General features: G+C 31.2%; 3 protein-coding genes and 2 non-coding genes across 5 annotated transcripts; 3 read left to right on the forward strand and 2 right to left on the reverse strand.

The window, feature by feature from the left end:
* Nucleotides 1–8,424: 8,424 nt before the first annotated feature.
* On the reverse strand, nucleotides 8,425–21,847 carry LOC129971090 (pancreatic triacylglycerol lipase-like). The gene is made up of 7 exons (XM_056084567.1): nucleotides 21,692–21,847; nucleotides 20,038–20,327; nucleotides 17,238–17,384; nucleotides 15,938–16,046; nucleotides 14,586–14,702; nucleotides 13,781–13,900; nucleotides 8,425–8,890 (listed from the first exon to the last, which is right to left on the reverse strand). Exons 1-7 carry the CDS (start codon nucleotides 21,777–21,779, stop codon nucleotides 8,616–8,618), a joined length of 1,146 nt encoding a protein of 381 aa, XP_055940542.1. The 5' UTR covers nucleotides 21,780–21,847; the 3' UTR covers nucleotides 8,425–8,615.
* An 18,777-nt stretch (nucleotides 21,848–40,624) lies between these two features.
* On the forward strand, nucleotides 40,625–54,754 carry LOC129971646 (60S ribosomal protein L13a-like). The gene is made up of 6 exons (XM_056085597.1): nucleotides 40,625–40,757; nucleotides 41,402–41,474; nucleotides 44,781–44,846; nucleotides 50,196–50,443; nucleotides 52,650–52,772; nucleotides 54,637–54,754. The coding sequence occupies exons 1-6, from the start codon at nucleotides 40,737–40,739 to the stop codon at nucleotides 54,721–54,723; spliced, it is 618 nt and encodes a 205-aa protein (XP_055941572.1). The 5' UTR covers nucleotides 40,625–40,736; the 3' UTR covers nucleotides 54,724–54,754.
* LOC129973126 (small nucleolar RNA Z195/SNORD33/SNORD32 family) lies at nucleotides 53,337–53,410 on the forward strand. The gene has a single exon (XR_008784957.1). It is a non-coding gene; the product is annotated as a small nucleolar RNA Z195/SNORD33/SNORD32 family (small nucleolar RNA).
* LOC129973127 (small nucleolar RNA Z195/SNORD33/SNORD32 family) lies at nucleotides 53,769–53,840 on the forward strand. The gene has a single exon (XR_008784958.1). It is a non-coding gene; the product is annotated as a small nucleolar RNA Z195/SNORD33/SNORD32 family (small nucleolar RNA).
* Nucleotides 54,755–58,204: 3,450 nt separating the features above from the next.
* On the reverse strand, nucleotides 58,205–98,488 carry LOC129971076 (uncharacterized). Its single transcript, XM_056084547.1, has 10 exons — nucleotides 98,352–98,488; nucleotides 92,575–92,595; nucleotides 91,513–91,551; nucleotides 89,265–89,357; nucleotides 80,482–80,520; nucleotides 72,577–72,615; nucleotides 65,315–65,410; nucleotides 63,341–63,382; nucleotides 62,114–62,168; nucleotides 58,205–58,351 (listed from the first exon to the last, which is right to left on the reverse strand). Exons 1-9 carry the CDS (start codon nucleotides 98,407–98,409, stop codon nucleotides 62,128–62,130), a joined length of 468 nt encoding a protein of 155 aa, XP_055940522.1. The 5' UTR covers nucleotides 98,410–98,488; the 3' UTR covers nucleotides 58,205–58,351; nucleotides 62,114–62,127.
* Between the last annotated feature and the right edge of the window lie 32,231 nt (nucleotides 98,489–130,719).

Below are 130,719 nucleotides of genomic sequence, written 5' to 3' on the forward strand. Positions count from 1 at the left end.
TGTCTATTGGATAATTTCATTTCCAAATACGATAATTCTTTAATTTTCATCAATTTCAAAAAGGATTTTAAATATTTGCTTCATTCTAATACATATATACATGTTCACAACATGATAATTGCATAAATCTGAACAGACAAGTAATTTATCAAATTAATAATTCAAAGGATTATCTAAAATTAAATATTCCATTTCAAAAATTCTTTTTTTTTTATCAGATAATCTTAATTTGTTTTTAAAGTGAAAAAACTATGGTTTTTAATATGAAATATAATCTTTGAAATACGAAAAAAAAAAAAATGTTTTATCAATGGAATTTTAAATATATAAAATGAATATTTGAAAATGTGAACTGTCAGCTCTTGAGAACATTGAAAAGCTAAAAACATCTATTTGATCACTAGCAATCATTCACAAGCAGTTTCAAGAAATTTAGTTATAATACTGATTTTTGAAAGTTATTTAACACTAATGAAACTGATTTCTTCTAGAAAGGAGATATTTAACAACCTAAAAAATAATAATTTTTGGCATTTTTATTGGGGATGGATAGGGTGGAAGATATATATTAGCTAAAATAAGTAATTTTTAAAGGTTCAGAATTTTTTAAAAACTATAACTTACTAATATACGATTAAGTTCTGCTTTGCCAGGGTTAATAGTATGAATGAAATTGCATCTATTTTACTTTAGCTATTTATTACTTAAAAATAAATAGCTAAAGTAAAATAAATAATTAAGTTAATAAAGTAAAATAAATAATTGTTATAAATAATTATGAGTAATATTTGTTTACACTCATTTGTATGTTTTATTACAGAAATTATTTTAAGATTGATTTCTTTGAATGATTGTGGATCTGCATAACATCATGGGCATAATAATGGTTCAAATAACAATTTAAATTGTTCAGAAAGCTGATTTATATCTAAAAATTTTTTCTCAGCAATTGCCTTGTTTAGAAAACTATTAACTACAAGTTAATGGTGAAATTTGAACAAATTCAACAGATAAATTTTTAAATATTTGGCGAAACATTCAAAAATTTACAAATTTATAAAAATAAATTCTATAATTAAATTCTGAAACAAACACATGAAAATATAGTTCATTAATTTCAAAAATGCAAATTTTCACTTAGTTTATTGGAAGCTGTGCTGAAATAATATTTGATTTTAAAAAATTGGAAATTACATGAGAAAAATCTTAATTAAGTTCAATCTGTATTGAATAGTATGATAATTGGGCATTTGCTTCCAGAAATAATCTTAAATATAGAGAATGAAAAATAATGAATTTAAACAATATACTTATCATAATTTTATTAAAATTTTCAATGGAAAAAAAAACCCTTCTGTATTAAAATTTTGAACTATATAGATTGATACAATACAGCTTTAATTCTCCAATAAACAGCATCAATCTGCTCTTTTCACTTCTAAGTATAATTGAGCCGCTCAGAAGCCAATGCGGTTAAGTCCAAAACACAGAAATTGAGAAAATTAATGTTTTTTGATACATTAGATTTTAAAATTCTTGGTTTATTAATTTAATTAGAAAAGTGTATAAAGTCTTTTTTTCGAGGTGTAAACTCTGCAAAAAAACAAGATATGTACAGGATGTGTAAATAAAAACGTAAGTATTTATTGAAATAATGACAGCATCTTAAAAATTTTAGGACTTATACCTTTTGGCAGCTGAAAAAGATAAGAAATTTATGTAAAAATAATAAAATAACATTTATTGTCATAAGTTTTATATTTATTCATCATCATCTTCCGAGTTATTTAAATGTAAATCTTGATCTCCACGTGTTGTCCTTAATGTCCTGTAAAAGTCGTGTTTAATTGGAGGTATATACTTTAATAAACACGTGTCTTTTTTTGCTTCTCTTGAAATTGTTCTGCCATGATATAGGTTGAGTTATATTTTTTTAAATTTACTGTCCTACCTATTTTTGTTTTTTTTATATCAATTACATGAAAGGTATCATCCTCGTCAAAATTATATTTGAACTTAATGCTGTTTGGGTTTGACCTTTCCAATTTTATCCATCTCATATTAAGCCAATTGACTGTTAGTTCACTTGTTGATTTTTTTCTGTTGGTAACAGCTTCTTCCAATGGTTTTGTGGAAAGAAATTCTTGTGGATTCATTTCGACAACTCTGAAAGGGTTCTTTCTTTTACTATTTTGTATTGTATGATACCAGTCACTAGGGTTATAAATATACGGAATTTTTTTTGCATAAGCTTCTATAACTGCAAAATCAGCATCATTGGGCAAATAACTGTGCCCACTTAATAAAAATTTAAGCTCAATTGATTCAGCTTTTATATCTTCACTCTGAACCAATTTCAGTAAACTTAACACAGTTTTTATATTTTGATTCTGTCAATCGAATTCTGAATCGATCTGTCCTGAATCGATTCTGTCCTTTTTATATTCGAATCTGTCCTTTGCATACAATTTAATCTGTTTAGTTAAACACGATGACGCTTCTTGTGAACCCCACGATGCTTGGGTTATAGGCCAAACATACATGTAGCCATCGTTAGTCTTTAAATCATGGCAACCAAGATTGTATACATATAAGTTTCTCTTGTAATAAGCCACTGATGTGGATAGTTTCGGAAATGATAATGCTTTTTCTAAATCAAAACTAAACATGTATATTTTGTCTGAAGCTCTTAATCGGTCATTAGCCATACTATTACAGGCAACTTCTGCATTTAGCAAGTGTTCGCCATGTTCAACTTCAGCTGCATTTTTTTTCTTTATCTATTGTAGATTGTTTTTTTATTACCAAATAATCACATTTTGCACAAGTATCTTTTGAAGGTTGCTTATAATATAAGTTAAATTTTGTTGAAAATATATGGTAATAAAACTTTTCCTTTACTGGTACAATTTGCTCTTCATTACATTGTTCGACATACAGGTTATACATTTTTGCAATAGAAAGGTCTGAATTTAAGTATCTGCATCTGGGATTATGACCTCTTGTATAATGGCTTGAAATAGCAGGAAAGGAACTTATATGTTTTCTTACATAAGAATCATCTATTTTGTTACTTGGAATATGTTGCCCCCGTTGGTCCTTCAGATCTTCCTTTGAACAGCAATTATATAGTCGCCTGTTACTTATTTGATATGTTTCTATAAAATATTTTTTGCAAACATCAACATCTTGGCCGTTAAGTCTAATAAAATATTCAAAAGACTGAGATCTTGGTCCTTTGGTGTTATTCCTGGGTCGTTGTCTTTTGATAGCATGAACTCAAATTAACCCACTTAAAAAAATATTTTGCTTATGATGATCATTAAGCTTGTAAAAATTTCTCATTGCCTGTTTTCTTTCATAAAAGGTTATCTTGCGATTACAAAGTCATAAACAGTTACAAGGTTTATTATCAAATTTCTTTGCAGGAATTATTCTTTTATTTCTATTTTGATATTGTTTACCTTGTATCCTTTTTTGTTTCTCAACATTTCTAGACCATTTCCCAGGATTCCTGCTGCGTTTTCTATCAACTTTTCCGTTATTTTGTTTATTTTCTATATCTTCGTTATCTGACGATGTATCAGAATCAATACGGTTAACTCTCCTTGAATTAGGATGAAATATATCACTTTCACTGTGTTCTATTTCTATTGACATTTTTAGTTTTTATACCTTTACAATAAATCTTTTTTATTATTTTAGAAAGTCAGAGTTTTTAGTTATTAAAGAAAATTTATTTAATGTTTTTGATAACACAATAATTTTTGCAAACACTTCAACGTAATATTTTTGTGTTTTGACGCACGTGCATAAAACTCAAACAATTCTAATTAGAAGTAATGGTTACAGTTACTATGAATTTCTTGTTTTTCAGTGTTACCAACAAATATCGAAAGAAGAATAATTTAATTTTTATTTCAAAGTTTATGTAAAAATATATTGATAAAAGGTGGACTTATTCACAATGGCTTTTGAAATTATTATACAATATATTCAGAAGCTATTAAAAAAAGGGCTGTCTAACCTAGAAAAAAGTAACCAACGAGTAAATCCTTTAATAACTAAGATTATTTTATTTCATCAAAATTTCCCAAAATCAGAAAATATCAAAAAATGGACTTAACCGCATTGGCTTCTGACGGCTTAATTATGCTCAAGATAAGCAATTTAATCAGAAAAGTTCAAGAGAGCAATATTTCAGCAGATCAATTAAGAAATGAGCAAGATCAAACTATAGTCAATATTGAGAAAGAAAAAAAAAAAAAATGTAACTTAAACTTACCAATACCCAGAGCAAAAATTCTCTAAACTAATGTCTAAAATGAATAAGCTTCAATGGAATGCTTAAATATAACCTCCTTCACAACCTGGAATACTTAAATACAAATGTCCTTCAGGGTTCACAAAATTAATTCATTCAAAGAAAATTCTCATCATGTCCCTAAATAAAATAAAGTAGTTGAATTCCATTTAATTTAAGCATCAAATGATTAGGTCTAAAAAAATATTTAATAAATACAAAGTTTCTCCCAATCAGATCTTATCAGCAAAATAATCATTCTTGCTCAACCATACATGCAGGGAACAAATACATGAAAAGCTCAACCTGACATTTAGGGAACAAGTCTAAGAAACATTTTCATCACTTTGGAAGAAAAAAGACAAATATATTTTTTTCTATTTTTAAAAAATTAATCATTATTAAACATTTGATTAAATTAAAAAGCCTCAAATCAACAAGGCCAATTTATAAAGTAAATAGTAAAATAGTCTCAATAATATACCATTTTTTTTTTTTTTTTTTTAAATAATGGTTAACCTACCTAACAGCCATCTCCAAATAACATTTTTAACTTCTGAAATTGCATGTCAATTTTCACTCTCATTAATTCATCAAGGATGTATGACATAGATGATTAGCTATAATCAGTATACTTGATTTGTCTTTCTAATAACTTAAATTACTTTTAGGAAGAAATTTAGAAAATAATAAGGTATTTATGTATTAATGCATGTCAGAAAATCCATTACCAAAAAAGAAATGCCAAATAATAGACAGTTTATGACAAACAACTGCCTGTCAGCAATAAATCAACAAACTTAAAAAAGATTGATTGCTAATAAATTCTTTCCAAATTACTTTTATTTTATATTTGCAAATGATATATAGTTAATATGCAAGCACTACCTACAATGCTGAATTTGAAAAGGCATGACACATCTCCCAATCTCCAACACACATTAAATAACTTGTTTCCTGGCACTGTATTTACAATAGGGAAATTTGCCATACCCTGTAAAGTGGATTCTATATTTCAAATTCTCCAGAGCAAGTCTTGTTATAAATGATTATTATGGGGAAATTATGTTGTTGTAAAAACCCTATAACAGAAATATTTAGCATTGAATAATGAAATATTCTGAGTTATATGATTTGATAGAGTTAGAAGAGGTGATTATATTCCAAAACCCTTACAATTTATAGAATTAAAAAAAAAAGAATTTAAAAGCAAAGCTTCACACAAACAAACACTAAAAAATAATCAATAATATATCAGATTCTAATTTGTATTTCAATGAAACTTTTTTCAACTGATACACAAAGTAATCTGTTTTTTAAATAAAACGAAAGAAAAATTCGCGTGGCTAATTTGTTTACTAATAAATCATTAGTTACATAATCTTTGATATTTTTAAAAGAAGCAGCACTATAAATAATTTTTATAAATTTAAACTGTGAATATTAATTTATTTCCCCATGATCAATTTCATGTAGAAATAAAAATATATTACTCGGTACAAATATAATAAACACAGTAATTTTCAAACAAGAAAACAAAAATATAACAAATTATAGTTTTACGCAATATCCATATTGGCCTAAAATATCACTGTATGATTCATATCAACTGAGAAAAATAATAGTTGGAAACTCTATGAATTGGAAATGCATCAAATAAATAAATAAAATCCATAAAATCTTTCAAATAGAAATTTTGAAAAATTTCAACTCGAAGATTTTTATTTCTATTTAAAAATCTTTAATCATATTAACTCAATATGTATTGTATTCTAGTTAGGCAAGAATAACAATTCAAATAAATTTTTTAAATAAGATTATACGGACCACATGCACACGCAGGCGACAGTCATGATTCTTTGCTTTATTTCTGATTTTTCCCACCAGTTTTGTATACTGTCGCCATATTCGCATAGTAGTTGAAGAATATGAATAGATCTTGCACAGAAACTTGAGAACTAAATTGAAAATTTATTGTTTTCCCCCAATCAGTCAGGAATAAAAAATTGAGTATAGGAATTTTTCAATATTTTTTGCTTATCTCTGCAAGTTCTTTTAATATAATTGGAAATGTACGATTCTAAGAACCCTCATAAAAATGTTTTCAGATCCAAAACTACAAAATCTGTACCAAATTTAAATAAAAATACAAGACATAAATTTGTACTATTTATTATTTGCATTAGGCATATTGAAATATCCAACTAGCTAAGTAGCTTTTCTGCAGCCAAAAACAATAGATGAGTCGTGACTCAGTCTACCATGCGAATTCAAAATAATAAAAATTTGCTCATTAATTAAGTTACTTTAATTACAAAATCCAGTTGATTTGTCATGAAAATTATCAAAATATAGAAAAAATATGGGGTAGCAATTTATTTTTCTGAATTTTTTGGGATGTCAAAAGCACCTTAACCAATAAAATTACTATTACGTATTTTTACTTTCTCGTTTGAGTAGTATAGAGAAATTATTGAAACCGCCACAAATTTAGACTCGAGATTTTGACATATGTATCTCCACATCTTAGACTTCTTTGAATTCGAAAAACATATTTTTGGCATCTGTGAACACGATAAGTCAAAAACGCCTTGAGCTAGACGGATGAAAATTGATATATGGACTTAAAAACCAAATTTGTAGATTTCAATCAAATTTTGACAGAAAGCCTGTATATATGACTTTCAAATGCAAGTAAATTTGATAACTTCAAAACGTAAAGAGATAGATAAAAAAAATTGTACATATGTTTAGCTCTGAAATATAATTTCTTATGAAGTTTTGAACTAATTTGTCAAAGGGTTGAGCGTCAGTCGGTACTTTCGCACACATAGAAAAGCAATAACTTTACTGCATATGTGATCTTGAAACTGCAATTATAGTTCCAGGTCAAATTTTGATCGCAATCGGTGTGAAAAAAGGCGTCCAAAATGTTTATTCATGCGATAGATTCAGCAAAATATTAGAATTACGTCAACGAGCTATATTTCAAAACTATCAATACCATCCAAGGTATTCGCACTTTTACCCCAATTATATGGAGGAGAGGGATAAGACCTTTATGGAAAGTTTGCCAGAAAGCTCTTGGAAACCACTGTCGCTGATTTCTATATCAAAGTACAATTCACCTGGATTAAAGGAGCAAAGTAGCCAGGGTTTTGAAGTAATATAAGGGCTATTTTAGAACTTATCTCATTATTTTCGCCCATGAATGAATATCTTTAACAGACATCTTTTACTAAACTTCTACCCCTCCTTGAGGCATAAATTCGTTTATGTTAAATTAGTGTGTGATTCTTATAATATGAGCCATCTCTAAGCATTAATCTGCAACCAGGCTTTCCCCTAGGGCCCGTGAGAGATATTTGATTTGATATATAATCCCATTAGTAGAAGCCTGTTTTTCGAACCAGAGTTAATATTTCTCTACACACACACATATATATTTAATACAGTGAAAGATGTCCCATTAAATTTTCTTCTTATCACTATTATTAAAGGAAATGCTATGTTTATATATATTTCTTAAGCAGGATATATTTTATAGACAGGATACTATTTGTAAATTATTTGATGTGGAAATTGCTCTAAACAACCTACAGGGCTAGGCATATACATACATACATATTATGTAATTAATCTTGGTGTGTTCACAGCCTTTAAAAAAGTTTTTTTTCAAAATTTTAATTTAAAACTTGTTGATGTGTTAACACTTTTCCTCAATGGCTTTGAAACATCTTATAGCACAAAGCAATTCTCAGATGATTTAATAATCTTTTAATGATATCAATTTCATTACATAATATGTTTCTCATTAATTTTAATAATTTTTCATAAATATTTTTATAAACCTCTCATAACAATACCACCCACTGTTATAATACTTGCGTTTATACATTGATACGTTATTTGATATAGTTTTGTGTAAACAGTATCGTTGCTATGAGTACGAATATGTTTCTAAAAATAAAACCCTGGTAGAGAAATCATGCCTAAAATATTATAATGGTACGATTTTTTGGACAAAAGGTTCGAAACTTCTGTGAATTTTTTATCCTGTTTTTTAGAGGTCTGCCATTATATGGAAAGAAACTAAACAAAACAGAAGACACTTCTACAAAGTAAAATAAAAAAAATCTTTATTACTCAAATATATATGAGGTTAATTACGCAGCAAAATTATGTTTTTATCATGAATTTTTAAATTTGATCTTTTATACATCATCCTTGATTATTTTCATGCGTTTAAAACAATAAATATATCTCCAGTTAACATCCAAATAAAATATCTTCTCCTATAGATCAATTTTCGTTACTTACAATAAGGTTCTCTGTCAGTTGTATTGAGATAAAAGTTGAGTGAACTATCAAAATGAATGTGTTCAGCATATTGGATGGAATGAATTCCCAGAGGAACACAAAGTTTCCCAGTATTAGAGCCACAATCTCCACATTTACCTTCCATGTATTTTTCCCAATTATCGCACTGGGTAGCATTAAGTACACAGTGATGATTCATAATGCTTGATATAAAAAGGTCAATTGCACGGCCGTGATTACACATCAAATCGTGCAAACCATCCGCATCTGGAAAAAAAATCATTACCTAGTAAGGATAAAACACATGAAATATATCCAACATCAAAAAAAGTTAAAACATGGTATGCAATAGATATAATTCGGTATATTAATAAAATAATACTTTCACGTTGTTGTTTTTTTTCATATATCCATTGCATGCAACAGTTTAAAAAAACAAATCACTCTACGCGAGTATATCAATAAGTAAGGCGCACAAAGTTGACAGCAATAATAAATGATGCAATGATTGACAATATGAAACGGAAATTTTTCGACATTCAAGTCATTCACGTTAAGGCATTTTCCCCAGTATTGGATCCATTTGAAAATCCAGGTATCATAGCACGTTGTCGAATGCGATTGGGCTGCTATCTTATGGCCTGTTTGAGATCGTCATCAGAGTCACGTGTCTAACCGCCGAAGAACCGCTTCATAGGCCCAAACAGATGAATATCTGAGGGTTCCATCCCTGGAATGCTTTTCTACAATTCATGGAGTAAACCATTTTTGAAAATTCAATGAAAATTAATAATTACATGATTATGCAACTGCATCATGATTCTGTCCTTTTAATGACTTTTTGTGATATGTATATTATCCCCAATAAAAGACTAAGAAAGTCTCTCTTAAACACTGGTCTTAGGTATGCAAAAACGGCGTATGTCAATAAAATTTCCTTTTAATATCTCAGCAAATTTTAGAGATAAAAAATGAAAATTTATGACATTATAGATAGATGAATATAGGAAAAATATCTTACTCATTCCCTTTTTTTCTTTAGAAGACCTTATAAAAATTTGATTTTTATAACTTTTTTTCGACAGAAGCGGAAATATTTTCACACATTCGGATACTTTACTTAATAAAACTTTGGAACTGACAGTACACGCCTAGATGTAATAATTGTTGTTGTTATTTATAATGGCACTTGTCATGCAAGCTCGTTGACGAAGTCAGCGATTTTTAGCCAAGGGAGCGTCTCTTGTTTTAGTAGCGCCAGCTAGGGCCAAGAGTACGTCTTAGCTACTCCCGCATCACATTCGCTTGCACAACCCCTTTTTACAGAGGGGCACATTCACACGTCTCACAGATAGAACAGATGAAGAACAACCATGCCCGAACCGGGACTCGAACCCAGGACGCCCAAATCACGGGGAAGACGCACTACCCCTATGCCAGGACGCCGGCAGATGTAATAATGAAGGGAATAAGCACTTGTTCTAAATTTTCTTGGGACATTTAGAATAATACTCATGAATCGACAGAAAAAGTGTGCTCAATGAAATCATAAAGCACTTGCAAATAAACAGGTTTGTGAAAATATGTTTTGTTTGGTTCATATTTTATGATATAACGTTACCTCCATGCTACTTTAAGTAGCTTATTTATTCAGTATTATTGTTTTAGGATTTAATAAAACTGTTGAAGTTCAGTATTTGAATTTAAATCTTCGATCATAGCATTCGTTAACAGAGAGAAAAAGGCATGTACCTTAAATATTACGAATATAAAAAGAGACCGAAAGTCTGTAGTTAGAAAACGCAAAAAATGCTTGTTGTTGCACTCTAAAAAGTATCATTTTGAAGTCGATAGATAAAGTATGTAATAATTCAATAGAAATAAACCTAGTTATAAAAGGAAATAAAATTTTATTTAATGAACACGAACTACAAAAAAATCAGTAAAAAAAGCGCACATAATATGGTAACTGATAGAGATGCATAATCCACGATTTTTTGAATAACAAATAATATTGCTATTGTTATTTTTAAATATGCGTTCCAAATATCTGTTATTTCAGTCATATTATTAATTAAAAATTATTACTTAATATTAAATATAAAATTTATTAATTGCAATTAATATTTAATTTACTAATTTAAGTAACGTGTGATTGAATTAATTAATCTGTTTCAGCTTACTTCTTAAATTTTATTTTTTTTCTCAAAACGATTTATTTAATTTATTTATTAGAGTGAACCATTTTCTGGAAAAGATGAGTTAAAAATATATGTCATTTCTTTAAAATGTTTACTTTAGTCCTATATTCTACCAATAGATGGCACCAGCAGTAAACAGAGTACATGTAATCAAAGTCAATCATGTCGCGAGCAATTAAAAATGATCTGCATGGAATAGTGCATCATCAAATACGAATATCGGTCACTCCTGTAAAGTGGAGCGGTGACTTTGCACTTTCCGGTGAAATCATCGCTCCAATAAATTTCAGTGATATGCAATTCAATGATACGATACGATAATTCCAATAACCGGTCCGTTCACTTTTCAAGCCAATCACAGATTTCTTTCGCGAGCTTCCATTGGACAGATCATATCGATTATTACTTTGCAGTGAAGTCACCGCTCCGGCAAATTTCAGTGATATTGTATCGATTGTTACTTTCTATCGTGATCCAAAACCTGTAATCGAAATTTCATCAGTAAGATCGTATCAAGGATTTGAATCACACCCCTCTTTGAAAAGTTTGTTTGTTTGTTTGTTTCTTATGGCACTTGCCACTGACAAGCCCGCTGTTACGAAGACAGCGATTTAAGCCTGAGGGGGACGTCTCTTATTTTTTATAGCAGCGCCAACTAGGGCCAAGAGTACGACTTTGCCACTCACGCATCATTCATTCGCTTGCACAACCCCTTTTTACAGGAGGGCACATTCACACATCTCACAGATAGAACAACAGAAGAACAACCATCCCATACCGGGACTCGAACCCGGGACGCCCAGATCACGGGGAAGACGCGCTACCCCTATGCCAGGACGCCGGCTCTTTGAAAAGTATTGATCACTTGTATTTGTGACTTTTTGATATTGGTTACGTAATAACCGCTCTGAAAATATTCGTCATTCCTAGTAACTGATTCCGTTCAAGTTTTAGAAGTGTTAAAATATGACACAAAGATATTTCATTTATAGATGTGCAACAATTTTAAAAGATTGTGTTTAAAGGTGAATCATTGTTTACCCATTAAAAAAAATTTTTTTTTCTGTGAAATAAAAGCAAAAATGAAAATTTGTAAAAGATGTAACTTAATTTTGATATTAATATTAGCCAAATCGCGCAAATGATATTGAGATTAAACATTGAAACAGGATTAACATCTTCACACACACACACACACACACACACAAAGGATTCAAATTTTGTTTAACTTACCTGCGAGAAATGGATGATGAATGAATGAAAAATTATATAGTAATGGAGTGATGTCAGCTGAAAAGTTTAATTTTTGAATTTTAAGATGGCGTGAAAATAATTTTTGTGTTGAAATTTCTCATACTTATGGCAAAAAAAAAAAAAAAAAAAAAAAAAATCATATTTTCCTCCCTTTTGAAAGAACACAGAACTCCTCTTTTAATGGTACAGTAACTTTTTTGAAATAATAAGGAAAATGTTCGCTAAATTTCAACCGTATTCATCGTTGGGTATAAAATTAGTGAATTTCAAACAAACAATTGTGCATACAATTTTATATACAGACATAATTTAGGTTCATTCTTCGTTAAATTTGCTATGTGCTTGCAGACTTTCTCTGTATTATCTAAATGTTATTAATGATAAATCTAAATTTTACTGGGCAACAAAATAATTCAATTTTGATAGAATATGTATAGAAAAAACAATTTTTGTAGAAAATAATGTTTTGTGTTATTTTTAAAGTGTAATTGCACTTATTTATTTTGCAATCATCTATTTATACGGCATGAAAACGTAACAACTGGCATCCGAGATAGGATTAGTTATTGCAAGCTTTAAGAAAAGAAGAAAAGAAAAAAAGAAAAAAAAGGCTGAATAAATACTGTCATCAGTAGTATAGTTTAAAAATCGTGTAAATACCCCTAGGTTTATTAGCAGCTGATAGACAAGATGAAAATGAGATGAAAGTTCAATTTTTATAACTGAAAATAAAATTCAAATTTTCAAGCACTGGTTGACAACATTTTTAATTTACTTTTGGATACGACTGTTGGAACTGATTTAGAAACGGAACTTTTTGTTCAAAATGAATATTAGGAGAGGTTTTTGAAGCCATAATGCTTAATATAATAATTCTCAGATCATTAATACTATATCTGCATGGTATAAATGGCAGAAAACTGAACTGAAAAATTTAATATTGATTAACGTAATGGCTTGGTGGTTTTTTTTTTTTTTTTGACTCAGTTTTTAAGAGAACATAATGAACCAAGTCTGTCTCTTGATGACAAATTAAACACTTAATTCAATTTACTCAAGAAAGTTCTAAATATAGAGAATTAATAATGACTTTTCCACTGAAATTAAATGCTGATCAAGAAGATATGTTAAATGAAAAGTTTTGAGAGGCTGCGTAAGGCTGAGATTCTTGTAATAAAAGTAAATGAAAAATGTGCATTAACGTGGGACTTCTGGCAGTTCCTGTAATATTATTCAAATTGTTTGAAAATACATGTTTTTAACAATTACAACAAGCAGAAAGTCTAAACAGTTTTCAAACTAGCCAATTGATTGATTAAATATAATGTAAATGCTTTATTTTTTTAGCTGCAGAGAATATTGAGGAACATGGTGTTAATATTAAGTTATCATACAAAAATATTTTGTCTTTGCTTCTTTCCGAAAGCTTGAAAATTTTTCCATGTAAATTAGGCTTTCATATATTTCTGTATAACTGAAAATCAAACCTCATCGTACCTCTGTCAAAAGTCCTTTGACAATCAAGAAGCTTATTTTTAATCAGAAACGAAATTTATTAAATATTATTCATTCAACGTTGAAAAATTGTTTTGCAAAATTAAATTTAGGCATGTTGTCGATAATGTGCTAAAACGCATAATAAATTTCAGACAGATACGCACATTTTTTTATATAAAAAAATTGCTTTAAAGATCATAGTTACCAAGTGTCGGATGTGAGAGGAAAGATAAGACTGCCGAACCCATGTCTGGACAGCCCGGCTGAAGGTGGCCTCCATTGGGGAAGAAATCATAATGGGCTATGCTGTTGACCAAACCAAAACCTGAGCATAAAGAAAATGGACAAGAGATTCAAAAACATCCAATCCATGGCCTATCTAAGCAGTTACATTTTTCTTAACCTTATATTTTTCGAAAGTGGTTTCCCTTAATTATGCTAATTTTTGTATTCTGAGGCGTTACGCCAGTCGACTCGACATTAACAGTTTTTACATTTAAAAGTTCAATATTAATTCTGTGATTTTAACCCTTGTGATTATATTATCCTATTAATAAAATAAAGTAATTAAAAATCGATAGCATCATATTGTTTCACCTCATTTTTATTGACCTTATAATGTCATGTTATTGAATTCCGCAAAGGAAATGCTGCGATTTTTGAACTATTGAGTTATACCGATATTTAAAACGCTTGTAGCGTTTACATTCATTCATATCCAAGAATAAGAAATATTTATTTTGAAGTGTCTGTGTGATTATTAGTTAAAATTCAACTAAACCACTTCTTGTTGAAAGTTTTATAAATTCTAATCAGTTCACTCCAAATATTTTTATATTTGCACTGGTGAATGAGTTTAAATCTGAATTCTTTAAAAATTTGCGTCTATTAATGTAGCAATGAACTGTAGAAATACTATTGATTATTTCAGAATAGAAGAAAAGAAAAGAATTTGTCAAAGGGGAAAAAAAAAAAAAAAAATGTGAAGAGATTGGAGTCATTTCTTATACCTTGGAATCGAGTCGGCGCTGCATTTGTGTGAATGGCATCGACGAAAAGAGCGTCGCCCCTGTCCAGACGTACGATAGGTTCCACATTGGAGAAGTACGGACCGGCGGGGTCCATTGCTGGAATAACAATAAAATCATTTTCCTTAGATTTGGAAAATATTTTTTGGTCACAATCAAATGAAATGGCATGCAGTTGGGTTTCAAATTATAAATATGTCTCAATATTTTAATACCTTTCCTCTCTCATTCAGTTCCAATTTAAAACAAGCACAGAATCAAATTCATTTGTAATTTTTTAGATTAATAAAGAAAAATGATTGATGTTTCTTGAAATAGGGTAATGCTTTGAAACATAAAGACAAAGAATTATAATGAATAAATGAAAATAAAATGTTTCATTTTCACATTATTTAAAAAGGCAGATGTAAAGTAGCAAGTTCATCGACTGGCAATACTGCAAGCGACAAGTACGATGCTGAATTTTAACTAGAGGAAGAAGGTTGTTTGAGCCATATGCCTAGATGCTATAAAACATTGCGCATTTCTTTATGCATTTTTTCTTGTTTTCTGATTAAATATATCATAGTATAAGGAATTTTTCATAAAACTAAAACAGAAATGAAAAGCTTTTTTTTCGTACAAAAAATATAAGCGCAGGTAAAAGTAAAGGAGATATATCTGTGCGTAATGGTTTAACTTTGTTGGCTGTTACAAAAGCAAAATCTTTTTGTTTTCATTAAACTTTCGTGGACTACAATCTATTACTGAATATAATACTGTTAAAAAATAATAGAATACTTTTTAATTTTTAGTCTTTGTCCGTACCTAATATTCTGGCGTGGAGTGGAAATTTAAAGAGCGAAGTGTTATTTCAAGTATCGCCATCATCACTGTTCAAAATGATGAAAGTCATGCCCAACGTCCTTATGTAAATTCAAAATGAGATTTGACTCTCTAATGAAAGCATCTTTTTCAATACCAATTCAATTATACTTTAGCGATCGTAATGACTCATATTTAGTTCAGAAAATGAATGTAATAAAATTACCTCATTGCACATAAATGCTTTGTGTGAAAAAAATAGGAGAATATTATTACAACAATGCAAATGATTTTGTATTAACTTCAGAACCAATATGCTACCGAATACGCGAAATATGATGAAAATTGGTGAAATGTGTGAGTTTATTCCAACTAAACAGGTAACTTTCAAATAGAAAAAAAAAAGTATTACTGGCCTAATTAGAAAAAAAATATATATGATAAAAATCAAGAATGAAAAGAACATAATATTATATCCTGCGGTTTTTACTTCCATGTGTGTGTGTGTTTAATTAAGTGATATGGAGTACCTGTTATGCGTCCTAAGGATCTGAGTCGCTTCCCGGCATATCCTGCAATATGAGAGCCCAAGCTGTGACCAATGATGTGAACAGATTCTGGCGTAATTCCTGTTCTCTTCTGGAAAAGTTATGAAACACTAAATATCTAAACAACAGCATCTTTAGGAGAGATGATTTTTGGTGTTTCCCAGATTAATTTAGCCGAACCTGCTTTTATGTCGTAAAGTGCCATATTCCAATTCCAGTTAGATTAATTTTGTAGTAATTTTCCAAACAATAATAATGAGTAGTATTTTTTTCCCGCTTGAGAATTGTATATAGAAAAAAAGTATTGTAATCCTCAATAAATTCGACTTCGAGATTTTAATGAATCTCTATGTTTCACCCTCTTCTGGGTGCGAAAACCACATTTTAAAACCATATCTGTATGTCGATCTTTAAATCTGATAAATCGAGAATGCGATGAACTAGATAAATATAATTATTATGTAGTATTTTCATCAAATAGGCATATTTTTATCAAATTTTGGGCGAAATGTTTAAAGAAATTCAAGTGTTCGATCGTATGTCTACACAAACTTGATTATTCAAAAATACAAATAGCAAAATGGATAAAATGGAGCCCCAGATATTTCATTAAGATCGCAGACCAGCATCCAATTTTGGACCCTCGAGAGTCTGCCAATCCATGTACTTGAGAATACAGGAAACAACACCTCGAAAATACGGTTTAAACAAAAGAAATTTGGCGTGTCATCCTATCGTCGATGTCATATGTCTGCCTCAAGTGCCGGACCAGATAGGTTAAAAGAAAGAAATTCAAATTCCGTAACTGTTTATATTGTGTTATGAAGCTCAAAATGTCCCCTGTCCTATACGAGAAAGTGAAGAGGAAAACATTATCAGTGGTTCTCAGTAAAATTAACAGAATTATTTTATAAAGGGAGTAAAAATATCAATTACAATAATAAAATACACATTCTAAAGCATCTGTGACAATGGCAATTAGATTTTTTATCTAAATTCAAGCCATAACACGGCACAAAATTTTTTCAGTACGCCCATTTATGCAAGTTAGAGTGCATTTTCAAAAAACTTGAAAAATCAACATAGGAAAAATTTAGTTAAAAAAAACTCTTCAGATGCATCTAGATTCAGTAATTTTTTCATTTAATCTACATTTAGGTTTATAAGAAACCCGAGAATGAACGCGCTCTCCATCACACAAATATGCTTAACCAAAGTAATTAAATAAATTAATTAAAATTAAAAAAACATAGAACAATCTGAGAGAATGGGTACTTTTTACCTGTAGTTCCTGAACGAAAACCGCGATTTCTGCTCCCACGACCCTCGTATTGGCAACGGCTTGTTCGTACAATGATCCATCTCCACTCGACCAGTCTACGTAGAACACGTTGCAGGGTTCATAGAACAGCAATGCATCTTTCAAGGGCTGCAAAAGTTTTTTCAACGGAAAAAGGTTTACAAATTAGCAGACTATCTGTAAATTGCAACTTGTAGGATTCAAAATCGTGTGAAGCGGATCGATTTGTTTAGAGCTATTAAATCTGGCAGGTAATTACTTCTTAAAGCTTTGTGTTTGCTAGGAAAGGAATTTTCAAACTTTTGATTAAGTACTAATCAAAATTTTAAGGTTCTTCCGTAATAATTTCGCAGCATCTAATTCCAGAGTAGTCACTATTAGACAAATTCAAAATAAATAAATAAATAACTTTTCGGTGATAATATTAATATTACCATATAACTTCCATATAATAAAATTTTCAAAATATTTCTAAACGTATATGAATGCAGAGTGATAGTGGTATTTATATTCAAAACGGAGTTTTATATAGCCAGGGAAGTAACGTGTACTTATAGTAAAGTGACAAATTTATTGAGGTAGGTTAATAAAATAAAGAAGTTTAAAAAAAAATCACGAAAAAAATAAAGCAGATCAGTCAAAGAGTCCACTTAGAAAAATCTACCCTATGTCGTAATAAAAACATAGGAAAACGCTTCATGGCGTAATCTTTAAAATGGGTGCAAATATTTGCAATTAAAATTATGATCATTTCGTGACATGAGGAAAGGCTTTCTCTAAAATTGAAAAATGCATTATCCGGTATATCCCCCCTCCTCTCCTCCAAGGATGTTTTCCAAATTCTTTTTCATCGTCTTTGTTTACATTTTTCGTTGCTTCAATTTCATTTCGCCGTTGCTTAGTTCGGAAAAAAATGCTGTAATCTGTCTCAATAAATTCAGCATAGTCATTTTATTACAGGTGGATATTACTTCATTGGCTATACGAGACATAGTTTTGAATTTAAAGAGCTTAAACGGATTTTACCGCCCTCTTTCTCTCTCTCTTTCTGTATATATTATTAAAGTGCATCTACAGCATTTGATAGGACTTGTAGGATCCCATATTGAACAAATATTGAAATGCATTACGCATTTGAAGGATTGTAAAAGAAAAACTACTTGGAGTATGTTGAAAAAATTTGGTATATGTTGCATTTACAACATGGGTAAATGAATTACACACAAAAAGAAATTAGTTCAACTTTTTGTCATAGGTAGTGTTTTTTAATGACAATATTTTATACATTGTAATTATAACATTTTCCTTTGTTAAAATATGAAATGCGTAATGCATTTCAATATTTGTTCAATATGGGATCCTACAAGTCCTATCAAATGCTGTAGACGCAAGACAGCGCGATCCACAGTAGCACCTAATATTTCCTGCTGAATTTCAAGGACATGTCTTGTAATGCTGTTTTTTAAAGCAACAACAGAGTTAGGTTTGCCCTTGTAGACGCGATCTTTTAAATAACCCCACATACAGAAATCGCAAGGATTCAAATCGGATGAACGAAGTGTCCACACATTTTGGAAACATGCTCTAACTATACGATCCTCACTAAAAGTCCGGTGAAACAACGTGTAACACAATGAGCAATGTGAGGTGATGCTCCATTTGCATGAATATTGCTGAATCGAGGCAGTTTCTGTCTTGCAAAGCAGGGATCACATTACTTTCTAAAATTTGAATGTAACTAATGCCTGTTACGGTGCAGCGAATTAGCCCTGTTTATGTAAGATTTTGAAAAAAAATATACCAATAATAAAGTCAGCTATCATATCACACCAAACTGTAACAAACGTTGAATGCAAGGGTTTCCCAAAAACAGTATGCGAGTTAGATGAGCCCCATATCCTACAGTTATGGATGTTGACTTGTCCGTATAAAGTAAAATGCGCTTCATCACTCCACAAAACCTTTCGAATCCCTGATTCGTCTTCATCCATTTTGACAAGAATGAAGTTGGCAAAATCAATTCTTTGTTGTGGATCGCCTGGTTGCAAGTGCTGCAAAATTTTAATTTTATACAGATAGCGTCTTAAATTGTAGCGCAAGGTTTCGCCATACGGTCGCCCATGGTTTTGATAAAGTCCTTGCTACACTACTAGCGCTTACAGGTCACTGATCCACTAACCCTAAATCAATTGTTTCCCTAATGTCTTCCACAATTTTCTGATTCACAGATCTTCTTCCTCTAGTTCCAGGGAGAACTCCGAGTTCTCCTAGTGGTTCTTTAAAGTTGTTAATCATTTTCTTTAAGCCATTCACAGACATCGGTCCTTTTCTCAAATATTTAAGACGGCGATATTCTTTCAAAGCATCTCTATAATTGCCATTCTTTTGGTAATAACATTTTACTAACAGAGCACATTCTACCTTTGACAAAGGCATGGCTATAGTTGAAATATACATGACTTTTATCATCATAATGATTTTAAAATTGAAGTGGTATTCATTTTGGCAAAGTACAGAGCAGAAACAATGTTTTAATAGTCTACAACGCCATCTATTGCAAAAAAATGAACTAAAATTTTTTATTGTGTAATTTATTTCCACATGTTGTAAATATATTTTATTTAAATGACGGTGTTTAAGACTGTCTCATGGGATTTTATATATCTCCCCTCCCTCCATATTCTGTCCCTAGGCCAATGGCACTATGCAGTTTTTCCCCTTACTATCAATATGAGTTTCACTACCAGTAATATGTCTACGAGGGTCCTTATTCTTGGCTTACCATTTTCCAGTGAGGGGCCACTTTACTCATGTAACCTGGCACTATAAATTTGGTGCTGATATGAGGATTGAAGCCACTGCGATCCAAGTAGTCCAGACTGTTGTCGAGATTACTGAAGTTCATGGGAACCCTGGAGAAATCACGGGTGTAGAGAGCAAATCTAGTGTTGATGCTCTCTCTGTCATCTGGCAGCAGGCTGATAGGTCTTTCCAAAAAGTTGAAGAACGGTGCAGCGGCACTGAAACATCCCAGGCCGTCAATGCACTTTTCTCTGGTGAAAAAACTCTCAACTAGAAAAAAAAATCACATTTTATAAGAAATTCTATTACTACTTTATTTAAATTTTCGAACATGTATACTTATTTGATTGTTATATTATTCTGCATTTAGAATGAGTGTTAGGCATTTTTAATCCTGTAGTTTGTTTTCGTTAAAGCAGTTGATTTGTAAGTCAATCAAAAAATCTTCTTGCCTTCTAATTTTTAACATCAATTTTTAATTTTAATTTTGTCTACACCAACACTAACAGCAATGACTTGAAGGAATAAGTTAACAGATAGCACTTTAATTTAAACAATAATTTTTTTTTACTCATTTAAGAATCTGTCTAAACATCAATCATGTATCAACTTTATCGGATATTTATTCCACTATTTTAAGAATAATTGTTTACATAGAAAAAAACGTTAGAACGTTTATGCAAGCTTTTGAAATCAAATACTAAGAGAGGGTACAAATATAGCCCTTGGCTTTTTATCTTTGCTGAAGTAATAATGACATTGGGGAATATCACTTGCCTTCATTATGACACTGGATATTTTTTTTTACATGACAGAAATTGATACACATAAAATAATACATTTTGCTGGCATGTGAAAAAATAAAAGCTCCATAATATCCTAAGCATTAAGTAGAATTGACTTCCAAGGCAGAGTTTTGAATTGGAAATATGCATGCTAGGAAAGTTGAATAAAAGAAACGCTGAAATGAGTTTGGATTAAATTATGAATTAAGAAATTGGAAAACATGCTTGAGAAATAATTCTTGCTACAGTAAGGCATATGCCGATAGGAAATGAATTATATAAATAATGTGGGAGGCAAGCAATGAATTGAAAAATAATAACTGATTGCAAAAATAAATTATTCCGACTTTGGAGGAAGCATTTAAATATATATTTGTTGTTATGAGGAGCATTCTATTCAAAGATTGTCAAATATTTATTATTTTTTGGTAAATAATTTTCAAATATGCAATCATAATAATTATTTTTCTGAGAAATAATTTAATTAAAAATTGTTTTTCAAAACACACTTGTATTAAAGTACTTAAATCAAAAAATATTTGTTTTAAATATTTTCATTTTAATCATTCATTTATAATTATAAGTGTTGTTAAAACTTGAAATAAATTTTTGTCACACATTCACTATCAGTTAGTACCACTTATATGGAATCAAAATTAAATGGAATAAATGGATTAATTAATAATTAAGATTTAAAAAAGGAAATGAGTGTAATAACATCAAGAATTTGAAAACTTTAGTATACCAGATGAGTGTGGAATGGATTACAAAATTGCCTTTTAATAATCATGAAATAAATAAAGAAATAAAAGCATTTAAAAAGCCAGGAATTCGATACAAGTAAGTTACCATCTCTCTTTGCGATTTCTGACTTCACCGCCCCGAGCAGAGCCGAGACGGCGAAGAGACACAAGAATCCCGGAACGATCCGCTCCATACTTCTGAATATAATCCTTTTTCCGAGGTAAGAGATTCGCTTCTACGGATCAGAAGTTTTTATAACATCAGTTTTAACCTTATCAATTAAAATGATAATTCTGTTTCAAGATATCTTGAAGGAGAGTTATCGTGGATTCATGGATGATGCCTTGAAAATAAACATGCAGGTGGGTCAGCGGTGCCTATTATCTTTTCAAAATCGTTTTGGCAGAGGCTTTCTTCCTTCCCTTTTCTTGTTTTTGTAAACACTCAGCAGACAGGTCGTATCAGTGGATGTGAGAAGAGTTAATGCGGTGGAATGAGTACCAATCAGATCGATTGCAATTTCTAACAGCGATTTTTAATCACGTGTGGAGTAGTGTGAAGATGTCAATCTTGCTATCTTGCTATTGTCTCATAACTATCTAGCCTATTGGTGCAAAACGTAAAACTGACTTTTTATTATAGATGTTGCAACAGAACCACATATAGAATTATTGTTATACCATTAAAGATTAGCACCCTGTCGCACATATTAACCCTGTCCGATATCGCCCCGTTCGTCTGGGTCCTGACTCAGACGCTTTTGGGCGGTTAAATGAGTTTAAATGAATGCTCGTCGAGAAATACCTTTCACCCCTTAAACTCATTGAACCGTCCCAAAGCATCTGAGTCCGGCCGCAAACGCAGTCGAACGGGGCAATATCGGGCGGTCAGAGCTGACAGGGTTAAATACTCCAAATAAGGATAGTTTCAGTTCGAAGTCTATTTATTCAATGCATGCGCAATGAGTACATATATTATTAACATTTGTTATTAATGAGGACAGATAAATGAGGATAGTAATAAATGAATTCCACGGTGATAATGAATCTCTCCTTAGATCCATAAATGAAGGGGAAAAATCCTGCTTTCCTGTGACTCGAAAATATTTAAATTTTTCTATTACAGTTCCCGTTTTAAAAGGGCATATATTATATTTTGTGTAGTCTGTAATCGAACGACAGGAGGATTTTTTTGAAATTGGAAATAATTTGAAATCGCAGAAGAGGAAGATACACAACTACAATATCCGCCCTTGCAAGACATTCCAGAAGTGCTAATAGTAAATCTTATTATGTTTGAGAAATATTCTTTGCAACTTGAAACCATTAAAATTGCATGCAAAGCAGTGACGGGGAAGAAGACAGGCACATGTTAGGAAACATGTGATAAACCGTAGTCTCACGGCAAAAGAAAAAGTGGTGAGCGGTGGAAAATATTTTTAAAGAATAAACCCATGCAATCAATTTTTGAACTCACTTTTGATTACCCAATTGATTCAATATTTAATTGTAATTTAAAATTCGGAGTGAAAATAATATTTCCCCTTTTATCTACACTTAAGCTTTATTTTCAAAAAATATTCGATTCCTTGATTTTCTTATATTATGACTTTAAATATAATAAATTAAAATTGCGTATATTCATCTGCCCATTTAGCGTGATTAAAACGTTATCAAATATTTTCTTCAGAATATAATAAAAAAATAGGTGATTTAGTAAATGCAATTATTAAAAAAAAAATCCTTTCCAGAAGTAAAATCCTTTTATCGCCATTTATTTTTTTTTCTATTTTATTTACCGAGCATGCTTGACACTTAATAATCTCTCACGCTTTGTATTTTATCGGACAGATGGTTATTTTCTTAAAACTTTGCTTTCTGCTAACCTTGAACAAAAGTGCTTAGCATATGCATATTGACCTACATAAAATTTTTGATTCCTACTGATCATATGCGTACGTGGTAGTTCGAATGGATACCGGAATGGGCCTTAATATTTCAAAAATAACTTTGTGTGAATTGCGACTAACTTTATTGCTGTGAATTATCACTGAAAAAGCCTTTCTTAAAAACAAAAAGGGGATTTTTTAATAACCATGTAGAAATCATGTTTATTTCATTTATATACATATGTGTGCATGTGTACTGGCATCCATTGAACGATCTATATCTTAAATGTCCAAAGCAAACAGCAGCAAATGTTATATAGTTATTATTACAATATTTTTGCGATATTGTACAATTTAATGCAGTATATTTTCACTATCGTCATCGGGGTATATTTATTTTTGGCCTCGTTTCATTCCAAGACTTCTGGGTTTAAACATGCAATAAATCTTTAAAAATTGTCTTTGAAATGTCCTTCAAGACTGGGTTCTGAGCACCTGAACTTCTCTTGCTCATTCTTCACTTCGCCGCTTTACACTACACAATACAATAAATATTATTCTATTCGTATTATTTTGTAGTCATTCAGAGAGCAATAAATATCTGTTTTAGCTGTCATATTTCCGAAATCAAATTGCGATGCAAGTTATTTTGAATGGTAAATGAAAGGAAGGAAAGGTTTCATCTTTTTTTTTAAAGGTTGTATCTAAATTTTTCTATTTTTATTTCCAGCAGTTGCAATACGTTTTAGGAAATTTATAGATAAGCAGCTAGAAATATCTTCATTTAATTTATTGAAGAATAAAATGTTAAATCGACATGGAAAATTCATTTAATAGCAAACACAAACGTTGATTTTAAACTTACGAATTAATGTTAGAGGAAGAACTGATTTTCAATTTTCTATTTCAGTAAAGTTGGCAGTTTAATATGTAGTTATATATAGTTCAACTATATATAGATAAAAAAAACCACATACTAGCGCGAAAGGTGGAATTATAGTCTAAGGTAAGTTAACATGGCAATACCGAAAAGGAAATGCGTAGTATAAAGTAACATGTCTACGGAAAAAGTTACTTTATACTACACAATACAATTTTTTATTATCCTATTCGCTTCAACGCTCATCAAAGAATAACATAATTCCTGTTTACACACGCCTTCGAATTATTCTCTGTCAGCTTTCGTCCACAATCAGCGGCATATTCTCGTTTTCGTATTTTGACGAATCTCAGCGTTTCAGGTTTCTCTGCGTCAGAAAAACATATTTTTAGAATTTCGACTGTCTGTCTGTTGGCGGTTCTGCTTGTCTATGAATACAATAACTCAAAAATATTTGCGATAGTCGGATGAAATTTGGCGCGTGCAACATTCGTCGAGTTTGTGCATTTCTGTCAAATTTTCATATCCAGCTTTTGAGAATCTGTTCAGCAGAAGTCTCTCCGTCATAGTACAGGTAAACATAATAATTACAAAATGTAAAAAACTGCATACATCGAATTCAGTTATACAACTTTAACATCCAGATCCGCGTAGTGACATAATATTGGTTCTGACGCAATTCCTCCCAAATAATACCAAAGAGTTTTAAAAAAAAGAGGTTTAAAAATGACAAAATTTTGAAATATATGTCTTTCAATTAAAAAAAAGGAGTAAAAAAATATTAAAATTTTAAAATAGAAGTTTTTTGATTTAAAAATATAAGATCAAATAATAATAAAAGAAATAAGTGAAAAATAAAGAAAATTGTGTTTAATTACTATCTTTAATCATTTCTTTATCTATCTTCTTTCACAATTTTATTTATATTGTAAACATTCTTTGACTTTGTGTCACTATTTCAAATGTCTAAACAATTTATTAAATTCCTCATCAGAGAGTTTCAAACTCATCAAGATTTTTTCAAACAGTTATTTTTTTCAATTTAATTATTATTTTGAACCAATTTACAATCAAGACTTGTATCATATGCTTTTCTTTTAAAACTAAATGTATGCTTGCCTTCCTTAAGGCCTTTAATAGCTTTTTTTGAAGGTTTTGATTTATTATGTGGTAGATAAATTTTTTCTTCGTCATGCATTTATAATTTAGTAATAATATTACCTACAAATTTAGATTTGATTTTTTTCCTCCAATATTAGTTTTTATTTTTCTAATTTTAAATCATTTTAATTTAATAGTTTCAAGATGACGTCTAAGTTTGTTGACTTCTTCCATCACTTTATTCATAAGCAAATATATCTTAAAGGTTTTCCATTTTTATAAAAACATTTTCAGTGCATTTTATAGCATTTCTTATAATGCTATACCGTACAATAATATAGCTTTATATCATAATGTATTTTAAAAAATGTTTCAATATTATTTTCCTCATCATTCATTTCCTTGGAAAAATTCATTGTTTGAAAAAGTTTTTATAAAATATGCATTTATACACCGAACAGTCGTATCCTAAAATTTTTGAACATTTTGCAGTTTGTAGTTCAATAGAAGAAATATTTAATTCTTCAAATACATTCATGTCCATGAATTAAGGACAATTCAGAGTCACGCGGAAATCGAACTCTAAAATACATATACCACCCGTAAAATGACTACACACATCTTCAAAAATCATATGCAAATTGCAGAAAGCCACCGGATGACACCGGTAGTACGTCACAATGACGAGAGTGCAAGAGAGTGATGTACAAGGAATACAGGCAAAGAAGTAAAACTGTTCGCAAGCGCTTTATAAGTTTTTCAGTGCAATAACCGCATCGTTATGACACAAAGGACGCATTTGGATGGTTTTTTACGTGGTAGAATTATCGGCCGTCTGGAATGTGGGTATACCAAACTGAAAGTATCCGAGGAACTTGGAATCGCCCAGAGTGTCAGAGTGTTATTTATTTATTTATTATTATTATTATTGTAATTTGCTCCAAGGAGCAAAAAATCGCAATTTTTATTAATGATATCAAACATATAGCATCTTTTTTGCTATTTACCTTTTGTTTAATAAATAGGCTTTACAAATAAGTCGCATTTGTTTTGCTTCTGAATGTTTCTTTTCTTGAACTTGAATTATCCTTAATTTATGGACATGAGTGTATTTCTTTTCCCGTTTTCCCTGATTTATAAGTAACATAAATTTCTATTGAAATCTTAAAAATATAATGCATTATTAATCCTTTATCATTTAGAATTTTTTTTTAAATATCAAGCCTTTAATTGTTTTAATATATTTATACACAAATTTTCGTTTTTTTTTTCTCTCTAATTCGTAATAAAGTGAATAAAAACTTACACAATTCCTCTTATTCGAGTTTTCAAATAAATCCAGCTGATTCTTCTGGCAATGGATCTGTTCGGAAAAACCAAACCTTGAATATTAATTATGAGTAGGTATTGCAATATCAGATCAAAAGTTCAATACCGGTATTCGGTATTTTTTAGATCTTATACCGGGATACCGGGATTTAATACCGGTAGTAGAAATTTTAGAAAAGGAAAGAAAACACAGGTGGTTTTTTTTTGTTTTATTTGCCAGCTTTATTAGAGAGTGTAAATATCACAAAAAATAATTTGTAACTTATAAATTATAACAGTATATAAAGAATCACAAAACAGTAAAGGTACACCTTATTTATTTAAATCACAAAAAAGTATAAATATCTCTATTCGGTACTATTACAAATTTTCGAAATTTGTTCTTAAAAAAGAAATTTGATCTTAAAAAACATAATGCATCAGTTGTACTGTCATTAAGCCTGGAACGCAATTTCGTGCAAAAATTACCAGCTATCGAAAACACTCTTTCGGCATTTACGCTAGTTAGTGGTACTGTTAGCAATGTGTGATATGTTTTTCGAAGTATTTACTTCTAAATCCCTCATCTTCAAATAAATCGATTTCTCGTCGGAGGGTTTTGGATATAGCTGATTTCTGTATTGTATTTTGGTTTGTTGAATTTTTTTTATTTATCGCTAATTCTAATTTTTGTTCAAGAGACAATTCCTTTTCACTATCGACATTAGTGTCATCATAATCTTCGATAATTGAACCGAATTCTTTTGAATGTAGATAGGTTTGTGGGTAAAAAATTTTAAGAAAATTTACTATTAACTTGATCACATTTGAATTGGCTAGTCTCTTTTCTTTTCCATTTTCATTTTTAAAATCATTATAATTATGTAAACATTTCTATTTCGGTATGCCTTTCTTCTGTGCGACTTTTCAATGTAATACATAATTCTTCAGATAGTGATGTGTGCTGTTCTTTCAGTGACTGCAACATGAAATTTATTGTTACATTAGCTGTAAATAAATTAGAATTTCTCCGGTTTTATTGGAAGTAGTTTTACCTCTAAACTAGCCAGTTTTATTGGAAGTAGAGCTGACACAGTTCTATTAAGTCGAATTCACTATCTGAAAAATTAATTTGCAGGTTTAAGTCGATTATTGCTTTTTGGATTGGATTTCTCAGTTTCAAAAATCATTCCGTCATTAGGAGTAAAACATTCCAACGTGTTTTAGAATCTAATATTAACATATATTCTGTTTTATTTTCTGTTAGTATATATTTTTGTAAAATGGCATTTTTTGTAGGGGAACATTTAAATATCTTAACAATTTTTCGAACTTTATAAATTATAGGAAGCAATTCTTGATGGGTTCATATTTCATTCTCATTAACAATATCTTCTTCAACAATTACATTGTCATTATCTTCATTGTCAATATCACTCTCACTCTCTTCAAAGTCGGAATCCGAAGTTTCTATATCTGCAGTATTTTGATTCTTCTGTTATTTATTTTTTTGGTATAATACGTCTATTACTCCTGATTGAAATCCATGAGCATAGCATAATTGCCGATTTGCACCAACAACTTTCCAACTTTGTTCATAACTGTTGCGCCATCAGTCGTTACGGATACAATATCTTCTTTCAGGGATAATACATGCTTTGGTAATTTAGATTTAGGCACTTCCACACATTTTTCGGCTGGCATACTTCCCGAGACATGTGTAAGTCCTATATTCCATTTTTTTTGAATGAATATTTATATTTAAATAGTGTCTATTTCTTACACTTGTCCATTCATCAAATGTAAGACTAAATTTTTCACCATTTACTTTTATTTTTATTAGCTTGTGTTTTAAAGAATTGAGAACACCGTTACTGTAGTTTATACTAGTTCTTCTTATAGTGTTAATCGATGTTGGTAGATTTTTAAAACCTCTGGCGAATCGTGATTTTCTTAATTCAGTAGAAGTGAAAAACACTCGAAATGGCAAACCATCTAATGCTGTCATTTTTACTTATAATTTCATCCAAATTATCTTTTTTTTTTCCAAATAATTTAATTCCCTGATGGCTTTGCTGAGAAACTGTGCCCAAGCCATCAGGGAATTTATATCTCCATCGCAATTAGATTCTTTCCTCTTTAGCAAATTTGTATCATGTTTCGTTTTTAAATGCGTATGGAGTCCGCTTGTACTTCCTTCATTCACTTTAATAACTCTTGAACATTTTTTACATTGTGCCACCATATTTTCTTCCTCACATAAATAATGAAACCAAACCGAAGTATTATCAACTGATTTTTTTACGTTCTTTTAAGTTATTCTTATTCATTATTATTATTTATAAGAATATATATATATAATAAATCTGAAAAATAATTTGAACCCTAAAGTATGATATGCAAATAAAATGTGAATAACAAACTCACCAGTTTAAAAAATGTCGAAATATTACACACTTTCTTCACAACTACAAATACTACAAATACAACTATAACAGATGCGAATCCTGCGCGTGTGCAGTATCGTTCGGAGCTGTGATAGTTTTGACCCGCCTCCTTGGATGATTTATCACTTCCCTTGATTGTACAATTCAACTTTGTATTCACAGTCTAATTCATTTCGCCCGTTAGGGAGACATAAAAACAAAAACGCATACTATTTTGCTATGTTGGCGATCCATGAACATATAGTGGGGACAATTAAAAAAATTTATAATAAATACCGAATAAACGGTATTTAAACTTGTGAATACCGGTATTACAAAATTGTACAAATGGCTTAAAATACCGGTATTGCACTCCCAAATTATGATTATTATAGAGGAGTCGATCATCTTTCATTTGCTATTGATACATTTTTAAAGGCGAAAGTCCTTAGTCTTAAATAAGAAACCTTAAGCATTTTGAAATTGACCTAAAGCTCGTATACGAACGACATCATCTAAAATATACCATTTATCATCTGGAAATGATAATCGTTTTTAATTGACTTGAATAGAATATATTTCATGTATTTTATGAGCATATTTCATGCACTTTTTGTGCTTTGTTTTGGTTATTTTCTGTCTAATCTGAAGTATTAAAATAAACAGTCATTCGCTTTATATTACCATAAAAATCATCAGTTTTTGTACAGAAAATATAGCTATCTGCATCCATACATATTAATATAGATTTATCTTCATATTTTTGATTTTATAACATTATTTTTTTGTCTTTATCACATGTTTAAATAAATAAGTAAATAATAATCATGAATTAAATATTTTGATAGATTCACTATTGTCATTCCAACATAAATAAATTTATTAATTTTTTAATTTATTTTTGGTCATAATTAGCTACTAAATTTTCATTAAAAATGGTTTTTCTTTTAAACTTCAATTCAGCGACCATTTTTTAAAAATTTTACCATAATTACAACGTAATCTTATATCAGTTTTTTTTTCTTATATTTTCTTTAGTTTCCTAAAAAGTAGAATTATTTATGAATTTACAAAAGTCTTCATCGAAATCATTAGTTGTTTTAGTTTTCTTTCCAGCCAATTTCATATTTGAATTTTAGTATTCTAAGAACTTTTGTTATTTTTAAGGCCATGTCTAAATACTGTTTCAACTTTTATAATGAACAACATGATTCCATTTATCGTATAAAGTTGTTAATATTTTCTATTGCTTTGATCCGTTAGATATTTGATTTCTGGTGCTATGGATAAATCAGAATAACAAAGCCGTGGTGAGCAGATAATGAAATAATTGTAATAAAGTTCATAAGTTCATAAGTATAACGTTCAAGGAAAGGCGAGACTATTACCTATCCAATTACGAGGAATCCATAACAAAAGTAAAAATCAGGTTTGAAAACCTTCAAGTTAAAAAGTAAAAAATATAAAATAAAATGTACAGTAAAAAGCCCATAATTTAAAATTTTAGCAAAAATTTAATAAAAGCTCCGATACAATGTAATAATATTTTTTTTTAATTAACAGTTCTAGTTTTAAAATTTTAAAAAATAGTGCTGAGCGTTTGACCTGAATGTGATCCCAGATAAACTAATTATAATAGAATGGACGCGTTTTAAGTTAAAATAGTATATTGATCTGTGGGTAATTTAATTAGGTGATCCGCAAGAACCTGGTCTCTTGGCCAGCTTCGCCTCCCTCCCCTCTCATCAACCCCACAGCTTGCAATCCAGGACGAGATGTCTCCAGGGAGTCAAACGATCTGAGTGATAGATTAACATTCATGACGTTGATATTATGAAGTTTTTAGTTTAAACTAGTCGATGTAAATTATTGAAAGATTAAAGTATATAAAATAATAAAGTTAATGGTAAAAATTAAATTAAGGAAGTTAGAAAAAAATGAGGCCCAAAATGCTTACTTAATGCTTAACGCTTATTTTCAAACGCTTGCCTAAGATTTGCGACAGTCGGTCTGTAATTAATGAGATTTTTAAACCAGGCTCACCTGCGGTCAGATGCGGGCATGATGGCCTTGTTTGGTGCGAGTATAGTGACAGGTGTAATGGTCTGCACCCTCCACTTGTTTACAGTTGTATAAGGAAGAGTTCAACTTTTTTACAACAGAGAAAATGAATTGGAAAGGACCATGCCCCTTTAGATAATATTAAAAATGTATCATTTGTAATCCACCATACCCAAGTGTTCTCTCTCCTTGAGGCAGAGTAAAAGTTAGACCAATAAAGACCCCAGTTCCCCCATGTACAAGGATTTTAATTCTCGTTTTAAAAGCGAATAAAGGGTCATTATAATATAACATAATAATAGCAAATATTATAAGGTGAAAACATCTATATTATTTGTTAGTCTATATGTATTGTTACGAAATTTCAGTGGGTCGTTTGGATAGTGGGGGTTATATGGTGTGGAGAACACTCAATCAACAGGCGGCAGTAGAAAATGAAACAACGACGTTTATTTACACGAAGACACACAGGACAGCACAAAGACGACAACTATATACAGCACAGAAGACGATTATCTTCAGCCGAGACGTGCAGCATACAACAGTATACACAGCAGCTCTACTCCGTCGCTGCTCCGCTATTCCCTGGAAGACGAGTTCTTCGCCGTCGCTTCCGACTATTCTTCGACTCCACTGGTCCACGACTCAATTCACCGTCGGTTCACTCTACTCTGCTCTGCTTTGCCGCTTCCGACTTTTTCTCAATTCACCGCTACTCGGCAGCTGCGGGTGCTTCCTTTTATAGGTCTCAGGAGGAGGGGCTAGAAGCCACTCAACCAATCAGGAACGTTCGAGGCGTAATTCGGTTCCTACTGGACGGATCGGGAAAATTCTCGATGTTTCGGGTATAATCTATTTTGGCGCCAAAGTCGCCAAATTCGTCGCCAAGTCGCCAAGCTCCGGGACCCTCCGACGCGACACCGGACTCCGTCCAATACCGATTACTGTAAAACATTCTTTCCGATTTTTGGAACCAACTATGCTGGGAAGCAGCATTACAGATTCGTAACAATATATCAGAATGAGGTACAAGCCTGTTAGCATTTTGTGTGTTGCTTCAGGGAAAATTAGTGAAATATTACAATAGGTGTAATTTTAGAATTGCAATTAATGCTTTATTTTATATTTTGATAAATATTGTGTGTGTGTGTGTGTGTGTGTGTGTGTGTGTGTGTGTGTGTGTGTGTGTGTGTGTGTGTGTGTGTGTGTGTGTGTGTGTGTGTGTGTGTGTGTGTGTGTGTGTGTGTGTGTGTGTGTGTGTTAATTATTTGACTTCACGGGGTCATGAGCAGCACTCAAATTGTTATCTTAGTAAAACGTGAAGAAAAAAAAATTCATTTGCTGTCTTGTTGTTAAATATAAAATAAATTTCAGAAAACAATTAAGAATATAAGAAATGAATGCCATTTTGGTGCAGATATTGTTTAAGCATTGTTTACTCTTTATCATAACAAAATAGGATAATGCGAATTTATATCTATGCAAAACTTATTTCAGATATTTATTTAAGGTAATCGAAGCCATTATAAGTGAAACTTTTGCTATATAAAAATTTACAGTGTTGCAAATGTAGCAATAAATTGCCCTTTGTTAAAACAAGAAAAAAAGAGATTATCAAATCCTTACATTATATTTAACAAAATTTTGTATGCATCATTATATAGTTTATTTATTTATAATGCAAACTACTGCTTTTTCTCTTAAGCAAAAAGCCTTATTAAATTAAGCTCCTTGACTCAAAAATAAATAAATAAATAACAACAACAGGACTTCTACACATTTTAAAATTAATAAATATATTTAATTTGAATAATTTTTTCAGATTTTAACTGAAATTTATCTGGAATAAAATATTCCTACATAAAATGTCTATGTAAGTCATTTCTTATGAGAGTTACTGATTTTTTTTAGACGCTATTGAATAATTTCGATAATAATTTCATTGCATGTCCCAATTCGCCTTTTTAAATGAGGTTTCGAAATTGTCAAAACAAACGAGAAGAAATAACTCATGCAAATTTAAAGAAAAGGCATCATAAATTAATAAAAGAGTCTATAAATAAGAAGTTAATTGTAGAATGAAGATATTTCTATCAGTATTTAATCTGATAAATTTGTGAAATTAAATCAGTAACTGTAAATCTGTCGTTTAAACGCGACTAATATTTTTCTATAAAAGACATCGATAAAAATTGCAGTGAAAAACTAAAGACATTTTTAACAAAACCACAGTGAGATATTCTAGGGCTTGGATGTAATTGACAAATGGCATGTAATTGACAAATTTTGGGAATTATCCTTTCCACTAATGAAACTCCCACACACGCGAAAAAAATAATTGTTTCATTATATTAAAAGATAATTTCGAGTTTTATGAACCGGGATATATGAATAAGCTAATTACTTCTAATACTGAGTGCATTTGTTGCATTTGTTTGCTAAATGTGAGCTTTCAATTGATTTTGAATTGAATGTGTGTTCTAATCAATTATATGAAGCAAATTCCTGTACAAAAAGCTTATAATGTTGGGTTATTTAAAAGAAGTATCTAGAGATCTAAAAATTATTTCTAATTTTTTATGTATGTTAATTGTATGCTGTTTTATAGTGCGGCTTATTATGATTCAAATATTATAATAAATATTTATATCCGACAAGAGGCATGAACAAACAGTGATTTTTATAAATTTCAAAAAAAGAAAAAAAAAACTTTATTTTTGATTATTTCAAACCCTGCTTCAAGGTGAATGTCACTAATTTTGGGTTTGGCAAGGAACTTATTTATCTAATAAGTGAAATGAGTTCCATTCATCTATAATTACTTCGAATCAGAAATATTCTCTTCCACGAATTTTCGCAAATCTGTTTTTCCTTCTAATGCTAAATACATTTTCCTTTACTGAATCCATCATCATAAACTATTATAGGAAAGATTTTAGTTCATTGCTAATTTCATTCTAAGCGGTCACTAGTAAAAAAAAGAAAATGGAATGATTACAACACGTGCCTTACATATTTAATTTTATGCATTTAATTCATCCGTTTGTTTTGCCTATTTAATTTTAAAAAAATAGACATAACTGAAACCTTTGTCAATGACAATGTTTGATAAGACCGACAGATATGGCAATAAATAAATAATGTTTTTTTCAGAATGGAAGAAAATTGGAAAATGTATTTATTTTGAATTTTAAATAACGATGCTAAACTAATTGAAATTTGTGAGGAATAAAATATTTCTATTTAATTTCTTTAAAAAAAGTCGTTCTGGCTGCCTTTGAGTGTCTTTGATGATAAAATTGCATTGAACGCGATTGCAGAATGGCGGAAGCAGATGGAAAAATATTGTTAAATTTCCCAAATTTAAATTTCAGATATAAATTTTTAGTTAAGACATGTAATCGGTGCTTATTTCGTTTTAATTCATTAGATTTTTAGGTAGGAATTTCGCTATTTTCAAGCATTTAAGAAAGAAAATATCATTATTTTTCGATAAAAAATAGTATTGAATTTTAAAAAAAGCTGCGAAGAAATCTTTTAGGGCCCGGATAACTAATGTAGTAATGTAATAAATTATGTGGCCCTGGAATAATTTTTTGTTAAAAAAATTCTGTTTGATTATAATAGATGATACTATTGCTTCTAAAATTTAGTACAGTTTAAGTTTATTAGTTTTAATTTAAATATTAGTTATGTGCAATTATTTGTACATATCAGATTAACATAACTGTTTTTAATCAATTAATGCTCCGGACAAATAGTAATATATTGCAATTGCGTATTTCTGAGTACGAAAATATTACAACGATCTATTTAATCGAATAATAAGCGAGTGCAAGGCAATGTTAATGCTACATATATTGATTAATCTGAAATTTATATTTTTTTGCGTAACCATTAAATTCTTAACAAAAATTAAGAGGAAACCTCGTTGTTTATATTTATTCTGTACAATACTCATATATTGATATTCTCACTTAGCAATTGAGGCTTAAATCGGCGGAACAATCTTTCCATATAGTATTCCTAGGCTGAAATATTCCTTTTTATAAGCGAAAGCAATAAAATCTGACTTGAATAAGAGGTCATTTGTACTTACCCCAGGGATTGCTGACCACCCATGACGTACAGGAGGAGTAGAAAATTCTGGTTTTCTTCTTTAGTGCATCTCTCTTGGAAAACCCATGAGATTTTACAGCAGCTTACTGGTATCACTACACTCGTTTTCCAGGACGTTTTGCAAGTACTAGAATGAGAGTTAACTCAGGGAGTTAAGTAAATTTATTTAATTTGCTTATAATTGGTCATTATTTAAGTTAATTTTAAATAATTTTCAATTTTTTTTACTCGAAAGTTTAGTAAATTTTAAGGATTTGGTTTTGGAACAGTACTGGAAAAAGTAAGAATTCATCTATACATCCGTATTTTAGAAAAACTATTATATATATACTGACACATATTGTCTATTTTATTTAGGTTCCGAAAATGATACAGGATTTCTACATCGATTGTAACGATTCATTTCTTTAACTGATGGATAAATTGACGGAATGAAATTTTTATTTAATGATACAGCTTCTTATTATTTGTCAGTTATTCTATGCTCTGAATTGAATAATAGTGATAAATTAGATTGAATCCTGTAAAATGTCTCAGAAATTAGAAAATGAACTTCCATTTAAATAATTGTTGAATTTAATTATTATTTTCTACTCTTATGAATAGTTGAAAGCTACATTGGACAATTTTCTATTTTTTTTTTTTGGAACTTTATTAATGGTAAATATAATCTCAATTACCGAAAAATATGGAATCTTCCTTACACGTGTTCTGAATTATTTTCTCTAGGTATGTATTATTTTAGTGAAATTATTTATTTCTATTACGCATTTTTTCTCTAAGTTTCTATGCCTTATTTCATTTAGTGAAACTAGTTGAATAATGGAAATTAAGTAAATATTTTATAGATAATAAAGTTAGATAATAAAAAAAATATTTATTAATAGATATATAGATAGTAAAGTTAATATTTTTTTAAATTAAAAATCGAATTTTTAAGAGAATTTGTGATTTTAATGTTTGAGTTATTGAAAATCAAATAGTATATTATTCGCTCTGGTTTTATAAATTGAGATTTTGGTTTAAGTTACACTGAATGACCTGCTCATCGGGGCCAGGATATTGTAAATTACAGTGTTAAAGGAGTTCGCAGCCCTATATTTATTCTCTTTCATTTGTACATATCTCATACTTCCATAAGCATTTCGACAAATTAACATGAGTGTGCAAACTCTTATAGATCCATTTTTAACTAAAAGTAACTTGAAATGCAAGTCGCCTACAGAATTCCACTACATATGATTTTACTATTATAACATCAAGTTTCAAATATTATCAAAGAGATGGATTCATAGATTTCTATAGGGTTGAAAATTTTGAAACTCGTTTTATAAAATCGGTCGATGTAGATCCCCATCTAATGATGCAGGTTTTGGAAAGAACACCTCTGGATTTAGGATCTAGAGGATCTATAGTTTTTCTCAGCTGTCGTAAACATTTATTAAGAGCATTTTTTTAATGATTTAAAGAGAATTCATTCTATAATTTTCTATATGTGTTAATTTTAAAAAAATGAACGTATTTGGTAACAAAAAATAATTTAAAAAATGAAATGATAATTTCATTTTATGGCTTTCCATTTTCATATAAATTTAATACTTTTAAATAAAAGAAAATATTTATGAATTTTTATTTAAAAAAATTTCTAGTAAATAATGAATATATAACTTTTTAAACTCTCCCAGTTGAAATTTTCTGAAAAAAAAAAATTGTGACATTATTTTAAGTATTTATTTCCAACATAGAAAAAAAGCAATTAAAAATACTCTTTTTCATCAAAATGTATATTACAAAGTAGAGGTTGCAAAAATTTTGTTATTTTGGAATCTTTTTACAGAATAACTCTTAACTAGATGGTGGAATTTTTATTAAAGTGAACTCAGTTATGCGAATGCTAACATTTATTAAAACCAGAATTGACATTAAAGTCTCTCATTTAACCTTTCCTCTGCTGTGCTTTTTTTTAAAAAGTTCGTTCGTTAGTTTTTTTTTTTTCCTTTTTTTTTCTCATACTAGATTATAATTTTTTTTACTTCCTCTTTTTTTCCCGCAAATACTACTTAGATTCGGGGGAGGGGGGCTTGACATGTATTTAAATCTGGTAAATTACATGTGCATTCTGGAAATTTTGAAATATAATTCTCTTTAGAACTCTTTAAATTCGTTATAATTAAATGCATGTTGTGCATAACAAGTTTGTGTTATGTATGACGCATTAATATTCACAGTATTCAAATCAAAGATTGTTTTAGGAAATTTAAGAATTGTCAGTGTTTTAATTTAAAGCGAACAATTTCTTCCGCAGAAAAACAAAATTTTGGGATTTTTTAAATCTTTTTTATGTCGTTAAAATTGCCTTATTTTAATTTTTTTATTTTAATTGAATGCTATATAACGCTAGAAAAATATATAGTTCTGACTCTCTTGTATGTTCGTCCTCCTAAGTAAAATATGCGCGCTCGGCGAATAAAATTTTTTTTAAAATGTTCAGAAGCATTGACAGTAAACGAAGCTGAGGCAACGTGAGCATTTCTTCTTTTTACACAGGGACACATTTAAGGGGAAAAAAATCGAAGAAGAAAAAATGGAATGACAGAAAAAAAAATTAAGCGTATAGAGAAAAAATCTAGGTATACGAAATAGCGGGAAAAAAAAAAAACTGTTTGGAGCCCGGATATTTTTTCATTTCTATCATGCCAAATCTATTTTCATTCCAACAAATTTCAATTTTACACCAATTTCTACAAAAGCATGCACAGACAAAGAAAATTATGGAAAATGGCAAATCCCATCGGGAGAACCATTTCCATTGAGGACAATTCAAGGGTAACAGCAGGGAAACAACAACTGCTCGTAGAGATGCATAATTCACGATTTTTTGAATAACAAATAATTTTGCTACTGTTATTTTTAAATATTTGTTCCAAATATCTGTTATTTAAATCTTATTATTAATTAAAAATTATTACTTAATATTAAATACAAAATTTATTAATTGTAATTAATACTTAATATGCTAATTTAAGTAACGTGTGATTGAATTAATTTATCTATTTCAGCTTATTTCTTAAATTTAATTTTTTTTTCAAAACTATTTATTTAATTTCTTTATTGGAGTAAACCATTTTCTGAAAAATTTGAATTAAATATATATTTCATTTCTTTAAAGTGTTTACTTTAGTTCTTTATTCTACCAATAGATGGCGCCAGCAGTAAACGGAATATATACAAAGTCAAGTCACAAGCAATTAAAAAGGATTTGTATGGAATAGTGCATCATCAAATGCGAATACCGGAAAGTCAAGGTTACTCTCACGAAGTGAAGCAGACACTTCACTCTTTTTAGTGAAGTCACCGTTCAGATAAAGTTCAGTGATATGGAATTCAATGATACGATAATTCCAATAACCGGTCCGTTCACTTCTCAATCCATTCACAGATTCCATTGGACAGATCGTATCGATTGTTACTTTCCAGTGAAGTCACCGCTCCGGCAAATTTCAGTGATATTGTATCGATTGTTACTGTCTATCGTGATCCAAAACCTGTAATCGAAATTTCATCAGTAAGATCGTATCAAGGATTTGAATCACACCCCTCTTTGAAAAGTATTGATCACTGGTATTTGTGACTTTATGATATTGGTTACATAATAACCGCTCGTAAAATATTCGTTATCGTATCGTATCATTGAATTGCATATCACTGAAATTTATCGGAGCGGTGATTTCACTGGAAAGTGCGAGGCTTCACTGGAAAGTGCGAAGTCACCGCTCCACTTTACGGGATATTCGTATTTGATGATGCACTATTCCATACAGATCATTTTTAATTGCTCGTGACATGATTGACTTTGATTACATGTACTCTGTTTACTGCTGGCGCCATGTATTTGTAGAATATAGGACTAAAGTAAACATTTTAAAGAAATGACATATATTTTAACTCATCTTTTCCAGAAAATGGTTCACTCTAATAAATAAATTAAATAAATAGTTTTGAGAAAAAAATAAAATTTAAGAAATAAGCTGAAACAGATAAATTAATTCAATCACGCTTTAATTAAATTAGTAAATTAAGTATTAATTACAATTAATAAATTTTATATTTAATATTAAGTAATAATTTTTAATTAATAATATGATTGAAATAACAGATATTTGGAACGCATATTTAAAAATAACAATAGCAATATTATTTGTTATTCAAAAAATCGTGGATTATGCATCTCTATTCTTGAGAACTTTGCTTTAGACTCTGCTCGTAAAACGCATAGTCCCAGATTCAAGTCTGGAAGTAATTAATAAACAAGAATATAATAGATTTAAGTTTTAAAAAATGATATAGAGATGCGCAAAAAACTAATATTTTATTTATATTTTCGAATAGATAATTCAAATTAATTTTAAGAATATTCATAGAAGTTGGAATTAATTTGGTGAATACCAAAAAAATTTTTTTATACTATCGGAATCTGACAAAAATAATAATATATAATTGTTATAATAATAATTATAACAATATAACAAAAATCTAACTTTATACTGTTTCAGTATTGTAAACATTTATACTGTTTCATTATTTTTTCCAAATTTTACAATGTTATACAATATTCTGTGTTATTTAAGTAGAAATCGAATCGCGAGATTGTTTAAGAAAGAATAAATGGAATGACTGACATATTTATCCACTGGGATATAGAAAAGCATTTTCATGTCACTGTAAGAAGTTCACAATTCAAATATTAAAAAGATTGTAATGATTCCCCAAATACTTCTTATTAAATGCTATGATAAATTCAATAGAATATATAGATTTGAATTTTTTGAAATATGTTTTTCTTTCTTTTATTATTTATTTACAGGTGTCTCATCGATATTTTCTGGTTTTCTCTCAGGCCGTAATACCCTAAATGTCTTGGAATATTTCTTTAAAGTTATTTAATTTAAAAAAAAGATGGGAACAGCTTTATTTCTCTCTTATTTTTGTAAAAAACAAACTAACTTGAACCTATTTTTGAATTAATTACTGCATTTAACTAATGAGTATCAAGAAGATGCAGTCCATAAATAGCGATGTTTAAAAATTGATGTCTGTATAAATTAAACTTGTTAATTTTTTTCGGAATTTAACCATAATAATATAATTTCTTAATATTATATAATATAAATACATGATTGTGCTATTTTTCGTAAAAATACTGTTAATAATAAATTTCTTAACTGGCTGACTTCAGGCTACAATCTGAATTCTTTCTTGGCAATCGATAAAGTTTGTCGATTGAGTGGCAATAGTTTTCTCATTCCTGCGTGTACGGCAAAGAATCGCGGCGGGGTGAGCTCGTCTTTCTAAAATTTGAGAGAAAAAATGACGGGCTTTTCAGAAAAAGTAGGTTTATATTTTAATTGAAAGCATAAATTATGTTTCTTGTGTACTATTCTGTGTTTAAATTAATGTTATTAAGTATTTTTCATACATTTTTTAAAGTTGTAGTATATTGTGCACGTGGTGTTACTATTCGTGTTCCAATTAGTAGCATTCGCGCTTTACATATTTGTTTTCCCAGTTAAATAATTCTTTTAAATTGTTCTCTTAGTAATTTTATTCGATTACTTTTGTTAATTATGTTAAAGTAAATTCTTATTACTTTTCGCAAATACAGAAAAGTGACTACTGCTTATTAAGCCTAAATTCGAATTTCGCCATTTTTTGAAGTAAACTTCATTACATATTGAGTGAATAAGTGAAAATGTTTTCATTTTCAGTTAGTAGATTTGAACTTTGTTTCAATTTAGTTAACGTGCAGTATTGACTATTCAGTTATAATATTCGGATCTAATCTTAATGTTGAACTTGGCTCTATTTTATCGAAATGGAGGATTTAAATAATTTTGAAATTGAATAATTTAAATAATTTTGAATACAGAAAGTTCAATATAGAATCCAATAATATAAATGTGAAAGTTTGTAAATAAAGATTGATGATAGAATAATTTCAATAGTAATCGTAATTTATTGAATTTTGTATCTAGCCAATTATAATTGATGCCAGGGGACACCTCCTTGGTCGATTAGCAGCAATAACTGCAAAAACTTTGCTTAATGGTAAGTGTGCTATTAGTTTTATGCACTTTTATAAGAATGATATTCTGTTTTGTTAGGATTATCTAATATAAGTTCTTAGTTGCTTGAACAGTTTAATTTTTTCTTTAATATTGTTTTTGTGTCTTAGATTTACCTTTCATAAAAAGAAATTAATTTTTTGTAGTTTCTTAGCTCTTGTACAATGTTTAAAATGTAATTCCATTATCTGCAACATTTGTAAAAATTTGAAGTATTGCTTTAAATTACTTTACAGCAATGAAAATTTCCAGAATTAATAACTGTTACCATCGAAGATTAATGTTTTAAAATTTAGAGGTATAATATTGATTAGTTCCATTCTGCACTGTTTGACAGCTGTAAATTGTTTGCTAAATTTACTGTTTGTAAACTAGTGCTATATTAATGTACTGACGTACTGTAGCTGAATGCTTGTGCATAAGCTAAATTTTCAGGTACTACAATTAAAAAAAATTAAGGATTAAAATATAATGCTTTTAGGTACTTACAAAATATGTATACAAATTTTCTGTAATGTTAGCTGAATATGGATTTTGAAATTGTTGTTTAACCCTTTATCTACTGACGGTACTTATAAGTACCAATCACTTTAAAACTTTATAGCACAACAACCATTACTTATATTCTGATGGTATGTTTTAGAAACAATCTTTTAACTCTACTTTTTCATGATAGATGGTAGTAGTTTAGGCTGATAAATTTTGCGAGAAAGCTATTTTCGAACGGACATTTTGTTCTTTTGCTGCCATTTTGTATGGATTGTTGCTCTTATCTTTTCTGTGCCATAAATATATATCAAACCAAATTTAAGAGTTGTATTTTTTTTTATTCATTCTGTTTTATCTTAGAATATTATTTGCCCTATCATTACAAGATAACAGATTATGTAGCGGTCGAATTATTCGGTAGTACTTAAAAGTACCGCCAGTACACCTAGTGTTGGAGAAAAACTTGTTTTCATTTTGTCCATGTAATTATCTATAGTATTTCTGTTTGTTATAATGTAATTATGAAAGTTTGAAGTATGAATGTTTTAGTATTTTCAATTATAGATTTTTTAAAATTATTTATTTATTACTAACACTGTCAAGAGCATTTGAAAATGTTAGTATTGAATGTGAATTTTCTTTTGCATTCCGAATAAAAAAATAAACTAAATTTTACTTGCAAAGTCCAAAGGAGACTTAAAGATGGTACCAAAATTGATAAAACCGACATTTTACGTGCTGTTTATGATAGGGACAGGAAATCAAAAAAATGGTGACAGGCTTTTTTTTTCCCTTTTTTTTTTTTTTTTTTTTTTTGCTATGCTAGAAATGGCATATGTAAATTCATAGATTGCATATATGGAAGTGTGTTGTGAGTAAATGTCCCTCGAATATAAGCGCTGCATTACCAAAGGATTGCTATACTCTGTTTCACCCTAACTTGGCAGTATTGTAAAAGGTAGAAAATGTGACGCTCCGTGTTGGGAAAGAGTTCCCCATCAATTCCGACTTTAAAATAGTTAAAATGCGCAGAAATTTATCAAATAATATCATAAATTACAGAAATCCTTTTTTTATCAATATGTATTTAAAATTATTCTCAAGTTAGAAGTTCTTATATGTTAAGTATTTTGTAAATAAAGCGAACGAATAAAACTAAAAGATTGACATAATGAATTCCACTTTGGCTAGAACCGGTCTTCAAGGTCAAATATTTGGCGCACTTTTCTTTTACATCTCCGCCAAACATTCAGGTCTTGTAAAATATGATGATTTTACATTATTCTGTATTTGACGAAAAATCCATGCATATTTTCGTAGAAATGAAATCCCAACATTAGAGAAAGTTTTAAAAGATGTGAATGATTATACAGATATCTTTTCGAAAAACATTAGCCGAACTACGCTTTACCGAATATTGAAAGATTTAGGGTTTTCTTTTCAGAAACGATGAAACGAAATGAAATAACATTAATGATTTATTAAAATAATGTATTAATAATATTAAAAAAATAATGAAAATAAGGAAACAATTAATTCTCCGATAAAGTGATAATATAATAAAGTAAATAAATATTTACTATTTGGCGAAAAATTTGCGAGATAAAGTTTCGCCAGTGATTTGCATTTCTAGTAACTTTGTACTTTAAAGTAACCCAGTTCCCCTGATAACGACTGCGATTCGGCATCCCTAGAATATACACTACTGCCAAGTTAGGGTGAAACAGAGTATAATAGAATCAAAACCACAACCAAAACGAAAAGGGAGACCTAAATCTACTTGAGATGAACAAAGAGAAGAAAAGGAAATTTGTTTCTAATGGTGGTCGTTTAGAAAATAGATACAATTGGCCAACATTCGTGTCAAATCGAGGACGTTGTGAATTCTGTGCACACAAAAATATTCAATCAAAACCACACTCAAAATGCTCAACTTGTAATATATTTTTGTGTGTAAATGAAAACGAAAATTGTTTTTATAATTATCAACAAATGTGAATCTACCTTATTATCTACCTTTATTATGTATAAAATAAAATTATGCCAATTTGATAATTTCTTTGTTTTCATTAGAATTATCATCTGTAATTTTTTTTATTACGACGAAATTTATGCATAGTGCACTGATGGTACTTTTAAGTACCACTTTAATTAATTAGTTCTAACAAATTAAATTTTGCACTAGGGAGATTTTTTTGTATATTTTTTAATTATCAATATAGCAGCTAAATAAAAATATATTTATGAAGAAATTTTCCGTAGTTCATAATGCAGTAGATAAAGGGTTAATGTTTTATGTATCATTGGATATTACATTATCGAATTTGTTTGCAAGTTGATTGAAATTTTCATGTTACTTAAATTTGTTTTTACTAAATGCTTGAAAGGAGAAGAGCGGTCTTAATACTAATGCATGAAACCTAATTGCCTAAGATTATTTCATTTATTTCTTGGAAAGTGTGCTTAAAATTGTATTTTCTGATTACAGTGCATTATAATCTTAGTGCTACAGTGTTTTTATAATATCATACCTTAAGTTAAAATTTGCTGTAAATTTTATAAAGTATATTCAACTTTTAAAAATGGCAATATTAGTTAAGATAAGATTAGTCAAGATAAGAAAGGAATAAGTTGCTGTAATCTTATTTTGGCTTAAATAATGTATAGTGTGCTCCAACATATAAAGCAGTTTCTTAATTTTTCTTCACTAATTAAATTATGTTGATACTTTTTATGTCTTGAATATTTAACTTTTTAACTGACGTTTCTTTTATCTAATTGTACAATTTGTTAATTTTAGGACAAAAAGTAACAGTTGTAAGATGTGAAGGTATAAACATATCTGGAAGCTTTTTTAGGAGTAAATGTAAGTATATGCTTAACAAGATTTTGGGAAATAATTTAAAATAACTATTGTAAATTTTATTTTGATTTTGTCTGCATGTTTTTTGTAATGTATTAGTATGAAGAACTGCCAATATATTTTGCAGATATTTTTCTTGATATATCGATGTGTTTTAGAAATTTTTCAAAATATATTATCGGAAAAAAAAATGCATTGGGAACACATTTTCTTCTGAAATTGCATGTTACAATAAATATTCTTGAAAAAACATTTTACTTTTTAAATCATATTTACTTTTACAGTATATAAAGGTATATAGAAGACAATATAATGTAAAATTCAACAATTATATGAAAAATAGAAAAAAAATGATGGGTAAAATTTGCCCCTTTTATCGGCTTGTGTGACTTTCATTGCACGGTTTTCTAGGGTATTTTAAACATACAGGTTAAGAACTAGTATAAAAATCAACCTATAAATTCTGTATATATCTTTTGGTATATTAATTTTTCGAAATACATTTTCACTAGAAAAATTAATTATGTTTGAACATATGTATCGGAATCAATTGAATGCGAACCTTCATTGAAAAACTTTTCTGTACAATTATCCTTATCACTAAAATCACTTTCTGTTTCATTTAAAAGTGTCTGGAACACTGCTTCATTATTGGATCAGTAAATTGGATGATATTTTGTGGCCCAAGTTTTAGCTCCATCTGCTAAGCCTTGTTTATCATTGGGACACTAACAGGGAGGCGTGGTCTTAAGAGACCACGCTTAAAAAAATAATTGAATTATTTTTAAAAGCATCCACTGCAATCGATTGAAAAAGTGCACGTGTATTGAAGGTCAGAAAACAGGAATTTACAGGGTAAATTCATTCAATTGAGCTAAAAATAGAATATGGGTGACCAAAAATTCATCGCTAGCAGTCTCGCAGACCGCACACCCCAGTTAAAGGTTAAATAAATAGCTATTCAGAAATTAAAAAGAAATATCTCCAGGGGTGTTTGTGCTCCGGGGAAACCCCGGAATTCCGGGGATTTTGAATTTCGATACCCGGAAATTCCGGGGATCGTCGTTCAAAAGGAAGTAGGAATAATAATGAATTATTTATTTTGATCTGGGTAATTTTGTTTGCTTTGAAAGCAGAAAACGCAAGGTCAGTGTGTGTGGGGAAAACTTTTTCTTTCTTTCTCCAAAGGCAGTGATAATGCGTGAAAAGGGGGGAAAACTTCTTTTTTGTTCTTTACTTATTGCGAGTTATGACTCATTCCCCCGGTTCTCGGACATTCTCTTCTGGATTCTTTTCGGCAAGTAGGCGCGGCAGAAAAAAAAGGGAGAGACTTCGTTCGACCAGATGTGCGATCACGTGACTCTGGGTTCAAAGGTATTTAAAACCTTGAAAGAAATAAAAAAATTTTAAATAAAGTTTACTTAAAAAATAAAAATAGAACTTTTATCTATTTTTAATATAACATCAAAATATATTATTGCTTAAAAAATGTTTTTATACCATTTTAAAAGTTTGATGATTTGAATACCTCCCCCCCCCTTTTTTTTTAAGTTTTAAAGTTTGCTTTAAAAATGAGCAAATGTTTTTTAGAGTGATAAGAAAGTGTTAGAGAAGGTTGTCATGTTGAAGGCAACTTACTGCCATCAAAAAGTCGCGACTTGGTGCGAATAGCTGCCATGTAAAGTACAATCTTTTATTGTATTTTCTTGCTATAAAATTTTATAATGATGACAATAAATGCTGTAAATTACACTTATTTTATCTAGAAATGGTACGCTTATGTATGGAGTGTATGCTTGTACTAAGATTGCATTGTGACAGTGAGCTGATATGAATCTTGTAGAGTTATTTAATAATCACCCAATGGCACTGAATGATTATACTTGTTTTCTGTAGCACTGTTGAATTTTTAGTTTTATTTTGTATTATTCTCTTCCTGCTATCTAAACAATCAACAAACTTGAATGTTGGTCTCTATTTTATGCTATATTAACAAGAATGCAAATATGGAAATTATTTTTTGTTTGCCATGTTAATAGTAATACCACCCCCTAATTTTCTTTTTTGAAGGGAGGATTAAATATTTAACTCAACTTTTGAATCATTTATGATAATGTAAGAGATTACAGGTTCATTTGTGTGGCGAGTATGATTTACTTCATATTGTTTATAAGTTATGTTCCTACTTGCAGTCTAAGACCAAGTATACAAAAATAAGTTTAAGTGTATTTCATTTAATTGTTCTCATGTGTTACTAACATGAATTTATAATTATTGGGCTGTGATAAAATTAAACTGTTTATACTGATGGCATATATATATATATATATATATATATATTTGCCTAAAAGTTACATTAGTATCTATTATAAAGTAATTAGTATGATAATGCAAAAAATTGATTCTGAGTTATCCAAAGAGATTTTCTTTTGCAAGGGAAGAATGATGGACAAAATGTGTTTTTCTTTTCGCTGAAAATGTTTAAAATAATGTTTTTACTTAACATATAAACTGCTGTTATGCATTAAGATATCAAACCTATTCAGTATTATAGTAATTTAGCATATATATATGCCTGCTTTAATAATTACAGTATAGTTGTTTAAAACAAGTGATTAAATGTTTTAATTTTGATGTGACAGTGTTGCGGGCAGCAGATTAACATCTGTAGCCTGTTTCACTTGTGTTATTAGTTACTTGATGATATGTTATAGCATAGCCTATTCCACTGCATTGTAAAATAAATAAGTTTGCAGCTGTAATGTCTGTGAATAGAAGGCTGAGGCAGTGACTGGATAAAAAAAACTATGTAGAGTTCAACAAAACCTAAAATTTATTTTTATTTAAAATTTTTATATGTACAGGGTTTTTTATGCCTAATGAATTGTGTAAATTTATATTAGTTCTGAGTTTACTCATTGTATTTCTAAGCACTGGACTATGATAATTATTGATTGTACATATACCAGATATTTCTCATTGATTTTATTCAGAAGTGAGAAGTCAAGAAGTGATGCTTATACCGATAACAGATAGTTATAACAAAAATTGGCTTTGAATATATTTGCTTTTAAGCTAATGGATGATGGATATGATTTTAAGTAGTGCTTAAAAGATAGTAGTACTAATTTGCTATGTTTATTCTTGAAAAAGTGACTTAAAACTTAGTAATTGATGTAAATGAGTTGTGGGCAGCATTCTAATACCTGCTGTTAGCTTTACTTGTGGTGATTGAGCTACTTGATTTTGTGTGGCATAGTCCACTTCACTGCATCATAAAGCAAAGAAGTTTGGCTGCAATGGCTATGAACAAAATCTGTATATATTCCAACCCTACTTGTAGTTATTGAGACAGTGATTGTGTAGGAAGACCATATAAAGCATTATTTTTAATTGAATTTTTGTTACTAACTTTGCAGTGATGACAATAAATGCTGAAATTTACATCTTGTCAGAGCTAGAAATGGCTGAACCCACTGACATATGGGGTGTATGTTTGTGATTATAGTTGCCTTTTGGCTGTCTGAGCATAAAAAGAGCATGTGGGAAATTGAACGTGCTTATTTGCTTACCAGAAATGATTATGGATTGCGTCGTTTTTAAAATCAAGCTTTATTATTCCTGCCACATATTTTTTTTTTCTTAACAATTTAATTCTGTAGTAATTATAATTGAAGTATTTTTGTATAAATTTATATTATTTAATTAATCCATCCGTATTTTACTTTTTAGTGCTTATTTCTGGCATAATTTTAAAGTTCAGTTTTTGTTTTCATGGCTTTTTTATGTTTAGTTTTAGCACTAGTTGTCAATTTGATTTTTCCTTGTCTATTAACAAATATTGATGTTAGAGTGTTTCGGGCAGCGGATTGACATCTGTAGCCTGCTTCACTTGTGGTGATGGAGCTATTTGATCTTGTGTAGCATAATCCACTCCACTGCATCATAAAGCAAAGAAGTTTGTAGCTATAATGGCTATAAACGGAAGCCATATATATTCCATCCCTACTCGCAGTCTCTCTGGGACAGTGACTGGGTAGGAAGACCATATAGGGTACAATTTTACTAATATTTCAATTTTAATGCATAACAGCCTATGAAATTAATTTTTTAATAACTTATGTTTTGGGATTTTACTGATAATGGTTAATTTATTCTAGTGGCACCAGTGATGAAGTAATTTGCGTCTGATTGGCACTAAGCATGGGTAAATGCCTGCTACCCACTAATGCTGGTGTCAAATGTTGATAATCGATACTGAGGTGTCTGTTTTTATTTCTGTGTGTATGTAATAGCATTGATTTTTTTTTACTTCCCTTTCCTGTTTCAGTTACTGTTAACATTAATGTTTAGTGTTTCAAGGTTTACTGGCTGGAAGAAATGTCTTTTGTTTATATTTGTAACCTCTAACAATTATAAATTTGTAATTATAATGTTGAAATTTGTCAGCGCTGGAAGTTGCTGAACACATTGTCATATGGGTGTGTGTGTGTGTGTATGCTTATTATTAAGGTTGCCCTCAGCATAAAAGATATAAGAAGATTACACAATTTTAGCTTTGAAAATGTGACACATTTTCATAGATTGCATTGTTATTGGAATTGAATTTATGCTTGAACAATTTTTATTTAAGGAAAATTCTATGATAGTTATACAAAAATAATTTTATTTTTGGTTCAAAGCATTTCTCATGTTTGGCTTATAGAATAGTTATCAAACTGTAAAAACTTTTTTGCTACGTGAAAAAATATTGATGTTGGAGTGTTTTGGGCAGTGGATTGACATCTGCAGCCTACTTCACTTGTGGTAATGGAGCTACTTGAGCTTGTGTAGCACAATCCATTCCACTGCATCATAAAACAAAGAAGTTTGTGGCTTTAATGGCTATAAACGGAAGCTATATATATTCCATCCCTACTCACAGTCTCTCTGGGACAGTGACTGGGTAGGAAGACCATATAATGCACATTTCTCTATTAATCATGTCTGAAAAAATGATTTTATAATATGTATTCATAAAGTGTTAATTTTTGAAATATTAAACTTTTCATGATTTACTTGTTATTAAATGCACATACTTTAGTAAATTTTTTAAAAAATCATAATTTCTCTTGCTTATGTTGATTGCAAGTTTTTTTTATCTTAAAAGAAATTTTATTTGATACCTATGATGTAACAATTTGCGTCTGAATAACACTAAGCATAGATAAATGCCTGCTATCTATTAATGCTGGTGTTAAATGTTAAACAATTATTCTGAGGTATAAAAGATTTCTTATGTTAAGTGACTTTTATTTTTTTTTGTTAAAAAAATGTTTTTTGCTGTATTTTAACAAGGAACATTTATTTTAGTGAAGTATCTGTCTTTCTTACGCAAACGATGCAACATCAACCCATCCCGTGGTCCCTTCCACTTCAGGGCCCCCAGCAAGATTTTCTGGAGAACTGTGCGAGGCATGCTCCCTCACAAGACAAAACGTGGGGATGCTGCTCTGGAACGTCTGAAGGTCTTTGAGGGAATCCCACCTCCATATGATAAGAAGAAGAGGATGGTTGTGCCTGCTGCTCTCAGAGTTTTAAAGTTGCACCCGAGGCGTAAAGTAAGTTTTATTCATAGAGTAAGACTGCCTGTTGCAATGGTTCTCATGACAAGACCTTGGAACATTTTCTGCAGTTTATATATAATGTTGGAAACAAGATAACTAGAGCAATTTTGTTTGGATTCTGACCGGCGTAGACTATGTTGTAGGAAATTTAAAAATCTTGGATGAATCCATAGATGAGCCATCAAGTTTAAAGGGCTTTTAAGTTTTCATTTTATTTTAACTTCCTTAATAATGAAAATAGAAAAGCAAATCAGAGAAATTAGCACCTCGTTAAAATGGATAGCTAAATGTTTTTGGTGACTGGTTGCTTTGAAGTTGGGTATTGAACAATGATTTTCAAGTCTTGATTTTGTCTTTTTTTTAACATCAACAATTTATATTGTTAGTTTTAAAAATAAATAAAACTTCAATGTCCCCCTTATTTCCATTATTTGAAATGGTTTAAATGCATCTAAAGTAAAAGGTTAAAATTTTGGAATAGAATTAAATAAGATTTAATTGCAAAATTATGTAAAAATGATCAATTTAAAAAGTTTTTGGAACTGCATATTTTTTTATTGATAATATATATCTATACTTACAATAAAGCTCAATGTGTGTACATGGATAAAAAGTATTTTATTAACGATTTATATATATATACTAGCCGCCTTTGTATTTAAAATGCTTCTAAAACTTTTCAGTTTAGAAGATTTTCGTTGATTTTTCTTTATTTTTACTCTAAATTAAACCATTTGTTATGTGTAAAAATAAACATGCTTGCACTTCTTGGTAATGTATTTATATTGAAAGTCGGATTTATCAAGTAAAAATATGGTGTACTCTCAATTTTTTGAGCCACTGTATATATATAATATGGAGAATGTGAAATAATAGTAAGAATTGAAAAAAAATGCTTTGTTTTAGTAACAAATATTATTATATTTGCAGATTAATCATTTCCACTTTAATTTAAAGCATGAATTCTATGGGTGCTAACAGAAAATTAGAAATAATATTGCGTAGTGGCTGAATGCCTTTATGATATTATGAGCGAATTATATGACTACCAAAATTTGAAGTTTTAAAATATTTTGATGGAGAAGCTATGTAGAAATTACATAAAATATGTAACTATTAGAAATTTAACAAGCATTAAGATTGCGAACCGGCTGGTCGCCAAAGGCAGCTAATATATTAATAAAGCTCAATATTTTGGAGCTTTTGTTAATTTGGTTCTTTAGTTTGATATCTGCTGCATTGCTGAGATTATAATATATTAATAAATATTGTAATGATAAAAGACAATCAGTAGGGCTTTAACTCAGTTGGATCTTAAATTAATATTATATCTTTGAACTTTTACACTGATTTAAATTTGTGTTTCAGAAGGATAACAAGCAGGCAATACTTTCATAACTTTTTTATTGTAACTAACCTATATAATATTATAATTATATAACTAACCTATTTAATATTATTCAGTGTTATTACCCGTGTATGCCTCCCCACAACTTTGATGTTCAGTGTTTTGAAATTCTATTTGTTTACTAAATGTTATAATTACATAATGGAAAAATCTGAATTTTTGAGTACAGATGTATGGGGTTCTTTCTTAAATTGACTTTATTAGAGCAAGTATTAGCATGGAGGATTTAATAAAGGATGATTAGTCATTTATGAGATTCTCCTTGTGATGATTTTATTAATAATGCGCTTCTAATTTTTTCCCTTGAAATCTGACTGATCCTTTCACTTGTTGCAATATCTAAAGTATTATGGCCGCCAATGATTTAATATTCATTAACTTATCCCAATAGAGGTTAATTTTTATTAAATAAAATGTTTTGGAAATTATTTTTTTTAAAAAATTGATATACCTTGCTAATTTATAAATTTCATAGTAATTAACAATAAATTAAAGAATAGAAGGAGATGGTGTAATTTTGTAAAATTTATGATTTCATGCATTTTTTTTTTTTGCTTGGGTATTTTCGTTTTCGTATAAGAATCTTTCAATTATTCCGTTGCATATTGCATTTATCTGAAGTAGATAAAAAGATTAAATACAATGCATAAATAAAATGCATGGTGTTATTAGATATGCAAGAACTTGCACACACAGTATAAATTTAAAACTAGACTTATTAAAGGAATATTGCTTTTTTCTTGCATTTTTAGTTACTTGTAAGATGTTATATAATATTTTGTTTTCTTTTAGTATTGTTCTTTGAGTCGTCTATCTCATGAAGTGGGCTGGAAATACCAGGAAGTGATTAACACCTTGGAAGTAAAAAGGAAAGCTAAGGCTGCTGCATATTATGGAAAGAAGAAGCGTGATGAGGTAGGGGTGAAGAGTTTCATTCTTTTTTGTGACTGCATATATACTGTATTTTAAGTTGTTAACTTGTAATTTAAGTTATTAAACTAATAAAATTAAATTTATTAAAATCCTTCTCCCCACTTCTTAATGCATATTAGATTAGACTTTAATACATTTTTATATGTTGAGGGTTTAATATAGTAACCACTTAAAAGTGCAAGTCTGAAATAAAAGAATTGTATTAATTTTTTTTTCAACTAAGCAACATTTTCTTAATAGTTGCTCATAAAAGAACAATTATTTCTCTATATTTTTTGAAAAATTTAAAATATTACCAATTATATAATCTTTATTGAGATATTTAATACATATAATAGTATTACTGGTATGGTTATATATATCACAATGAATTTAATATATACTTTGAGATAAAACATGAATTTTTATTTTTTCAGTGCAATTTATCTTTACAAGTATTTTTTCTGCTTTTGATATGTATATAGAAGTTGATTTTTAACTTAACATTTAAATTTCTCATAATGAGAATTTTTATCTATCTTTGTATTGATGCTTCTTGAGTTGAGTAGTACCAGTGATGATAAAATAATTTGTCATAATTGTCATGATGAATTTTAACATGCACTACCAGCTGAGGTACTAAATTTTAACATTTAAAATGTATAAAAACCTACTTTTCTATTCGGAATATCTCTACCGACATTTTAGTTTTTCTAGGACTTTATATATTGTATTAATGTTTTTCATTGAAACCATTTGTGCTTATGATGATAAATCATTTACATAATTGTCATGATGAATCCTAACATGCACTACCAACTGAAGCACTTAAAATGTTGGAATATTGGGAGACATATACAATAGTAGTATAAGTAATTAGTAGTTACTTATATTTAGCCTTACTTGTGCCATATTTGATATACATAACAATTCTTTGGAAATTGTGATAACTTGATGGGCATATTATTTGGCTTTTTATTTTCAAGTGAATTTAATATTTGTACCAGTGATGATAATATTATGTCATAAATATTTTGATGAATTTTAACATGCACTACCAGCTGAGGTACTCTCATCATTAGAAAAAAATCATTCAAGGGCACTATTTTTTTTTTTTTGCCAAGAGTTAATATTATAATATTCTTTAATATTGTTTTAGTTTGTTGGGTGAAAAAATGATTCATCATAGATATTTTAAAAATTTTCTGTGAACACCAACTAATGCACTAATTTATATGTATATTAAACAAATTTCATGGACTGATTTATTTAGCATATATATATACTAAATTTTAAAAAAAATGCCAATTTTAGAAGATTAATGCTCTGTTGATAAATGAATTCCTGTGATTACCGTAACATTCACTATCAGTTGATGTATTTTTAAAAAAATAAGGTGTTACATGGCTCCTTACATATAATGTATCCTTGATTATCTTATTTAAATTTGTAGAAAATTAAGAGCTTACCTATGATGATAATTATTTTCTGAAACATTATTGATGAATTTAACATGCACTACCAACTGAGGTTTTAAGCTCGTAACAACTAGCACATCATATTTTTATATTAAATGCAAAAAATTTTTGCAAGAATGCCAAATGATTAGTGAAAGTATGAATACTGTCTTGAAGAAAGATAATCTCAGTTGTAAATACAGGAAATTTTTTGTAAAACTGCCTTTTTAATGAACATCTTGTGCCTGTGTTGGAAAATTACTTTCATATTCCTTGTTAATTAACTTGCACTAACCATTAGAAGGACAGCATGTTAATTTTATGTAAAATATTTTATATCTATTGTATTTTGTTTTTTAATTTATTGATGGTTTATTTATTTTTAATTTCAATTATTTCTCCACATTTAGAAACTGAAGCAGTTAGCCATCCAAAAGGTAGCAAAACATATTGAACCACAAAGAAAAATTCTGCAATCTTATGGGTATGATGTGTAGTTGAAATTGCATTAAAATGTTTTTGGATTAACTGTCTTTGAATTCTCTTCTTTTAATATAATGTTTCCTAATGGTAGCTTTTTGTTCTTTGAAAGTCCATTGAAAAATGTTTGAGGCTTTAAAAGAGATATACTGCTATTTTTTTTTTTTTTTTTTTTTTTTTTTTTTTTCCCTCTCCCTTGGAAGGTAAATTTTTTAACATTTATTTTTAAATTCTTGAAAGAGTCATTCCAAATATAATCAACACACTGTAAATCTCATCTCGGATTTTCATTAAATTTAAACTGGTATACTATTTATATATACTTGAAAATATATCAAATTTCATTGAAGACAGCCTTGTTAAGTTTTCAAAAACTTGGAACAAAATTTTTGAATTATTGATTCTCTTCTAATCATGTTTGAAAGTGTCATTCTACAGCATTGTTTTATTTTTCTTCTGGGGCTATGTTCCATTGGTTTATTAATTTTATCAAAATAAATTTATTTAAAAAATACATATTCAGTCAAATTCAAATATATATATATATATATATATATAGTCACCTGGCAAAATATTATTTTGGATGCTAATGAGTTAATTTTTGAAAGCTTTTATGTTCCTTGTATCCATTTAAATAATACAAAATACAGTATCTAAAGTAAACTTTTAACTAGGTATATTTATCATTTTAAGTTTGAAAAAGTCACATTGGTTTGGCATACCTCATTTTCAAGTGGAACATCACTTTAATTGGAGTCTCTAGATTTGACTATTGGAGCACTCATTACTAATACTCGGAACATCAGCATTTTTTGGATGTGAGAATGATGGTGGTACGGCTGAATGCTGAAACAGACTAGTTCATCAAATTCTTTTAACTTTTTTCATCCACTTGTTTCCTTTGAAAATTGCTGTGTAATATACAGATATAGATATACTTTCCAATTGCTATGGAATCTCCATAATTGTGATAATAATTGGGTGGAAACTACTGAATTGCGGATTAACTGAAAACTAAAAAGCTGTATATGCAGGAAGACTACAAAATATGTTGACCTTTTCCTGAATCTACTCGTAGCAATATGGATAGTGAAAGTACTTTTAACATGGTTAAAAAAAAAATTGGAATTGTTTTAGCATGAATACCAAATATTGGATTTGCTACTCTTAACATAAATGAATATGGGAGAATTTTATAATTTAAACTGAGCAAGGATGACTATATAAAAGTGCTTGTTACTTAATGAAACTAAATTATAAATGCCTTAACAAATAGTTTTAATTTTTTAATCAACAAATATGTGATTTTTTTTAAAAAAAATTCATTTAAAATATTTAGTTTAATAATGTTTTAAATAATTTTGAGTAAAGTTTTTAAATAATTTTAAATTCTTTGGAAATATCTGACCTTTAATAATCTGTTGGTATTATGTAATATATGTATTGGTAAGAAGTGTTGCTGGTAATTGGGTTAGTTATGTTGGAGGATATGCCTTCTAATTTAAATTTATTAGATTTTGATATTCCTTTTCCCAAGTCTATAAACTGTCTGAAAAATATTTCACTAATATTCAATTTTTGGATTGAATGCATGTTATTTTGGATAATCAGTATTTCATGAAAATGATTTTTCAATAATTCTGATTCAGCATATTCCTTTTAAACTGATGCTAAGTCTATTTTAGTAATACTTTTTGATTATGCCTTCAAAATGCTATTGTGATTTTGAATTTTTATGTTCATATGATCTTTATATACCTCCTCCAACTACTAGGGAATTTCCATAGTTACTACGGAAATTGGGTGAAAACTACAAGAAATGCCGGAAATACCCTTTTCCCCAAATCCTCATTCACAGCAAGGCTGGTGGTTATTGAAATTATTTTTAGCATAATAAAAAGAATCTTGCATGAATGGGAAAAACATTGGAGTTGTTCCTCGTTAACAAAATGTATTTGGATTAAATGCATGATGTTAAACTGAGCAGTGATGACAAAAAAAAAAAAAAAAAAAAAAAAAAAGTATAATGCTTGCTATGTAATCAAGGGGGGGGGGGGGGAATGTAAATGTCTAGAAAACAGTGTTAATTTGTGTGATCAACAAAATCGTATTGGTTTTTTTAAGTAAAGTTATTTCACTTATATATTTAGTCAATAAATAAATGTCTCTTAAATAATTTGTGGATATCATTATGTAATATCTGCAAGAAGTGCTGCGGATGATTGGGTAACCTGTGTTGGAGGGTATGTCTTTGTGAACAAGAAGAAGTCGTCTTTTCATTGAACCCCCTATTCTCTCTCAAAGCCCTTTACTTTTTGCTATGAAAGAAAAGTGCCTTTTTCCTTTTTAAATTTTTTCCCCACAAAAGCAAAAATATGGAAAAGGGATTACTTGTATATGTTTCATCTTTTTTATTTCAGAAGTTCATTTATTGACTGACAAAAAATTTTTTATTTGTTTAAATCATTTAAATCCTTTTAAAAGTAAAACTCAAAAATAAATTTTATGATAAAATTGAATTTTTTTTAGTGCATATAAGAATTCAGTGCTGAATTCTTTTTTCTTTACTAATTTAAAAAAAAAAAATGTTTGGTATCGGGAAATAAAGTTTTTGTATCAATTGAAGTTTAAGCCACATCCTTTTTAATTTAAAGTTCAAATTTTACGGGAACCGATTGATTACACGAGTGATACTTATGATTATGTATAGAGCTATGGGCTTTTATAACAGTATGAGTTATATGATTATCAAAATTTGAAGCTTAAAAATGTTTTTCAGAATAAGTTATTAACAGACTGCTACATAAAATATTTGAGAAATTTATTGAGCATTAATTTCGGCAAACCAGCATGTTGCTACAGACGACTAGTAGGTTATAAAATGGGCAGAATATTATATTCTAGACTTAACCTTTGTTCTTGCAAGGAACTGATATGTTAATGAAGGAATGTTACGTTTCTTCTTTATACAGTAAACTGTAATGTTATAAAGTACCTTAGATATGCAATGAAAGTGCTTTGGTAAGACTTCATAAGAAACTGGAGTGAAAAAATAAAAGTTCCTTAAAAAAATATCTTCAGTGTTTGTGAAAAGTATTCAGCCATTCCTTGTATTATTCTATTTTTATGTTTGTATAAAACAGGAGTTCTCTTATATAAAGATAAGTTGATTTAAAATGCTTAATATCGTCAATATAAATTAGAAAATTAAAAACAAAATTATTTTGCTTTACATGCAAACTATTTTTAATCAAATAAAAATTAACTGCTTAATGAATTGTTATGTTTTTTTTTTTTTTATTTCTTTGCTTCATACACTTGAAGGAATTTTATTTAGGAACTTGGGTTTCTGTGTATGGTTTATGAATTATATTTTTATGTGCATTGTACTTCTGGAAAGGAAATTTCAGTTTCGAATACTTGCATGAAAATATCTTAAACGAGTGTTATGTACCAATTAGAAAAGTTTTTTTCAGATTTATGGGCATTTAATTTAGAAATATTTAATCAGGCTTATGATTTTAGAAAGATCTTTTATTATTATAGTGAAATGGTGCATAATTATAGAAGGAACATTATTGAAATATAAATTTCTTCTTTATTTTCTTCTGCCATGGCTCCTCCTCTTCTAAATGATCAGGTAGCCTAAAAAAATGCAAAATTATTACAAAGTGTTAAATTCCTCTATCTGAAATATTAAACTAGAACATATATTGTTTTTGATCAAAATGAATAATCACAAGATTAAAGTCAATTACTGATTTATTAGTATGTACAAACTTGAAAGCTATGATTTCTTATCTTTTAAAACAGGATCACCAACAGCATTTATAAGAAATGCTTTGTGTTAATTGGTGGTTTTTTGGGGGAAAAAACTGAAATGGTCCAAAGCAAATATCTAAATCAATGATATTCCAAGCTTTGTAACTTGTTCAATTTTAATTGTAGAAGAGTGGTACTTCTTTTTTTGTTTCTTTCTTTTTTTTCTTAATTTAAAATATTAGTGTGCAAGAATATTTTATTGAATATGGCTAATGAAACTGAAAATTGTATAAAAAATATTTCTTTTTTAGCAGTATATTTTCTACACAACATACAAATAATGGGGGGGGGGGGGGGCATTTTTCCTACTAAAAGAATACTCTTTTCTCGGAACAGGTTAGAAAATAGTTATAGAGTCAGAATTTCTGTGAGCTATAGCATGATCGGAAGATGTAAAGAAAAAAGTTTTTTCTTGAATTTTAGATGGGAATTGCTTGAAGTGTCTAGTATGCAGGTATATAATAACACTGCTTTCTCTCTAGTAAAATTATATATATAATATTTTATTTACAACAAATCCCTCCCTCCCCCCTTTAATAAAAAAATCATTTTTTTTTTCTTAAATGTTGCTACACATTATTACCTTAATCAGAAGCTTGGGAGACGATGCAATAAATCACTGACTTAGATAACACTATACTGCTAAAAAGTTGCCAATTTGTGTGAAAATGAGATCATAGTGTAAAGAACTGCTGCCGAAGTACAGCAAAACATAAATTTTTTATTGAAAGAAATCAAGTTAATTAGGAAAGTTATTTTAGGAATTTATTTTTTTAGTTTAATTTTCTATTGTTTATTCCAATCATCAATTTTCAGTCTTACAATGCATTTGACAAACATATAGAATGGAAGATACATGGGTTTTTATGTGCCGAATTTCTAAAATTGACTTTTTTTATAAACTGCTGAAATTGGAAACTAACCTGATAAAATAAGTAGTTTTTTTTTCTCATACTTTTATTAGTTGTCGAAACAATGTTTCAGAGTGAAACTTTATAAATATATTTGTAAATGTTCTTGGTTTCCAGGGCTATAAATAAGATGCAATCTCACTGAACGAACAAAACAAAATGCAAGAAAGTGACTCGCTAAATAAGCGACGTTTCGCATAACGGGTGGGTGGGGACACCGTGATTTCACAGTCTGGATTAGCCCATACCAGGCTGTGATGAACACTTGTTTGAAAAGAAACCTTACATTTGCACGAAAAAAGTTTTTGCCGGATAACATTGTCGAATGCGGCTCGAAGAATTTATGCAAATGCCTTTGAAGTCTTTATCGACTAGTTAGTTTTCTTGCCAAGATTATGGGACTAGAGGTAGATATCGATGATCTGGAAGAAGAAACTAACAAGAACTACCGATGAATTTACGGAGCATCATTCTGTGTCACAGCAAAAAACTACGGGGGAGATTTGGTCAGAAGAGGAGGAAATAAAATACATTCAACGGAGCGACAACCATCCAGTGAAATATGAGAAATTGTTGCATCGTACGGTGAGAAGCATCACCCCGTTAAGGTAGTGGAAATGATTTGAATAAGGATGAAAATGATCTGAATTTTATTGCAATAATAAAAAATATAAAACGGCTTCGAAATTATATATTTTTGAAGTGTAAATTTATTTTTTATTTTGGATTAAGAATTATATTACGGAAGATGGTTCCCTTATTAAATAGAATATTCAGATTTCGGTAGCGAATGAATGGTTAAAATATGTTGGATCGGTCATTGTATAGTAAATTTTGAGGAATTTTAAATAATTCTTCAGTTAATAAGTTAAGTTCAAAAATTGAATTCTTCAGAAAATGCTTTTAAAGTTTATATTTTTTAAAAAAGCAAAATTATTATTTTTAAATATGTCTAAAACTCTCTTGGTTTATAAGCTGGACCTTCCTTTATATCAAACTTTACAGATTTACTCTTTCTAGCTGCTCTTATTTTTTTTTCGGGACAGTTTTACTGACGCTGAAGCATGTCGTATCGAATCGGCTACTCTGTTATCAATATTGATGAAGCCTTTCACTTGTTCTGGTTCAATAGGTGCACATAATTTTTCAAAAACTGGTAATTGGTCCAGAATTGTAAATTAAAACAGCAATATAAGCCTAAACGAAAAGTTTGCAATTCAAAAAACTGTTTCTTATGCACAATACACTGTTAAAACTATCATTACAGTTCTGTGTTTTTCCATGCAGGCATTTCTGCAATAATTTTTGGTCACACAGTTCCAGATGTGCTACCGTAACTTTATTTCTAAAGAAGGTAGAATAAAAAATGACAGATTTGGAAAGATAAAAGAACAGATTTAAATATTACGCATTAAAAATTTTTTCATTATTTTTGTCAAATTTGACGATTTTTACCCAGTCGGATACCTTAAATAGGTTATATGGCAAAACAAATAAAAAGGTTGTAAAGTGAATCGAAATGAAAAGGCAGATGCATTTTTCACACATTGAAGAGTAAGTCGGATTGTACTTCTTTACATTATCGAACAGCCGAACATTTTTTTTGTCATCATCTAAGCATCTTCATTCAAACCCTCAAGTATTTTGATATCCATTCACTGTAACTTTTTCACTCCTTTGAGATAACAGCCGTTTCACTATATCCCACACTGTTTATATTCAAGTATATATTTGGTTATAAGTTTTTCAGCTTCGCAAAAAGAGATTGTTTGTTACATTTTGCAGATTATAAGATGTGTCATGCAACTCTTTACGTTATTTGAATAAACGAGTTTGGTTAGCGTGAAACTGAATGCAAAACTTTTACATTTATTAGTTTAATGAAGTATTCCACCATTCGCAACATTGCCGTGAAAAATGTGGGGAGTTTTCCGCTATCTCATGCAATTGTATAAAAAAAATGGGTTTTTTAAACACCCTCGAAAAAGAAATATACTTAATTTGAATCGCATCGGAATTTTCTTTGGAAAGGACATGCCATTGCCTTGGAAGTGGTAGTGGCGCGAAGATTTACGCAAACACAACGAAATATAATTTGCCTTGCTATGTGAATGTAAGACTGGGATTATCTCGGCTGTCTCAAATTTCTGATAGCGACGAAGAAACGTTTTTAACCTAATAGTTTTTCTTTTGAATGTTTCTGGCGAAATGTTGTGGTTTGGCAAGGGTAAGTACCTTTCTAGGTTCAATGTTACCCCATTCCGTCCAAAATGGTCCTTAGTAGTTTAATAAATACAAATGGTTACTTAGACAGGAGATTCACATTTGCATTAAAAATGATGTGAGTTACTATTTGGTTTCTTTAATTTCCATGAGACTGAAGTTCGAGATATGCATATACCTCTTGGCATTCCAGATTTACTCCATTGCTAAAGAATGATCAGCCTCTTCTCTCCTATATATGTATTTTTTTTTCATAGTTAATCTGTGGGATCTTGAATAAACTTGCGGATAATTTATTCCCTGTTAGTTGGTTACATTTATTTTTAATAAAAGCAGCAAAAAAAAAAAAAAAAACGAAAGTGCGAGGGAAAGTGTATGTAATATCCACCTTTTAAGAAGATATTTGAGATCAAATGGAGGAAATGATCTAAAATTTAAAAGAAGTACTTACCACAATTCCACAGTTCACATGTTCATGATGTTGGCAGCGGCAGCTGCAGCTACAGCTGAGAAATAAAACATATGTGTAGGTATGTATGTGTGATCTGTACATACTTTTTCAGTCATTTATATTTATGGGGGGGGACTTTTAAAGGAATGCGTATTCCACACCTTATCATTGTAAAAACATAATTAATTTGTCTTTTGTATTTAATTATATTCATTATAATGAATAAGTAATCAGCTAGACATTAAATGCCATTTGTTTACTGATTTAATGTAGGACAAAAGATATTTATTTTGAAATTTACATAATTGGAAATGCGTTTGAGAGATGAGAAGTAAAGTTTCTTTCTTAATGAATGTCATCTATTACTTAAGAAATAACTACATGCTAAATTTAGAAATCTAGATCAAATAATCTACTCTATAAAGTGTTTTAAATGATTTAATTTTGCATCTGACATGTCGTATCCGTAATTTACAGACAGTATGTCGGCCTAAATGAAGTTTTGTGGTAAAGCTGAACGCATCTTATCAAAATCGTTTTTTAATAAAGAATTCGCTATAAAAAAAAGGCGCCTTACTGCAAAACTTAAGAATATGATTATCAGTGAGGATCATTCATTTCGTTTTACACGAGTCTCTATTATATTCAACGAGATCGCATTTGGCTTTTCAGCGAAAGGTTAATGCCTAACTTTCTGTCGTGTAGAGTGTTTGTAAACGACTTTTACATTAAGCATATCGCATGAGGCACCACTCAATTTATAGGCAACATGTCAGGCTACAAATATAATCGTGCTAAAATCTGATCAGACAATTTCCAAGTTTGCTGCAGTATGCATAATAACCATTGCTGCCCGACAAATGAAATTGTTATGCAGTAAGGGCGAAATCCATTGCAGCATTTTGATATCCACAAAGAAATTTAGAAAAAATATTCTAATACTGTATTTTCCAAAATTAATTTTAACCTTATTTTTCTCTAGTACAACGAATTGAAATTTGTTCGATAGGGATGACAAGCTAAAACCTAAATCCATGAAATGGTAGCTTGTTCCTAATCGCATAACATTCCTCAAATTTGATTCATTTTCTTATGTAAATAAATTGCAGGCGCAGTGAACGTCTCAGCTCAATTTCTTTAGAATGTAATCATAAGAAGGAAGAAAGAGTCATTAAATAATTTGAGAATAGGTTTTAAGGCAAACACACGAGAAAAGTTTTCACTTACAGGTTCCCATGAGAAAAGTCGCCATTTGCGATTTCATGGCATCTGGAAAGAAAAAAAAGGTGACGCTAATTGTAATCTTAAATTAATAATTGAAAGCATGGCCTATTTCTTCCGTATTTAGCCATTTTTTGTAGCCGGACCGATGCGCGATTTAAGAAATTTTTTCGTTAATAGACTTCTCAGATGAAGAGGATCTTTACGTTACCTTAATATTTAAATACTTATATATTCAATGACGCCTTTTCCCTCTGAAATTTTAAAGATTTATTTTTAATTATTGTTTCAGTAACTTGTATACAAATGAATGCCTTGATATTTTTACAGAGGTAACGTGTATATATTAAAAAAGCGCTAACTAACACTCTAAAGTATAACTATTTAAGTCATATGGGTCACCAAAAGTAAGTTGTTTAGCTACTGGATTTGAATGCTTCTACTGCAGTTAATAGATTCCACTTTCATTAAACAAATGGGACTTAAAAATACTATTTGATGTAGGCTCATTTTCACGATGAGTTGCAATATTCGATCATAAAAGGGTCTCTATCCTATTTAACGAATCTTTAGTTTTTTTTTTTTTTTTTTTATTATTGCTATATGAAGGGATAAAAGAACAATGCATTTGTTTTTATCGCTAGAAAGCGAACGAGGAAAGAAATCACAATGCTCTCTTGCTTTCTCTTATACAAAATATGCGGAGAGAAGGTATTGTAAATGCCGAGAGATTCGAATTCGGGATTTAGATGAATCCTCGTTTCATATCTCCCCGAGTCCGGAAAACAAATTTTTAGAATTCTGTCTCTGTGAATACGACAGCTCAAAAATGCTTTGAGATAAACAAATGGAATTTCTGTTAAATGGGAGCGAAATCCTTTCAATGAAGTCTATCCAAATGCAAGCAAACTAGACAACTACAAAATGTAGAGAGCTTGATAAATGAAATTTGTTATGCATCTAAAATGCGGACTGATATGTAGATGCAAATTTAGTAAACAATTTTTGCCTTTAAAGTATAATTGTATAAAGTAACAATCAATTTTGAACCAAATCTGTCAAAGCGTTGACCTTCTGCAGTTATACGTGAGTGTAAATGAAATAACTCAAAAATGCATTGATTTAAAAAAAAAAGAAAAATGAAATTTGATATTAGATCTTGTTATTACAATTGAAGTTCAATATGAAATTTTAAAATCGATCGTTTAAAAGGGTGGTCAAAAAACGAAATAAATTTTTCCATCAAGTTCTTTAAATGAACAAAAACAGTAAATTTAAAGATTTTATGAAATAAATAGATTGTCTTCTTTATCCTCGTAACAAAGTATTTTTTTAAAAAAAATCATGTATAAACTTTAAAAAAAAAAAAAAAAAACTAGTAAAATTTGAGGTCTTTTTATTGCCTACTTCTGAAACCAAACCTTTATTAGAAGTAAAATAAATTTTAAAAAGTATATTAAACTTATTACTTTGAACAGAAATCTGCTTTTTATGGAAAAGTAAGTTATAATAACTTCATACCTTGATCATTAACAAAAAAAAAAAAAAAAAAAAAAAGATGAAACAAAGTTGCAACAATAAAAATAGGTTAAGATTCACTTTTGCAGTGATTGTTGTAAAATATATTTAAAATATTTTTTTTAAATTGATTAAAAATTAATAAAAAAAATTGGTATAATTGAAAAGACAATTTTTTGAATTCGCGATAATATAAAAATCATTTTAGTGTTTTAATATGTAAAATGCCATTCTTATTCATTCTAACTGAAGTTTCAAAAAAATATCTTTTCGAGGTGCATCCTGATTATTATCATCCTGTAAAGTATCGATTGCAGCCTTAGGTCAAGCAATCAGATATGTAAAGCGTCAAGGGGCGCAGACACGTCCTCCTTCATTATTAGTAGAGATGAGTGTTCGGACTAAACTTGGCCCTAGTTTACTATAAAGCGGATGCATAAAATATTTTTTGTTCATATTTACCCATCAATTCTGAATCTTCACTAATCACCGGTATTCCCAATTTGTTCATTCCAGTATTGATGACAATGCGGTTTAAAACTTCTTGGAAAACTTTCGCTGTGGATAAAATTTGGATTATATCACTTTCAAATAATAGAGAAAAATAATCACATTATAATTGCGATAATTTCAAGTGATTCATACATGGATGTTTACCCATGCGTTTATTTCGTTCTCGCCTTTCTCATATACATAATGATGAATTAGGGTTTTTGTTTGTTTGTTTAGTTTCGTAGAATAAAAATGAAAATTCAAATATAGCATTTGAACCAAACTTGTATATCAATTGGCAACTTATAAGATTTCAATTATATTACTTGCTGCGTTATTTGACTCAACATTTTCATTCTCATAGACAGTCTTTCCTTTGCAAGATTTAGTCAGAAATATGATATAAATATCATATATTAAACCTAACCCTTATATTGCAGTTTTGGATTATTGCAAACAACTCGTTGATTGATTTGGTTTAAAATGCGATTCAGATCTATGGTTTGAGTGGATGAAATCCGTCTGTTTGAATTTCTGCAATTTACAGTTATCGAATTCAAATACAGACGGATAATTAGTTTAGTCCAAAATCCTCAATAGATCTACGATTTCCATGGGGGGGGGGGAATCCACATACTTCACCTATTTAATTCTTTACTTTTTTTTTTAGTTATTTTGTTCATACATATATAGACGGGCAGTCCGACAAATTTAACGTATGCATATAAATTTTCCTTCGTTTTGTTTGCTCTATTTCCATAGTTTTTATTTATTCATTTTTTTACGGCGATGCCTAAACATTATTGTATGATTATTAATTGATCTATCAAATCACTTAATTTAGATACAATAGAAGAGGCGTCATCTGGTGGAAATGAGTTAGGAAAAAAAGTTAAAACAGGATTCTATGATAATGTAATGGTGTATAATCAAATACTGTCGCAAAAAGGGAGATCTGTACATGGTTAGCGTGGCTGAGAGTGTGCGAAGTCCGCGGTTCAAATCTCAGCAACAGGCATTACATTTAAGGTTGGACTTTAATTTAAATTTATTGTTATTCATTAGTTAATGTAATAGAAGCTTCTAGAATTTTCTATAAACTTTAAATAATTCCTCATTATTCTGTGAAGATATAAATTTGGTGTTCCACTAGCAGTGGGATCATTTTTTTAATGTGCTTGTTAGGAGTAGCTTAAAGCGAATAAACTTGATATTGTGTTACTTTCTGACTTGCTATTTTTTTGCGCCTTCGTGATAAGTTTGCTGGAGCCGCCGGGTAAAAACCATTCAAGCGTGGATTCCGATGATAGTACTCGTTCAAGCCGTCGTTTAAGAGGATTACCTCCTGAATTTTAACTGTATTTTCCAGAGTCAAGACAACGTTCAGAAATGCCCGAAGAAGTGAAACAAACGCAAACAACAATATTTACGCCCGTATACCAACAACTAAGGAGCCCATCACTATTTCGGTGAGAATTTGGAGAAGATCCTAGCAAATGGCTCAAAGAATATGACAATGTGGCTAAATTTAACAAATGGGACGACATGATGTGTTTAGCAAATATTTATTTCTTCCTCAACGGCACAGCAAAGCAGTGGTTTGTTAACCATGAAGATGCCTTGAATTCTTGGAAAACATTTAAAACTGGACTGACTTAACTTTTCGGTGATCAGCAGAAATATAAGAAGAGAGCTGAGAAACAATTAGAATATCGAGCTCAAAGCGTGGGTGAGAGTACGCAGCCCTATATCCAAAGCATCTTAGGACTTTACCAAGAGGTAAACCCCCTGATGCCGGAGAATGAAAAAGTATCACACCTGATGAAAGGAGTGGCTGAAGATATTTGTCAAGCACTATTAGCCAGACATGGCCACGACAGCCGATTTTATAAAATGGTGCGACTACATCGAGGACATGAAGCAAAAGAGGGTCGGAAGACGAAAATTCGAAAAAGACTTCCCAACGTGGTACCAATGGCCGCTATGAATGAAGAACCCGACCTAGTATCTCTAATACACAGGATTGTGCAGGAAGAAGTCCAGCGGATAATTAGACCAACAGAGGAACTTTTGGATGTACATCCACAATCATTGGAAGAAATTAGTACAAGAGGAAGTTGGAAAAGTTTTAGCGCCTGTTTCTGCAAGACCAACGGAACGCCGCCAACGCACTAGTCCACGCCGAGCTTACAGTGCTATAGCGCAGAGTCCTCGGTCCATTCCATCGACGCAACCTAGAAAAACAGACTTATGGAGTAGATAGTACAGACCAGTTTCCTTCCATTGTAGACGTCCAGGACATGTTGTACATTACTGCAGAGAAAAAAGAACTATCTTCAATGACTCAGAATCTCACAGAATTTCACCCAAGCTACGAAGATTACCGACGTCAGTCCTCACCCAGTCCATCTCGAGGCCGATCTCCAACACGTCGCCCTATCCTCTATTCAATCTCCTAGTTGTAGAAACGAGGAAAACTGAACGAGGCGACCTTCCTGAGAGGTGAGGCCGCATACGATGAAAATCCTCCATCTGCCTTCAAAATATCTTGAAACCACCTCGACGTAATGATAAATAGCGAGTCGATACGTGCTCTTGTGAATTTGGAGTATCTTTTTCAGTCATTTTAAATAAGTTTCGCCAACATTTAAAGAAAGTTCTGTTCTCTTATGACAAAAATGTCGTTCTTAAAGTCGCCAATGGAAGTTTTGTACGGTCAATGGGAAGATGCATCCTACGAATTGCCATAAACAACCTAAAATTGTCGTTCGAATTTGTAGTTTTGCAGTCATGACGTTATACTTGGATGGGACTTTCTAGAAACCTCTCAAGCAGTCATAGACTGTGGTAGGAGTGAGCTGTTTTTTGAAGACTTCTGTCAGGAATATTCAGTGCCAGGCACTTGGAAGTTGTATGCCATAAAAGACTGCATTCTGGCTCCACGATCTTTAACTAGAGTATCAGTATCGGGAGCACATATTGGTAAGGACTTTAACATATTTGTAGAAGGCAATAGAGATTTACTATTTACAGAGAATATTGCCGTGCCTACCACAATCATCTCTTACCATAATACTAGAGGAGAAATCTGGGTCACCAATGCACATCTTGAAAAACAGATTATTCCTAAAGGAATGTGCATCGGTCATACTGAGTATCTAGATGAAAATAATTTATGCGCAATAACGGATGAACAAGATAGTCGCAATCCCTTGAAAAAGACATCGGAACATCTTAGCGACTACTCGCTTATGGTAGCATCTGGGTTAAGCGATAAACAAAATGACGAACTTCTGAAACTGTTTTCTGGAGTTTTTACCGAAAAGGACAAATCAAAAATACACAGACGAAAGTCAAACACCGAATTATTACTGGTGACCATGCCCCTATTAGTCAAAGAGCTTACCGAGTATCACAAACCGTAAAGCCCATAATTCATGAAGAAGTGGAGAAAATGCTTAAGAAAGGTATAATACGACCATCTGAAAGTCCATGGTCAGCTCCAGTAGTTCTTGTGAAGAAAAAGGACGGCAAATGGCGTTTTTGTGTAGATTATCGTCGATTGAACAAGATCACTAAGAAAGATGTTTATCCTCTATCTCGAATTGATGATACACTTGATTGTTTAAAAGGGGCAAAGTTCTTTTCTTACATGGACTTACGCTGTGGTTACTGGCCGATCGAAGTAGACGAAGCAGATAGAGAAAAGACGGCTTTCGTAACTCCAGAAGGTTTATATGAATTTAAAGTCATGCATGCCGTTTGAGCTGTGGAATGCGCTTGCGACATTTTAGAGAATGGTGGATAATCTTTTACGCCATCTAAAGTGGAACATATCCCTTTGTTATCTCGATGATATCATTATGTTTTTAGGGACATTTGAAGACCACCTTACTCGGTTAACGACTATTTTGAAGTGCATTCAAGAAGCAGGTCTTGTACTCAATCAAAAGAAGCGTCTTTTCGGTGCTCGAGAAGTAGAGTACTAGGACATCTTGTATCCAGAGAAGGAGTTCGACCGGATCCCGAAAAAGTGAGAGCCGCAAGCAATTTTCCAGTTCCGAAAAACGTGCGTGACTTAAGAAGCTTTCTAGGTCTCTGCTCATACTTCCGAAGATTTATTAACGGATTTAGCTATCGGACTGAACCATTGCAACTTCTGTTAAAAGGTAGCGCGAAATTTAAGTGGGGCTCTCGAGAAAAGGAAGCGTTAAGCACTTCTGATCTAGTATTAGGAATGTATGATGAAAATGCTCCTGCGGAAATTCATACGGATGCTAGCGGCTATGTTGTGGGAGCAATTTTGGTTCAGATACAAGATGAAGTCGAAAAAGTCATAGCATATGCGTCCAGAACCTTGACGAAAGCAGAAAAAAAATTACTCTACCACTGAAAGAAAATGTCTGGCCGTAGTATGGGCTATCAAGAAATTTCGGCCATATCTTTTTGGGAGGCACTTCACTGTTGTTACAGATCATCATTCACTCTGCTGGCTCATGAGTCTGAAGGATCCTTCCGGACGACTCGCCCGATGGTCACTTCGACTTCAAGAAATGATTTTTCTATAACGTACAAAACTGGCAGGAAACGGACACTGACACTGACACACTATCAGGAAATCCAGTCGAAGAAGAAACTCCTATGTCAGAGGAATTTATTGTTGCAGCTATTGATATGAACTTAGCCATCGAACTGAAAAAAGATTCAGATCTTTCAAAAGTAATCCTTTCTCAGACCACTCCATCTACTGTCAAGAAAGAATTTGAAGTAATTGACGGAACTTTATACAAAAAGAATTTTGATCCGGCGGGAAAAACACGGCTACCAGTCATTCCCAAACACCTACGTATGGACATTTTGAGACATTTCTATGACACTCCACTCCTACAGCCGGACATCTTGGTTTCGCAAAAACATATGACAGAATCCGAAAAAGATTTTATTGCCCGAGGATGTACCGTAATATCGTTCGATATGTAATGCATTGCCGTGAGTGACAACGAAGAAAATCTAGTCCTCAACGTCCTCCAGGATGCTTGGTTTCCATCCAACCAGCTATGGCACCCTTTCATCGCATTGGAATCGATCTTCTTGGATGATTTCCGAAATCTACCAGTGGAAACAAATGGATCGTCTTCTGCACAGATTACCTGAAGCGTTTTGCAGTGATAAAGTCGTTGCCAACAGCTGAAGCCCCTGAAGTGGCCAAGTTCTTGCTTGAATAAGTTCTATTGAGACATAGAGTTCCTCGAGAAATTATCACTGATCACTGGACAGTCTTCCAGTCGAAACTAGTTTCATCCCTCGTCGAACTATGTAACATCAACCACCGCAAGACGACAGCATATCGCCCACAGACAAATGGATTGACGGAGCGCTTTGATAAAACTTTAGCTGATATGTTATCCATGTATGTTGATACAGAATATAAAAATTGGGATGAAATCTTGCCATTTGTAACGTTTGCGTACAATACTGCCAAGCAAGAAACCACTGGTTTCACACCTTTCTATTTATTGCATGGACGATAAGCGGAGACAACGCTAGACACAATGTTACCATTCTGTCCTGATGATGTGGATGACAGTTATATTTCAAGGATGAGAAGCCAAAGAAGCAAGACAATTGGCCAGACTGTGGACTCTGGAATCTCAAGATAAAGATTGCCGACGTTATGACTCTAAACATCGAATGATATTCTATGCCCCTGGAGATCTCGTGTGGATTTATATCCCTGTCCGAAAAGTCGGTCTCTCCGAAAATTTTTTGAAGAAGTTTTTTGGTCCATATCAAGTGCTTCGCCGGTTATCAGATACGACTTATGAAGTTCAAGACTTTGATCCCTCCTCTCAAAGAAGAACGCAAGAAGCTATAGTGCATGTTTTGCGTATGAACCCCTAATATGATCTAGATGAGCAAACTCTAAATGAGGATGAACAAAAACAAGAAGATGCTATTGATGAGAAAGAAGACATACATACTGGACCCATGACTCGTGCAAGAATGAAAGCTCTTAACACAGTTTGATTTTTTTTCAGCGAGTCGCTGTTCTTTTAAGAGGAGAGTAATGTCGCAAAAGAAAAAAAAAAAAAAAAAAAAAAATCTGTACATAGCGTGGATGAAAGGTAAAGTACGAACTTGCGAGGTCCGTGGTGCAAATCTCAGCTACGCGACAATACATTTAAGGTTGGACTTTAATTTAAATTTATTGTTATTCATTGGTTAATGTAACGGAAGCTTCTAGAACTTTCTATAAACTTCTAAATAATTCCTGATTATTCTGTGAAGATATAAATTTGGTGTTCCACAAGCAGTGGGATCATTTTTTTAATCTGCTTCTTAGGAGTAGCTTAAAGCGAATAAACTTGATATTGTGTTACTTTGTGACTTTTTTTTTTTTTTTTTTTTTTTTTTTTGCATCTTTGTGACAATACGTTATGACTAAAATGTAGAAGATAACATAAATAAAAATGCTTTTAAAAACAAGCACCAATATAGCGAATAATTTCTTCATATTAAAAACCCATTAAGTGACGATGAAAAGGAAATCTTTAAAAAGTGATTAATAAGTAAAATACATTAGGAATTTTACTAAAATTCCTTTGGACACATCAATTCAATTGAGTAATTCGCGTTTTTCAAAGTTTTTGTTTTGATCTGCATGCATTTAATTAAAAAAAGAATTATTTTCTTCCTTTTTGAGCTCAAATGTAAAACGTGCTTTTTAAACAACTTTTTTAATAGCATTTTTAAAAACATTTTTGAATTTAAATGACTGCTATAAGGACTTGCAGAACGAAGAAATTTTTGTTTGAGAATTTTATAAAAAATTATTTTCAGCTGTCTAATTGAAATTCTCAATATTAGCAAAATTTCATTCACATAAATTATTCCCAAGAATTTTTTAAAAACAAAACTCGTTATCATCTAATAATTCCACCTTCATGTCACAATCGTGCAAAGTGATCACTTTTAACGGAATTTCATTGTGGTCACAGACTTTCCCAGTTTAAAATGAAGCTCTGGGGAATTATTCATCGCAATGGCGAAAAGATAATCAAATGTACAGCATTTTTAAAAAAATGGTCTGTAGAAAGCAATTGATGTATGATATACTGTTTTAATATTATTTTCTATAATTCATTAGAACAAAAATGTGCCTGACCAGAATCTAAATTGGAAATACAATCTATTCTATGATATTTTTACAAAATTATTTCAAAAATACTTACACGTTGCACCTGCTGTTTTGTTAATTGCAAATACAATACCTGAAAAGAAAAATGCACTATATATATATATATATATATATATATATATATATATATATATATATATATATATATATATATATATATATATAATGATATTTTAAAATTTAATTTAATTTTAATTTCCTAAATATTTAGCCTTATTCAGCCCATGTCAAAGTCATTCTAAAATATTTTCTTATTTCCTGATCCCATTCCACCTTTTCTTTTTAATTAATTCAAGGTCAATTAAAAATGATTGCATCAGCGATTCCCACGTGCCGAGTGAAGGGATAGAGAATCGCTGATGTAAACAGATTCTTCTAAAGGATCACTGTGTTTCTCTTTTCAGGGTGGACACGTGTGAGAAATTCCAATCAGGAGCGACACGTGTCAAATCACGTTATATAAGACAAGGGATAAAAGATGAAATAAAACAACACCAAAAAATTTGGAAGTCTCTTCACTGTCTTCGAAAATGCATTCTGATTAAAAATTTATGTACTTACATTTAAAGAGTCGACAGGATTTACTTGTGCAAAATTGTCCATAGAATTAAAATTAAATCCGTGGTAGAGGCAATGAAAATGAATGACGCTACAGCGCCTTCCGCCGCTGATGCTTTTCGCCCAGCTGCGCTATTTCCGTGGCGAAGCTCTTTCACCGCCTTACGCCGTTCCAAGACGCTGAAATTCTTTGTGCCTGTGACCCCATCCAGATCACTTGTGTGTTATATTATCTCCACAATATAGTCATCGCCTGCTTTACTCGCCAGTGATCTACAGTTCCAGTTCAGCGCTCTAAATTTCCTTTTGTGATTTCTTAAAAAGTGATTAGTATTTCCTGGCTCAACGGGTGACAATCAAGATTTATATTGTGTGTTTTTCTTTTGATTTTCATATTTAAATTTTAGAATTATTGCAAGTTATTTTGTAGTATTATTTAAAATATTGAATTTTTAGACTTTTATCAAGTATATTTTTTAAAATTTAATGCATAAATTAAAAAGTTTTTTATGTGAAAAATACTTTAATGTTGTTAATATCTGGAAAAATAACTGACCAAGATAAAACAAATGTATCTAACCCACAAAATTCAAAAAATAAAATTGATAAAGAAGAAAATGATCAAATAGAACTCTCCACAATCCCTTTTCATCCCGAAAATGGGATGAAAATAGATTTATGATTGGGATATTTCAATAAAATTTGTCAAGTAAATAGCAAAACTGATTTGTGGAAAATTAAAAATATTGCTAAATTTCTAAAAGGGTTAGCTTTTACTCATTATATAAATAGTTGCTTAAATATTGACAATTTTGATTAATTATGTTGTGTATTAACCATACAGTTTATCCAATCCAATATTGTTAATTTTTCTGGCTTTTCACAACTGAAATTTGATTAAAAAAAGGCTAAATTGGTTGATTATTTTCATAAAAAATTAAATTGTGGCAGACATTTGGGCCTTAATCCACAACCGGTTTTAGAAGGCCTTAACTGATGGACTGCCAGCTCAAGTAAACAATTTATTAGCATAAAAACTCCTTCTACTCTTACAATACCTACTTTTTGCTTACAATAACAACTAAACTATTAAAAATGGAAGAACCTTCAGAACCAAATCCAGGGAGGAGAAATGAGACCCGATTCAGAGCAAGGCAATCAGCACCTTTTACACCTAGGTATAATTTTAATTATAGATTTCAAAATTCTTTTCTACTTCGAGCTCAAAATAATTTTACCAAAAATTATCAAAATTCAATGAGGCTACGTCCTAAAAATTTCAATAACTATGGTCATAAGTTGCATTTCCAACAGAGATTACCATCTTCTCCATGTAGAATTTGTACTCAAAAAGGTATTCCAAATGTTTATCATTGGATGCAAGTAAGTCTTTTTCATCAACCTCAATTTATGACCAAGATTCCAATAACAGCCAATTTGACTTCCCCGTGCATAGAAGTCCCTCTTGGCTGTTCACAAAATCCTGGAACGAGACAAAATTCTCTTAATGAGACCCCTGACCCAGCACAATGACAATTATTAGTGTCCAGACATATCTCAACTTTACCAAGTCTAGCTAATTTGGGAAATGTTTATAATCCTCAGACCAATGTAAATATTGTTATTGACACAGGATCCACTCTCATTTATATCTGCAGATATTGTGAGAAAACTTAATTTGACAAAAAATGAAACAAGCTCATAGAACGTTCCAATTAAGCCAAATTTGTGGCATATATTTAAAAATTGGCCAAATAAATAAGAAAATCAAATTATATATTATGGACAATCCTTTACCATATATCATTTTAGGACTTTCAGATTGTAATTTATATATATTAATTATAGATTGTGATAAAAATAAAATATTTCAAAATGGAAAAATTATTACCAATTTGCATACCAATAATAATTATATGTCTTTACATATTGTTGAAAATAATAATACTGGTGATAATAAGGTCAAGGTAGTGAATACCTCAGAAGAAATGTTTTCCACCTTTGACTGTAAACAAACTATCTGAACCTGTGTTATCAGTGGTGTCCGAATATTCTCATGTGTCTGCAAAAAATAAATATGATGTTGGTAGAATAAGAATGGAACCCCCCTAGAATAAATTTAACATCTGATTTACCAGTTTCACAAAGGGTTTATAGAACCTCTACTACTGATGAAATGGAAATAAAAAAGCAAATTAAAAATTTGTTAGATTCAGGTTTAATAAAAGAATCTACTAGTAACTATTCATTGCCTTTAACTTTAGCATGTAAAAGAGATGAAAATAGAAAAAGTCGTCTTTGTATTGATTATCGTAAAATTAATTCTCTTTGTAAATCTGAGACAGAGCCTCTATCTAGAATCGATACTTTATTAGATAAATGAAGCACTGCTAAAGTTTTTTCAACTTTGGATCTTGCATCTGGATATTGGCACATACCCTTGCATGAACGCGATAAACATAAATTGGCATTTGTAACTACTGAAGGTTTACATGAATTTCAAGTCCTACCTTTTGACTTTAAAAATGCACCTGCAATATTTAATACAATGCCCGAAAAAATTATAAGGACACGCGAAAAATCTCCAAATCTAGAAGCCTTGTTTACAGAATCGTATGCAAATTTTTGCAGCAAAAATAGAAGAAAAACTAAAATATTTTATGCCTAAAGTAATTAAAATTTTCAATTTTAAATCTGCTAAAATTTAAATTTTGATTTTTAAACCTAAATGAAAACGGAAAAAAGTATAAGGACATTGCTTTTTCTTCAGTAATTATTTAAAAATTTGCATATTTGAAAGCATAAAATGACAATTCCGACTTAAAAGATTCATTTGCGAAAAGAATTTCCCACTCGTCGACTTTCAGTGTGAATTTTTAAACGATGCCCAAAGGAATTCAACTTTCTGACTCTGAAAAAGGAAAAATTGGTGCTTTTCGAGAATGTGGATTAAGTGGATGGGAAATTTCAAAAAGAATCAAGAGATCTAAAAGGGTGGTTTATAATTTTCTAAAAACTCCTGGGATGTATGGTATGAAAAAGCGAACTGGGAGACCAGAAACTCTCACTCGTCGACAAAAAAGAATGATTGTAAGGAGAACTTGCGAGAAAAGAGAAACCACAAATAAAGTTAGACAAAATTTGAGTTTACCATGCTCAACAAGGACTGTTCAAAATGTTTTGAGTAAACATCCTCAAGTTTCTTATGGGAAATTAGTGTCATGCCCCCCCTCTTACAAATCATCATAAGAAAAGAAGAGTTTACTTTGCCAAAAAATACATTTCTCTTGGTCAAAAGTGGGCTGATGTAATTTTTTCGGACAAAAAAAAGTTGAATCTTGATGGACCTAATGGTTTTCGTTATTTTTGGTATGATCTGCCAAAGACCAAGGAAGTGTTTTCCAGGCGTCAATATGGTGGTAGCTCGGTTATGGTATGGGGCGCTTTTGCGGCAAATGGAACCACTCCAATTGTATTTATCAACCATAAAATGAATTCGGACAGGTATGTTGATATGTTAGGAGAAAGTTTGTTACCTGAAGCGCCACTAATTACTTCAGGGGACTATATTTTTCAGCAGGATAATGCTTCGAAACACGTTTCTGCGAGTGCTAAACTCTGGTTTGAAGCTAATTCTGTAAATTTACTTGATTGGCCGGCGAGAAGCCCCGATCTTAATCCAATCGAAAACTTATGGGGACTTCTAGCCCGAGAAGTTTATAAAAACGGCACACAGTATCAATGTACACAAGATCTTGTCGTCGCTATCAAAGAGGCTTGGAAGGAAAAAAATATCTGTGGACATTTTAAAAGATCTTTCAGGATCTATGACCTCTCGGATTATTCAAGTGATTGAAAAAAAAGGTAGTTTTCTTGATTATTGAAACATTTTTTAAGTATTTTACAACATGTCCTTATAATTTTTTCCGTATTTCCTTTAATGTTAAATTTTGTAAAATCAATATTTTGAAGCTAAATTATGTTTTTTATGTGGTATAAGTGTTATCACAAAGTTATGCAGAAGAAGTAAGAAATATAAAAAGTTCATTTAGGTGAAATGGAAATAAAGCATATTTTCATGCAATTACATGTTGTCCTTATACTTTTTTCACGCACTGTAGAACTATTCATAGAATTTGAAATACGCATAAATTTTCAAATTTTGCATGTCACTATTTTGATGACATAGTAGTTTTCTCTAACTCATTAGAGGAACACTATGATCGTTTAAAACAGATTTTTCAAATGTGTGAAAAAAAAACATTAAATTAAAATTTTCTAAATGTGTGTTTGCTCAAGATAAAATTAATTTCTTGGGGTATGAAGTCAAAGAAGGATGCATTTCTCCTGATAATCATAATATTGAAAATATTAAAAAATTACAACCTCCAAAAAATGTTAAACAACTTGAGGGTTTTCTTGGCTCTGTAAATGTTTATAATAAGTTTATTGATTCTTATGCTAAAATAGGGGAATCCTTAAATATCTTCTTAAAAAAGATACATCATGGCAATGGACAGAAGACTGTCAAAAGGCTTTTGAAATGAAGCTTGATTTATAGATTCACCATTCAAACCTGGTGACATTGCAATGTGTGAGGAATTTAACTATCCAAATCGTTGAAAATTATCTCCAGTATTTTCAGGTTCATATGAAATAGTAACTAAAATTTCAGATGTAAATTATGAAATAACTAAACCAAACGCATTAACAAACAAAGCTACTGATATTGTCCATGGATCAAAATTAAGAACATATTACCCACCAGAAAAATTTAAATTAAGTTATGAATAATAATTTAAATTTAAAAAAATAGTATTTTGTTTCCCATGTTTCTTCCACATAAACCCCGACTTAGGTTGGCCCGTTGTCTCCGCTCAAAAGAGTTCGTGTTTTTTCTTTTCTTCATAATGATGATGATGTTGCGATAGGCGCCATCACAACATAAATTCAAATGCAGCAGTCTTATTGAGATGTGAGTATAGGGCCAACCTCACAATTAATTTCTATCTCTTTCTATTTTTATCCCGGATATGTTGTTTTATACTTTGGAAACAAATATTCCTGGATGAGAGTAGAAAGAGAATAAGAATTATGTCCCCCCTTCTTGATGCCCTAATTTTAGGTCATTAAGTTCACCCACTACTAGAACTTAGTGGACAAGGTTTAATTATTCACCACTAATTGGTTAACTAGTGGGTTAAATTTTTTCTTTTAAAATTACACATTTTTATGTCATTTGTTTTGAGTATTAATGTTATAATAAGAGTATTTTGAATCTCATATTTATTATTTTAAGATTCAAGTGTTGCATACAAAAATCAGAACTATGTTGATATTTTATTGTAAGTTCAATTTGTTATTCCATTATTTTACATCCAATTTGATAATTTTGGTGAGCTTTCTACTGTTTAAAGGACACTGTGTGCAAGCATTCTTTAGAGACATTCCTCACCAAATAGAGACAATCTTACAGAGTGAGAGACTATAGACTGAGTTTCTGCAGAAAATCATTTTTATATTGCACATTTTAATATTATTATTTTGATGTTGTTGAATATTTAAATTTATCTAATATTTTCACAGATATCATTTTATCTTTTTTATATTCTAAATAATCATGTTCAAAATGATTTCTGTATTAATGGTAAAAGTAAGAGAAACTTAGGTATCACTTGTAATATGTCTTTAAATTTTAGTTTCTTGCTTGAACACCACTGTAAGGTTTGGCTGTGTGTTGAAGGGTCCCGACAGACTTCCACGTCTTGCGGTAGGGGAAAAATTGTAATGATATTTTAAAACTTATTTTAATTATAATTAATTTCCTAAATTTTTAGCCTAATTCAGCCCACGTCAAAGTCATTCTAAAATATTCTCTTATTTCCTGATTCCATTCCACATTTTCTTTTTAATTAATTCAAATGAAGCTTTGTAAAAATGATTGCGTCAGCGGTTTCCACTTGCTGAATGAAGGGATAGACAATCGCTGATGTAAGCCGATTCTTCTAAAGGATCCCTCTGTTTCCCTTGTCAAGGTGGACACATGTGAGAAATTCCAATCAGAAACGGCACATATCAGAAATCTCATGTTATATAAGACCGGGGATAAAATGGGCATCAGCTTTTTTTCTTTTCGCTCTGCGTTATGTGTGTGCTCGTCGCTCCTGCTTGTACATTGTATGTGCCTCTCCGTAATAAAATAGAAAGTCTCTTCACTGTCTTCGAAAATGCCTTCTGATTAAAATTTGTGTGTGTGTGTGTGTGAAGTGTTATTGTATGTACGTGCTCCTTTTACGTACCCTTTTTAGGCTTGGCCAGGTTTCGTATCTCCATCTCAGGTGAACCAGGCTCCTAATTAAATCTTATCCCATTTCTCTAAATAGTATAAATATTGAAATGTCTCATTATATGTCATCTTAATAAATTAATTGTTTGTTAATTCGGATATTATTATTCCCTTTTACAAAAATTTCACTCTACCCCTGGACACCTACAGCATAATATTTCATCTTCTCCGTGAAAAAGTCAGTGAAATAGAAATGCAGCTTCTCCTCGTTCACACAAATAGAACCTCATCACATCGCGGATGAAAGGAACGTACAATGATGAACGATATACAGAGATTCTCAACATGGAATGATTCAAAAAGAGGAAGCATTCGGAAGATTTGATCGATGAAAACTCCATTCAAGAATAGAGAAATACAGGAATTCATGAGATGTAATCCTTCTCATCATGGGATGCAATCAAAATTCTTTACTATATAAATAATTGTAAGTAAATATATATATAAAAAGAAAGAAAGAAACGTATAGAAAAAATTTAAGGTATTTAAATTTGTGGAAATTTTTAATTTCACTTCAAAGTTGCAATATATATATTATTTAAATTTGCCTACTTCGATTTTTATATATATGTTACTCATGATAAAGTGATCTACTGAGAGATGAGAAGTTTAACTGGTCTGTCCATATTTATCAAGTAATCTGATCATTGATTATTCTTCACATTCATTCTCATGTCTCAAGAGGACGGCAGATAGGCGCAGTGGAAGAGACCCCCCCCCTCTTCAAGTGCCTGCAGTTGTTCACAGCAGCATGATTATAATCTGACCAATGTTGTTCAGTGTAATAATAAAAAAATCAAAAGGACCAATCAGAAAATTCAGCTTAGCTAAATTCCACTATTTTGACATTGTCATGATTTGCTAAGAAGCTATAATGAATAAAACTTTCTTATTAAAACCAGAATAAATTATTAAAAGTATTCTTTATACATAAACGCAAAAGTCACCTAAAAGACTATATTGAAAGGATGTACACGTCCTTTCACAGTATAGGTAATTATTATCAAACAAAGTATAAAAACGATATCTACTTACCAGGATCGATTCCAGTTCCACCTAATTCTTCTTCATCATCTTTAAAGAAATCAAAAGATTATAAATGAAAGAAAATGCATCGATCGGTTTATAAGATCTTTTTTTGATGTACAACAGTAATATTTTTATACTACAGAGTGAACTTGATCAATTCTGACAAAAGAAAGAAGGTGATAGAAAAGCCCATAGCGACCATAAAACACTATAAATTAAATGTATATATATATATATACTAGCGCATCTTCAAGCAAATTAAGCACAATTTCCAAAAGGACAATTAAAATACTTTAAAATTACATCTGTTTCATGAAGATCCATGGATTTAAAGGCGAATAATAAGCTCCAAAACGTTGGCGGAATTCAAAATCGATGCGTCGCCAAAATTTTTAATTCTGAATTTCGAAAACACCTTACAAGCTACAATTTTTCAAACTTACCGAAAACTTGTCCATGCCATCGGCTTTGAAACGAGCCCAGCATAAATCATACAAATGCTTTATTTCAGATGAAATTCAGTCTTTCGTTGATAATACGTCACGGAAACCAGCGGTCATTAAAAGAGACATTCGGTAAAAATTCGCCAAGCAAAACAGTTACGTATAAATGGAAAGTATGCAAATTCGCTGTTACGAACGTTTCTGAATATGTAGATGTATTGTAACCTACCTGTGCGAGCTTATGACACACTGGTAGAAAAGGCCGCTGATTATTTCATTCGCTTTTCAACCTTTTAGATGTTTGTAGCTGTTATTGTTTTAACATTTCAGGAGGTCATCTCAGCATGACCTTCACGTTGTGCTAATTATTACTTGCCTCTGAACGGGTATTTCTCGTTTCACAAACGAAGAGTACGCAGATATTTATTTAATGCACGGATTTTGCAAACCTTCCGGGAGCTGAAGAAGAGTATCGTCTGCGTTATCCAAATCGTCATGCACCTAACTCTGCTGTATTTGCCGCAGTTCATCATAGACTAAGGAAGACTGGTTCGTTTCGTAAAATGTTTGAAAAAAGTAGGAATCGCCGATCTTCCACCGATGAGGAAAGTTTACTCGCCACATTAGATGAAAATCCAAGTGTGAGTTCCCTTAAACTTGCTAATGAATATGGAGCTTCACAAAGTACAGTGATGGAAATCTTGCACGAAAACGAGCATCGCCCATACAATTTTACACAAGTACGAGAATTACGGAGTTCAGACTTCCGAAAGCGGGTAACATTTTGCCGTTGGCTGTATCAAAGAGATATCAAAGAAAGACATCTCCTTAGAATCATATTCTGAACAGATGAGTCAATTTTTACTCGAGATTGCATTGTCAGTTTGCACAGTTGGCATCATTGCGCTCATCAAAATCCGCTCGTAACGCGGAGCTCTTCGTTCCAGACACGATTCAGCTTAAATATTTGACTTGGAGTGGTCGGCGAATGCTTAATTGGTGCACATGCCACTTGACAAGAAATGCGTATTTGGAATTCTTGGAACGTCATCTACCAGAATTACTTAGTCATTTCTGCATCCAAACGATGGGGAATCATTCTCCAATAAGATGGGGCCCAAACACATTTTTCAATTTATTCAAGATTTCCTAGGTGAGCATTACCCATGATAGATTGTCGTAAGAGTCGATTCGTTGGCCACTTAGATCACCAGATCAGACACAAATGAACTTCTGTGTTTGGGGTTTTCAAAAGCAAGAAGTTTACTACTAATTTAGAAGACTTAAGATGTCGGCTCGATGAGAAGATATTAAAAGTTAGGAGTGAACTATCATTGAAAAACTGTTCAATCCATTCGAAAAATGCACAAGAACATGTATCAGGTGTGGAGGCAAGCAATTTTAACAGCAACTTTAAATTCCTTACATTGTTTTAAGTCTTTTTTTTGTATTTTTGCATATTTCTTTGTGAAAAGTCATACTACTTTTTTTTCCATTGTACTTTTTTTCCCCCCTATTCTCAATAAAAGTGTTATTTTTCTTATTTTACTTAAGCCTTTTTTTTTTCTTGTTCCTAACTTAAAAAACAGGTAGGAGGTGCACAGGAAATTAAAATCAGGAATGGCAATAATCTCTCTTAAGTTTTCTTTTTTGACAAGCGCCGATTTCAAAATATGTTGCCAACAAAGGAATTTTTCCTGAAATAAAGTACTTATATGGTTTATGATGGGGTCATTCAAAAGCCAATGGTCTGGAAAAATTTTTGGTAAATTTTTCAAATTGTAATTTTCGGAATTAAAACTTTTGGCAACACCTCGGTTTTGAATTTCACCAATGTTTCGGCGCGTATTACTCGGCTTTAAGTCGTGTATTTTCATGAAATTGGTGTCATCTTAAAGGATTTTAGTTGTTCTTTTAAAACATGCGCTTAATTTGCTTCAAAATGCGTCCATAATTTTTTAAATTTGGATTTTTTTTCACGATTTTGAGCAAAATTATTGTATTTGCCATAACTTGCAAACTGTTGGAGGTGGGACAGGGTTGTTATAGTGTCCTTTGGTTCCCATGGGCTCTTCTATCGCTCTCTTTCGTTTGTCAGAATTGATCAAACTCACCCCGGATAATGTTCCTTATTGTTTAACTAATATAGAAAGGGAATTTTGTTTTTCGATAGCTACAATTGCTTTTAAATTCGTGATTGAAAAGTGTCTCGCTTCGACTGCGTCTTAACATGCTTGATGTCACACTTGAAAGCTTTCTTCCTCTTTCATTTTCGTAGATACGATTCTAATGAAATTAAAAGGGAAAATAATGAAACAAATGAACATTTCCTTTTTTTTTTTTTTTTTTTTTTTTTGTATCTGTGGAAACGCCATCTGTTAATTGTCGGGAATCGTTTTAAAAAAGTTTTTAGATGTATTCAATTTTTCCCTTTTAATCCAGTTTTGTCCCCAATTTTGGTTTCTGTCTATCTAACCATGAACACCATCAGTTTGAATGGTATTTATCCAATTCCAGATGAATGAAAATCATTCCATTTAAGATTCTGAGAATTTTGACGAAAGAATCCCGCCATTATAAAGAAATCATGCCAGTTTAGTAACGTGAGTGAATGCAGAGATTTCATTTTCAATGATTATTAAATACTAGGCGTCTTCGGCGGCCATCTATGTCCATTGATTTTTCACGACTGCATTTTATCACAATGGGAAAAAAAGTGTTATTTTGAAATTTTCTAAATGGGCGCTGTGGATCTGGCTGGATAACTCTGTTATAGTTTCCTCCTATAGAGAAAGTACAGTGAAGTTATATACACTCATGTCCAAAATTAAGGTCATAAAAATGTTTTTTAAAGTAATTCTAAATAGCTACCAGTAAAATTTAAACAAATTATATTTTGTATATTGTGAAGAACTGGTAACACGATATTAACCTTTGTTGTGAGAAAAAAATGTTGTTTAGCATTAGTTTTTGAGGAACTACTGAAATTAGACCGTTTAGGCATCTGGGAATTTTTCCTGCAATTTTGTGAATACCGCATTAAAACAAAAAAATTAACATGTTTCCAGTGAGAATGAGTTCTCATAATCGTTTAGACGATTCCTTGAGATGGAGAGCCGTTGGCAGGCTTGAAGCAGGGCAGTCTCAGGCGGAGGTGGCTCGATGGTTACAAGTGGCACGGAAAGTGGTATTTAGGTTGTGGAATCAATTGCAAACAAGTGCTACTGTAACCAGGAAGGCCGGCGAAGGCTGTCACAGAGCAACGACGCCTGCACATGATCGCTATTTGGCATTAAGCGCACGACGGCATAGGCTGACAACAGCTCCTCAACTTGCTCGTGACCTTGCTGCTGCGTTTGGAATAAGAATTTCCAGACAAACAGTATACAGACGTCTAGCAGTGAGGGCCCTTTATGCCCGGCGACCAGTTGAGTGCGTCCCTATGACTGCATCCAACAGAAAAGCCCGGTTGTTCTGGTGCCTAAAACATCAGTCCTGGGCACAGCAAGAATGGAGGCGTGTTCTTTTCAGTGATGAGTCGAGATTTACCACACAAAGTGACACTCGTCGAATCTTCATCAGGAGAGAGCGAGGAGTTTGCAATCATCCCTCCTACGTAAAAGAAATCGACAGATTTGGTGGCAGAGGAATCCTTGTCTGTGGTGGCATAATGTTGGGCAGTTGTACGCCACTCCACGTCTTCGATGCGGGTACTGTCAATGCACATCGCTATAGGGATGGGATCCTTGAAGCCTATGTGAGGTTGTTCCGGGGTGCTTTTGGCCCAGACTTCATATTTATGGACGATAACACGTGTCCACACAGAGCCCAGATCTTTGATGATTTTCTTGAGGAAGAGGATATTCGACGTATGGACTGGTAATCGAGGTATCCGGATCTTAATCCTATTGAACATGTTTGGGATGGTCTCAGAAGAGCCATTGCACAGCGTAAGCCCCCTCCTAATACCCTCCAAGAGTTAAAAGCAGCGCTTTTGGAAGAAAGGGCTTTGTTGCCCCAAGCATTTATTGACACTCTCATAAACAGTATGAAAGCTCGTTGTGAAGCCTGTATAGCAGTGCACGGTGGTCATACTCCATATTACACAGGCTTTCCCCAAGATAAATGCTTTATCTCTGATTCATAATGTATCACTTTTTGATATACCCTGTTTCTTAATTCCCAATTAAAATCTTTTCCATGTTGTTATGTGTCTATGTTCTTTCTTCCACTGTAGTGCTCCTCTGCGCCAAATTTCATAGCAACACGGTGAATAGTTTTTCAGTTTTTGCAGATTTTATGTTTGTGACCTTAATTTTGGACATGAGTGTATATTAGAAACTGCTCTAGAAAATGAAGGATGGTGGAGGGCAGGCGACCACTGATTACATAACTGGAGGTCATAAGCTTTTATATGACAAATTTGGCCAAGTTGTAAGGGCTGAGGTACAAGTTCATTGATTTTTCTAACTATTTTAAATAAATAGTCACATCGCCGGCTGTATTTAAGATATTAATTCATTCTTGTGAACAACTCTGATGAAATACATATTACCACTAGGGATTGCAATACCGGGATACCGAATACCGGTATTTTGAGCCATTTGTACAATTTTGTAATACCGGTATTCACAAGTTTAAATACCGTTTTTTCGGTATTTACTAGAAATTTTTTAAATTGTCTCCACTATATGTTCAGGGATCGCGAACATAGCAAAATAGTATACGTTTTTGTTTTTATGTCTCCCTAACGGGCGAAATTAATTAGCTAATTAATGGCTTAATTAATTACTTAAATCTAAATGAGAGAAACATGGATTATCCCTGAAAGAAAATATTGTATCCATAACGACTGATGGAGCAACAATTATGAAAAAAGTTGGAAAGTTGATTGGTGCAAATCAGCAGTTGTGCTATGCACATGGAATTCAATTGGGAGTAATAGATGTATTATACCAAAAAAAATAAAGAACAGAAGAATACAAATACTGTGGATATAGAAACTTCGGATTCCAACTTTGAAAAGAGTAAGAGTGATATTGACAATGAAGATAATGACAATGTAATTGTTGAAGAAGATATTGCTAATGATGATGAAATATTAACCTATCAAGAATTGCTTCCTATAATTTATAAAGTTCGAAAAATTGTTAGGATATTTAAACGTTCCCCTAAAAAAGGATATACTACTAAAATATATACTAACTGAAAATAAAACGGAATATATGTTAATATTAGATTCTAAACACGGTGGAACAGTTTACTCCTAATGATGGAATGATTTATGAAACTGAGAAATTCAATCCGAAAAGCAATAATCGACTTAAACCTGTAAATTAATTTTTCAGATAGTGAATTCGACTTAATATCCAGAACTATATCAGCTCTACTTCCAATAAAACTGACTATTGAGGCATTATGTCGGAGAGATTCTAATTTATTAACAGCTAATGCAACAATAAATTTCATGTTGCAGTCACTGAAAGAACAGCACACATCACTATCTGAAGAATTATATACTGCACTGAAAAATCGCACAGAAGAAAGGCATACCGAAATTGAAAATGTCTTATGGTATTTACATAATTATAAGGATTTTAAAAATGAAAATGAAAAAAAAGGAAAAAAATAACCAGTTCAAATCTAAATAAGTTTAGAGTAAATTAAAATTTTTTACCCAAAAATCTATCCACATTCAAAAGAATTCGGTTCAATTATCGAAGATTATGATGTCACTACTGTCGATAGTGAAAAGGAATTGTCTCTTGAACAAAAATTAGAATGAGCGATAAATAAAAAAATTTCAACGAACCAAAACACAATACAGAAATCAGCTATATCCCAAACCATCCGACGAGAAATCGATTTATTTGAAGATGAGGGATTTAGAGGTAAATACTTGGAAAAAGTATATATCGCACATTGTTAACAGTACCACCAACTAACGTAGATGCCGAAAGAGCGTTTTCGACACCTGGTAATTTTTACACAAAATTACTTCTCAGGCTTAATGACAGTACAATTGATGCATTATGTTTTTTAACATCACATTTCAAAAATTTGTAATAGTACCACAGACTGAATAGTGATATTTACACTTTTTTTTTATTTAAATAAATAAGATGTTTCTTTACTTTTTTGTGATTATATACTGTTATAATTTATACGCTACAAATTATTTTTTGTGATATTTACACTCTCTAACAAAACTGGAAAATAAAACAAAGAAACACCTGCGTTTTCTTTCTTTTTTTAAAATTTCTAATACCGGTATTAAGATTTAAAAAATACCGAATACCGGTATTGAACTTTTGGTCCGGTATTGCAATCCCTAGTCATGTTTTAATGCTGATGGTTCTGTCAGAACTTTATTTTGTGATATCTCACGAAAATGGAGGGCAGTGTGTGTTTTGGGGAGGATAGACAATCGTCGATGACATATATAGTGATCATAAGATTTCATATGGAATAGAAATGTAACAAATAGGGAGAGCACTTAGGCCACCTTGTGGCTGGGAAACAACCACCGCGAAAAAGAAAGCCGCAAAACAGAGAGTGATGGTTACGAGGACATCATTGTTTCGACATAGTGTGTCCCTAAAGCAGGAAGAGGGGTCGGACTTCTCCAAACAGATTTTCATAATCCTGGATATTGACTGCCGGTATAGTAGTGGATAAAAAAAAAAGATCGCAATAGGCTGGAAGATTCTGTTTCAATTTTTTTCCCTCTCAGAGATATCGAAGTAATGCTTTTAAATTTTCATTCAAAAATGGATTGTGGTTTGTTTGACCACAAATGACCAATGATGATTTATCTTGTTATAAGCTTTCATAAGAAATGAAAATTGGTGAAATCGAAATAGTGGTTTGGGCCAAGGATATAGATCTTTAACATTTCTAATTATTGTAAATATATAAATAGGTTACGAAAGTCGATCCATTTATTTAGGCTGGAAATACTGCCAAAATTATGTTTTGTGATAACTTTCTAAACTTTAGGATGATGGCGAGAACACGAGCGATCATTGATATGTACCGGTCTGAAAAAGTTTTTAAAAAATTTAGAAACCTGCACTGTAGTTGTGGCTGGATTAAAGTGTGCAATGAAGCAGTGTGTTTGAATCTTCAGCTGAATATAAAGATTGATGGAAAGCAGAGGACCATTAATAACTTATCTAGAGATGATGGGCCTTCAAATGAAACAAAAATTGGTGAAATCGGACATGTGGTCGAGGAGGGTTTTAATAATTATTTTATGTATATATATTTCATCAGTTCATTAAGTGAAAGAAATTATTCAGGGAAAAAAATATTTTACATCTTTTGAAAATATAATCAAATCAAAAGTTATGTCAGTTATGCATTACAGTTATTGTTAATTGTAATTGACCTTTTTTGTCAACCAGTTTACAGAGAATACTGATTGTGTTTAATTTAAATTTTGTATGATATTTGTGATTACTCAACAAGTTATTCTGAGACAACACATTTCGATTAACATTAAAGTCTCGTTATTTTAATTGCCTTCTATTCACTTTGGACATTGTGTGCCTGAACTGTCCAGATAGAGACAAATTGCATGACATCATAATGCCATTAGAAACTTGCATCCATCTTACAACTTTCTCGGCAGCTGCCATTTCACTTTCTTCATGAAACCACACATATGTTAAACAGAAACTTTTGTCCTTAATTTTCAACAATGGAAATGAGTCATACGATTAAATAAATAAAAAAAAAACAATGAAAATAGTTTGAATTTCAGTGCAAGAATGAAAGGTTATGTAACGTATATATTATAATTGCATCACATGTATCACTAGCTTCGTGTTTCTCGCCAATAAGAATACTTAATTTTAATCCCTTAAAAAAAAGTCAATTCTATGAATTTTTTAAGTATAAGCCAACAATGAAGGATTTCTTTTTATTTTCAGCCTTTATATCTATTTATTTATTATTATTAAAATAAATGTAAGAAATTTTCAAAAATCTTTAAGAAAAAGGAAGACTTTGAAATAAAATTAAATGCAAGATTAATTAATAAAGATCTGCAATTTTTTGAAGTAGCATACATTTAGTTAAAATTCTACTTTTATGGACAAATTTTAATAAGAATTTGTTATTCATCGTTTGATAAATTATTCAAAATTAATTTTAAAAGGATAAACATACAAAAAAAAAAAATTCCTTATTTAAGAAGTTAAACGAACTATCGTGTTGATTTTATCTTTTATCTAAAAATGTAAACGATCGCCTTTGAAAAAAAAACCAAAATTCCAGACAGAAGATTATTTTGAATTTCTGAATTAGTTTGTTTCCATCTACAGTTAATATCAAAGCGTTTACCTTCACCCATCAAGACCGATGCTCCATTTCTTGAATCCTTTTTCGCTTCTAAAGACTTTTGGTATAAACTTTTCACTCCATACTGGAAATTTCCTATAAGAATCAAAATTAGAAAAATATATATATATATTATGAGGAAAGGTACTTTTCCCTTGAATACGACACCTCACAGATGTAAAATGAAATAGTCATTCATGAATAGAATTATGTTTTTATTCAATGCTCCTGTTTGCAAAAAATCGAAGATTTTGCGTAAGAAAAATCAGGAAACAGTTTTCTTGCCTCTCTTTATTTTTATACAATTTCCGATAAACAATTCAATATCACCATTATGAATGTTTCGTAAAGACAATAAAAATTATTTTCTTCATAAACTACTAATTTCACTAGAAAGTCGCTGGGTTTCCGCGTGATCGTTAAAATAAATTTGCTCTGCTTTTCCTCGCTAGCTACCGATCATTCACACTCCACATGAATGTCTACATTTCTTGACTGCCAAGCAAACAAGAAATCTTTCTGTATAACTTTCAAGACAACGGGAATGCGCTGCCATCTGGGGTTGGGAAGAGGAATTAATCTCGACTGCCATATAGATGTTGGGTGATTCGAAATGCGCCTTTTCGAGAATCGTTCCGGTACAGTGATTTCTATTGCAATCAACTAAATGCAAACTTGTGAACACCTCGTTTCTGAGAACTTCTCTCTGTTATTGTCCTACAAAGCACAATTATTCGCATTTGTGACTATTCTTTTGCATTACTGTTGGATGACGACTTTCCTGCCCGAATCTTGTACCGATTCTACCTAGCATGCTGTAAGTGCATTTGTGATCCTCTGTTGTCGTTTCATCCCAATTAGTTTTTGAGTAAACTACTTCACTTAGAAGTGTACACAATGGATAGCAAATTCCCCTGCATGTTATTACATCAAGGATACAAATTTTGGAAAGTATTGTACATATTTCTGTAATATATTCCTCTCCTTTTTAGAAGAAAGAATTTGTGGACACTTTTTCGTTCTGATATTCATTTTTTTAACTTTAAAAAGGCATTTGTTTAGAAAAATTGGTACTATATATATCAATCAAAATAGTTTCCATCATTTTCTACAACCTTTCCCCATTTCCGTCCAATAAATCTTGCAACTGATTGTCTTAGAATGTTTTTGGTCCTCCATGCCGTTCCTTGCCATTAACATCGAAATCACCACTCTTAAATCGTTGAAACCAAAACCAACAATTGGGATATGACGTAACAGCATCGCCATAAGCTTCAAAAAGTATCTGTGGACTTCGGCAGCAGATTTCTTCAAATGAAACAAAAATAAAAAATGAATGTCTAAAATGCAATTTGGAGCGTTCCATGATTGGGGTCTTTATACACGAAGAACTCAATAATACTAAGTATATATATATATATATATATATATATATATATATATATATATATATATATATATATATATATATATATATATATATATATATATATATGCAAAGCAATATACAAAATGGTGAGAGTCTGGCTCCTCCATCGATGACGGGACGTACTTCCTTAGGGAAGGGTTGTACCGAGGCCGGCAATGGCCCTTAGGACATAACCACTGTTCCCGCCTATGTTGCTGTCGCGAGCTGTGTTGTTGTGTTCGCGGTTGTACAATGTTGCTGTGATCGTTCTCGGATTCAGATGTAAATTACGAACTGTGAATGAAATGTAGGAATAAAGTCCGCCCCGACGGCCGACTCTTGACCCTAGACGGCGTTACTGAAACAAGAGACTCTAAAACTCGGCTTAAAATCGCTAACTTAGTCAGCAGGCTTGTCTATGACAAGTGCCATAAGTAACAGTAACAACATGAAGATTAACTCAGTATTGAGGGTCGATTGATTGGGTCCGAAATACGAATATGATATAGAATTACGATTTGGTTGGAGAGATCACATATCAGACGTTACTCCTCAAGCTCTTTGCCATTTTGTTATTGCGTTCAATACACAATCGTCAGACATGGTACCAAGTTTTTTAATTTTTTAAACAAATTTACTTATTTTTTAAATTTATTTTTGGACTTGGAGAGTTTTAAAATGTCGAGTTACCCCTAAATACCCCTGGTCAAATTTTTTGATAAAGAAAGTAAAAAAAGCATAAATATAGATAGAATTAGATATTTCAACTATATTTAATATATTTCCAGAATCCAGGACATCTGTTGCACGAGTAAAAGATGTATACACCATATTTCTACTCACCAACGCCTTCTGACATTTCATTAAAGGCCTGCTGTAAATCTGAAAGAAGTAGCAGAATGTCAATTATTATGATGATATTCAAGGAGTTTCAAAAACTGTATAACAAGTTCAAAATTTTATAATGTGATATTTTTATATAAAGAAATGCTGATCCGTAAAACAAAAATTTACAATAATATTGAAAATGATAAATATACCATTTGTTATGGCATAGCCAAAACATATGAGGATTAATTAATTTCTATTTAATATTTCAAAATATCTAAATAAATTTTGTTATAAATAATTTTTACAAGCAGTAGTATTTATTGGGGTGCTAATTATTCAGATTCAACACAGATGTAAAACATTTCTAGAGGAGTGCGAATTAAAAAAATATACATATTGATTATATAAACTTAAGAAGACATTTTTTTTTCAAACCAAGTTAATAATAATCAACAAATTATGCATACACGGTAAAGCACCTCCATCAGATGCGGAGTGGAAGCTTAAAAAAGAAGATGTTAGATCAGAGGTCGTCCTCTTAATTGGACCTCTATTAAAATGGACAAATCACTTAAATGCAATTTCAAAACAGAACGTCAGTTTTATAATATGTTAAGGAAAAAGAACCGAACGAAGCAAAATGTGGGCGACATTTTCAATAACTAATTTTAATAATCTTTTTTAGTTATGTTTGCTATCGAACAATAAGAACGAAATATTAAGTTGTTAAAAATTGAAGTTATGAAGAATATTTGTTTTTATTTTCTTATACAATGAATTTTAATATAAACAAAAATTAAGCACCAGGAAATCATCTTGATTCAGATTACGAAAGAAAAAAATTCATTTACATTGGGGAAACAGCTAGTTATTCCCTCTAAGAAATACCTTCGAATTTTATTTCGTATCAGTAGCAAAAATTAGAAATTTAATAAATGTAAATTCATCGATTCAGCAGAAGTAAGTTTAAATCATAAATATTTAAAATCAAACAGATTCCCGTTAGAATTTAAAAACTTCGTATTGTTTTTTATCATTAAAAAAATTGAAAAGACATTTCAGTTTGGTACTTACCGCCATCGATTATAACGAAGCCTGGAAGACAAAGAAAGCTAGTAGTAGTATTATTTCAATATATGTCATTAATATGTAAAAAAAAAAAAAGCAACTAGTAGCAGAGTAAGCAGAAATAAGCATTATATGTAAAATTTCATTTTATTTTCCTGATATAATCTGTTAAAAAATCTTATTTAAGAATATTTTTAAAGGAAATTAATCAAATATTATTTTTTTAATCTAATCAGCATTATGTGTTTTTTTTATTTTAATTTCCCATTTCCAATCTCTTGTTCGACGAATGTTTATATGCAGTCAATGAGTTATAAAAAATTTGGCAAAAAATCTGCCTTTTGAGTCTATAATTACTATAACATTTATAAAATACAAAATAATTGAGAGCCAACATTCAAGACTTCTCTGATCAGTAATGGTGTCATCAAAATGATTGTGTTTATAATTTATTCAATTCCCCTCCCCCCTTTGTTTGCAATACATTTTCTTGTATTCCATTAAATTTGATTATTATTTAGTCTAAAAGACTAAATTGAGAGCAATGAAGTAGAATTTGCTGTTGATCGTAAATGACATATCACGATGAAGCAATAAATTATTTTGACACTTTCTTCTCTTGCTTTGAAGAAACATCAGAGCTATTTTAGGTCATTGAATGTTTTTTCTGCGTTTTAATTTCGTACTGTAGACAGGGATGAGGACCTACAAGATATGGCATTTTCTGTCCCAATATTACGTGCCGTAATTGTGGAATAACAATTGGCACTCGATGTCAGATTTAGCACTCATTGGTGCCATAAGCCCGGGGGTTTTCCTGAGGCTTCGAATCTGAAATCCGCAGATTACGCAACGAAAGCCTTACCACTTGATCCCAACAGTTTTAAATTTGTTTTCAAAATTCTATACTTATTGCAATTGTTTCCCTTGCATACTATTATATTTTAATGTGATGCTGATGGAAAATATTGAACGTGAATGCAAAGTAGGACATTATTTGATAGGGCTACTAAATATGGAAACTTCCGATTCGCCAATCTGAAATATAAAAGAAAATAACTTGAATAACTCTGCACTGACAGAAGTTTCTTTCTTTAATTCTGCATGAAACAATAGAGGTACAAAAACACCCGAACTGAAGGCAAACACAACAATTAAATGGCATTCAACATTGCTTCTTTTTTATAACAAAATCATACCTCCAACTGTAAAGAAATATTGACGTAAGTTTGTCCCTCTCCACATCATTTTCTCTCAATTAAGACCGGACTCCAATAACCATTGCAGGTTTACATCCCATATGAATAGATTCAATGGCACTTTCCAAATACACATTGTGAAGACACGATCATAGCTATGGCGGGAGCTTCATGTATTGAAATAACGTCTTTGAATTTTCTTAATAACTAGCTACATGACAGTGTGTGATCAGAAACATTTGCACATTCTGGTATTACTTGTGCAGATATAGCTGAATTATGCTTGGCATCTTCACGCGCTAAAAAAACTAAATATGCTCACAAAATGACTGTGATGGTTTTGGATTGTTAGACATGCAAGGAAAAAAAAAACTTTCGATATTGAGGAGAAGGACCAAACAGAGTAAATTTACATTAGAGTGTAAGAACCTCTGCATTTAATTTACTATAAGAAAATAATGGAGCTTGTAGCGAGAATCCTTTCCAATCGACAGAACAGTAATGCGTCGCCAAATAGGATAACCGAACTCTGTCTTTGGTGAACATTGACTGGCAACCCCTCGCAACGGAAAACGAACTTTTCAAGACTTCAGTCTGTGTGCGATTCCCTTGAGCGCATGCGGTAACCCGATGTTTACTTCCTGGTAGTAATTGTTTTATAGTATTGGTTAATTAAAATTTATTTCAAATATTACTTGACCAATTCCTACAAGCTTCAATTATTGTTACTTCAACTAGTGTTCAATGTTTGTTCTATAAATTTCAAGATGTTTGTCGTCTCATCCAAAAAGTGGATGCTGCACACTGCTTATTCTGTTGCCTGTGTTTGTTCGAAAAAATAAGAAACAGGTATCTTGACTCTGATACAGAGTTTTTAGGAGGTAAATTTAGCAACTGTGATAAAAAAAAAGTCATGTAGCCAACTGCTGAGTGTTATAAAAAAAGAAACAAAATTGTCTTTGAAGTGGCCAATTAATACCCGCTGAAGGTAAAATACTTGCAGTTTTGAAAAAACGGAATTTAGCATTTTGAACTTAATTGTGTGAAATATGTTGTATTAAGTGCATGATAGTATTAGAATAAATCATGTGTTTCATGCTTTAATAATTAAAAAAAAAGAATATCGAATACAAAGATGAAAATAAAAAAAGAGATACAAAGATATTCCAGTCTTTTTAATAAGACTCGTATAGATTCTCAAAATCGAAAGATAAAAGATCATCTTCCTCTTTAGCCATGAGATCCAGCCTTATTCCAAAGAAAACAAGAATATTTATGGACTTTTATAACTCCTCGAATTTATACATTTACAGCTTATTCCAACAAATGAAGCAGGCAGATGTGGCATGCAATAGATGTAATCCCTTTTCCTTGAAGTCACCGATTGGGAGTAGCACCATGCATAAAAATACCTTACAAAATGAGTTGCGAATGAAAGTATTACCAGAAATGATAAAGCTTTCATTGCAGCTTTATACTAAATGCTTTATACTAAGAATGCTTTATACTAAATATTTCAAATAAGTACTAAATTCTTTGAAAATGTATTATATAAGCAAAAAATATGGATTTTTAAATTTTATCAAATAACGTTATGTGTTTCATGTTCTGCTTCGTCTATTATAAATATATCAGCGTATATTCTATTATTTTAAATGACTTTTTCCGATCAACCGTGCGATGTTTCTACTTAATATTTAAACAAAAGCATTCCTGTAATAGGGGATGATGGGAAATTTGTTTAGGCACTGCAGTGGCACTATTCATATTTTGCTTTCACGAATCTATCATTATGATTTTTACTTTGGCATTCTTGATTACGTCATCATTTTTTGTTTCATAAAAGCCTTGAATATAAATTAAAACAATATCCAGGATAGTGAGTATTCAGCGGATTCTCAGGCTTCAATGGATAAATGATTCTACTTGCAATGCTTATTTAAATATACACACGAATTATTTGAAATTCAGAAAGAAATTTAGAAAAGGAAGCAAATAATTATTTCAACTAATAATAATAAAATCTAAATGTTGCAGCAACTCCCAAATAACTGTCCACCCTGTTAATTCTCTTCATTTTTGTTTGGATTCAATTCCTTCTTGTTTCTGCAAATACAGAAGAGTGGAATTTCATTTCAGAGTAAACTAAACCGTTTCTGTTAGTCTGTGAAATGTTTTCATCTTTTATGTGCAAAAAGACTTTTCCGTACTTTTTGATGTAGCAGGTGGTTTTATTTAAGTATCTCGATTTTTTCCCCTTCTGTTTCTGAAATATATGAAATATTGGTTCCAAAATTATTAGAAACTATTAATTTAATATTATTTCTAACTTTGATAATCATGATCTATAAATCCTATATATATATATTTTATTATACACAATTTTATTTTCCTCAATTAATAGAAAGCCTGGATCAATGAATGGTATCAGAATGTAGGAATTTTTTCAGATATCTCGCAAGCAAATTCATTTCAAATACAAAATTTGCTTAAAATTTAAGTTAAAATGTCATATACGTCTTGGTTCCCCATATGTTGGTGGAATCAATAATTTAGCAGCAAACGAATCTCAGGATGCGAGCGCGCTTCTCCAAAGCGCGTTTTCTTAGTGCTATTTAAATCGCGCGTTTTCCAGAAACTTCAGTTTGAGTGAGTGAAACGAGGTTGGTACTTACGCGATCCATGCTATCAACTTGTGGTATTTTAATAACTTAATCAAATGCTTTTAAAATAAAAAATTCCTCTATTGTATTCATAACTGCGGTAGGTGTTGTTAAGAATGAGCAGCTACCTCACACCTTTCTTTTACTTTACAAAGCTAATCAAGTAACTGATGCAGTCTTTCCAAGAATCATTCAATTTAATATTATTTGCGTAGCAATTTCCAAAACCGAACAGCAACCAAATTCAATATGATGGCATTAAATATTGTATACAAAGAAGTATAAATACGTCCATATCAATAAATAAAGCTGTGCACATAATTATTAGGGTATTTAATTTTGGCAACCAGACTTAAACTTCATTTTGTTGGGGTGATATCCTACACACATACATATCGTTTGGAGGGAGGGAGGAAAAGTTGAACATGCAAAAACTTTGTACTAGTTTACAAAAAAGATGCCAAAAAATCTTCTCTCTTAAAAATAATCTATATTTGAAATTTTATTTAACTATAAAACTGCCATTTTCGCTGTCATGACTCACACCTGATATTCGGGTTTAAATGCCCCCTTCATTGCTATCTCTTATCTATAGTAGAGAAGCGGTCATCTAATAAGATATATAATTTTGTACAATTGCATATTATTTTCAACTTACTGGCTAGTCATCCGCAGTCAATGTGTTAATCATTACTTTAATAACATTGGCATCTTTTTAAACGCGAATGAAGTGTCAGAAAGAGTCCCATTTTTTGACTCCCGACTGTTTAAGTAATATTTTAATTATAAATGCGCTGAACAAAAATATTTAACCTTTTTTTATGTTTTAATTCGCTGTTATAGTTCAGATTTCAAAATTAACAAAAATGGCAATAAAAATAATACAAAAAGAGAAAAAGTATTTCTCGTTGATGCATTCGGTCTAAGATTTGATACACATTTATAATTTGGGCATGAGGATGATCATGCCAAACGTCGTTCAGCCATTCATTCCCAGATATGGTATTTACTAATGCGCAGACAGTCAGGGCACCAGAATTTTTTTCTGAAGAAAAGCGTGGCCAGCATCGCATTTTTTTTTTTTTTTGAAGATTACAATATTATATTCGTATTTAAATTTCTTATATAAAAATAAAATATATTTAAGGTAATGCAGAATTTAACGGAATGTTTTTGTACCATTCATTGCAGTTTTTAGATAAAGTGCAATTCCTTTTGCATTTTAATTTTGAACTTCTTCCACTTTTGTACTCGCAAAATCTCTGTGGCAGCGAAAAAATTTCGAGATTCCACAGAAAAACTTTTTAAGTATTTGCTTGTATGTAAATACAAATAAATAAAACAATAGAAGAAGTATTCATTAATGATAAGCTAAATAAAATATAATCCAATTCAGTCTTTTATTAAATATAATGAAATGTTTTTAAACTTCCCTGGCTCGAATGACAGTTTGTCTTCTAAAAAATCAAAAACCAAAAATGCAATTTAAAAATGCCATATGTTTAAAATCATCCATTTACTCTACATAAATTCATTCATTGCGTTCATCTGAACTAACTAAAATGATTCAGTATTAGCTCTTTGCATCCAAATTATGTTGTCGTCAAGGTCCCATCCAGCCCTCTTCAACTCGGGAAAGAGCAGGCAATTTCGGTGATGCCAAATGGCGTCGCAGATTCAGAAAGGGTTCAGCCATTTTGATAATGAATTTTTCTTCTATCCATTATTGAATTTCAAATCATTAAGCAAAGTTTTAACGAAAATTATTGTAACATTTTATCGTGGCACCTATGGTTATCTAAAGGCTTTATAGGTCCCGCCTATCTAAAAACCCTATTCTTATTCATTTGGCATGCATAATGTATATACTTTTTTGGTGAAAATTTCTCCGATTGCCGATAGCTTAAAAATCCATCCTTACCTGCTATACGGGCAGCAAAGAAGATGAAAATGAAAGAAAAAAAGGGAAAAGAGTTCATGCTGGTGCGTTCACTCTTAATTTCTAAACTAGAAAGTCGTCGTGGTGATCTCGTCTTTACTGACTCGCAGTTTCGCGCATTTGATCTGCTCATTGTCGCAATGACATCGAGATAATCCCCGGCCCATTTCCATTTGTGTGTTCAGGTTCCGCTGACGTCATCCGCGAATTTCGAACTGCGGATTAGCGTGCGGTTGTTTCGAGAAGGGATTTATTGAACTTGTGCGTTTAGCAGCCATTGCAGTCATTTGCAAGTAAATATTTTTTAGTTGTATTCTTCCGAAGTTATGGGTATTTTGTAAGAAATGGACGTTGAATTGTTTTATCTTTCAAGAACGCGCGCTTATTTTCAAGAATGTGTAATCGTTTCGTAAACGTTTTTTTTTTTTTTTCTCTCTTCTCTAGTTAATTAAAAAAAAAAAAACCTTGGATATTTTAAGGCGAATATGAAGCGATAAATACAAACATTCATTTTTTTTTTTTTTTTTTTTTTTTTTTTACTTAATCAAAACACCATTGTGGATTTTTGTCACTCTTTCCTGATGTTTCTACTTTATCGAGGGAAACAAAGAAAATGCTTCTTTTGTCTGTGGCTTCATTTTGAAATATCCCCTCCATTTTGTGAGCGGTATAAATGACATGAAGACAACAATATTGCGCTAATGATAAAGTTTCAAACTTAGTAATCTCTACTGAATGTGTCAAACGTCGAAATATCAAAATCGTAGAAGAATGTTCAAAAGTTGCCACAGGAATTCATAACATTGGCGAAAGAAATGTCCAGTGACAAAAACAAGTCACTAAAGTTTCGACATATATATTTACATCAATATCAGTTTTTCAGCATAAAAAATCGTACTTGCAAAACCAGTGATAAAGTTAAATATTTTAAACATTATTAACATGTACCTATGTTTTCATTAGTTCCTTATTCATCATCAATCATTTTTTTTTGTATTGGTTTGTTTCACATAAATAGGAAGAGAAAATGATATGTATTTTATATTCATTTTTTAAACCGGTTTTGCTGTCTGTTTTGACGCCAGAGATATTAATCGAGTTTCATTTCTGTGAATTTTTGCCTTCCTTGCATAGTTTGTTTTTATATTTTGAACAAGGAAATTCTAAATGTTGAAATACTTTTAACAATTAAATCGTACGGTATCGGAGACTTTATGTTTGCATTTTTCTTGAACTGAAATATGTGTTTAACTGAGAGTTTTCATAAAATTCAATTTTTTAATTAAATAAATTAAAATTAAGATTTTAAAATAAAAAATATATAACTCTCTGAAATTTACATTCTAGATTTCCAAAACACATGTGTGTCGAATTTTATATTAAGCTCAGTCATCTGCTACCTAAAGAGCCAACAAATAGATTCCCAGACATACCATACATGATAAAAAACATAAACGAAATTCAAGTTATTATTAGAAAATAATATTCATACTGAAGATTTTATTTAAATATACATATTTAAAAAAGGCAGTCATTCTTTATGAAAAGAAAGATAATAATAAGAAATATTTTTAAATGAAATTTTCAACTTTTAAGAGGAGGAAATTATTTCCAATTGAGTACTTTTCTCTCTTGAAAATTCGTAATAAGCGATTATTTTAATTATTAAACAAAATAAGCAATAAAATGAAGTTTAATTTAGTAAAAGTTTTATAGATTAAAATAAATCAGAAATAAGTTTGCAATGTTCAATATATCACAGAAAATTACCGAAAAATAAAAAGCAAAATCCTTCTTACAAAATGAAAAACAAATATTCTTATCAGCGAAGTTTTTGTGGGCATTTAAAGTAATTAAAACTAACGAAAAGGTAACTCTTAATCGATTTTTGATATTGAAGTAGCAGAGTTTTCAACATATCTTTTTTTATAACTCTACTTCTTTAAGTTACACATTTTATTTGAAGATTCAGAAAAAAAGCAAAACAATAGAAGTAAAAGTAAGAGAAAAATATCAAGAATGTGTCATATTGTTGATTTATTTCTTTAGACGAAAATGCGTCACTTGCAATATCTATTCTTAACTATATTTGTTCAGCCAAGGCAGTCTTGAAGCGAATTTGCCGTGAAATCTTATGTTTTCCCTTGTCAATGAGCCGACGAAAAGCTGCAATCGTCTGCAATCTGGAATCGCTTTGAATATTTAAGGAAAAGAGGATTAAAATATCGGCCTCTAAATAAAAGCCATCCATCTGAATGAATAAAAATTTGAATGAAAAAGACACAGGAACTTAAAAGTTCTATAAAATGAGATGACAAATGTTATAATTCATTAGATCAGGACTAAGTATTTAAAAAGTGCTCATTTAAAACAACGTTTTCATTCTTTCAACTATTGACAAAAGTTTTGGAATTTCATTTAAATACGGGTTACATGAACGTAAATACCTGGTAGAAATTTTAGTTCGGTATCTGACTGATTTTTTGAAGAAAAAAAATCGACGATGCTCAAGGGGAAAAAATAAGATCATCGGAAAATGTGAATCATTGCTTTCTTGCTATTCAGAATTTGCATATTGAAAAGAATTTCTTGTATAAAATTGTGGTTCAACTTTTATTATAAAAGCTAATTTTCTGTAAAAATATTGAAATTTAAATTTGAAGTTAACATTTTGTTTCAATTATGCTCATGAGCACTAGTATCCGATGCTTTTCGAGAAACAATCCCCATAAACAATTTTTTTTTCCCTTTAAGTCGACGATTGTGATGCCATTTGAAATTGAACAATCTGCTCATTTTGCCTAAAGAAAAAGTATTTTGAAGTATATAATAAATACTATTTGCATTATTTAAAAAAAATAGAATTTTTGGAAAAATTAATGCATACCCATCGCCAATTTTTGACGGTAATTCCTTTCTACATAGCATGCACTTCAATAGAATTCCAAAAATCAAATATAAAAAATAAAATAAATAAATGTAAAAATAATTTTCAAATAAAATAATTTCAAAAAATCTTAATTCTATTATGCTTTCTAATATCTAATTTTATATATATTTTAAATTCCTATTACTTTTCTGCTCAGTTTAATATTTTTTTTTATTTTGATGAGAGAAACCGTTGTGTTGACTTAAAATCCCTTCTTCGCCTCTTATATTGTAACATATCCGAAAACAAACTTAGAGGTCTGTTTTGGATAGCTAACTCAACATCTTGCAACAACAAAACTGCTATGCATTTTTTTTTCTTTGTCCAAGAAGAATTCGACAGGAGTACAGGATATTTCACAGTACTGGTGAAGGCTTTCTGGTGCAGAAGACGACAGTTAAGTGCTTACGCACTCTCAAAACTTTGAGGGAAACTTTTAATCCCCGGCTAAGGCTTTGATGATTTTCCAGGTCTTTAGAAACTAATACTAGAAATAGAACCGATAATGACGATTTTCTGTTATCAGATCACATAAATCACTCAAATTTTCATCAACAGCACTCTACTATATCTTATAACTTTTATCGAACAATTCTTGTATATATATTTATTTCATGTATATCTTTATTTCGTGAAACGGCTGTAATGATTTGGATAAAATTTTATATTTGCTTTATAAGTTTATCTCTACAGGTGTCTTTCCTGAAAAAACGTAATTTTACGCAATATTTTTATGACTAACTATTAGAGTCTTTTCCCTCTGCTCTCGTGCTGTCACTGTCAGATAGCGCCATCTAGGACCCGATTCTACTATGGTAAAACTGAGTGTCAGTTCAAAAATATAATGGTCGATAAACTGTAAAATAAATACTATGATGTAGCTGATTGTTTCGAATAGCATGTTAAACTAAGTGCACTCATGATATTTTTAAAAATTGCTAGTTTATATGTGTGTAAGATTGAAAAATATTCATGTGTAATCAGCATGTAATTCGTATCTAAATGTTTCCTCCGAGAGAAAAAAAAAAAAAAAACCTGCGCATGAAACTTGGTTTTTCAAGTATTTATTATTTGGTACGCATAATCGTTCTCTTTAATTAATAAGTCTTTATTTCTGAGCAGCGAATTATAGTTGAATGAACCTCATTACGGTAGCTGAGCTTTCTGATTCTAAACTGAGTGTCGAACATGCAGATTACGAATTTGTGTATCAACACTCTACCTCAAATGGCACTGGAATTAAAATATGTGATTCTTTACGACGATAAAGAGTATCTCGCTTGGAATTCTGTTTTCTAGAATTCCACAAGTCTGTATAAAAGTGCTTGATCATTAAACAGATACAACTTCATTATAAACTAATCTCCTTTTGGAGGTCATCACGAATACGTAGATGAAGAGTTTGGTGAATAAGTAAGCAGACTCTCGTTTCCTCTACAGGATTGAATTATCTTTATTGCAATGACGGAACATACCTCATACGAAATGGATTGTACAGTCATCGTTGAAGATCCCTAATATTCAATCTCAGCATCCTGACTTTTACTGCTTGGCTACTTCTCTTCAATGATCCCGAATACTGTGACAGGGCAAGGTACTTTGATATGGTTACTCTATGCTAATTTCACCGGTAAACCTCACTAGTACGTAAGTGGTGAGTTACCAAGTAAGCAAGCAAGTACTGGATTCCCTGGTGGGTAAGTTAATAATGTAGGGCTGAGCTACCTCACTTCGATGACAGAAAGTAATACCCTATGTAGAGGGATTGGGGCGTGGCTGGTGAGGACAATTAAGAATACGTTTTCCTTTTTCGCCTATTTATCATAAAGATAACCATTTAGACCTTCTCCTATGTTTAGAAAAGACGTGTGTGGAAGGGGTAACTGTTTCGTGGTTACTTCACGCCAACATGCCTAATTTTCGATGGAAAAGAACCTATCGAAGTATGAACAGTATCAAGTTACGCCAAGTTTGTAAAGCGCTGAGTATTAGGTTGAGTATTAGAAGGGCAGGGTATTTACATTGAGATCGTGATGATTTCATTAAAATTATAGTGGCAATAAATTTTTTCGTTACCTTATATGGTTCTTCTGTCTTCTACGTTACATATAATAGGATTATAATAAAAATCAGGAAAATAGTTTTGGATTCCCGTCTACTACAAACACAATTATTATTTTTTATTTATGTAAAACTCGTTTATTAACAATTATTTGCTCATTCCGAATATCGAGGGGCCAGATTCCCACTTTGTTTAGAAATTTTAATGGAATGACAGAAACTTTTTCTTCTAAATGCCGATTCATGCGGCTTCGATTTGTATCTTGTTGATGATTACCATTTCGAACATCTGGAGTAAAACTATGAGGGATTGAAATGCTTGTTTCTTTTCACTTTATTAATCTTCTTTAGTCAATCTATTTTTCACTTTTTTAAACGTGCCCACTTAAACTCACCATTTATGGTCGCACTCAAAACTGAAGTCTCTTTATTTCAACCCCTCTAACCTCTTTGTCCTTTAATTTTCCCTTGGTATTTTAGAAATCAATCTATATAGCATATAATTTTTAAATACAATTCTAATTTCAATGCAGAAAATTACTAGCAGGATTATTTAATAAGAATTATATATTGCAAGACCTTCCCCAAACTATTCATTTGAATCATCCTCGATTACAGAGTGCTGAAAACATCCTCCCAATCGCCGAGAGTTCGTCCTCTCTGCAGGTAAGAGTTTTAAATTCCGCTCCATCCCAAGCTGCCAAATAATTCTCTTTCCAGAACACCCCCATTCCGGGCAGATAGAGGCACGGAATAATCGAAAAGGTTCTGTCCGGATCTCTTCTCAAAAAGCGAGAGGGGGTGTCCAGTTAAGTGGCGTGACAAGTCTAATGAAAGTGGCGGCGGCGCGTGGGGTAAAAAGCGTGCAAGTGTCGAGAGTTAATTTGGTGGCAAGTGACAGATTTCGCATATTAATAGAAAATTTTCCCGTCCCGGCGCTGGGTGCGGGTGACAGGTCATTACAGCCGCCTTCAAACGCCGTCGCCTCACCTGTCTCGGAGGGGCTGGATAGAAGCGCTCCTTTCAGCCGACCTGCCGGAGTGTGAGGCGAGGCCGGACAATGCCTCCTCTCAGGCCAGAACGTGACACCTCGCCGCTTACTCTTTCATTCGTCCGGCAACTCTGGGAGGGCACGCCCCCTCCCGGATTTGGGGAGAAGGGGAGGGAGTGGATTCGCATTAAGACACGGTTAACATCTTCCGCCGCCGTCGCTTTTGAAAACTCCATCGGAACGTTAATGAGAAATTATTTCGGAATTAGTTTTGTGATGGGATTCTGTGGGTTTATCCCGGGGAGAATGGATCTCGACTTTGTGAGCGCCGTTGCGATTGGATTCGCATTTCGATCTCGACTTCTGTTTGCCTAAAGAGTTTTTAAATTTGACAAGAGAACTTTTTCGTGAAAATGCTTTTGGCAGTAAATGTTGTTTTTGAAGCTTCTATCCTACTGAGGCTGGCTTGTGGGCCGAATTTTGAAATAATGAACTGCATAGAGGTTTCATTATCTTTTTGGAATATTTTTAGAGTAATCTAACAGTGTGTTTTTACTTAGGTTAGAAAATTAAAGTTTGTTCTAATTTATTAAAATCAAAATCGAGTATTTTTTTAAATTACAGAGCATTAATATATATATATATATATATACACACACACACACAATAGTAATATAAACCTATTTAATAGGAAAAAATAAAAATTAAACCAAATAAAAAAAAAGAATCCGGCCTGGAGACTTTCACAAGGGTCACCCTCAGGCAGGGATTCAAAAAAAGGAATTTTTTCTGTGAAGGAATGCAGACGAAACAGTCTAATATCGATTCCTCGTGACCCGAAAATCCTCTGAAATGAGGTCTAAGAGATATACCATTTTAACAGAAAAGAAAAACACAAAACAATAAATTAGAAGAATACGTCCCCTAATAAGCAAAAATACAATAACAAAAAATAACATAAAATAACCATATAATAACACTTAAATTACTAATGCAAACAAAAAGGGAAGAACATACCAGCAGCAGGCAAAAAAGTTATAAGCTTTCCGGTTGTGTTTCCAGAACCTTCAAGCTAACGCATGTGTTTTTTATGTTCCTTTTTTTGGTTTTAATTTGAATAAGAAATAATTTTTAGATCCGAAATTATCTAGTTTTGTTTCCAAAATATTTTTAATTTTAGATATGGTTACTTATATATATATATGTGTGTGTGTGTGTGTGTGTGTGTGTGTGTGTGTGTGTGTGTGTGTGTGTGTGTGTGTGTGTGTGTGTGTGTGTGTGTGTGTGTGTGTGTGTGTGTGTGTGTGTGTGTGTGTGTGTGTGTGTGTGTGTGTGTGTGTGTGTGTAAAACACATATTTTTGAGCAGTTTCATGGCCGAAGAGAAAAGAAACTTTTGTAATTTTAAAACTTCGCTTTAATCCATCCCGGGAGGCATAATCTATGTACAAGCAAGAAACGATGAGATACGTCAATCTACATCACAACACAAAAGCGAAAGAGAAAAGCGTGAACGAAATATTTATGCCCGGCGATTATATGCTGTGAGATTCTGATAAGGATTTCTTTACACGTGTCGATTAAAGTAAAGAAATTGTAGGTAACTTAAAAAAAAAATTTGTTTAGAAAGACAAACTTTTATTACTTCACTCGGGGCGTGAGAACTGCTGATTTAAGCATTTTTATAGAACTCCTGTAGCATTAATTAAACAAAAAAGATGGAATGGGATCGGAAAATAAGAAATTCTTACATACAATTACAAATACATTTTAGAATGAAGTAAATATGGGACAAATTAAGATAAAAATGAGGAAATTAATTAGGATTTAATTTAGATTTAAAGATATCATTACATATATATATATTCACATAAGCAAATACACTAATCTAAATTTTTTTCTCAATTTTTTAACTGATTATCGATTTATATGCTCCGCTTATATCGTTTAAAAAGTTTGGTAATTTTTCACTGTCTTGTTTAAGGTTGCATTTAAATTAATAAAATTGTCAGTAAAATTTTTATTAATATTATTATTATTATTAAAACAAATTCTTTCGACGGTGATCTGCAAAATTATACCAAAGCATGTAATATAATTTTCTATTTTTGAAAATACCTTAAAAAAAAACGAAGAAAGAAGGAAAATGAGCATTTTGTTCTTCAAGGTCTTACAGGTATCATCAGACTAGTGCACATTACATCTTTTATAATCCTTTGATGGCTGGCTTTATTTATATAAATATAAAAGGCAATCTTTGTTTCTGTGTATTCTTTAGAGACTAAAAAAGTTACTGGACAGATTTTATTAAAATTTTGTATACGAGTGTATTGAGGCATCAAAAATATTCCTGGAAATATTCGTGATTGTTAAAAAAAAATGTTTTTCTTTTATTAATTAAAAACTATTTTTCGCGCCTCGAATTTCTCTGCTTTTTTTTTTTTTTCTCTGTGCCAATGGGATAAGGCTTCTGGCTTTACCACGACAATGAGGCGTGTGCCTCTGATGGCGTAGAGAAATAATCGCACATGTGCAGTGAGTTCAACTACTTTTCCCACCTGTAAAATTTTAAAGACTGCTCAGTTTTTTTCCTCCCTTCTTTAATGAGGCAAGGCGTGAAAAGGGTTCCCTCTATTTTTTCAAAGGGAAATATTTATTCCTTTAGTGTTTAATGTATTGAAAATGAAACATTGTTAATGAATTGATCTCTCATGTTTATTCTGATGTACTTCTGAATTAAATTTTAAAAGAATAAAGAAAGTTAAAAACTTTTAACATAATTTTCATAGCTTCTTTTCATTTTCATGTAAAGGAGTGGATTATCAAAATCACACATGTGAAGTCTGTTATTTACTCTCTAACCTATTGTAGGAGCATTAAATTTTTTGAAATTTCGTAATGTTCGGTTATTTCATGCCTTGAAAGTATTTTAATGTCCACTTCTAATTGTGAGGATTTTGCAACTGTATCTCTTTCTGTTAAAAAATTATTTTTAATTTATATTTCATTTTCAGAATAGTGTGAAATATATTGGGTAGATGGCGCTGTTATTTTGGCATTGGATTTACTTACATTCTGACATTTATGAAATGAAAGGTCAAATTCTTTGAAATTCTATTATGTTCAGCTTTTTAATATTTCGTAAGTTTTTTAATGTTCAATATAGTAATGATTTTGATGCATTATTAAGTGAAGTTTTCGTTAGTGTACTGAATAGGATTTTATATTCATTGTTATAAGTTTACATTCTGATTTTTCAACTTTGCTGTTAAACATTTTTGAAATATTAATTGTAATCCCTCATCATCTGCAATTATTTCAATAATTTGGATATCGTGTAGTTCATTTGAGTGATTTTGGAATTTTAAGTCTCTATTATTTTATATTCACATTTTTATAAAAATGATCAAAGATTATGTGCATCAAAAAATTTACACATTCAATAGTAATGACCCCGGGCAAAGCCGGGCATATCAGCTGGTATGCATAAATAAAATTTCACATTCTTTCCAAAAACTTTGCAGTGAAATGTTTATTTCTAAGTTTAAAAATATACTATCCCAAATTTATCTATAGAGATATATTTTATAAATGGCAACTTATAGAATGCAAAACAATCATCATACCGAAATATTTGCCCTAATTGTATAATTAGGGCAAATTATCATGCATACTGGTCACTTCGATCAGTCAGTCACTGTCATTTAGATTTTTTAAAGACGAATAGATGAAGTTGAAACATTTTACAGTTTTTAGAGAAATAGTGCAATACCGAATAAGAAAGTAAAAATCTTTGCACGCAGTCATATGTGTGATACTGAGTTTTCCTACAGAATGATTTTAGCAAACAGAAGCATTCTGAAATGCTGATTTGTTATGTTGCTTGTAATCGTATTAATGGACTAGCTGCAAAAGAATACAAACATTGTTTTCTGAATTCCCAGCCTTTTTCGAGGTACTTTATTAGTAGAACGGTTGAGTGATTGTAAACTTCAGAATATTTTCTTCCCCGGGGAAGAACAAAGAGATACTCATACTGGAGTACAAAATATTAGTTCTGAACTGAACATTTTTGTGCAGAGAATACAATATAAAAACTGACAAAAGAACAACAATATAAAAACTAACATCATACAATATTCAAGGAGTCCAAGAATAACTACAATCAGTTCATGATCAGCCCTAGAATTTCGCAACTGAGTTTTACTTGCTGTCGAATCAAATTCTTTTTCCCTAAGAGTTGTAAATTGGAAAAATGGATTCCAGTTTGATCGAAATAGTAGAATCGATCGTCAGTTGAACAATGAACGGTTGGAAGAATAAAAATCTAGTCTTTGTACGAAACATTCATCATCAGTACATTTTTTTTCCCTGTAAATGTGTGGAATGATATTTTTAGTATTTCGGTAGGTGGTCCCAATTGGAACAGCAGTACACTGAAAAGTTAAGGAATATGTTAAATTAGTTTCGAATGGCAATTACCTGAACTAATAGATGAATAATGTTTGAAGTATTTTCACATATATGATGGCAATTTGTAGGCGTTCTTCTTCACATTAGTCAGTGATGATTCAAGCAGAACTTTCTGACAAGTGATTTGGCTTACAAGGACCTGTTGAATTGCCTCCTACAAGTACCTGACTGGACGTTTATTAACTTTCATTGGTGCGGTCGAAAAAAATTGATGAAGCTGATCTTTATCGATTCATTCAAGAAATCTGTTATGATGCCAGTAGTGATGAATTGTATCTCATATATAAGTATTATTAACCGAATGCAAATTCGCGTTAGTATCGCAGGCATTCATTTTGAACAGTTTTGTAAACACTTCGTTTAATTTGTTATTTGAATCTTTTATAAAAATGTAATAAGATTTAATAAATACATTATTATTTTGTTCTCCCTCCCTTTTACTATCATGATATGTGTACTTCCTCTGAAAGTTCTGCGAAAGGCTTGTTCAAGTATCAGTTTGAGACGTGCAAAAGTGATCTTAGTGAATAAAGTTGTATTTAACAGTACATTTCGTAGATAGAAGCATGAAACTATCTGTGCTTAAAGGTGAATGGAAGCAAGTGTAAATTGAATCACTGGCACTATTCACTTTGAAATTTATGAACACACACACACACACACACACTTTTGCTTGGCATAGCAAGTTTGACTTTTACATACAAACGTTTTCTTAAAAGGTTAATTTCAAGCCCTTGAAGACCATTAGCAGATTGAAATGCTGCATTTTTTATTTAATATTCTTTATTTTTTCTAGACATGAAAATTTTTTTAAGAAATGATGGTTTAAAACATCTCTTAACCCTTCTTTGCATGATGATGGACATTTCCATCACAACATTTTGTGAACAAAAAAAAAATGTACTCTAAACAGGTGTATTGTAAATTGGTTATTGCTGGCAGCTTTTTCATGACTATTGCTTAATAAGGAATGTAACTGTCAAAAAAAAAAAAAAAATCAAATGTCACAATTATTATAGCGGGTTTGAACTTGTCATTCCATTCTGTGTTGTGGTTGGAAGAAACGTGCGATTTCTTAAATAAGTTTTTATAACTAATCTGAGAGATTTTGCTAATAAAGGCGATAATGAGCGGATAAATTTAAAAGAGAGGAGCAGCGAAGATTTTTTACTGAGCTTCACATGTAAATTTGAATGATGATGGATATTTCCATCATACTGTTTTTTTAATTATTTTGTATTTTTATACTAGGATTTTTCAAACATTTTTCCTTTAATCTAGAGCATGAACTATATCAACCTGATTTATTTCACAAAAAATATCATGCAAAGCACTTCATCTCATCTCTTTAAGTGAACGGGAAAGCTGAACGTGTAAATCGATCCTCACTCATCAGTCATGAATATCGGTAAATTCTTCTTCATTCAAAATATTCTTAAATGGGTTGATGAATATGATTTAACTTCTCATTCAATACCAAAAGTCCTTCGGCATATTTGTACTTTACCTTACAATCTCTACATCCATATCTCCCTTATTTGTTGACAATTCCGGTTTTCTGAATATTATTCAGGGAGAACGAAACTTTAGTCATTGGTTTCAAGCAGAATAATGTCACTGACACCAAGCATTTGAATTAAAAATGATCTGTTTCTTTCCTTAAAAAATAAACTGTCATTATTTTTACATATTTTGATACCGTTTATTTTACAGTCACATATTTTTATTTAACAGCCTTTGGTGACAAGTTGGCTAGTTAGGGATATTGACGGTGTGGAATTTCAAATACATCTCTTTTGTATGAGCCTCAAGATTCACCTAACAAAATACTGTTTTAACCTACAGTATTACATTAAACCTACAGTATTTTAATGGTATAGTAACTGTACCAAAAATACTATAGTAACCTAAAGTATTTTAATTTAAGGCTTACGTGAACATTTCTAACGTAGTTCGATCCCATGATATCATGAAAGTCGCCGCTCTCTTTGCAATGCATCTTCTAACTAAGCGGGGTTTGTTTTTTTTAAGAAAAATAATTTCACTCTTAGATTCCTTATGCAATGTGTGAAGACAATAAGCGGAATAGTTTTTCCTTGGTTTTCAATAAAGGAAAAAAGAATCATACGATTAAATATATAAGAAGGATTAGAACACCATCGTAATAACAAAATCTATTGTTGAACCTTAGAAATTAAAAATTGACAAAATTTTAAAGAAAATGTAAGCCAACTCATTTGGAATCATTAAAAAGACATTTTTTTTTTAAGTTTAAACTGGTGTAAAAAATGTGTTATGTAATGAAATTTTCTGGAGTTTTTGCGGGGAAATTCAAATTCTCACTTCATGTCTGCCAAACACAGCATTTTGGAGAACATTCGAACTGGCAGGGAATTTGGCACATTCTCAGAAATTTGACGATTATAGGTATAACTAGTAAGTATTCTGTTTAAAAGTTCAGATTTACTTCTGCTTATAAAAGATTTTTTGTGTATAAAGAAAATAAAAGTTCGTGTGTAAAATTTCGCGCGTTTTTTCTAAACAAAGAAAATATCGCTTTTAATAAAAATAGTGCTCCTTCATCTTGAATATTTATTCTCTCGTCATTTTACTTTTCGTTTCTCATAAGTTTTTATAAACAAGTAAAACTTATGAAAATGGGTTTCACCGATGATCGAATTATTAAAATAATCGCAAGTAGAATAATATAAAGAAAGAATGATTGAGAATAAAAGTTTTATGCTGTGTTGAGTTTTCTTTTCATGTATTATTCTTATAAATATTCTATTTATTGAAATGTAGGGTGTGAATTACATTTTTATTGTAGGAACGGCAGAAAGAATTCAATTTTTGACAAATGGAACTAAGAAAATGGTTTGCATGTTTTGCGCTTATGAAAAGATCATTTGCGACTTTTGTATCGCGGATAAATGCATTTTTAATTAAATATTTTATCCACATGGATGTTTTAAGATCTTGGAATCGTTTTTATTATTATTGCTTATGTCTTTCTTGTTTCTTCGACAGAACCCCTCCACCTCCCCCATTCAAACAGATTATTTTTATGTGGTGTCAGAGGTTCGATAAGATTATTACTTGTACGTGATTATCAGAAAGCTCACTTTCTACTATCGGAAGAAATGAAATAGGATTGTGCATAGCATTTTTTACACGGCTTTGTAAAAAGGCTGTTTTTCACATGGATGTAGAAATGGATGAGGGATTAAATAGAAAGAGAAACTGATTAGAGATTAAATTTTTACGCGAATTATTATTAGAATTCTTGCTTGTGTTTAATAAATTCCGAGGTGAAAATAATAAATTTTATTATTATTGCCACAGGATAAAATGAGTAATTTTTTTTTTTTTTTTTTTTTTTGCAATCAAAGCTGTCATCGGTTTTCAGAATGTATGTTTCGGTGTAGGATAAAAGATGAAGATTAAAACAATGGCGATGAACAAATAATGATCACTCTTCTATTTTTCAGTGAAATAGTGTTTGTTTAAAATTTAAGAAACGAAACGTTAGTTAAAAGTGATACAATTTATTTCACATGAAGCACTTGTAAATTTGTATGTACTAATAGTTTTTGTATGGAGTGGGCTCTGGAGAAAGAACTATACTATATTATATCGGTATTTGTTTTCTCGCTTATTTTTCACTTAGTTTATCGTTAATATGATGCAACAATATTTAAGAGTTTGTCATGATTTTAAATGAACGTTTGATTCATGTATGAATAGTTATATTTAATTTTACTGAATAAGGACATGGGTGTGTCGATTGATCTGTAAAAGGATCAGAAAAAGCAAATTTGAACTTCGAATGTTATCGATTTAAACTTCCTTGCAATCTAATATCCCATTAGAAGACGTGGACATATTTATACATCAAAATACTCGTTTATGAAAGTGCAACTCATTATTATCAAGGGTCGAATAGAGGGGACATTTCCCTAACGAAGTGTTTTTGCGCTGTTCGTGAGCACATACCTTGTGCTCCTGTTTGCAAGAATAGAAGATTCGAAACAAGAAAAATCAGGTAACAATTTTCTTGACCAGTCATCCCTTTATTCACATCGAGCCATATACTTACTTTTCATAAACTTCCGATACGCAATTCCATATCACGGTTACGAATATTTCTTAATGACAATAAAAACTATTTTCTTAATAAACTACTCATTTCACAGGAAACTCGCTGATTTCCACCTGATTATTAAAATACATTTGCTCAGATTTTATATATAAAAATACTCGTTTATGAAAGTGCAGTGAATGCAAGTCATTATTATCAAGAAATAGTTCAAGACCTTGCTGTTAATTGAATTTTGAAGCAAAAGAATTAAGTATAACGTTAGGATTAAGATTTTGGGCAACAGTTATATAAAATATACAGACAGATAAAATTCCATATAAGACAGTGTCTTGAATGAACTAAATAATTTGAAACAAACGACAGTGCAATGTACGAGCAACAGTCTACACAGTCAACAGTCCCTTGTTTTTTAGCGAAAATTTATCTTTGTAACACAAATTATGAAATACTAATTTAAAAAATGTATCCAAAAGTATTATTATTCAGTTGACGTGAAAGTAGAAGCCCTCTTTTCGGATCCATGTGCCTTCCTGTCACTTTAAGCGATTATCCTCTTGTCTTTCTCTAAATAGAATTAAACCGGTAGTCGAATTCTTCCCGGTATTCCGATAGATGGCGCTGGTCGTTGCAATGCAGAATGGTTAAGATCTGTCAAAATAATATGGGCTAAAAGGGCAAGATGGATTTTAATATAATTAATCTACATAAATTAATGTTTCAAGAAAATATGTAAACCTCAAAATATAATGTTTTGTATTATAGTAAAAGTGTATCATATCAGTGTTTGTAACTGTTTCATTTAATATATATATATATTACTTTCAAAACTGAAAAACAAATTTTCAAGGCTTACATGGCACAAGTTTAAAATTAGACCAATGTATATTTTCCAACTGAAAGTTATTTTATTTTAATCGTAAATTGATAAGTTTGCATATAAAAAAAAAATTTCAAGTTCTTAGTGACAGTTTTAATACCTATAATTTCATGATAAATATTATAAGTAAAAAGTTTAATAACGAATGTTAAATACAGGTTGTGTCATAAATTTTTGTACATTTCTAAAATTCATGATAAAAGAAGTAATGCTCGGGAAAATTTCGTTTGCGTGGATATGGTCAGAAAGATATTGGATTTTTTTTTACATGTATAAAAAAATGATTTCTAAAGTAACCAAGAATTCATCACACTTAGAATTTTTATGCAAATTAGACAAATACAAATAGATAATAGTGCTACAGGTTCTACATGCTGTTATTCATGGATTCGGGATTCTTTTTATTTGAAATGCCTTTTCTGCTACATCGTGTTGCAGTTTTTTAGTGATGATTCCAAATTTTTTGACAATTTGAATTTTTGTAAGTATTTAGAAAAGCTATAGTATCTTTGGATTTCTTCTTATTTACATCTCATTTATTTCATCAAGAAATAAGAAGTTTTTCTTGTAAAAATAACAGGGCTGTCATTTCTTTTTTAGCTGTATTTTCTTTTATGGGTCTTTTTTTATTTAATTGAAATAAACTCATACAAAATTATAAAAACAGAAATGTAAGTGATTATTTTTCATTCTTTATATTGCCTTCATCAAACGGCGTACTGTGAAATTTAAACCTGAAAGTGGGAGTCAAAATGGAAAACAACAACTCTTTTGAAACGTGAAGATGTTGAATAGCACTAATAGTTGTATGTTTTTAACTTTCTAACATTGCCTTAACCAGCAGAAATTTAGTTTGATATAACAGGAACAGTATTACCCTGGGATATTTTAAAGGAGCCGATAATATATGTTTTACTTGCTGATCATTTAAAAGTGTTTGAATTTATAAAATCTCATACCGAAGCTACTATTTTGCAAAACAAAATAACCGCTTTGCACCGTTAGTGAAGAGAAAACAAATGACTCCTAAATGTTCAATTATTCTTGTAAAATGATCGAATTCTTACCAAATGTATTCCTACCAAATGAATTCTTGGTTAGTTTACTCTAACATGCTTGCGGATTAAAGTGTTATTTGTGATGCAGAACTAAATTTCTGAAAGTATATTATTAGTGTAATATAAAAATTACATTTCTTAAAACTGCTCATTTTCTTCTTTTATCAACCTTTAGTGGTTTTATAGTTTAATTTGTTCACTTAAATCTGAAATATTTTAACCTTATTTAGAATCCATACTATAAAAGTAGAATCTTGAGCAAGTGCAAGAGTCATTCATCTATTAGTTATCTAACTTCTAATATTTTTTTCTCAGAAAATATATTCTTTTTAGCTGCTCATACCTTTCCATAATGTCCGCAACATTTAAATTTGTAAAGGATTCTTTGTTCTTTGATTTGATGTTTATATTTTTCTATGATGTTTAAATATTTTTTTGAGTTTGTCTTTCTTTGTCTTAATTTGTAACATGAGACAATGCAATTAGATTTTTTTTGTAGTGTATATTTTCAGAAAAATATATGGATAAAATTTAACAAAAGGAGCATAGATAACATTCATCATTTGTCTAAAAATAAAGAGAAGGGGCACAAACTCTATCGAATTTTGAATTTTTAAGCAAGTTCTCTTGAATTGAAAGGTATCCAGTGATTGAAGCATTAAGCAAAATATCCTGACTTTGTATTAATGTTTGGATATTATTCCTTATAAAAATAGTTTTCTCAAGAGATTTTTTTACTGACAGAAATAGCTTTATTACTTTGAGTGATGACTTCGAAACGAATGAAAAAAAACCCCTTTCTTTTAAAATAGAAATAAAACATTAAAAAACGCAATCATTCAAAAATGTTAGCGAATATGTATTTGCAGTTTATATCTGAAATTTAAATGCAAATAAATTTTTAGTTCTCGATAGTAAGCGGAACTGTTTTGTTTTAGTTCAATTACTTCTCATATCGAGTTATTCGAGGGATATTTCGGAGCAGACCTCTTTGTTTTTAATAATAGGGAAATATTGTCCCACGGGGGGGAGACACCTCGTAATTGAGGATGAACAAGCTTCCGGCATGGGGGTTGATTCTCGCCATCCCGGTGGGTATACGAAAAGGTGAGGATTAGCTACCTGTCATCGATGTCGGGACGTACTTCCTCAGGAAAGGGTTGTACCGTGGCCAGTGATGGTCCTTAGGACTCAACCGCAGTTCTCGCCAGTGTTGCTGTTGCGGTGTTTTGTCATTCAAGTTTTTCCGTGTGCCTTCGGGCGGTTCGGAGTAGCCAGTCTGTGATATCAGAGCCGATATCAACTCTCCGAATCTTTAAGGCACACTAGTAAGAGCTCCACGGCAGTGTTCAAGGCGACCACTCATGGCAAATTTTCAGTGGAATTCGAATTCCCGACTCAGTCAGCCACTTTGCCACCAAGTCGAAATCCAGTAACAGTTCGAAATTTTTTCCTATTGATGTCATTCGCGATATAATTTATCAAAATTGTAACAATATCGGAAAATACATTTAATACGACACGATAAGTTAAATTTTGCATTGCATTACCTCATGTCTTCCAAACTATTCACATGCATTTATTCACATTTCTCATTGTATCAGTTATGTTTTCGAAATGGCTTTCAGCAATTGAACAAGTGAATAGCTCGGATACATACTGCTTTTTTTTTTTTTTTTTGAATAGCAACATGCATCTTATGCATCTTGATCTTATTGCATCTTAATGTAGAAACCAATTTTAAATCTATTTTTTAATATTCCTTCTTATGATAAATTGCTGGCTTATATATTGATTTTTATTCGAGATTGCTTTCATTATTTATATTAGGCATAAAATGTTCATGTTATGTTTTTTGTTGCTTTTCGTGCTCTTAAGAAGTTAAAATCAGTTATTCCAATTTTTGCTTTTTTCCTTCTTCTTCTTTTTTTTTCTGACATATTCAGTTCATGCAATTGCACACACACGATAATCCACGTAAATTACGTGGATTATCGTGTTTGTGCCACGAATTTACTCTAATCTACTGAGTAAATTCGTGGCATATTTTGATATACAATTAGGGTGATTCGGGTTTGAAGTATTAATTTCGGAACATGTCACAATGCATATAATTAACTTTTGCAAAAATAAAGGAATTCCATTATTGGAGCATTCATAATTGTTGCATATTCAAATCAAGTAGGTCGGTCCCAGAGGAGTAATATTATTGGTTAGATAATTTGTAATCGGAAGTACGTTGCATTTCAGGATAAATTGTGATTTGTTGTTATATTTGTGCTTTTAAATAAATAAATAAATAAAAATCGGACACCGCCTTGGTGTTAGCTGTGCACGATAGACTCTGCAAGATGCAGCACTTTTAGTTCAATATATATATATATATATATATATATATTATTCTGCCTGGTATTTCCACTCTGCTTTTGTTGTTGAAACTCACTCCAACAATAATTTTACTAATGGAATGCAAGGTACATTCTGCGGACCAACTTAACAAAAAAGTAAATATAACGCGATTAACGAATAGAGACACGTGAAATATCGCCAATTATCTGCATGTTACTCGAAGGAAGAGATAGGCAAAAAGCAAACGATCGAAGACATGCATACATTATTCTATAAAAACTTATTCTGTATTTAAATTTACATTCTCTAAAAGCAAGGATTGCTTAACAAATTGACTGCTACACTAGGCGTCTGCACGTTACAGATAATATGTAATTGTGCCAAATCATCTATCTTATTAGATGACCTCTTCTCTACTATCGTTAAGATATAGCAAAGAAGGGGCCATTTGATGAGATAGATGACCCCTTTTTTCTTCCGAATATCAGGCGTGAGTAGTGACAGCGAATGCTTTAATTAGACTTATTTCGATTGTTGTTGTTTTTCTGTTCGAACAAGAACTAATATTTTCTATTTTACAAACATGGTTTTTGGCCGAATTTGTTATAGGGGACGTCTTTTTTTTTACAATAAACGAATCGCTAGTTTTTTTTTTTTAGTGTGAAGGAATGTTTGAATATAATGTACAGAATACAAAAGCTAAAACCAGTGTTCTGTCACGTCTAAGATTCTATTTCAGAACCAGTCCGGCACTTGACACCTCCGTATAACAAAATTCCGCTCCAGCAGAAAACAAAACTACAACAAAACCTAAACATTGCAAACACGAACCGTACCATTTCCGCGGGAAAATAGCAAGATCAAAAATTGAAAAGAAAGAGAAAAGAAAAAGAAAGGAAAGAGGGGGGGGAGAGAAGAATCATCCGATTCAGAAAGAAACCGACACCGCATCTTTTATATTTTTATCGAGTGGCGACACCGAACATCCTCCATCTCGCAGTTGTAAACGTGGCGTTTCTTGTGCGAGGAAAAAACGCCATTAATAAATGTCGCGTCAGTGGCAGGTGTCGAATCCAATGGAAAGTGAGGCAGACATGTGTTAAAGTGATATATATTCGATAACTGTCCCCGCCAGTCCCGCGCCGGCGACCCGCCCACGACATTCGGAGGGTGGTTTGCCCATCCTCTGTGGTAACACTGAAACATTACGAGCCGGGGAGGGGGGATACATCGCGATGTGCCCAACAGATCACGTGACTCATCTTCCACCTTGAAGGGTGGAGGAAGGGGCACTTCTCCATGTTGCTGAAATGGAGTGCGCGAGGATGGATCCAGGAAATGCTGGAAAACTGCGCACGCTTGTTGTTTTTAGTTTGCAAGAAAGACAGACTGAAGGATTTTTCAGTTTAAACTCTTGCATTTGAAAGTTGCTCTTCCTGACTATCTTTTTTTTCTTTTTTAATTGAATTGCTTCTATATTGTAGGGCACTCTTATTTCTTTTTTCTGTGCCTTATACTTTTTATATTCTCTTATACGCTGTGTATTGTAGAGAGAATGCAATGTAGTCATCGAAAAATTTGGAACTCGAAATTTTGAAGAATTACAATGTTTTAGACTTTGTAATTCCGAAAGAACCCTTTGTGGAATTGTATCTTTCTGTCTATCTATCAGCAGACGCTATGAATGAAATTTGGTATGTAGTCTTTATACAAAGTCTGCAAATTCTTATGAAATATGGGAGACAATCCCTTCTTATGGATACAGACACCATAATTCAGAAACAGAATGACAAAGACAAAAAAAATGTCTCCTGCAATATTGTTTCAGAATTAAATCCTGTTTTTAATCGGATTCATTCCTCTAAATATTACTAAAAACGGGTCTTATTGCGTCAGTAGAAGACTGCGAATACCGCCATCACTGACTTTACAATATTTCCTCGTCAAAAAATTTTTCCAGTTTTTTTTTTTTTTTTTTCTTTTTAACAAAACGTTTTTAAAAGTGTTCGAAATTTTTTTTATCTTCCATTTGAAATCCTCTTAAAGCGAAACAAGGAGAAAGAGAGAGGTCGAACTTTGGTGCTGGGGTTCAGTTATATTTACTCTACGTTATGAGGTAACGGGAGCGTTCATTTTGCATGGAATTCGTCATCTCGAACTGCAGTCAGATGAAGAGGATGTAGGACTCTTTGCATTCTCCAAACCCACTCACGTCAGAGTTTTTCTTTGGGATCGGGTTTCGAGCCCGAAACCGAGATCTTATCACTAGTACCAATGCTTAGTCAATGCCAGTAACCAATGCAATGAGGCACCAACGCTTCTTGGGGTTGTGGGGATTGAGCCTTGGTTTCGTGATCCTTAGGTTTCATTTACGTCCTTTTCCGAATTCCTCAAATAAGCTTCGCAAATCTGTGCTGCTGAAACGGAATTTGATTCCTTTCTGATTTCTGTCTAATTCAGCATTCCTAGACTGGAGTCTTACCTTCCTATCGAGGTTGTTTATTAAACTGGCAATTAGTAATCAAGGAAGCGTCATCTTCGTTTTAATATGAAAATGTATTGAGACCTCCATCGATTGTATGATGCGACTGTTTCCAGCAGAAAATACTGCTGGAGCGCCCAAATTAACTTTTTTTTTTACTCATAGTAAAGGCTAACAAAACGAAGGCTTTTGAAATTTTAATTACATTTTATTTAAACAAATGAATAGAAATTTTCCCCGTGAATTTCGAAGCTTAATATTTCACAAAATTGTTTTTTATTATCTTCTTAAAATTTAAAAATGGTTAACTTTTCAGTCATATTCATTTCATTAAATAATCTATCTATAAATCTCTCATTTTCAAGGATTTTTAGAAATATTTTAAAAATATTTTTTCAACAATGCTTTTCAATACTGTAATAACTATATACACATGCGTGTTGTGCTGGTATTAGATGCTGTTTTCTCCTTTAAGAATCTCCTTTAAAATGTTTTTTGCACGTTTCATTTTTTCCCCCTCACTCACACTTAAGTGATTCTGTAAAAACAGGTTTCCAGCGAGCACTGTTTGGTTGATGGAAAACATCTGGCTCATCTAATGACTAGAACAAGATCCATTTTTGGCTGTGCTGAACGAAGCATTTGTCGAAGAAACAAATCGATTAAAACAGATACAGTACACTCCCGAGTATCCGGTATAACGTGACAGAAGGACTAGCCGAATAACAAAAAAAAAAAAAAAAAAAAAACCGGATAGAAAATTGGCTCTAACTGATTTTATTTGTCACTGATAAAAGGTAGTCCTTGAAATAAATAATGTGAAAAGTTAAGTTCATAATATGAAAAGATAGTTCTAAAATAAGTCTAAACTTACAGTTTTTTAGTTTTAGAAAAGTATTTAATAGATCACATAATAGACGCCTTGCGTTCCCCATTTAATTGCGATGAATTAAAACTAGACCGGATAGTACGAAAGCCGGATGAACGCGAACCGGATTATCGGGAGTGTAATGTACAAGCAAATGAAATGTACAAGAAAGAAAATCCTTAAATATGCATATGAATAAATACGCTAAAATCGCAACATGAAAGTCAAAAAAATTCATTATAAATTATCATTGTATATATACAGGAATAAAAATGGCAAAACCATACAGAAGGCCAATCAAACCTAAGAAAAATGTTTCTGCAATAGCATTCAATCAGAAAAAAACGGACATAATTCAAAAATTCTGAAATTATGTGGTTAGAGGTCAACAGTAGATATATTTGCTCTGCCATTTGATGCAGGTAATAAAATTTCTATAACCTTTAAATATCACATCTTTTATGAGTATTTGATAAATAGAGGAGTATTAACCTATAGAGGAGTATTAAAGTAGAGGAGTAATAAGAGGAATATTATTAATAGAGGAGTAAATTTGTTTGTTTGTTTCTTATGGCACTTGCCACTGACAAGCCCGCTGTTACGAAGACAGCGATTTAAGCCTGAAGGGGAATGTCTCTTATTTTTTATAGCAGCGCCAACTAGGGCCAAGAGTACGACTTTGCCACTCACGCATCATTCATTCGCTTGCACAACCCCTTTTTACAGGAGGGCACATTCACACATCTCACAGATAGAACAACAGAAGAACAACCATGCCCAAACCGGGACTCGAACCCGGGACGCCCAGATCACGGGAAAGACGCGCTACCCCTATGCCAGGACGCCGGCAGGAGTAAATTTAATCTATCGAAACGAACAATATCAATATTTTTTAAATTTCAAAGTTAAAATGATAAAGAAATAATATTTTCCTCAATCGAAATACAGGATGATTCTAAAATCATGGGATGAACTTTAAAAGTAGAGCAGGCTTACAGAAAAAGTCACTTTTGCGAAGGAGCATTGTGTCAGGAAGCCAAATAGGGTACAAAACGGCACATTACTAAGGAATGAAGTAAGAAAAAAAATGATACATCAGGTAGAATGTACGGCTCAGATTTAATTGCGTGCAATCTCACAACAACGCAAATTGTCCTCTCAGCTCTTTATTTTCCCTCTCAGCTCTTTATTTAGGAACAGCAATGTTGGTGCTGTTCCTGCTTACTATTGTCGCATCTGCTAAATTCTTGAATCCAAAAGGTTTTTTTTTTTTTTTTTTTTTTTTTTTTTGTAATTAGTACTATTAAAAATGAATTACTATCAATTGAACTATGAATTTTTTAAAAGTGAAAGCACATTCTTAAAGGCTATTTTTCATGTAAGTAACATGCCGATTTGATGAACCAGGGGGTCGTAAATTATTGAAAACAAAAAAGTAGTTTAGAACCCTTATCTGCAAAAATATTATAACTTTAAGGAAAATAAAAGCTTGCAAATATAAGAAATTTTATACCCTTTAATTTGATATAAGTCTGTAGTGTGAAAACTGAGGAGGTTTTAAGATATTCAAGAAAAACTAAAATGTTTGCCGGGAAACATCGCTGCAACATCGGTACCGATGTTTATAAAGGGTGTTGCCAAATTCGAAAGTTAAATTTAGAGAAGTGATAGTAGGGAATAAGGAGATGAAAAATTTTCATAAAACATAGGGTCGCAGGAGACGTTTATTCTGTGAAAATAGTAAAAACAGACATCGAAGAGACAATTAGCCTGGCGAAGAGAATGGCCATATGAATGCAAGGATTTGGAACAAGGTAGTCGAGAAGAAGAAGCTTTCTCGTATCTAAATTTTCCATGCCTTCGAGGAATATAAAAGCAGCGAATATTGATTGCAGAATTAATGGTTCGATGAGTATAAAAGCAGCTTGTATTCATTAAAGAGCAGTGCAGAATTGATTGTCAATAAGTTTCATTCGCAAACAACATGTCAGATTTCACGAATGACGAATATGCGGATATGCATTTAATTTACGACCGAGCGGATGGTAATGAACGGCTAGCACAAAGAATATACCAATAGCAATATCCAAGTAGGCATTGTCCACACCACAGCACCTTTGCAAATATTAATAGACGGTTGCTGGAGACAGGATCCTTGAAAATAACGAGGCCAAATGCAGGGCCCGAACGCCTTAGTGGCGCAAAGTACCCTGTTTTCTTGCAGCACGTCCTTCCGGATTTACTGCAGGAAATACCGGCCATTGCACGCCAGAACATGTGGTTAATGCATGTTGGGGCACCAGCGCATTTTTTTTTAATTCTGTGCGTAACTACCTAGATGATACATATCCTGGGATGTTGATAGAACGTGGCGGACCTGCTGATTGGCCTCCACGTTCCCCGGACCTCAATCCCTTGGATTTCTTCTTCTGGGGCCATATGAAATCTCTTATTTATCAGATATCTTTGGATACATTGAAAGATCTCGTAGCACGGATCGTCGTAGCTGCTGGCAATTCGCAAGCACAATCCCTTGGATTTCTTCTTCTGGGGCCATATGAAATCTCTTATTTATCAGATATCTTTGGATACATTGAAAGATCTCGTAGCACGGATCGTCGTAGCTGCTGGCAATTCGCAAGCACAATCCCTTGGATTTCTTCTTCTGGGGCCATATGAAATCTCTTATTTATCAGATATCTTTGGATACATTGAAAGATCTCGTAGCACGGATCGTCGTAGCTGCTGGCAATTCGCAAGCACAAGTATGTTTGAGCGCGTCCCGTGGTCCTTTAAACGTCAGTGTCGGTTGTGTAATAATGATCTTCGCGGCCGCAACACTGAGCAATTTTTATAAAAGTTTTTCATTGTCTCCTTTCTTATGTTAAAATGTCTGTGCTGTATTTGTATTCCAGCAAATAAATTTCACCGTCGTTTGTGACTTTATATTTCTTTGAAAATTCTTATCTCTTTGATGCCTACTATATTTTTAATTTTCCACAAATCAATTTTGTTATTTTCTTGACAAATTTTATTGAAATATCCAAACCATAAATCCATTTTCATCCCATTTTCGGAATCAAAAGGGATTATGGAGGGTTCTATTTGATCATTTTCTTCTTTATCAATTTTATTTTCTGAATTTTGAGGGTCAAACACATTTGTTTTTTTCTTTGTCAGTCATTTTTCCAGACCTTAACAACATTAAAATACTTTTCACATAAAAAACATTATTAATTTATGCATACAATTTTAAAAATAGACTCGATAAAAGACTACAAATTCAATATTTTAAATAATACTATAAAATAATTTAAAATGATATTAAAATCTAAAATGAAAATTAAAAGAAAAGCAGACAATATAAATCTTCATCTTCACCCGTTCACCCAGGAAACACGAATCGCCTTTTTAAGAAATCCCAAAAGGTAATTTTGAACACTGATTAACTGGAACTTCCCCATGATGACAAGGAGCACAAAGACACCATGGTATTGAGCCGGAGTGTCGGATGATGTCACAGGTTTATGCGGCAAGAGTAACTGCCGCAGATGATGCTGTAACAAAAACGGAAGTAGAATTTCAGCTACGTGGAGAATCTATCTGAAGAAGCTATGCCATGATCTGAAGACGCTAACCCGGCAAGAGCCAGCACGGAATCATCTTCAGATTACCGGCGAATCAAGGAGCCGTACCGTAACATCTAATTGCCTCTCATTCCAGGGATTTAATTCTTTTCATTCATTTGAACATTTTTTCACAGGAAACTATCCTGTCGACTAAATAATATGTAACATATTTTGATTGAAGTAGAATGTAGGTTCGGAACAGCGAAGAGACTTGGTATTTTTAATTTCGTTTTATTCTATTCCGAGTGGCAGGAATGATTATATACAAGACAACGCAGCGCGGCACACACAGAAGTAAGAAAAGGGAAAAAAGGGCCAAACAGATGATCACTAGCCTTATATAACAATGGATTTCTGGCCAGGCGCCAATTCAACACACGTGTGACCTTTGACACTTTTTGAAGGGTAAAAGTATCACTTTCATTTAATACGTAGTACTGATGGCGCATTATTTTTACAAAGGGATTAATTAAACCGAAAGTGGAATTGGATCACGAAATAAGAGAATATTTTAGAATGAAATTACTATGGGCTAAATTAAGATCAAATCTTGAAAATTAATTAAATTGAAATTAGAATTAAAATATCATTACATATATATATATATATATATATATATATATGAATTTTTAACTTCGTTTTATTTCAACCCGGGAGGCATGATTTATATACAAGCATAAGTAACGAGCACATCAACACAGAGCGAAAATGACGAAAAGCTAATAAAAGTTTTATCAATGTGAATATATACTGAGAGATTTTGGAAGAGATTTCCTACACATGTCGAATTTAAATAAAGGAATTATAGAGATCTGTTAAAAGAATTTATTTAGGTGAGCAATTTTTTTATCCCCTCACTCGGAGCGTGAGAAGAGAATATTTTAGAATGAAGTTAATATGTGCTGAATTGAGCTAAAAGTTAGGAAATTAATTAAGTTTAAATTAGATTTTAAAATATTATTACTTACACATACACGCATATATATATATATATATATATATATATATATATATATATATATATATATAAATGATTACGAATATATATATATATTCGTAATGAAATTATAATGACTTTAAATAAAAGTAATCATTTTGGAATATTTGGTAGCTTTAAAAAAGTGCTGAATTAGGCAAGGAATTACTTGACATACACAAGGAATGACACACACATGCACACGCACACGCATACGCACATCTCTCTCTCTCTGTATATATATATATATATATATTTACACACATATATCAATGTTTTTGATTGTAGGAATTAGCTTGATTTGCATAAAAGTAGAAACCTGACCTTTATTCTTTTCTCTCTAACTACTGATCAGTGAGCTACAGCAGTGTGCTTATTGCATAATTGACGATTTGTTACGTCAACTGAATACCGAAAAGACTGCAGTGAAAATTAAAGACCGTGGATTCAATGTTCTTCTATGGAACCCGGATCAAAGTTTATTGAAAACTTAGCTTTTGGTGGAAGGCCAGTGGAGCCCAACGACAAGAAACAGATATTCCTCTATTTCTCGTAAATCACATGCCGAACAGTTGAGGGTTAATCAGTAAAAAGAGCTTCTCTCTACTTCCTTCGGTTTTTTCCCCCTCCCGAAAAATCTTGATAGTTTGTGAAATTAGTAAAAATATAGAGGGAACGAAGAGTAACATGCCCCATCGAATACTCGTTCATTTTATTAGAATTCAATTTCTTTTAAATTAATTATTAACACTAATTATTAATTATTAAAATTGAATAATTATTTCATCTGCACAGTATTTTTTTTAACGTTTTAAACTTGCATTTGTGAAAAATATTTTTATAAATTCATGTTATTAAAAAAAATTTTTTTTTCATCTTTCAGTTCGGGATATTTAAGAGCAGGAGGAACATTTGCCACTGATGTGCATCGCTACATTTTTTTAGTTAAGTCATTTATCAGCACTTTAGAAGAATATATAGAAGATTCATTTTACGGAAATCTACAAATCTGATGTAAAGACCAAATTTCATTCGCCTACTTCAAAATCTTTTCGAGATCGGGTTCATTGGCAGGACAGACAAATGTGTTTCCTGATTCAGAGAGCTTTGAAACATAACGATTTGTCAAAATCTTGAAGTCGAATTTTTTTTTGCGATGACAGTACTTTCTTTTTATAAACTTGGTATGCAAGGAAGTAAGAAAGCGAACCAGTTTGCCGTAAAATACCTTATTTTTTATTTTTGAAAAAAGTTTATTTTTTGAGGCACGAATTTTTTTCCCCAATTTTTTATTCAGCTTAGTCAATAAAAAAATGAAACAATAAAATCTGGTTCAAATAATCCTTGCCCTTTACCCAAAGGGCGAAACAAAATTTGGAGGAAAAAAAAATGACGAAATCTTTCGATCAATATTTATAATTTGGACTCGGTGACGAAGACCGTACATTTAATTATCTGGTCTAATAGGCAATAGGGAAAAGCATTGAGTTTATTCTTGCATTTTTTTCATTCACCCCAAAAACAACAAAATAAATAAACGATGGTCTCCTCATTTCCTTTGCTCCTTAAATATCTAATTTTAGACAAAAAAAAAAAAAATGCAAATAGAATAATTCGAGGTTAAGGAAGGAAACAATAATTTTTTGATCAGATAGAAACAATAGCAAATGAAAGAACTACAGAACATGCCGTTCAAAAATAGACAAAGAGTGAAGATCAGATTTTCACACTCTTTTCAGATTCTGCATCATATAATCAAAAATATATCAGTATCGGTTACCACCTGAAAAATGAGCAGTGCAGTTAAAATATTTATCAAGAAATTGTGGTTTAAAAAATTATTTCTTTACCTATAAATAGCCTGAGATTTTAAGCTCAGTAGCAGATATAAGATTTGATGCTACGAAATACCGCCATATCTATTGCATTCCTTAAATGTTTTTCGGAATTTTCTTGCTTTAAAAAAAATCCAGGAAGATAACGTAACTTAATCACATCAGCAACCTCATTTCTACCATAAAGTAAACGGGGAAACAAAATAATACTTTTTCCTTTTTTCAAATTACCAACCGTGTTTAAAATAAATTTGGCTGTGAAATTTTCCTTGGTATCGTTTTTTTTTACTTGAAATTTTTTTTAAATTACGGCATGGAACAAATTGAATTCTTTTAATATTCAGTTCTTTTGGCAGTGAAAATTACGAAAATATAATTTTTTTTAAAGATCTGTAACTTTTACCATTTTTTGCAATAACTGATCCCTCTTTTTAAAAATTTCATCCGAGAAACATTTTAGAAAAATATCTACGCATTTTTTTTCGAAGAATGGGCTCTAATAAAGGGAAATGAAAATCAAATAAACTAAATGTACTTGTGCCTAGACAGCAAGAAATGAAAACAAGATTCCTCGGAAAAACACCGAGAGAATGAAGGCGTTTTTGGAATAGAAGTGGAAAAAAAGAAAGTGGTAGGAGATCATTTGACTGTCTTTGAAACGCTTCTTATAGAACTACAACTTCTACACTTATAAATATAAAAGATGAAAAGGTTGGTTTTAGTCTTCAAGTCAGTCAATCAATTGTGCGGGCAGCGGGCTGCCATAGGTTGCCGGTAGACCATCTTTGTTCTCTTGTTTTCATTATAATTTTATTTACTTTCTCATTGTTTTTTTATTTACTCTTTTAATTTTTCGTTGATCATTGGAACCTCAGAGGGATCAAATAAGCCCTGAGCTCCCAGAGTAGAAAAATCAGGGAATTAGATTTATTTCTAAAAAAAATGGAAATGAAATTTTAAAAAAAAATTTCAAGAAGTGCTGCAAGCTTACAGCCTTAGTAGATGAATCCGCCGCTGAATGCGTATCAACCTTTTCTAATGAAGAATCGATACATTTTAGATGGAATGCTTATAATAAAGGAATTAAACATTTGAAAATTAATTTTATTCAATTATATCCTTAAATGAAACCTCTACATCCTAAATAGTCGTTCATCTCTGCCAATAAAAAAGGCGGGTGTGTGTACAGTCGTCCTACTAGACAGATCGTTTCACCTAGAGTTTTCAAACTTCAGACAGGCGTATTTTGAAGGAATGAGTTGGCAGGTCGAGAAGTTATTAATATTTTTTTTGAAATTTTAATTAGTGCTTTAACTAACTAAAAAGAAAGAAAAATTTATGTGTTTTCCCACCATAATTACCGATAATATTATTGCACAAAACTAAAAAGGTGTCTTTTTAATAATACCAATATAATTGCAATTTTTTTCCCTGAATTTTAAATATATATATATATATTGATAATTTTAAGCAACATACTTCATTGTTGCAATGAAATTGAATCCACTTTCATTATTTAATCAAATATTACTGTTGAAAGGTGAAAGAATTCATTTTTTTAACAGAACATTTTGAATGAGGTATAGTTTAGCTTAGTTATATTAACGTCTCGTTTTAAAGCAACACTAGGGCTATTTGGGGACGGACCTCATCATTTTGAACCGCGGTCAGATGACGAAGAAGTTTGGACGTTAGTGTGGCGTGGAAGCTTGGGCAACTAAGCTTCCACCCCACATTAGCGTTTGGTCCCGCCGGCACCAAACACGACAGTTCTTCGGTGGAATCGGGTCTCGAACTCGAAGCCGAGGCCTTACCACCAGGCCACCTAGACCCTTGCATGTGGAATCAGAAAGTGTTATTGCAGTACCACAAACTGCAATGTGCAGTTTGAAATAAATTAGACTGAGTTACGTGTCTATTGGCAAGACGATGTTGCCTGATTCAATCCCATTAGAAAAGTTCATACACACAATAAGCCAAGCAAGTCTAAGGTTATTAGAAAATGTCTATCAGAATCTAATATTTAAAATTACTTTCTCGATGGAATCATAAAAATCAAATGATGCTTTAGAGATTTGATTGAATTGAAACACAAATGGCGATCGCCAAAGGCTTCCAATAAGACATAAATATTAAGATCTCGTATTGATGAAGATAAAAAACGGAATGAATCAATTTCGTTGAAACCGATTTCTATGAATCGAATTTTATATTCATAAGAGTAAATGAATTAAAGTTGTCATTTTAACATATATTTATTTTTAATTAAAATGTAGCATGAGTGAAAATTCATTTTTACTAGTATAATTGGTGTCGAAAAGCATTAAAAATTACTTTGTCGAAGGTATACAGTTTGTACTTTTTTTTTTTAGCCAAAAATTCGTATTACTTTTCTTTCACAAGGATTTCGTCGCACGAAATAACTAAATATCCATTTTTATCATATATACTTATGATAAATATTATTGTAAGTGCGCGCATGTCTTTGTGCGCATTAGCGTTCTACAAGCTAAACCATTTGACCTAGCAAATGCAAACAAATTTGGCGCTCTCAAATATACTCTAGAGTGTGAGAATGTACACCTCGGAGTAATATTTTTTGAAAATTTTAATTAATAAAAAATGAAGCGAAATGTTGGCATTTTTCGGTGATAACTTTCGTAAATAGAATATCAAAAAATGATTTCTACATCATCTTAACACTCAAAAAAATTTTCTTCTCAATAATACTTATTATTTAAATGTATAAATTATTTTTTATTTTAAATCAATTTTTAGAAGTTATCAATTTTTTTTTAAATTTTAACTTTATTTTCAGACTTGTTTTAAATATATATTCCAAAAATTTATTTCGCACAAAATAAGAATATAGTTTAATCTATACTAGCAGGTTACGAGTGCATTAAAAAAAAGAAGTTTTTATCAATATGTTGTCATCATGTTAATTAAAAATAAAATTAAAAGATTATGGCAACTCTCACTTCAAGTTAAACCTAGAAGATTATAATTGTCAAAATGTGACCTGTATTAAATAAAACAGATATGAAACACAAAATAAATGCAAGAAAAAGTTTTCTCTTACTTTTTAAAACTTTAATACTTTTCTGTATTATTAATTCAATCATTCCGTTTTATTTAAGGCTAACGAAGTTTAATATTTATAGGATATCCACTAAAATGGGTGCTCAACAGCTAATTTTTCAAACCGTTAGTAAAAGGCATATACAATGTGTATTGCACATCTAACACGAAAAATGGTTTAATCGAAGAATTATATTTTATACGGCTTGAATCAACAAATGTTCTGATGAATTTCAGAAAATTAATTTTTTTAAGAGAAGAACCTGGTAATATTTCATAAATTGAAAAAAAATGAAAATAAGGCAATTTACCACTCGAGAATAATAACGTAGTTGACCACCGCGTATTATGGTTGAAAATCACAAATGTAAATAATTAATGAGTGCATAGAATTTGTAACAAAAGACACAAGAAAAAAAAAAATTAAGCTTCATAAAAATATGTGAAAGTTCTACTCTATTGAAGATTCGTATAATTTAAAGTGAGCAGAAAGATACTGTGTATCAAATTAAACAAAGTTAGTAAATATACTGTGCAAGAAAGTATTTATTCAAATCAATCAAATGTGACCGAGTATTAAAGGCGCATGCACTTCGATCCAACATTTACTGCCCCGATTTATTCCAGTATGGAATCTGTAACGG

The sequence above is a fragment of the Argiope bruennichi genome, chromosome 6 (genome assembly GCF_947563725.1).
Source record: "Argiope bruennichi chromosome 6, qqArgBrue1.1, whole genome shotgun sequence".
Lineage (NCBI taxonomy): Eukaryota > Metazoa > Arthropoda > Arachnida > Araneae > Araneidae > Argiope > Argiope bruennichi.

Bases quoted from the DNA above. Each gene is read 5' to 3' on its own strand.
- LOC129971646 (XM_056085597.1), top strand. From the start codon at position 40,737: ATGACGGGCTTTTCAGAAAAA. The intron at 44,847-50,195 runs GTAAGTATATGC...CATTTATTTTAG, and splicing joins AAGCTTTTTTAGGAGTAAAT to TGAAGTATCTGTCTTTCTTA. The intron at 52,773-54,636 runs GTAGGGGTGAAG...CTCCACATTTAG, and splicing joins GAAAGAAGAAGCGTGATGAG to AAACTGAAGCAGTTAGCCAT.
- LOC129971090 (XM_056084567.1), bottom strand. From the start codon at position 21,779: ATGGAGCGGATCGTTCCGGGATTCTTGTGTCTCTTCGCCGTCTCGGCT. The intron at 17,385-20,037 runs GTAAGCCAAGAA...AAACTTTTGCAG, and splicing joins TGGCCCCTCACTGGAAAATG to CCCTTGAAAGATGCATTGCT. The intron at 8,891-13,780 runs GTAACTATGATC...TTTTTTTTCCAG, and splicing joins CCTCTCACATCCGACACTTG to ATGCGGATGGTTTGCACGAT.
- LOC129971076 (XM_056084547.1), bottom strand. From the start codon at position 98,409: ATGAACTCTTTTCCCTTTTTTTCTTTCATTTTCATCTTCTTTGCTGCC. The intron at 91,552-92,574 runs GTAAGTACCAAA...TACTTCTTTCAG, and splicing joins CTTCGTTATAATCGATGGCG to ATTTACAGCAGGCCTTTAAT. The intron at 63,383-65,314 runs GTAAATATGAAC...TTTTCTTTCCAG, and splicing joins TGAAGATTCAGAATTGATGG to ATGCCATGAAATCGCAAATG.